The 125,156-nt window shown below is 55.8% G+C and overlaps 5 protein-coding genes and 1 long non-coding RNA gene across 17 annotated transcripts; 3 read left to right on the top strand and 3 right to left on the bottom strand.

Moving 5' to 3' along the window:
• Window positions 1–4,365: 4,365 nt before the first annotated feature.
• On the top strand, window positions 4,366–16,207 carry LOC123783487 (uncharacterized). The gene is made up of 5 exons (XM_087855265.1): window positions 4,366–4,486; window positions 9,670–10,062; window positions 11,615–11,950; window positions 13,458–13,885; window positions 14,154–16,207. The coding sequence occupies exons 1-5, from the start codon at window positions 4,414–4,416 to the stop codon at window positions 14,244–14,246; spliced, it is 1,323 nt and encodes a 440-aa protein (XP_087711391.1). The 5' UTR covers window positions 4,366–4,413; the 3' UTR covers window positions 14,247–16,207.
• A 4,711-nt stretch (window positions 16,208–20,918) lies between these two features.
• LOC123783580 (CD48 antigen-like) lies at window positions 20,919–42,390 on the top strand. Of its 3 annotated transcripts, none has more exons than XM_045784404.2 (6): window positions 20,919–21,007; window positions 31,142–31,504; window positions 35,832–36,131; window positions 37,675–37,782; window positions 38,091–38,221; window positions 40,375–42,390. In XM_045784404.2, the coding sequence occupies exons 1-6, from the start codon at window positions 20,941–20,943 to the stop codon at window positions 40,483–40,485; spliced, it is 1,080 nt and encodes a 359-aa protein (XP_045640360.2). In that variant the 5' UTR covers window positions 20,919–20,940; the 3' UTR covers window positions 40,486–42,390. The 3 variants fall into 3 exon arrangements, with proteins under 3 accessions (XP_045640360.2, XP_045640362.1, XP_045640361.2); XM_045784406.2 differs by having other exon boundaries at window positions 38,141–38,221; XM_045784405.2 differs by having other exon boundaries at window positions 35,883–36,131.
• A 13,818-nt stretch (window positions 42,391–56,208) lies between these two features.
• Window positions 56,209–69,411, top strand: LOC123783576 (uncharacterized). Of its 8 annotated transcripts, none has more exons than XR_015721527.1 (6): window positions 56,209–62,298; window positions 62,852–62,963; window positions 63,171–63,211; window positions 65,503–67,886; window positions 69,154–69,237; window positions 69,324–69,411. It is a non-coding gene; the product is annotated as an uncharacterized LOC123783576 (long non-coding RNA). The 8 variants fall into 8 exon arrangements; XR_006777244.2 differs by having other exon boundaries at window positions 65,503–66,029; XR_015721530.1 differs by having other exon boundaries at window positions 56,209–59,309; window positions 59,753–62,298; window positions 65,503–69,237.
• LOC123783575 (uncharacterized) lies at window positions 63,601–74,793 on the bottom strand. Of its 2 annotated transcripts, XM_045784399.2 has the most exons (6): window positions 74,651–74,793; window positions 69,274–69,666; window positions 67,431–67,727; window positions 65,769–65,894; window positions 65,483–65,574; window positions 63,601–65,217 (listed from the first exon to the last, which is right to left on the bottom strand). In XM_045784399.2, exons 1-6 carry the CDS (start codon window positions 74,721–74,723, stop codon window positions 65,125–65,127), a joined length of 1,074 nt encoding a protein of 357 aa, XP_045640355.1. In that variant the 5' UTR covers window positions 74,724–74,793; the 3' UTR covers window positions 63,601–65,124. The 2 variants fall into 2 exon arrangements, with proteins under 2 accessions (XP_045640355.1, XP_087711396.1); XM_087855270.1 differs by having other exon boundaries at window positions 65,483–65,894.
• Window positions 74,794–84,908: 10,115 nt separating this feature from the next.
• LOC123783489 (uncharacterized) lies at window positions 84,909–97,318 on the bottom strand. Its single transcript, XM_087855295.1, has 6 exons — window positions 97,202–97,318; window positions 90,794–91,186; window positions 88,922–89,218; window positions 87,270–87,395; window positions 86,983–87,074; window positions 84,909–86,716 (listed from the first exon to the last, which is right to left on the bottom strand). Exons 1-6 carry the CDS (start codon window positions 97,272–97,274, stop codon window positions 86,624–86,626), a joined length of 1,074 nt encoding a protein of 357 aa, XP_087711421.1. The 5' UTR covers window positions 97,275–97,318; the 3' UTR covers window positions 84,909–86,623.
• Window positions 97,319–100,850: 3,532 nt separating this feature from the next.
• LOC148110560 (T-lymphocyte surface antigen Ly-9-like) lies at window positions 100,851–112,398 on the bottom strand. 2 transcript variants are annotated; one of them, XM_087855297.1, is made up of 5 exons: window positions 112,272–112,398; window positions 109,257–109,649; window positions 107,389–107,685; window positions 105,731–105,871; window positions 100,851–104,239 (listed from the first exon to the last, which is right to left on the bottom strand). In XM_087855297.1, exons 1-5 carry the CDS (start codon window positions 112,342–112,344, stop codon window positions 104,229–104,231), a joined length of 915 nt encoding a protein of 304 aa, XP_087711423.1. In that variant the 5' UTR covers window positions 112,345–112,398; the 3' UTR covers window positions 100,851–104,228. The 2 variants fall into 2 exon arrangements, with proteins under 2 accessions (XP_087711423.1, XP_087711430.1); XM_087855304.1 differs by lacking the exon at window positions 105,731–105,871.
• Window positions 112,399–125,156: the final 12,758 nt, after the last annotated feature.

Genomic DNA, 125,156 nt, shown 5'->3' on the forward strand with positions numbered 1-125,156 from the left:
GAGCAAAGGCTCTTTGGAGCTCCTGCTAAGTTAGGGTCTGAATCATCACCTGCTCTGGGAAATGCCCACCTAGAAGACGAAGCTGAGCTCTGAGCCCAGCTCCCAGGACTGTGGGGTCCCTGCCAGCCTGCAGCGGGTTCTGGGCCTGGGCCTGCTTGGGCAGGGGTGAAGCAGGGGCTCACTGGGTTAGGTCAGGGGTGGTGGGAGCAGGCAGCCTTCTCTGGCAGGACCTCTGGGAACTGGGCAGGGGGAGGCCGAGGAGCAGAGTTCAAGCAGGCAGGGCTCTGAGCTGGGGCTGGAGTCTAGAACACCGTCCAGGGAAAAGTCCGGGCAGAGCCTAAGGCCCTTTGTCCTTGGTGACGCCTGTGGGAGGACTCCTACGTTTTTTCAGGCGCGGTGAGTTACCCACATCTGAGCTTAGTGTCCAGAGGAGAATTGCCCCAATTCCACCCCAAAGCTTCTGGAAGCAGAGTCGTCCTCACATCCAGTGAACGTGCGTTCTGCTCCCACTACCTGAAGGGCCCGTGTGATGTCTGAGGACACGAGATGGAAGGTCTGTCCTTGGCCTCAGGGGCCTGGATTTTCTAGGGAGGCCCGGACCCCCCTGCCCCCCGCCCCGGTCTGGGGCCCACAGTCGGGAGGAGGGAGGTGTTGGTCCTGGCTGCTCTGCATGTTCATGACGCTCTCGTGGCCTGAGACACGTGCTCCATGAAGAGATGAGCCTCCGCGTCCAGCACACAGTAGGCGCTCAATAATGTCCACAGCCTGAAAGATGCCGGAAGCACCTGCTCTGGGAAACAGGGAGACCAGATGTCCCAGGCCCACAGGTGTATTCAGACCCCCCACAGAGATTTTGTTAGAACAGCAGAGTGTGGCCTTTGCGTTAGGATACGGGTCAAACTATTGCAAGGTCCACATTCAGCAACACCCGCACAGCCGTCAGCAGTCCATGTTCCCCCAGGTCGGGGTGGGGGCGCTGCTCTGTGGCTCAGATGCTGGTAAGCAGGTCCCCCGAGATCTGCCCACCCTGCAGAGAATGGGGACAGTGAGCTGCCTCCCCTCCTCACAGGATCCTAGGCAGCGGGCCCAGAAAGAGAAAAGGGGGCTGAGCAGTAGGGTCCGTACTGCTCTGGGATGGGCCAAGCAGCTCTCATGGGGTCTGGAGAACAGGGGCAGTTCTGAGCTCAAGGACGGGTTCTGCCCCTGGGACGGCATCTCAGGGAGGGAGGGCTTCCACCCCCATGAAGGAGGGCTTGAGGGTTTGGGCACAGATGGCAGCATCCCTTGTGGGGTCCCGGGGCTCTGAGGGTCACAGGGAGGAGGCCCCTGGGCCAGGACGGAGCTGCTGTCCCGAATGCTGATGGTGGGAAGGGCAGGGCTTGGCTTCCAGGCCAACCCCACGTGGGACGCCTCCTTCCCTCTCCGCTTGTTCTCGGCTTGCTGTGTCCAACGCCAGGCAGTGGGGAGCCCATGGGCCCTCTGACCCCCCCACCGAGCAGCTGGAAGCTCGGGGCACACGTCCCCTAGTTGTCCCCTGTTTGTTCCAGAGCCCGTGGGAAGTGGTGCATGTCTTGTTCCTCACCAGTCCCTTTCCATCTGACGGCCACGCCAGGATCACTGACTCCCTGGGGGTCATGGTGTTGCTCTTCGGGGGGCGAGGAATCCAGTGTCCATGTCGGGAAGGATGTTCTGATTCCCACTGACGCGTCCTCACTGGATGGGTGCTTCGGGCTCCTGTGTGGAAATGCAGACAGGCGCTGGCTCACGGACGGAGCTTCTACCCTCAGGGGCTGCCTGTCCCCAAGTCAGTCCTGTTCCTCCGAAAGGACAGGAGGGCAATGGAGAGGCAGGAGGGGCTGCTCCTGGGAACCTGGTCCAGCAGGAGAGCCAGCATGTTCTCGTGCATGAGGTCTCTCGGACAAGGGCGTTCTGGAACCTACAGGGGTCTCCTGGGGCGGGGTGACCTCACCGGCCCCACACAGGCCCAGGGACTCACCCAGCGACTCTTGCAGCAGCTCCACATCCCCGCTGTGCTGAGAGCTCGGGCGCGGGGTCGTCCAGCCCTGTGTCCAGGGACACGCAGGGAAGGGGGGGAAGAGGAGAGTCAGCCTCACGGTGTCTGGTCCAAGAGCCCGCGCTCCCCTGGCTGCGGACTGAGTCCCTGAACCTCTAGGAGGGTTTCCAGCCTGAAGCCTGCTGTCCACACAGAAGCCACGCTGCCCAGCGTGGGTTCCCCGGGCTCAGAGTCATGAGCTCTCTGCCCACTACAGAGCTGTGTCCAGATGGGATGGAAGTCTCTGGAAGAGCCTGAGTGTGGAAGAAGCCACCCCCACCCTGAGCTGGCCTGGAGGAGCCGGCCTGAGTGTGACTCAGCCAGTGCAGGGGGGTGGCTGTGGTCGGCAGAGCCTGCAGAGATGTAACCATAGGCTTCGTGTCCTCTGCCTGGGGTGTGAGAAAGGAGAGAGGCTGCCCTGAGTCAGGTCTGGCCTCCCTCCCCCTCAGTGTGGCTTTTCAAGGTCCTCCAGGGACTTGGTTCTGGAAAGATCAGTGGCCTAGGAGGCCTGAGACCTGGGCCTGGCTCTATCCCATCCTGGTGTCCAGACTGTGGGGTCATCATATCACCTAAATGGCCCTGACTGTGGTCATCTGCAACATGGATGGTAATGCTGAGCCCCCGCTGGCCTGCACAGGGACATAGCTTGTGACCCACAGAGACCTAGACACACAGAGGCCTGGTGACCTTAGCTTTCTTGCTGCACAGGACGGCGGGAGGGGACAGAGAGTAGTATCAGCAGGTGTAACGAGTCCCAGGGGCTGCCCCAACATGGAATGTGTGCTGAGTGACCCTCCGGGGTCCCTGGCCTGCAGCTGCTGGGGGCTCCCTCCTGGGCCCCGAGCCCCACCCCAAGCTGTGGTTTCCACAAGCAAACAGTCCTCACCCTGAAAGGGCTTGCCCAGGGCTGTAGGGACAGGGACAGGGGCACAGCTGACGTGGTCCCCATCACCCTGAAGGGACCAGGGGAGGAGCTGCCCAGATCAGGACTCTGTCCGAGGACTTTGTACCCACAGGCTCCGGGACGGCCCATGGAAGGGATCTCCCATCACTGGCTGGGAGCGGGGGAACAAGGCACTGCTGAGTGCTCTCTGGTCTGAGGGGTGCAGAGCAGGTCGGGTGAGCCCAGACGGGATGTGGTGACTTGCTGGAGCGCGCAGAGTGGGATGGGACAGCGGCGGTGAGGCGGGATTTCTCAGAGCTCCTTGTTAGGAGTCCAGACCCTGACTCTGGCTCTGCTGTGTGACCTCTGCGGGTGGTCCAAACCCTCAGGACTCGGGTCTCACATCCAGAAAGTGGGTTTAACGTCCAACAGGCTGACCACCTTGAGTGCGGGGCCCCGTGCCAGTCCTGGGGTCCAGCCTTGTCATCTGAGGGTCTGAGCAGCTGAGGGGGAGCCCAGGGGGCGGGGAACGGGGCACCGGCTGGGGTGAGTGATGGAGCTGCTCCCCCGGGTCCCCAGGAGGACAGGGTTCTCAGAGGTTGTGGGAACCCATCCTGGAAGAAGAGGCTGGGCCTGAGCCTCTGTAGGTGGCCTTGAGTCTGAGGCCGCTGAGCCTGGGGCCAGAGGCGCGTGTCCCTCTCCACCCCTGCCTGTGTGTGAGCGCGGGCCCAGGGCTGGCAGAGCCTCACAGGGAAGGGGAACTGTGGTGCTGGTCCGGTGGGGGTGGGCTCGGTCCTGTGTGTGGGGGCAGGGCCGGCCTAGGCCGCAGACAGAGCCCTGGGGCAACAGCAGTAGGGACATGGCCTCATGTGCATTGGGGTGTGGGGGAGACACTTCCCAGGAGTGCTGTGTTCTCCTGCTCCTAGCTTCTCACTTAGACACTGACAGGGAAGTTCCTAGAAAATCAGAAAGGAAACGTGACTCGTGAAATGGTGTAAAGACAGAGGACAGGCCCAAAGCAGGAGAGGCCCTGCATCCTTGGCTCTAGGATGTGACTCTGTGCTGTCCGTCGGCTGTCGCTGGCGAGCAGGGCGGCCTGGTCTGAGTGGGACCCAGGGATGCAGGTCAGGGTTCCTAGGGGTGCAGGCTGGGGAGGGGAGACCACCCAGCTGGTTGTGAGCACAGGGACGGGGTCTCTCCTGCTCTGGGCCTCCTAGAGGGGAGCTGTTCCTACATTTATTCTGCAATTATCTCCCGAGGCCTCACTGCAGGAGCGAGGTAACAGGAGAGATGGGAATGGCTTGCTCTAGACTGGACAGTGAGTCCAGGAACTAACAGTCAGCCCCGCCCTTGGGGCGTGGAGGAGCTAAGGGCTCTTCTGGTTAAAGAATCTTTCCTCCCTTCTTACATCTGCATTCTGGATGTTTCCTGTGCAACCTCATAGGCCCAGGGTGAGCCAGCAGAGAGGCGGCCGGCCATGGACACCTGCTCAGAAGACCCCCACCTGGGCAGAGCCTCCTGGCTCCTGGGATTCACCAGCCTTCTCCTCAGTGAGTGGTCTGGGCTCCCTGGGAGGGAGGGCCGCTGGGTGGACGGGAGGCAGGAGCCATTCGGCCGTCTGAGCACTTTGCTGAAGAACCAGAGAACCAGCGGTATGATGACCGAGCACACGCCGTGCATTTGGTTCAGAGCCCGGGGTGAATGGAGGGAACAAAGGGAGCTGGTGGCTGAGGCCGGACTGGGAACCCTGAGCCCTGGCTGCCTGGCTGCATGAAGGGAACCCCTACCAGGGGGGAGGGCAGGAGAGCCCGGAGCATCCTGGGGAGAGGGATGGAGGAGACGAGGTAGCGGCTGCGGGGACCCAGAGGTGTGGATAGGCACCCCCGCCTGCGATGCCCAGAGGAGCCGGCAGCCCTGCAGCTGCTGTGTGCAGGAGGGGCCGGCCCAGAGCCCCTGTCTGAGCTGGAGGAAGCCGCTCTAGTCCGGCTCCTTGGGCAGGATGAGGGCCCTGAGTCCGATGAAGATTGTGTGCAAAGGAAGGAAAGGAACCCCCAGAATTCAAGGGTCTGGGTGCACCTGCTGTGTGTAAGGGTGAGCCCGGAATAGGAGACCGCTGACCTGGGCTCCGGGTGGGGATGACCCGGGGGGGCAGGAGGGAAGCTGGGCCCCAGAAAGGGAACTGAAAAAAGCCCAGTCCTAATAGAAGGCCGAAATTCCAGTTATCCTACATCTGAGACCGTCTGCTTATATGTAATAAAGTAAATACGAACAAAGGAGAAAAAACTAAGCTCCCGAGGTATGTGAATTCTGGAGACACCTCGGAAAGCTTTTACGGTCTGTAATGTATGGTGTGAGGGCACCAGCCCCTCTGTGAGCTGCAGGGATTCTAGGAAATTTCTGGAAACACCGGGCATCTGTAAACAGGACGTTTACTCATTAGAAAATGAGCTTGCAAGGCTTGAGACCCTTTCAACAAGACAACTTTCTGTCAGCAACATGTGAGCTTTCTCTTCAATTTGGTTTACCTGGAGACATAAGGGAAATTACATGGAGTTTCCTCCATAAACCTCTCAGTTGTAAGATTAGAGAGATAGAAAAGAAAGAAGGAAGAAAGAAAAAGAAACAGAAAGGCAGGAAGGAAAGACGGATGCAAGGAAGGAGAAAGGAGGAGAAAGAGAGAGAGAAATGGACTAAATATTATGTTGATGTTGAATGTTGAATTTCATCTTATTTAAATAAACAATGACTCTTGGTCACAGCCACCCGCCCCTGCCCTTCTGTCCCTCTCTGGGTTCAGCACCTTCTGCAGACCTGAGCGCTCTCTTGCCTCCCCCCGTCTTGAGTGGGCTTCCCGCTTGCTCCAGCTTGCTCACCGTCCAGCTTCTGGGCAGCTCCTCCCCTGCAGCCTGAGAGCTAAGTCTCCTCTCTCCCGGGTTCCCCCCTTTCCAGCAGGTGCTGGTTGACCCTTAGCTCGCCTCACGACCCTTCCCTGCCAAAGTCCGCTAAGTACATGAGTCCCTTCTCCTGGGACAATAGCTGGGGTGTGAGACCCCAGCACTGCTTGGACCCCTCTGACCAGACAGCAGGGCTGGGAGGGAGGACCTCTGTGCAGGGCAGGGCAGGGCAGGGCAGGGCACGGGGAGGGCAGGGGGAGAGTTGTAGGGCAGCTCCCTGCAGGGGAGGCACTGGGCTGGGGGAGAGGGAAGCCGGCTCCAGATCTTGCTCTGCACTGTGTGACCCAGGACAAGTTTCCCCCCGAGTGACTCCCTTCTCTGTGAAAGGTCCCCTCGAAGACCTACAGCTGTGATATCCTGGGATTGGGGGTGTCCACCTGGAGGGGACTGACCTGTGGCTTCTCCCAGGCCTCTGCTCTGTGTCTCCCTCCTGTCCTGTCCTGTCCTCGTCCTGCATCCTGACGGGGACAGACAGTGGGGAGCCTGTTTGGAGCCCCTTCAGAACCCAGAGCCCAGGCCTATCGTTGTCACGTCCATGGTCCCCAAGGAGGGAGGAGATGCTCTCTCCAAGGCTCCCCTGCAATGCCCTGGCCCTCTGCGGTCTCCGTCTCTGCTGCCGAGCTGGGACTGCAGAGCCCCTGCTGCAGGACCCCGGCTCCTGCCCTGGTGTGTGGACCCCGGTCTGCACGGCCCGCTCAGGACCACGAGCTGCAGCGGGGAGCCGCCAAGAAGCCGCTGGCGAGCAGCCTGGTGGGGGCTGCGCAGCTGCTGACGGAGCGCCGCAGAAACGCCCGCTCCTGTCGCCCTGTTCCCCTGGGGCGGACGCCTCTGACCCACGCGGGGGCACTGAGGGGGACGGCGTGGGCTCAGAATTCCTGGGGAGCAGCCTGCGGGCAGGGGCCACCCTGGGGCCGGATCTGCTGTCCCTCGGGAGCCCCAGGCACAGTTCCCACTGTTGGAAGAAGGGCCGCTTCTCTGACTCGGGGTTAGCGTCCTGTGGGCATCAGACTCTGTGTATTTCCACCCGAGATGAGCCCTGGCTGTGAGTACTGCGGTGGGGACGCAGGTGTGACAGGACACTGTGGTTCTGTGCATTAATTCATGAGGAAGCCCAGTCACAGGAAGAGTCAAAGTCCACCCTTCACAGGCCACCAGGAACCCCAATCGACTTACGCGGATGTCCTGTGTGTGCACGGGTCTAGCGTGTCTGCGGCCGCACAGAGAGGACGCACATCTTCATGGCACTGACTTTTGGGAGGGGGCGGCCCTCGAACTTCTGCTGGAATCAACCCCAGAATCCTTAGGATAGCTTTGGATGACACAGAACACTTCACAATCCCGAGACGACCCGCCGAGGGGAGCAGACATGCCCACACCGAGTCCCGGGCACGATAGACACCACTCTGCCCAGCATCTCGGGGGTCTCAGCCACCTGGTGACGGGGGACGTGACAGGGACCACGGAAGCCAGCTGCTGTGGACATGGCCAGGAGTGTCCTCTCGCTCAGGAAGGCCCTGGCCGGACTTTACTCCTGTGGCCACCTATGGGATCCCAGCATGGATGTCTGTGTCCCGGGGGCCCATCCCTGATCCCAGGAGGAGCCCCCAACAGGGGCAGCTGGGGAGAGACGTGGACTCCATCCTGGCACCTGGGAAGGCCGGCTGATCCCAGGTGTGCTCGGCCAAGAATCAGCATCGTGGCGGTGAGAGCAGCTCACACGATGGGAACGCCTTCCTCTCCTGACATCCTAGCACACATTCTGGGAGGGCTGCACGGCTAGTATGTCCCCGTCCCAGAGGAAGGCTGGAGGCAGGGAGGTCACTGCTCCCATCCACGGGCTCAAGGGAACAGAGGACCTGGTCTCACACCTCCCGGACCCTCCCGTCCAGGGTGCCGACCGCCCTGCTGCACTAGACCTCCCGGTCTGAGACCCAAGCACGTTCCCTGTGCGTCAGACTCACACAGGACGCTGAAGTCAAGAAGGTTCTAGAAGGAAACGAGAGAGAATTAGGAGCACACTTTGATGTTGGGGGGTGATCTTTTCATGCCAGAGATAAACCAGTAAGCCTTAAACGATCCGTACGTTTAGCTTCATGAGGACAGTAGCAGGGCCATCAGTCCAAGACAATGGTGAAACGCAAACTGGAAACTATTTCTATTATTTTGTTAGAAAACAGGCTAATCTTCTTAAAATAGGTCTAGCTCCTGAATGCTAATAAGAAAAACAGAATCATGGGGAGAGGACATGAGCAGACAGCTCACAGCGGCCAGAAAAGGAGACCAACAGTCCTAGGACATGATGACCGGGTTCATGTACAGGAGAAATGCTCCTTAGAAGATGACGTGATATAATTTTCTCTTATTCTTTGCAAAGAATGAAACCTTCGGTCACCATGTGCTGGTGGGAACCCTGAGCATTATTGGGAGGAGAGCAGCTGGGGTCACTGTCGGGACGGCAGTGAGCAAGGTCTGTCAGAATCTGAGACGGACCTGCCTTTGGTCTATTAGACCCACCCAGTGGGTTATCCCAGTGTCTACACAGCCATGTGTGCTGTCCACACAGGAAGCCCGTCTTGGTGGCAGGCACAGCAGAGCTCACCAGACCATCATCAGCTCCCCCACATTTTCTCGTCCCGGGCAGTTAGTCAGGCCGGGTGACAGTGTGGCCGACAAGACTGAGCAGAGACCCCACTACTTCTGGATTAGAGAGACACCCCCCGGGGTGACTGCACTGTCTGCGTCCCTGCTGTGGCCCCGAGGGGCACCTACCAGGGCGTGGAGCCTCCCCCAGTGTGACAGGCCCTCCCTCAGTCTGGAGGACTCCCCTGGTCAGACCCTGAGCTCCTGGATGTGTGAGTGACAGCAGCCCAGCCTCACCAAGCTGACTGTGGGCCTGCCCAGAAGGGGGGCAGGGAGCCACTTTCATCAGCGCCTCAGCGGTCACCTGTTGTGGGTAACCTGCCGTCCCCTCAGCCCCTGGACTCACACTGGGTGTGGGTTCCCAGCTCGTGCGGTTCAGGACACAGGGGGCTCGGCGGGGTCCTCAGGCCCAGCGTCTCTGGGACAGACATTAAGGTCTGGGCTGGGGCTGCAGGGAGCTCAGGGGTCACCCGGGAGGCTGTGCGTCCAGCTCCCGCCGGTGCTTGCTGACGGGGTGCGCTTCCTGTGGCTGCGGATGGAGGCCTCACCCCTCCCTGGCTGTTGGCCAGAGGCTGCCGTCCGTCCCTCCCCATGGGGGCCTCTCTACAGGGCCGCCCACAACACGGCCACCAGAGTTCTCACAGCGAGCAGGACACAGGATGACAGCAAGACGGTGTTACCCTCGTGTAGGACCTGCTGTCCTGAGGGCCGTCCATCATGTGAGCGACACTCTGCTCCTTAGAGGCCAGTCCCGGGGGTGGCACCCACTCCAGGGGCAGAGCTTGCCCGGCCTGTGGGCTGGAGGGTCTCTGCAGGCCCGTGAGAGGCTGCCTCCTGCACTAATGCACTCGGTATGGACCGAAAACATGCTCATGCTTTGCTCCGACCTCTCCTGACATTCCTGCTCGCGCTGTCGGGGGTCAGGGCACCTCAGGTGAGCAAGTCCGCGGGACCTGTTCAAGGGGACGCTCCCCTGGGACCAGGAGGGATCCCAGCCTCGCCTCCCATTCACGGCTCTCTCCCGCCTTCCAAGAGTCCGGGGAGCACACAGGACGGATCTCGTGAAGAAGGTGGGTTCTAGGGTTTCCTCCTTTATTCCTAACGAAAACCTCTCACATTTCCCGTGTCCTCTGCCCTAGGCGTCTGCGGCGCTCTGACCCAGAGCTCTGGAGTCCGTGGTTCTGGAGTGGAGGATTCTGGAATCCCTGATTCTCTTAAGAGGATGCAAGGAGCTTCTGTGTTGTTTCATGTGATCAGAAATCGAGAATTACCCCCAGAAGTCGAGCTGGAGAAGATGTCTTGGGGCATTGCATTAGGGTCCAACTGGACAGCCATACTGCAGGTCATTCCTGGGTCAGATGTTCCAGAATGGTTCAACTTCCAGGACAAGTTTGAGAAGAGGGTCCATGTCCCCAACACAACGACCCTGAGGATTGACAACTTGACCCTTGAGGACAGCGGGCTGTACCGGGCTCGAGTCAGCTACAGTAACGGAACACAAACTGACCAGGATTTCCACCTGACGGTCTATGGTACGTGGTGGTCCCTCCCCCAGCCCCATAGCTGACCTCCGTCCTCTGTCCCTGGAGTGTCCACGCGCCCCGATGGCAGGATCCCTTCCAGACCGCAGCCTTCAGACTCGATCTTCTCCCCTGGAAGTAGATGCCGTGTGTTCAGCACAAACGCAGGCAGAGCTGAGGTTCTCACCGGGGATGAATCACTTCTGTGCCTCAGGAGGGGAACACGGAGCGGGGGGAAATGGGGACTTGGCCATAACACTCACTGTCCCCATAGCACTCAGGGTGCTCAGTGTGACTGTCAGCTGTCTAGTGCTGCTGTAACAGGTGACTGACCTTCAGGGGCTGACCACACCACCACCTGAGTGTCCTCCTGGGCTACGGGGCAGGACTCAGACCCCAGAGCCTCGGCCATGAGCTCAAGGTGTTGGCAAGGCTGTGCTCCTCTCTGGAGGCTCCGGAGAGAATCCATTTCTGTTCCTGTCCCTCCTTCTAGTCGCATCTGCATCCCCCGGCTCGTGGCCCTTCCTCCCCCTTCACAGCCGGCACTGGAGGGATGAGTCCCTCTGGCCCTGCGTCCCTCCCTCCTCCTCCCCTGCCTCCCTCCACTTGCAAGGACCTGTGATCACTTGGGGCCCATCTGGGAATCCAGACCTTCTCTGGTTTAGGGTCAGCTGGTTTGCAGCCTCTGTTTCCCTTTGTCATGGAACTTAAGACACTTGCAGGTTCTGAGGGTCAGCACGTGGCCATGGTTGGGGACACTTGTCATCTAGCAGGATGGGGAAGCCCACGTGTGGTTCTCCCTGCCCCGTCCCCTGTCCTTCTCACCACCAGCCTAAGGGAGCTCACTCAGACTCACGGGTCTGGCTCTAACCCTCCACAGACGTAGGAGACGTTCACAGGTCAGCCCTTCTTCAGAAGCTCAGTGAGCAGCTCTCTCTCCCTGCGCAGGGAGATGTCTTGCTCCAGAGAGAGTGGCCTTTGCAGCCTGTAGTCCCAGAGATTTCCAGGAAGATAATCTGTCCCTTGTGTTCATGTGTGGACCCCAAGTTCAGTGCGTGTTACTACAACACTCAGGGAGGCCATTCCTCGCGGCCACCACTGTGTCTGCCACCATAGTCTCTCCTGGTGAGAGCCTGACACTGATCTGGGCTCCCAGAGCTGGCAGTGGCCTCTGCACCACGGGCTGTGCAGTCCTGGGCACCATCTGAGCTGAAGTAGGTGTAGGGTCTGGACCAGGACATATCCTGTCCCTACTTCTCCTTCTTCTAGGGGACACCACACTTTCTTAGAATTAATTGGCTATGGGTACGTGATTACAGTATATTCTCATGCGACATTTTTAAGACGCTCAGTGTAGTGAAATCACATAGAGCTGAACTCAGTGTCTCCCACTCCTTTTTGGCACCTGCTGTATATTTGGTTCTGTTCTGAGTTATCTGTAAACTGCAGGCATCATCCTTTGGGGGAGGAAGCCAGAGCGTCAGGGAGAATCCGCAGGAGAAAGCAGGAGCTGTGATGTTCTCCACTCACGTGAGCCTCTGTCCTCTTGTCTCTCCCACCACAGAGCCCGTGCCCCTTCCCCAGATCCGGGCCACGGTTCCGTCCCTCACACCAGGCTGGTGCAACGTCACTGTGGAGTGTGACACCACGCGAAACAGGGAGGGCCTGACCATGGAGTGTGACACCACGGGAACCAGGGAGGGCCTGACCGTGTCCTGGGAGAGCGAGGGCCTCCCCAGGGAGCTGGAACAGAGACCGGCCCCGGGACCAGCCCCCAACCCCTGGACCCTGGCTGTGACCCTGCCCCTGAGCCAGCCCAACGCCAGCCTCACCTGTGTGGTCAGCAACCAGGTGGACCAGAAAACTGCCACCAGGGTCCTTGGGGACATCTGTGGCCATGGTGAGTGCATCCTGATAGAGGGGAGGGGCTCTCCCCGAGCTCAGGCAGTCCTGGGTGAGGGTTCCCGGCTCCTGTCCCCCATGTTTATGTCACCACCTGCCACCTGGTCACCCTGTCGAGGACTCTGGGAGGCACATCCAACCTGCTTCTGCCCTTCAGTGTCCCTCCCCTGCTGCTCTCCTCTCCTCACCCCTGCTGGTCAGGCAACACCAGCAGGTACCTCTCCCCACCCTCATCCATCATCCCGTGTGTGTCTAGGGTGGTTTTCAGAAAGAGCGAATTGGGGGGTGTCAGTGGTCTGTGCTCTCTGAGGGGTCTGAGCAAGGAACTCCCTGCAGGACTCAGGGCTCGGGGCTCCTATGCCCGTTTCTAGCCTCAAGAACTCGCTTCACACCCATCCGCTTGCCTGAATTCCTGGATGTGTCCTGCTCTCCTCAGCTTCCAGCCTCTGCTCAGGCCCCTCCCTCTGCCCTCAGCCCTTCCAAGTCAGGGGTCCTCCACTCCCCCACTTATTCCCATCCAGGGACCCCTTCGCTGCAGCTGCTCCGGGGCCTCTGACCCCTGCAGTCCCACAGGACGGCTGCTGGGTGCAGTTCCAGCATTCAGAGAGTTTGCAGAGGGGCTCCTCAGCCTCGATGGCTCAGGGCCCTGCAGGAGCTGCCGCTGTCCTGCCCTCACACCTCGTCTCCTCTACGGAGCGGTCAGGGCCCCACACAGAGAGCTGATGCTCTGGGCTGGGATTAGTCTCCTCTGCAGCCTGAACACCTAGAGCGCAGGGGCCACGTCTGTTTCTCCTTTGCATGCCTGTCCCACCCTCGGTCTGCTCACAGTCAGTGTGTCCCTGAATGAATGATGTCCTGGGTCCCCGTGTGCCCCCTCGTCCCTCCACACCCTCCTCCACCAGCTGCGGGGGAACCTGGTGCCTCAGCATCTCTGATCCCAGAGGAAGCTCAAGGCTCAGTGACCCACTGGACCCTCTGGAGAGAGGCTCCTTCCTCCCTCTCATCCTCCTACCCGGCTCCCCCTGCCCGGTCCCTCTCCTTTGTGCTCCAGTGGGTGCTGGCTGCTCCCAGGGCTGGAGAGTTGACACAGACATTCTGTTCATGGCTCTCCTTCCTGGAATCCTGCACCCACCCTGAATATCGGGTAATCGTCTACTCCTCCCTCAAGACCAGGTTTCCCTATCACCTCCTCCAGGAGGCCCTCCATGAAGACCTGGGTGCAAGCTGTAAAGCTCTCGTGCCCTGGGATGGCTCTGGCTGGCTGCCTCTGGCATGTTCTCAGCCTTCCCCTCACTGAGGGGCTCCTCAAGGGCGGGCACCATGTCCCGTTCCTCTCAGCACCCCGGCCAGAAGCAGGAGCTTGGGAACTGGCTGAGGGAAAGCACCTGCCGTGCCCCTCCCTCTTCTTCTTCTGACCAGGTCCCTTCAGACGTCTCTGTGTGCGCGGCCACGGGCGTCTTCACTGCTCTCTTGCCTTAACCTTCCTCATTCTCTCTGTGTGACAGAAACAGGTCTACATGGACAGGTCACTGCTGCCCTATTACGAAACATCCTAGGATCTGTTGTGATCGTGCTGCTGATCCTGGGAGCTGGGCTGTATCTTTGGAAGACACGTGGGGAGAAGAAGAACGTGGACTCTGGGAGAGGCAGGTTGCACTTCTCCTTCCTGAGCCCAGACCCCTCCCTCCCCCACTCTTCCTGGAGCTTGCTCTCTCCTGCATTTTGCGGCTCAGGGAATGTCCCGCAGGAGGCTGGCTGCTGTGGCCATGGCCGTGAGGTCATGGAGGGGGAGGGTCCAGGTCTCCAGGCTCAGACTCCAGCTCCGTCTGTGCATGACTCAGGTGCAGGATCACAGGAGGACCACAGGGACCCGGATGCTGGCATCCACTACGCAGAGCTGAGCCAGCAAGAGTCTGGAGACAGGAGGGACAGGGTAAGGCTAGGAGAGGGGGCAGCCTGGGTTCTCCCAAGTCCCTCTGTGCCTGGGTGTGTGTCTGTCAATCCCAGTCATCTGCATGATCTGTCCTGGATGCCTCGGTAACCCTCTCCAGACAACGCGATATTCACTAAGAAAATTCTCCTCGGGCCCCATGCAGTGCTGGACACTGGGGGAGGTCATGTCAGCAGCACTGGGTCTGTGCGGGTCCCTCTGGGCTGCTCTGTCCCTCAGCTGCTCCAGGAGCCCTCTGTCTGCATTCCAGGGTAGGGGTGCCCCTGATCTAGAAGAGGAGAGCCCTCTCACCACTGTCTACAGTGAGGTCCGCAGGCCAGGCCAGGCCATGAGGAGGATTTAATGGGAAGAAGCAGGAGAATCTCGCCCTCCGGAGACACCTGTCTCGTGAGCATGACGCCTGCAGCTCGGGTCCTGCCTCCTCCACCTCTGAGGCTCTGAGCAGGGACTGGATGGATCCACCGTCAGTTATTTCTGTGCTAAATCGTTCTGCACAAGGTCACCGTGAGGCACACACAGGGGTAGTTCAAGGGGGAAACTGAGTAAACAAACCTGTTCCAGAACCGCTCAGCCTCAGCTACGTGTCAACCCCAGACGGCCCCGCTCTGCCCCTGGTCTCTACGACATCCAACTGCCTTTCAGACCCGTAGCCCTTGGGATGAGCCCTGGTGAATTCCCAACATCCCGCCTGGACCGTCTTGAACACCACCCAGCGGTCAGTCCCGTGCTGAGAGCTATTCACGGACCCTGTGAATTCGTAACCATGAGCGCTGGCTGAGTGCCGCTCTGTGACTTGCACTGTTCTGACCACTCTGCTTGCTGTTAACTCACTGGGTCCTCGGGGACTCTCTGTGAAGGGAATTTGAATGGCTCCATGATGCAGAAGACAAAATCTGGGTGGAGGGGACCTGAGATGTCCCTAAATCTCTCAGTGGATCTCATTCCTTCTACCGCGTCCCCATCCAGGTGGAGTGGAGAGGGACCCTCGTGTCTGGCACCTCTACTATCTCTGCCATCTCTCTCCCTTCTGAACTTCCACAGTCGTGGGCGTTAGTGGGATAGACCAGACCCTGGGTCCTGCTCGACTCTCCTCCAGGGGAGCCTCTCCAAGCCTGTCGGGTTCCTGCTTTCCTGATTTCTTTGCCAAAGTGAGCAGATAGAGCTTGTGTGAGGAGCTCCCTCTCCTCTTCTCGCTTCCCTTTCTCAGCTGCTCCCTGCGCTGCTCACAAGTGCTGCCCGTGCTCTGGGGTGTCCTGCGTCTCAGGGTCATGTCTCCCTCACTAGCCTGCAGGCAGCCCGAGGCCAGAAGCTTCACCTTGTTCTCCGTCCCATCCCCTGTGTCGCGGACAGAGCTGCTTCCTGGTGGCTGTTCAGTAGCTGTTGCTGGAAGATGAGAGACGTTTGCTCAGAAATCATTTGTCCCTCATCTGGGCTGCAGGAGAGCCCACCCAAGCCCCCTGTGAGATCTCCTGAAGTGACATCACTGTCCTTGCAGACGACCTGCTCAGAGCCGCCCACTGGTCCTGCAAGACAAGCTGCCAGGGTCTCCTGTGATCGGACCCGCTCCGTGTGCATCCAGCCGCGGGAGCTCAGCTCGGTTGCGATCATAGCTGCCTGTGATGTGGGAAAGAAAGGCAGAAGAAAAATTATTAAATTTCCTTACTATCCACAGCCCATTGACTAGTCCTTGAAACAGGCAGAGTGACCTTCCTCTAGGGATACAACTCTTGATGTTAATACTTTGCTGAGGACAAAAGTCAATCCTAGCCTGGGATCCTGTAAGTCTACTTTAACATACAGAAGTTCTTTAGGAAACTTCGTTTATCTCTACCCGTCCCCCCTAGAAACATGTTGGGAATCATCCTCAAGCGTATGACCCACCGATATGCATCTGAAGGGTTTCATGACTAAGGTTTTATCAGATGGTAATAAATGACCTTTTCCCAACAATAGCTACCCCTCTCAATGCCCTCAAGGCCCTGGAAACCTTGCTTCCAAGTTCCTTAGAGACTTAAGCTCTCCCCAACCTCCTCCCAACTTGAGGGTATATAATGGGCCACTCCTCGTGACCCCAGGGCAGCTCTTTCTGCCCACAGATCCTGTCCATGTGCTTTAATAAAACCACCTTTTTGCACCAAAAACGTCTCAAGAATTCTTTCTTGGCTGTTGGCTTCGAACCCTAACGTTCTTTCTTACATCATATGGCCCCTGAATGTCTCATCTGGACTCTGAGCCATGGTACAAACTTGGTGAATACTTTCTCTTCTCTTCCTTTATTCTCATCCCAGGGACTCTTCAAGGAGTCCAGTCTTAGGAGAACACTTTGATGTCCGTTGCTCAGGCTGCAATCCTCTAGCCCTTTTCTGGTCTACGGGGAGGTGAAAGCCTGCATTTTGGGTGGAAATCAATACTCTGGCCGGGATAGTAATACGACCCAAAGGAAAGTTGTAGAAGTTTTGTGATGGGAAAACTTTGGAAAGGAATTTAAGGTGTGGTCAGGACAGACTAAGATTGAAATGGATGGATTTTAAAGTTCACTGGTATAAGATTGAAAGTCTGCTTTCTCTCTGTTCGAAAAGACAAGTTTTCTTGAATTGTTGGTCTGCTCTTGATAAGGAAATGTAATCAGTTTTCTCCTTGCCTGCCCAGAAAAACCAGTTTCTATGTTTTGCCTTTATCAGGTCTTAAACATCCTTAATCCTATACTAGGCATCCTATTAGGCAAGGTTTTAACACACTTCCCCGAGATTTATATTGTGAACAGAATCTCGTTGACTAATTGGGCTTGTTTGTTGATATGTTACATTCTGCGGTAAGTCTGCCTTGGGACGGGAAGTCGATATTCTGGCTATTGAAGTGTTACGTGTCACAGAATAACTGAGTTCCCCTGTCAGTTGCGTCATATGGAATTCTCATATCAGATCATTAGCAATGTCCATTTTGGAGTTTTTGTCATTTATAATCATTCTTATTGTCTTGCAAAATGAGTTTCATCTTCAAGGAAGTTCATAAAAAGGGCTTTTAGGACAAAGACAGGTATCCAATATCTTTAAGATCAAAACTGAAATGGGTAAGATGTCCAGAACTAACTAAAAATCTGCATTCAAATTAAACAAGAATTGGTAACATGGGACTAAATGGACTAAAAGACGATTATGGTGTTGTGACTCTTATCTCAAAGATTGTTGGTTCTCTAATGTTTGCTTTTCCAGATTAAGGAAATGTTCTCTTAAGATATGACTTACAGAAACATGATAAAGTATTCATTTGTAAACATACTGAAGGATTTACCTTTTCTCTCTACCTGAACCCTCTGAAATTCAAAAGGTCTCAGTAAGTATTCTTTCTTCCATGGCAATCAGAGTTATTTGCATACGTTCAGTATGAATCTGTTCTCCTTGTAACAGGACACCATTGGAAACATTGGTTATTTTACCAAGGCTTTGACTGGAATGTCCTATTTGAGAGAGACATACAGACTCGGATATGACCAGACAGCTTTACGGAACTAGGGTTGACTTTATGAAACCTGGAGCCATAAAGCCCCCTGGGAATGTTGGCCTGACACCTTGCTTACCGAGTTCCCAGCAGCCTCACCAGGTGAGTAAAGAATGTCACTTCCCGGCTGGTGCAGGGAACTCAGATATATCGGGGACCTCAAGAAGAGAAATCCATCCAAATCTACAGGTATTGCAGGCATGTCTGATGTCAATTACCTGGTTTGGCTTTGGGCCTGGAGAGGCTACTGAGAGTTCAACCTAGAGATGCCTTATGAAAGTTCCAGCAAAGCAGATTCTAAAAGATCTATGTGATCAATCATTATTCTTGCTGAGCTTATGTAAGTAATTAGGCCAAGTTTGTGAAAATTGGACTTACAAATTAGTCCTGGCTTGGTTATCTCTGATTAAAAATGAGGGTTATTTTAGAGAGAAGAATTATGTTTCAATAACACACCTTTGTAGATGTTAATTCCTAGTTCTGGTTGTCTTTGAATGTTGTTTGCCTAAGCTAGACAGCTTGAGGTAAACGTCAGAGAAATTGCCACAATAGCTGATATAGACAATCTCCTTGCTGTTATTCTATGGGGATAATAACAGGACCTTATGAGCATATGATTATTTGAACAGCTGAAAAATGGGATTGATTCCCCAACAATTGTATAACTCAACTGTCTCCTTGACCAATTCTGTGTGGGTGGGATGACAGAATCACTCCTAAAAAGCCAGAACATACCCCACTCTACGGGGTTAACTATGGACTTGTGAAGATAATGGATGACCCCACTTTCTTTATGATTGGATTGCATGATGCACTTGGGGATGCCCTTATCTCTTGAGACAATCTTCTCCCACTTGCCAGTGATTCCTTGTAATTAGGATGTTGTTAACACTGGACCTCAAAGAGGTCTTCTTGATGGTATTACCCCTTAGTCACCTTTATCCTAGAAGCCACCGCTATTGATATAAAATTGCAAGTAAAGGCTTTAGCCAAGCAGACAGCAGCTCTCCTGGTAGAATGAGCCTCAAAGCTCACTTTGGGACAATCCCTGACTGTAATGACTTCACATCAGGTCCAGAATGTCTTAGAGACCAAAGGCCCCTTGTTGGGAGGCTGACTTATTAAACACCAGGCTGCACTTACAGATATGCCTGAAATAATACATGAAATCTGTCAGACTTTAAAACCAGCTACCCTTATACCTGGACCTGACCATCGTACTTCTATAGAGCATAACTGTGCAGAGGTTATTGATCCTGTTTATTTTAGCCAACCAGATTTAAAAGATTCCCCTATCCAAAGTGCAGATGACAGTTGGTTTGCTGATGGCAATAGTTTCATGGAAAAGGGAATAAGAAAAGCTGGGTATGCTGTAGTGCTCACTTGTGCTTTGCAATTGTCAGAGCCTTAAAAATTAATATTTGTACCGACTCCAAATATGCATTCCTAGTGCTACATGCCCATGGAGCAATTCGAAGAAAAGAGGATTATTATCAAGCCATAACTCCCCAGTCAAATAGGGGCCTAAAATTATTACACCTTCAAAGAATGGCCCTCCAAAACCGAGTAGCCCTTGAAATCTGACTACACTTCACAGAGGCCCAGTATTATATGACTGGCTCCTGGCTGGGATCCAGTGGCTGTGTGGCTCTAACTTGTGTCCATGGCTTCCCCCAGGCTGGATAGGTCGCTGTGCTCCGGGTTGTGCCTGGACGCACGGATGCATTACTAAAACCATGACCAACCTGGCCAACCTTCCAAATTTAAAACAATGGTGGACACGTTCTGCTTCTCATTGGTATGACCACCCAACCTTCATCTTTGTTCCCTCTTTGAGACTGGATGATGTTGTTTGGCACATGGAAGCTCTTGATAAGTACATGGTCAAAGCCCCAAGTAATACTTTACAAAAGAGAATGGCATTAGATGTTTTAACTGCTACACAAGATGGAACTTGCACTATCATAAAAACAGAATGCTGTGTATACATTCCAGATGACCACAAACTATTTTTGGGTTTCTAACTGACAAGAATACTCAAATTGGTCCTTTAAACAATCCTTCTCTTTCCTGTAATGATTGATTAAACTTCTGGACGAGAAGAGGATTTTTGTCAACTATCAAAGGATTCTTATTCGAGCTTCTTTTCCTTTTTGTTACACAAATCGTGTTTTTGCTGTTTTCTCCCATGTCTCTCCACTTGGTGCCAAGACTCCTTTGCTGCCATAACTTCAAGCCAACAGATGATCCTTTCCACTTGGGGAGATCCACACACATAGTCTCCCCTGGGTTCAGCTGCCTCCCTGTTTTGTAACTCCGCTAGACATTCCCCAACTGACCAATATTGACCCATAGGTAGGGACATCTCTATGCCCCTATTCCGCAGGAAGACGTTACAGAAGATGAGACCTTCCACCCTCAGCGACCTTAAAGATTTAAGGGTCAAAATTGTTCAGGGGGGAATGATGTGGGGAACAAAGGCAGAGGAAAAATTATTAAATTTCCTTACTACCTACAGCCCGTTGACAAGTCCTTGAAACAGGCAGAGTGACATTCCTTTAGGGACTCAGCTGCATAGATGTTAATAATTTTCTAAGGGCAAAAGGCAATCCTAGCCCACCCCCCCCAGGATCCTATAAGCTACTTTAATATATAAAAATTCCTTTAGAAATTTCCTTTATCTCTAACCCCCCAAGATACGTGTTGGCAATCATCCCCAAGCATATGACCCACCGATATACATCTGAAGGATCTCATGACTAAGGTTTCATTAGACAGTAATAAATGACATTTTCCCAACAATAACTAGCCCCCTCAAGGCCCTGGAAACCTTGCTTCCAAAATTCCTTAGAGACTTACACTCTCCCTAACCCCCTCCCAACTTGAGGGTATATAATGGGCCACTCCTCGTGACCCCAGGGCAGCTCTTTCTCCACACAGATCCTGTCCGCGTGCTTAAATAAAACCACCTTTTTGCACCAAAGATGTCTCAAGAATTCTTTCTTGGCTGTCGGCTTCGAACCCTAACATCTTTCCTACATAACTAGAATCATGCCTCACTCCCTCTGCCCTCATGCTGATTTCCTGTGGAGACTCCAACACATTGACGTGACCAAGTGAGAAGGAAGTAGCAGGTGCACTAGATGTCCCTGCACAGAGAAGCACCGGAAAATGGATTATAAATCCCATGAAAATCAAGGATCCTGACATCATTGCATAGTTTCTAGGGGGTCCAATCATTTGGGGAAACATTAGCATATCCCTTCAAAGTTATTTCAAGTTCAATGAGCCTTATTCTTCTGTATCATTTTCTGTTTTCCAAATTTTTGTATAATCAGCATGGATTATTTTCATCAGAAAAAGCCCTTATTTTTCAAATCTATTTGCTGTTGCTGATCAAGCCGTCTGAGTCCAGACAGTTGGCTGATTATCAAAGAAGAGGAGGGGCCTGGGTGTTAAGGGGGCAGAGGGAGGGGGCGGAAGGAGGGGAGGAGCAGGACAGGAAGGGGAGGAGCCCGTGTGGTCTGGGTCCCACAGTTATGGTTTCCCTGTGGGACAGCCGGTTCTCTGGCCAGACCTTGATGCTCCAGGTCAGCCTCTTCCTGGGTGAGTGGCAGATCAGTTGGCGGGGGAGGCTCTGGGGTGGGTGAGGATGGGGGGTGGGGGGGCCAAGAAGCAAGTGTGAGGGAGGCAGTTGGGCAGCAGTGGGCTTGCTGGTATCAACATCCTGATTTCTCCAGAGTCTTGAAGGGTTGAGGAGAGAAGGGGGACTAGGGTCTGTCTGGGACGCCCTCAAACTCCCCGGGATGGGGAAACCACCTCAAACCTCTCTAAGGAAAGGCAGGTATTCGCCCTGCTCCGGGGGCCGAGGCTGAGATCATCAGTGGCTCAGGGTCTCACTTTCCAGAGTCCGGCTTTGTCCCTGGAGCTGTGTCTGCAATCTCGGCCCCATGTGTGCACCCCCTCCCCACCCCCCAGCCTGCCTGTGTCCTGGCTCCCAGCTGAGGAGGGCGTGTAAGTGGGTGAGGGGGCCAGGACGGCCACCCATGGCCCCCGTATTCGGGACAGCTGGGCTGTGACACCATCTATGGGGAGGGCAGGATAAGGGGAACTTCCCTTCTTATCTGCCTGTGATCTTTCTGCGTGGTTAGAGCTGTTTTTAGTCTCTTGTGGGGGAGGGGGCCCCTGCAGGCGGCCTCATGTGAACCAGGCTTCCACTTGGTGGCCTGGACCCGCCCTTGTCCCCACAGCTCCTCACAGTGCAGAGAGGGCCTGGGCTCTGCAGTCAGACCCACTGGTCACTCATTCTGCTTCTGCCCCGAGTTGGCTCTAAGATTCTGGTCGTGGCAGCAGACAGATTGCACACTCTCCTGTGCTCCCTCCCCCTCTCGCTCCACACAGGGGTGGACACCGAGGGAACCTTTACAAAAGCTCAGGTCCCCCCGCACATCAGTGAGAGAAGTAGGGCCACCATCGTCGCTACACAAGCAAAGGGCGTGAGCTCAGTTCATGCCGAGAAGAGTCAGATCAGGTGCACGAGCACCTGGTCACCGTATTTGCCTGTCAAATGATCACACTTGTGTGTGTTGTGTTGGAGTTCCGAGTGCAGTGACAGGGGTGGGACAGCCTCTCTCCTGTCTCCCTGGCAGCTGCTTAAGGAGGAGAAACTCCGGGCAGTCGTGTGACCTGTCAGAGACCATGAACCATTTCACACGCTGCCCCCTGAGCGTCCTCCCCCATCTGAATCTCTTTCCTCTTCTACCCATAAATGCTGGGGCTCCTGACCCGGGTCCCAGAGCCTGTAGGGGAGGAGTGAGCCAGCAGGGAGTCCAGCTGGGGTTCTTCTTGGAGAAGCAGCTGCATCCAGGCTGCTCCTCTGTCCCCAGAGCTCTGTCTCTGTTGTGCCCGCACAGCGTCTGTCCCTAATCTCAGAGATCTGTGAGCGTGGCAGCGTGAGGACGGCCCCGGAAGCCACCTGTGCCCCCAGCAGACCTGGGTGTGTGCTCTGGGCTGCCCAGCAACCACAGGGGCCGGACGTGCTCCGGAGAAGGTGACAGGTGTCCCTGCCTCGGCCACGGGGACATCACGTTACCTGTTCCTGCAGCCAGGCTGCCCGGCGTCCCCCGTGCTGGGGAAGGACAGGGGCGTGGCTGGGGCCAGGTGGCTCTCCCAGGGATGTCCTTTCTGTCCTTCAACTCTGACACATAAGACGCTTTCCTGGGAACACGACGTGAGTCCAGCAGACTTGGGCAGGGCCAGCTCGTGATGAACTAGTTTTTATCAAGAGTCAAAGTTGACTGAACAAATTTGCTACTGTCCTTTATTTCAAAGAATAATTTTTAGGGCTTCTGGGGGCTCCGTTGGGAGAACATCTGATTCTTGATATCAGGTCTTGGTCTCAGGACTGTGAGTTCAAGCCCTATGTGAGTGTGTAGCCTATTTTAAAAAAGAAATAAAAGGATCTGGGTGCCTTGGTGGCTCAGTTGGTTAAGTATCTAACCTTGGCTCAGGTCATGATCTTGGGGTCCTGGGATTAAGCCCACTTTGGGCTCCACACTCAGTGGGGAGTCCGCTTCTCCTTCTTGCTCTGTCCCTCCACCTCCTTTTGCACTCTCTCTCAAATAAGTTAATAAAATATTTAAAAAATAAAAGGATAATATTGAAAACAACCGAAGGACATGGCATCACATCCTCATATTTAAGTGTAGTTCTCTGTAAGTCTGTGAGGGGAAAGGTCTTGGACGTATATTTGCACGTTTCCTCAAGGCGGGACACAGGACTGTTGGCAGAAACCACCAGAATGCAGAGCCCTTCCCAGCCTTTCATGGGATCGGATTCGGTCCTTTTCCGTGTGTCCTGTGAGTTCCAGGAGGGCACTTGGAGCGTGAACGCCAGGAACACGGATCCTGTAAGGATTGTGGCACCAACGTCTCTCCAGTGGTTTTTCTCCGTCTTCCTGTGACTGGAACTCCATCTCCTTCTCAGAGTGAAGAGTCTCTTCTGTAGTCTGTGAGATGTCCCTTCCTAAATTGCTTAAGTATCAGTCAGACAGACAGAGAGACAGGAGTGGGGCAGCTGGCAGACCCACAGGTGCGCACGTCACCTGCCCCGCTGAGTGAGCTCCTGCCTCCGTCTACACTACACGGTTGGTCTCCGGAAATTCCCTCCCTCCCAGCTTTTCCTGAAGCCCGGCCACTTGTCTTCTCTTGGATCATGGAGCTCCCTGTTCAAGACCCAGCATCGCTGTGCGGAAACCTGCTGTCTCCTACCCTAAGGTGTTTTGTCTGAAAGATAAAATCCTGACTCAGTGGCACCTGGGTACACGCAGGATCTCGTCTCTGCAACCCTTCACCGCCTGCCCCAAAAACCTAACCACCTAAAAGATGAAATTAAAAATCAGCAAATAACTGATGTGGGAAACAAAGGAAGAAGAAAAATTATTAAATTTCCTTATTACCTACAGCCCATTGACAAGTCCTTGGAACAGGCCGAGGGACCTTCCTGTAGGGACTCAGCTGCCTCATGTTGAACTTTGCTAAGGGCAAAAGGCAACCTTAGCCCAACCCCCAGGACCCTGTGAAGCTATTTTAACATAATAGAGCTTCCTTTGGAAACTTCCTTTATCTCTACCCCCCAAGATGCATGTTGGCAATCATCCCCCAAGCATATGACCCATTGATATATATCTGAAGGGTCTCGTGACTAAGGTTTTATTAGACGGTAATAAATGACCTTTTCCCAATAATAGCTCGCCCCCTCAGTGTCCTGGAAACCTTGCTTCCACATTCCTTAGAGACATGTGCTATCCCTAGCCCCTCCCAACTTGAAAGTATATAATCAGCCCCAGTGCAGCTCTCTCTGCCCACAGGTCCTGTTCCTGAGCTTTAATAAAACCACTGTTTTGCACCAAAGACGTCTTAAGAATTCTTTCTTGGCCATTGGTTTTGAATCCTAATGCCTTTCCTAGATCATAACCACATACAAAGGAACTGGAACAAACAATGACTTTGCTGAACTTACACGAATGTATTGAAACCTTAGGAGAAATGGAGCACTTTCTAGGCAGTGTCATCTGCCGCTAGGACTCCGGAGGAGGAAGAGTGTCTGAGCGGGTAGGTGTCTGCTCTGTGAACAGCTCACCGCTGCGTGTCTTCGTCGCCCCCAGACCCGCCACACTACGGCTGGCCCTGGGTGGGGTTCTTTTTCCCACGCTAGGCAACTTTGTGACTTTCGAGTCCCCAGCTGGGTGTCCTAGAGTCTCAGGCAGTCTGACGCTGTCTCCCTGCAGCTCAGGTCAGCCCCAAGGGGTAGGGTTCAAGGCCACCGCACCTGTGTCTCCACTCGGACGCCAGGCAAGCTGTGGTCTGTGCCTCTGAGCACCTGCTGTCCCTCACAGGTTCCCATTGATGTAGTTTTGGAATGTTGGTGGGGTCTGGGGCCCTAAGGCCAATAAAGAATTCTTGAGAGATCTTTGGTACAAAAAGGTTGTTTTATTAAAGCACGGGGTCAGGAACCAGGGGCAGAAAGGGCTGCTGCCCCTGGATTTCGAGGAGCAACTCTTTATATACTTTGGGGGTTGGAGGAAGTAAAGATAAGGGAAGTTCCAAAAGGACTGTCATTTGCTGAACAAGACTCACAGGGTCCAGGTGGCCTTTTTATCGTCAAACCCAGGTTAGTTTTCACCTAGCAAGACCTTAACATTAAGACAGTTGGGAGCTTCCTGCCTCCAGGATTGTCAATGGGCAGCAGGCTATAAGGACATTTACTTTTATTTACATTTCCCTCTGCCTTTGTTCCCCACATCATTCCCCCCTGAACAACTTTGACCCTTAAATCTTTAAGGATGCTGAGGTGGAGGAACTTATCTTCTGTAACTTCGTCCTGTTGAATAGAGGCATAGAGATGTCCCTACCTATGGGTCCACATTGGTCAGTTGGGGGAATTTATATATGAGTCACCAAAGTCAGAGGCAGCGAATCCAAGCTAGACAACGCATCCGAACCTCGCTGAGTCAAAGGGATCGTCTCTGGGCTGGAAGCTATGGTAGCGAAGGAGCCTCGGCACCAGGAAAAGACAACAAAATGAGGTTAATGCTATAATGAGAAAGAGAAGCCTGAATAAAAAGACCTTTGATAGCTAACTAAAATTTTCTTCCAGTCCTTTATTGTCATTTGAAGAGAAATTTGAGGTTTTCCGCAGGTTCGTGGGAATAATAAGAAGGCACGTTAATTTACTCATTGGTTTCCTGTGACGGGGATGCAGGTTTTATTCTGATCTATGAGCCCACGGAGAGCGCCCCTCTATTTTTACTGCCGCAGGAGTGCATAATACGACCCGCTAGGGACCCTTCCATTTTGGAGTTAAATCCCTTGCTGTGTTAGACTTCCAAACCTTTAAATAAACGAATTATCTGGGGTTTATATGGAGTGGGTTGCTACTGTCAGATCGGGTTTAGGGAAGATAAGTTTTGCCTATTTATTTAGAGGTTTATGAATTAACCTGGCCTTAAGTGAATAATTAAACAGAGTGTTATAGTCTCCATCTATTGATAGGTCTACAGTGAGAAAAAGTGTTTCATAAAGTAACTCAAAGAGACTTAACCTTATTGGTTGTTTTGGGGGCAACCCTTCTCATCCTGAGAAGCCCAGCTGTAAAATAGTAATCTGGTTTTCTTGAGTCTCCATTCCTGAAATCTAATATCTACAAAGATGTGTTACTGAAACATTTCTCTCTATAATAACCCTCATTTTTACTTTATTTTTTAAAGATTTTGTTTACTTATTAGAGAGAGAGAGAGAGAGAGCACACAAGCAGGGGGAGTGGAGAGGGAGAGAGAAAAGCAGGCTCCCTGCTGAGCAGAGAGCCCGACATGGGGACTCGATCTCAGGACCCCGGGAACATGACCTGAGCTGAATGTAGTTGCTTACGTGCCTGAGCCACCCAGGCATTCCAGTAACGCTCATTTTAAATCAGAGATCACCAAATCGGGACTAATTCGTTTGTAAAACAAGTCCAATTTTAACAAACGTGGCTTAATTATTTGTATAAGCTCAGCAAGAATAGCGATTGATCATATAGATCTTCTAGAATCTTCTTTGTTGGAACTTATTATAAGGAATCTCTAGGTAGAACTTTCAGTAGCCTCTCCAGACCAGAAGTCAGACCAAGTGTTTGCTGTCAGACGTGCCTGTGATACCTGTAGATGTGGGTGGATTCCTCTTCAGGAGGTCCCCAACATATTCTGAGGTTCCTGCACCTGCCACAGTGACATTCTTTACTCACCTGGTGAGGCTGCTGGGAGCTCTGTAAGAAAGGTTTCGATGGGGGAAACAATGGCAAAAGAAATGTAACTTAAAATCTTACAGCTTGCAGTCCACTGATAGATCCCTGAAACATATGGAGCGTGACCTTCCTCGATTAACTTGTGGCTTCCTCAGGGCCTTCATGTTTAAAGGAAACATTATCTTGGTAGCAGCCTGCCCCTCAAGGTTCTTTGAAAGCCTTGCTTCCAGATTCCTTGGAGACTTGCACTATCCCTAACCCCCACTGACTAAAGTGCATACAGTCAGTCACTCCTCACAATCCCAGCACAGCTCTTTCGCCCCACAGGTCTTGTCCTGGGAGCAAGGAAGGGGTGAGGGTACAGGCAGGAGAGATAGGAGGCTCCTGACTCCCCTGAAGAGGATCACGCAGGGGGCTACATGACCAGGCTCACAGAAACTCCAGATGTGGAGAAATGCTGAGGTGTATGGAACCAGAGATAAGGGAACGTAAGGAGACCACCTCGTTATGTCTTAAATGTCAGAGATGAGATGGCCCTATGACAGTTACAGCTGGACCACAGAAAATGACCAAACTTCAAAGAACAAGTAAACATGTTTCTATCCATGCTTGAGATGTCAAATTTCAGTTTCCTGGTCTGTTCTCAATAAAAGACTGTGACAGTCCTCAGTGGAAACCCATCCGAGACCCTTCTCACTTTAGAGAGCTTCTTCTTTCCTCTCTGCTCTCACCTTCACTTAACAAATGTTCACTTCCCTCACCTTTTTGTGTCCACAAGGTTCATCCTTTGACCTTGCGAGACAAGAATGCTGACATCCTGCAACAGTATCAGGCCAACGTTTCCAAGGGGCTCTATTGGCTTCATGCTTCATAACGTCAACCTTAGTTCCTTAAAGCTGTTTGGTCATATCTGAGTCTATGCATGTCTCTCAAATATGACATTCCAGCCAAAACGTTAGTAAAATAACCAATGTTTCCAATGGTGTCCTGTTACAAGGAGGACAGATTCATACTGAACTTATGCAAATCACTATAATTGCCATGGAAGAAAGAATACTTATTGAGACCTTTTGAATTTCAGAGGGTTCAGGTAGAGAGAAAAGTTAAAGGCATCAATTTGTTCACAGAGGAATACTTTAGAATTATTTCTGTATATCATTGATGTCTAAGAGAAAGTTTCCTTAATCTGGAAGAGCAAACATTAGAGAACCAGCAACGTTTTAAACAAGAGTCACAAACTGTAGTCTTCCTCAGTTTATTTAGTCCCGTGTCACTAATTCTTGTTCAGTTTGAATGCAGCTTTTTAAAGTTAGTTCTAGAAATTCTTACCCATTTTAGTTTTATGATTTTGAAGATACCAAAAACCTATATTTGTCAAAAGCCCTTTTTGTTAATTTTAGCCATTCTGACTGGTGTTAGGTGGGATCTCACTGTGGTTTTGATTTTTGTTTCCTTGATGTTGAGTGATATGGAGCATTTCTTCATGTGTCTGTTGGCCGTTTGTATGTCGTTGTTGGAGAGATGGCTGTTCATGTCTCTTGCCCATTTCTTGACTGGATTATTTGTTTTTTGGTGTTGGGTTTTATAAGTTCTTTATAGATTTTGGATACTAGCCCATTATCTGATAAGACATTTGCAAATATCTTCTCCAATTCTGCAGGTTGTATTTTGGTTTTGTTGACTGTTTCCTTTGCTGTGCAAAAGCTTTTTATCTTGATGAAGCCCCGATAGATCATCTTCACTTCTGTTTCCTTTGTCTTTGAAGATGAGTCGAGCAGGAACTTGCTGCAGCCAGGGTCAAAGAGGTTGCTGCCTGTGTTCTCCTCTAGGATTTTGATGGAGTCCTGTCTCACATTTACATCTTTCACCCATTTTGAGTTTACATTTGTGTATGGTGTAAGAAAATGGTCCAGTTTCATTCTTCTACATGTGGCTTCAACAATTCACCATTTGTTGAAGAGACTGTCTTTTTTCCCATGGGATATTCTTTCTTGCTTTGTCAAAGATTACTTGACCATAGTGTTGAGGGTCCATTTCTGGGTTCTCTATTCTGTTTCATTGATCCACATGTCTGTTTTTGTGCCAGTACCATACTGCCTAGATGATTACAGCTTTGTAACACAGATTGAAGTCTGGAATTGTGATGCCACCACCTTTGGTTTTCTTTTTCAACATTCCTGTATTTGGGGTCTTTTCTGTCCATACAAATTTTAGGATTATTTATTCCAGCTCTGTGAAAAATGTAGATGGTATTTTGATAGGGATTGCATTGAATGTGTAGATTGTTCTGGGTAGCAGAGACATTTTCACAATATTTGTTTTTCCAATCCATGAGCATGGAATGTTTTTCCATTTCTTTGTGTCTTCCTCAATTTCCTGCATCAGTGTTTTGTAGTTTTTGGAGTACAGATCCTTTACCTCTTTGGTTAGGTTTATTCCTAGGTATCTTATGGCTTTTGGTGAAATTGTAAATGGGATTCATTCCTTAGTTTCTCTTTCTTCTGTCTCATTGTTAGTGTATAGAAATGCAACTGATTTCTGTTTATTAATTTGATATCCTGCCATTTTTCTGGCTTCCTGTATGAGATCTAGCAATTTTGGAGTACAGTCTTTTGGATTTTCCACATAGAGTATCATGTCATCTGCAAAGAGTGAGAGTTTGACTTCTTTTCTGCTGATTTGGATGTCTTTTATTTCTTTTTGTTGTCTGATTGCTGAGGTTAGGACTTCTAGTACTATGTTGAACAGCAGTGGTGAGAGTGGATGTCTCTGTTGTATTCCTGACCTTAGGGGAAAAGTTCTCAGTTTTTCCTCATTGAGAATGATATTTCCGGTGGGCTTTTCATATATGGCTTTTATGATATTGAGGTATGTTCCCTCTATCCCTACACCGTAAAGAGTTTTAATCAAGAAAGGATGCTGTATTTTGTCAAATGCTTTCTCTGCATCCATTGAGAGGATCATATGGTTCTAATCCTTTCTTTTATTAATGTGGTGTAACACATTAATTGATTTGTGGATGTTGAACCACCATTGCATCCCAGGAATAAATCCCACTTGGTCGCGGTGAATAATCCTTTTAATGTACTGTTGGCTAGTACTACTGGCTAGTATCGTGTTGAGAATTTTGGCAACCATGTTCATCAGGGATATTGGTCTATAATTCTTTTTGGTGGGGTCTTTTTCTAGTTTTGGGATCAAGGTAATGCTGGTCTCATAGAATGAGTTTGGAAGTTTTCTTTCCATTTCTGTTTTCTGAAACAGCTTTAGAAGAATCGGTATTAGTTCTTTAGATGTTTGGTAGACTTCCCCTGGGAAGCCATCTGGCCTTGGACTCTTGTGTGTGGGGAGATTTTTGATTCCTGCTTCAATTTCCTTGCTGGTTATGGGTCTGTTCAGGTTTTCTGTGTCTTCCCATTTCAGTTTTGGTAGTTTATAAGTTTCTAGGAATGCATCCATTTCTTCCAGATTGCCTAATTTGTTGGAATATAGTTGCTCATAATATGTTCTTATAATTGTTTGTATTTCCTTGGTGTTGGTTGTGATCTCTCCTCTTTCGTTCATGATTTTATTTATTTGGGTCCTTTCTCTTTTCTTTTTGATAAGTCTGGCTAGGGGTTAATCAAACTTATTAATTCTTTCAAAGAAATGGCTCCTAGTTTCATTGATCTGTTCTGCTGTTATTTTGGTTTCTATTTCATTGATTTCTGCTCTAATCTTTATTATTTCTCTTCTCCTGCTGCATTTAGGCTTTACTTGCTGTTCTTTCTCCAGCTCCTTTAGGTGTAAGGTTAGGTTCTGTATTTGAGACCTTTCTTGTTTCTTGAGAAAGGCTTGTATTGCTATATACTTCCCTCTTAAGACCGCCTTTGCTGCATCCCAAAGGTTTTGAACTGTCACGTTTCCATTTTCATTTATTTCCATGAATTTTTATTTTATTTTATTTATTTTCTTAAAGATTTTTATTTATTTATTTGACACAGAGAGAGAGACAGCGAGAGAGGGAACACAACCAGGGGGAGTGGGAGAGGAAGAAGCAGGCTCCCAGCAGAGGAGTCAGACACGGGGCTCGATCCCAGAATGCCGAGATCATGCCCTGAGCCTAAGGCAGACGCTTAACGACTACGCCACCCAGGCGCCCCTCCATGAATTTTTAAAATTCTTCTTTAATTTTCTGGTTGATGCATTCATTCTTTAGTAGGATGCTCTTTAACCTCCATGTATTTGTGTTCCTTCCAAGTTTTCTCTTGTGATTGAGTTCAAGTTTTAAAGCACTGTGCGTGACCCAAGGCTGTGTGCTCTAGGCAAGGCCAACATCTAAGCAAGCAGCTCTGCAGCTTGGCCTCCTCTTCTGTGAAACGGAGCGGCTCCTCTGCTTACAAACACGCCTGTGATGTGATGGGACCGCAGGTCCTACAGCAGCGTCATGCTTGTTCCCTTCTCTCTTCCCCATTGTAGCTATTCCCTCAACAAGCGTCCAGTCTGTGGACAACCTCAGCACCTCCTGCACCCTGGAAAGGATCGTGGGGGCGTCTGTCCAGCTGCAGCTGACCTCCTCCTTGTACCCGAACATCCGAGAGATAGAGTGGAGTTGGCATTCTGAGCCTGAAAAAGAAGAGATCCTGGTGTCCTGGAAACCCAATGCCACTGGTCCTGACTGGTATGAGCTGGAGGAAAAATTCAGGAGCAGCCTCTCCCTGACAGAGATGGCAGTTTTGAGCATCAGGAATCTCACTATGGAAATGAGTGGATGGTATACAGCAAAGGTCAAATTCCGCACAGGAAAATCCCAGAAGGAAGTCTTCAGACTCTGTGTGTATGGTAAGGTGAGCCCGTCAGGAACTCCAACAATCTCTTTATCTCAAGTATGTGGACTAAACAGATTTAAAAAAACCCTATCTTCTTTAGGAGTATTTGCAACTCTTTTGATGCCCTAACCCTAAAAGCTAAATTCTAAAGATGTCATCTTAGGAAAAAGTAGCTAAAATGTCTTAAAAAGTATAAAAAACACATGAAATGGGGGAAGGGCAGGAAGTCATCCGAAAGGATAACAAAAAACTATCTTCAATTGCAAATTATTTCAAAATTGATTATTAAACATACAAAATTATATCAGAAAGTTTCTTAACCAGTTGTTTCAAAAACTAATTTAAAAACTCGTACGTGACCCAAAAAGCTGGCAGAAACAAAACAAGAAACCAGACATCAGAACAGTGAGCAGCAACCCCAGGAGGGAGACCGAGGGTTAGAACTCCACATTGGGTAAAACCCTTTCCACCACTTGCCCTGCACTCCCGCCAGGAGGACCGTGGGACTCAGTCACATCCTAGACCAAGTGGAGGACACAGAAGGAGACCCAGGCCTGGCTCCTGGAGCTCCCGGGCCAGCAAGGACCCCCCACCCCCAGGAGCAGACACCTGGGCAGACAGTGCAGGGGGAGCAGGACAAAGGGGAGAGGAGCAGAGCCTGGGGTGTCTGCCTGCCTGAGCTCTCTCCCATCCGTCCCCTGTTCCGGGCATCATGGCGGCCTCCTCACAGGCTTCCCTGCGCCCGGTCTTCCCCTCCAGATCCCCCTCTACCTTACTGCTCTGTGGAGCTTTCAGAAATGCAGGCCCCTCCTGTCCTTTCCCTGCCTACAGCTAACCCGCTCCCACCCCCGCTCCCCACAGGATCCATGGCACTCAGGAGAGAAGTCTCACCCGCTCGGGATCTGGTCCCTGGCTGTCTGTCCAGCCTCGTTTCCAACATTGTCCCCTCGTGCCCTGTTCCACCTGCGCTGCCCTTCACTGCACCTGCTGCCCGCTCTTCCCTCCTTCCCGGATGCTGGGGCGGCCCGGGGGTACCCATCTCTCACCCTCTCCTGCATCGTGGACAAATGCTCCTGTTTCCAGTCCTTTCCTGGACCATCTTTCTCAGCCTTGCCCTGGAGTGAATGGGTGTGGTCTACTCTCCACCTGCCAGCCCCATTCCCGGCCCCGCCCTCTGTGGCACCTGCCGGCCGTTCTACACGGCTCCCAGCAGGCATTGAGCAGGTGTCCTTCAACTGGGTAGATGTCAGCAATACGTAAAGGAAACCTACAGAAACACCTAAAGTTTCTCGGAGTTTTGATTCTTCAAGCCTGACTCATTCCTTCACCTGTTGAAAAGAGCCTATAACAAACACTCATATAAACCAACTGCTGAGCAAATTCATTCCCAAAAGCAGAAGCTTTCTAAATGCCTGCGTGTGCTTTCTAACACTTTGTAACACACATTCCGTTTGATTTTGTATTTAAATTATTACCTGTTAATTAATTCCATTATTTTAAAGAAGCTACTTAAAAGGATCATTTCCCCTAGTCACATGTGCAGTGAGTTTTGGGAAGGGTTGCAAGTTGGTGTTTTTATTAATCCCCTGATCAGGGGTTGGCAGACTATAGCTATTGGTCAAATATAGCACATGTGTGTTTTTGTAAGTAAAGTTTTATTGGAACACAGCCACATCTCTACATTTTTATGTGTATTTGGCTGCCTTCTCCCTATAGTGGCCAAGTTATGTATTTGTGACCAAGACCATACGGCCAGTTACACCATAAATATGTACTGTCTGACCCTTTCCAGTAAAGCTGTCCATCCCGCCCTGGATGACACTGCTGACACAGGGGATCGTGTAACTCTGTGGGTTCTCCTGGGGGTTAGAGAAGGTGATGGAAAGCCCGTGCAGCTGTGCCTGGGAGTCCGCACCTGCTCCGTAAATGGGAACGACTTCTTCTTCCCTCTGCTGCTGGAGTAAATTCCACTAATGAATTTCCTGGTTACACGGTCCTTGTATTCCTACAATAAATGCAACGTGATCATGAGGTATCATGTGATTTTATTTGCTGATATTTACTTTAGGAAGTTAAGGTCTCTGCGTGTGACTGACTGTAACCCGTGGGTTAGCAGGTGTTGTCCTGTGTTGGGTGTGGGATTCTCCTTGTCTGACGTGAGTGGTAAAGCCGAGCTATGCTTTCATGACCTGACAAACCCTCCACCTTTCCGAAGCTGGAACACTGTCCGTAACACAGGACTGTTGTTTTCCCTGGTCATGGACAGTGCTCACGCCCCGAACTGTGTGTCCTTCATGCTCTTGATGACATCCGACCTCTGGCCACCTTCCTAATTTTTTCAAAGTCGGTGCGTATATCCAGGTTTCTCGCATCTTCTTACTAGAATTTTGATCACTTCATGTTCCTAGAAAGGCATGATTTCACCCACGTTTTAAAATCTCTTACTGTGTTTCGTACATAGAGTTTCCCTGTAATTTGCAGTGTTGGTTCTTACCTGTATTTACGCCTTGATCCTCTTTCTTAATGACAATTGGTAGAACGTCAGCTTTTTGTTCAGACCTCAGGATTTTGCTTTTTGATTGGTCTATGTTTTTAATCGACTTCTGATTTTGCTGATGAAATCCCCTTCCTTGTTGTCATCCGTGCATAGAAGTCAGGACTACGTCTGCCTGCAGCGAGCGTCCAGCTCGGCTCTCAGCGCTGCGGCAGGTGGATTAGTGATCTCTGCAAAGGAACTCAGGCGATGGCAGTTGCTGGGGTCGGGTCGTCTGCTCAGCACGGTCCCCGGGCTCCCAGGCTCCCCATCTTTCTGCTCCACCATCCTGGACACGGGGTCTTGACCTCCTGCGTCTTCCTCATGGTCGCAGATGGCTGTGGCTGCAGACAGCAGTGCACAAGGGAGATCGCCAGCGAGAGAAGGACGAAGGGCGAAGTCTCTGTTGTCGTGAGGCTCTGTCTGCCAGGACTGAAGACCCTTCCTCCTGTCCCGCACGGGTCCCCTACCTCAGTGCTCAGCCCCAGGGCAGCTGTAGGAAAGCCTGGACCCCACCCCTGAGCTCTCCAGGGTGCGAGCAGGTGTGGCCAGGACAGACGGCCGTGCAGCTGGGTGTGCAGGGAGCTGCCTACCAGGCTGGCCAGTGGCTGTCCGTGTCATGGGTGACCCGGGCTCCTGCCTCCCCTCTCGTCTGTGTGGGCCTGTCCCCAGAGGGAAAGACTCCTCTGCAGGAAGCCTGCATTGGGTCATTGACCCCGGGATTCCCAGCAGAGTTTTCGTTTGGATTTTCTGGTTTGCTTTCTGACATTTCCCCATCTCCAGTCTCTGTTGTTAGGTCTGTAGGAATTTAAACTCTCTCTGTGGCTGCTTAGTGTTTTCTAGGTGAACCTGGATTCGCTCTGCAGTGACTGTTGTCACACCTGCCATCACGTAGTTGACATGTACCTTTGGATGGTTTTCCTTCTCTGTCTCTTCAGTCTCTCTGTGTCATTAGGTGATGGGACGAGCACGCGGTGGCAGGACCAGAATCCGAGTCCTGGGTTGTAACAGGGGGACGTCATGCCCGCAGGTGATGTTCAGGTCTACACAGACGCGCCTGCTCCTGACGTTTCCTGTTCTCGACTCACCCTTGTTCGTATCTTCTTGCCTTGGGCTGGATTGGTAGAGTTTTCATCAATCTAAACATCTCTAGAATGTTGGAAGTTTTAACCCCTTGTACTTTCATCTTATTGGATACTAAACTTAAATATTTATTTCAACATTTAAAGATAATCAGTATTTCTCTTTAAATGTGAACGTCTAATATGTTTTCCCACTGTATTCTCAACTCCTTTCATGTTGTGTTTATTGTATCTGTGAGAATAGATACAATTATTATCATATGTATAATCATCATGTGTATATATAATTATAGAATTACTGGGGCACCAGGGTGGCTCAGTGGTTAAGCATCTGACTCTTGGTTTCTGCTCAGGTCATGATCTCATGCATGAGACTGAGCCCTGCCTTGGTCTCTGCACTCAGCATGGAGTCTGCTGGAGATCCTTCTCCTCGCTTGTGCTCACCTGCTTTCTCTCTCAAATAAGTAAATAAAATAAATCTTTTTAAAAAAGGAATTATCATATCGATCATGATTACTGGGTTTTGTAGACATAACTGAGCATGGAAGGGCCTCAGCCCTCTGCTCTGGGCTGGGAGTCAGAACCCCTGGGCCAGGGGCAGTAGGTCCCTTCCCAGGCCCATAGTTAGGAACCCCCACAGCTGGGTCACTTGGCAAACGTGCTGATCCCCTTGTGTGTCCTCCAATGCTGAATCTCAGTTTCTCTTTTGTCTCCTCCTCCCCCAGAGCCCATCCCCCACCCCCAGATTGTGATTCATTCATCTTCCAACCATGCAGGCTGGTGCAATGTCAGCCTGGAGTGTGGGATCCCAGGAGCCACAGAGAACCTGACAGTGACCTGGCTGAGTGAGGGGCTCCCCAGGGAGCTGGAGCAGAGAAGGGCTCTTGGGCCAGCCCCCAGCTCCAGGAATCTAAGCCTGAGCCTTCCCCTGAGCCAGCTGAATGGCTCCCTCACCTGTTGTGTCAGCAACCCCGTGGACGAGAAGAATGCAACCTTACTCCTGCAGAGCGTCTGTCTGTGGAGGGGTGAGTGGGACCTCTGGGAAGGGCTGGCCGAGAACAGGGCAGGGCACGACTGGGGGACTCAGGGAAATCACTGGGACAGAGGAGTACTGGAAGGGGGTCACTATGGGCACCCCAGAGGCAGGTGCATGGCCGCACCCTCATTATGGAAGCTGAACGGGTATGAGGAACAGCTGCGTCTCCCAGGGCATCCCTGTGGGGCTCATCGGGGAGCCGCGGAGGCCGACCTAGTCAGCAGGATGCAGGCAGGGGAGGGGAAGAACTTGAAGACGACAGACTGAGGACCCTGAGGGCACCCCCTCCCCAGCCCTGGAATCTCAAGTCCCAGAACCCCGGATGGTCTGGACGCTCATAGCCCTTTCAGGCTGATAAATGCTGGTTTTTTGCTGTGTGCCAGACACGACCTTTCTTAGGATGGTTACCACCTGTGAGTGCATAAACCACAGTTCAAGCCTCCCCTGAGCCGTGTGAGCCCCTGCGGTCACCACAGCCAGCCACCATCCTTCCGCGTCAGCTGCGGGGTCCCCTTGGCCATGCAGCAAGGGAGTACATACAGTAGTGCGTGGTAGGTAAGGGGGTACTCTACCTTCCCTGGAACCACAGAGCAGGAACAATGCATATAAAGAAGGAGGTTAGTAATCGGTGTGGCTGTCCTGTCTCACCAGGTTCTTCCTGGGCTCTGACGTCCCCCGCTGCTTCTCCTTGCCACGTCCTTACTCAGCCACCCGGCTTTCAACCCTTAACACCGGGCTGAGTGCTCACCACATACGGGGCGGAGGAAAGACGCAGGGAACAGTATGACGAGCCCCCACTGAAGGAACCTCCGGGGCCGTGGGGGCATCTCCACTTCCTGGCTGTGTGACTCCGGACAAGTTACTCAGTCTCTGGGGCCTGTCTTTGAGATGGGTGTTAGTGACACCCACTTCATAGGGTGGTTTAAGCTATCAGCACAGCCTGTGACACACGGCTTATCAATACGTAGCCGGTAATGGTTCACGGACGAGGAGGGGTATGTTTGTCGACATGTACGAATTTCTGCATGACGGTGGCGGAAATCGAGGCAAATACAAACTATATGGTTCCCGTACGAAAGGAAGAAAAACAGTGCTTAGTTGCTGCAGGACTCGGGAAAGGCATTGCAGAGAAGGGACCCCCTGAGTTGAGCCTTGAAGTGGGAGCCGTGTTCGTGTGGCAGGCAAACCGAGGGCAGGACGTGCACTGACGTCAGGGGGCCCTGGAACCTTCCGTCCCCTCCCCCTCCTAGACTGGTTCTCTCCCGGGAGTCTGCCAGGGGAGAACAGGGCCAGACTGCAGGGATGGGGGCACCTGCGGCTGCTGGGAGCCTCTGAGGTCTCTGGGCAGAAGCGGCACAGAAAGCCTGGTACAAGGGCCGCTGCGGGGGCCTGGCCAGCAGACAGGAGCCTGTCGGGGCTGCAGCAAGGGTGCACACTTGGGACACAGGCCCCGAGTCGGGGGCGGGAGGGTCCCGCCTTCTCCCCCGCACCCTCCCCCCAAGGGTGCACCTAACAGCAGCTTTTGATGGCAGGTTCTCAGAGCAAGTGGGTTTGGACAGGTGTCCTGCTCACGGTGCTGACGCTGAGCCTGGCTGGTGGAGTGGTCATCTGGAAAAGGAAGAAAATGCGGTCCAGGAGGGGTAGGTGCTAGCCAGGGCCTGAGCGGTGCTCTCGGGGAAGGCAGTGGACGGGGGACCCGGGAGGGGGCCGGGCTGGCACATGGGGCTCACTGACCTCTCCTGTGAGTCATCCGGGTGGGAGGCTGGGACCACGTGGTACCGAGGGCAAGGGCTGTGTGCACGCCCAGACGGGAGGACTGGTGGGCGGCAAGGATGGGCAGGCGTCTGGGACCTGACCTTTTAGCCCATGGAGTGATGGCTGCCCTACCCTGGGGCTGACGAGGGGTCACCTCAGTTCCATACGCTCTCACTGTGCGTGCTGTGTGCAGGCCAGTCCACTCTGCTGCCCACAGAGCTGGGCTCCGCCGCTCTTCCCCAGGCCCCGCCCACAGAGGAACCTGCTGGGGCCACGAGCCACTGCCCTCCCGATGTGGAGCTCAGTCTCCTAAGACACGCCAAGGTGGGTCCACGGAAATCAAACCAGGTCAACTGACTTGTGCTCGGAGGTCGTGAGCGCTGGCCGGTCCAGGGCACTCAGCTGCCTGTCGGGCTCTGGTCTGGTCCTTGCTGCGGACAGTATGGTTGTTGTGTCTGGAACTGGGCGTGAAGGGTGGAAGCCACCGACAGGGACACCGCGCTCACATGTTCACAATCTCGTCCTCGCCACAACCCAGGGAAAGGTGGATGGCGGAGCAGGAGAGGGAAGGAGGCAGGCTCAGTGAGGTGTGTGGCTGACCCGAGGGCACACAGCTTGGCAGGGGAAGGAGCAGGAGAGAAGCCAGGCTGCTCCGGAGGGGCTCACCACCCAGCAGCTCAATGTCAAGCCCTGGGGAGAGGCAGGAGTGTAAGCGACTGCTTGTCATGTGGGACCTGTCATCCATAAAAGACCCAAAGCCGGTAGGAGAGGGGCCTACTAGTGGGGCCGGGAGGCAGGGCAGACCCAAGGTTCTGAGGATCATCAGGAAAGCCCCATCCTCTCCGCCCCCCCGCAATACCCACCCCACCTGCCTGAGATCCTGTCATTAATGCCTCCTTTTGGGGCAAAGACTTTATCGCCCCAGTGTGAGTTGCCCCTGAAAGAACATCTCAGTTGCTCGGCCCCCAGTGAGAAATGGTCACAGATGGCATGACTACACAAGGGGAAGGCCCGGACACGGGAGCAGCCAAGGTGAGGGTGCCTAGAGCGCCACCGGGAAGCAGTGGTTCTCAAACTGAACTCACATCCGAAACACCTGGAGGGCTTGCTGGACCCCCTCCCAGGACTTGTTTCAGTGGGTTCAGGGCAGACCTGAGACCTTGCATTTCGAACACGTTCCCAAGTACGGCCCCACCTTTGGGAACCACTGGACTAAAGTCGAGCAGAAGGAAAGCAAACAGAGCCACTGTCTGCACTCCCAGGAGCAGCCAGTGGCCGGGTCCTCTCCTCTCCTGCCCTTTGACTTTGCCAAAGGGAGACACCTCTGGGTCATTGACCCACAGACCATCAGGACCTTAGAAATCCCCTGGTCCTGTCCCCGCAGTTTATGGTGGTGAAAAGTGGGATCCAGAAGGAGCACTAAGAAGGACTCGGGCAGGAAACCACGGCGGCACCGGGTAGAACGGGGTCTGCTTGCTCTCAGCTGAGTGTGCTGTGCACTGTCCCCAACTGTCTCAGCACCTGGCTCGCTGGAACTTTCCATCTCAGCCCCTCTGAGTTATGTTCCCATCCGACCCAGGCCACAGGGAGCTCCGGACCCAAATCCCGATACCGTCACTGGAGAAGCACAGGATGGGAGCAATGTGTGGCTTTGGGATAAAGAAACAAATCAGGCGACCTCTGACCCAGACCCCCAGCCTTACCCCCTCAGTCTCTCTGCCCCTGGGGAGCTTCCTAGCTGATGAAGAAAATTATTTCCCTCCCAGGGCACAGGGAGGCAAGCACAGAAGAGAGATGGGGGTAGCGTGAAGGAGCGAAGGGGCAGAGGTGGGAGAAGTGAGTGTGAGGCTCTCATGCTGACTTCTCCGTCAACCTTACAAAACTACTGTCCGGCGTTCAGTTTCTTCTTTTATAAAATGCAGATTGCAAGAGTAATACCTTTATCTGCTGCTTTGCAGTTTTTCAAAGCACTTTTGCAATGAGAGTAGCCAAGGTGAGTTACAAATTTGTCCAACTAATATTTAACGAGTGTCTACTATATCCCAGAGCTATTCTGATCTGGGACACAGAGGTCAACACAACAACAAAAAATCCTCGGCCTCGGAAAATACACATTCTAGGCTGGGGGAGGGGAGAATAGCAAATAAAATAAATAAGCAAAATGTGAAGTGTTAGGTGATGATACGTGCTCAGGGGAAAATATGGCAGGAAGGGGGCGGGGTGTGGTATTATCAACTAAGGCAGTCAGGGAAGGGAGAGAGTGAGTACAGTGGTGGCCCAGCGGGGGCGGGGGAGGGGGGCCCAGGGGAGAGGACGAAGACTCCGCAGTGTTCAAGAGGGAGGTCTGCACCGAAGCTATGTTTTGGGGTTACTGGGGTTGAGACCCGAAGCGCGTGAAGAGCCGTAGCTTGACTGACCTCTGTGCCTGAGTCTTTGAAGTTGACCATGGGCACCCCTAAACTCTGCTTGAATTGCAGAATGACATGGAGAGGGGCAGCTGTCATCCCCCTAGCCCTGAGTGCCCCCCAACAGTCTGCACCGTCTACGACAAGATTCGGATGAGCCGAGAGCCCCAGGAGGACGCCTAGATTAATGAAGACATCGGGGCAGTGAAGGGCCTTGGCAAGATCTGGCCCACCCTGCCTTCCACCCAGGGCCCCAGAAATCCCTCCTCAGGTAGACCTAGTACAAGACCCCAGGTCTTCCTGACGTGCCGCCCCCCTCCCATCCAAGGTGGCAGAGCAGCACCACGTGTCCCTGGGCTCCTCACCAAGCTCTTGTCACTTCGCAGGTGGTAAGCATCGACTATGCCACCTGAGCACCCAGGATGAGAGGCTGGTCCTTGGGTGGGCAGTCAGATTTCTGACCTGTGACCCACTCACCCCTGGGAGGGGTCACCCGTAGTCAGGCAGGACCTGCAGACGCATGTCTGGGAGCAGAGATGCTGTCCCAGAATCGGGCGGGCTTTGGATGGAGGACCTCTAGGCTGTCACTGCCCAGCCCGGCCCCATGAATAGAAGAGGGAGGGCCCTGGACTATGGGAAAACAAGAGCTGCAGAGAGGAAGTTCAGGGTCAGCTTCAGCACGGAGGGAGGGGCGGAAGGGAAGGAAGTAGTTTTTGAGCTCCATCACCTGCAGGCTTACTGTAAACACCAGAAATGCACTATCTCAAGATCTCTCAAAATTCAAGCAATTTATCAACCTTTTTAAAAATTACCTAATGGGGGTGCCTGGGTGGCTCAGTCGCTGAGCGTCTGCCTTCGGCTCAGGGCGTGGTCCCGGAGTTCTGGGATCGAGCCCCACGTCAGGCTCTTCCGGTGGGAGCCTGCTTCTTCCTCTCGCACTCCCCCTGCTTGTGTTCCCTCTCTCGCTGGCTGTCTCTCTCTCTGTCAGATGAATTAAAAAAAAATTACCTAATGTACATAAATTGCAAGAAAGCCAAAGGCACATCTCCTTGACATTATATTTCATCAGTTGCAAATGGGATCCTGTTGCAAATGGGATCCCGTTCCCGTTGTATCTTCTCATGAGTTGTTACAGTAACACATACATAACACGTATTGTCACATCGCTTAATTTCTCTACCGTTTGAAATAGTTTTTCATTCGACCCCTTTGAGTTTCTGGGCAAAGAACCATATTATTGACAAATAATTAGATTTTTTTCCTTCTTTCTTTCAATTTTTATGCTTCATTCTTGCCCTGCGTCTCGGTGCTGAAGGCTGGCGAACACCTCGCAGACCGTGTTTAGTAAGAGTGATTCTGAACCACGTCTTGTTTAGTTCCTTACCGTGAGTGCTCCTAGGGTGCCCTGTTCAGCATGATGTTTACGGTTAAGGCATAGGAGGCAAGTCCACAAAGTATGTTCTTATTGCTATTTTATCAAGAATTTTACCATGAATAAAATGTTAAACTTTATTCTTTTCCTTTTATCATCTGTGATGATGACATCTGTTTTTCCTGTTTTTCCTCTATGAATAATGCACTAATACATTTCCTCCTATTGAACTATTTTTGTGCTAAGGGAATAAATCCCAGTTGATGTATTATTCTCTTAATGTGCTACTGTATGATAACGTTTTGAGTTGGGATTTTGCATCATTATTCATAAATGAAATTCTCCTGTTTTTTTTTGTGCTTTACTTTGTCACTTTGGTATTTGTATTATGCTTATTAGAGGTTCCTTCTGTCTCCACTTCTTGTAATAATCCAAGAAAAATTTGCTTTCTAGTCCAAAAAAACGTTCCTTAAAAAAAAAAAAAAGAAGAATTCCCGGGGCGCCTGGGTGGCTCAGTCAGTTGAGCATCTGCCTTCGGCTCAGGTCATGATCTCAGGGTCCTGGGATCGAGTCCTGCATGGGGGGGGCTCCCTGCTCCACGGGGAGTCTGCTTCTCCCTCTGCCTCGGCTTCTCCCCCCACTCATGCGCTTTCGCGCGCTCTCTCTCAAATAAATACATTAAATCTCACAAAAAAATTAAAAAAGAATTCCCATTACCTCGTGTCGACTTAAATTACTTTTATTGTAAATTACTTAAAGATCTATAAATATGCAACTATGCAAAAACGTCTTGTGCTTTTAGCTTTTATACTATAAACTCAAAAATATGTATAAAGTAGATAAAAACAGAGTGACAAAACAACAAGCAATGGTTTTTCCAGCTAGTATTCAAACCCACAACTTTAACGTAACATGATGGGTGTTTTCATTTTGCTAAAATGAAATCACTGATGTTAGGATTATAGGAAAATACTGTAGCTCTGCATCTGACTCTATATTTAATTTTTAACACTTTAATACAAACAGTGCTAGTTCATATACATTTGTTGTACAACACTTGATTAAAGTCTTTGTTTACCAGTTCAAGCTGGTCATTCTCATCCTTAACCAAAACTCTGCCAGGTGGCAATGGATAGATCTGTAAAACTGTTTCATTCACCTTAAAAAAAATTAGCACCACAGCGTTGTTAAAATCCCCACTGCCTACATACCTATCTCCTTACTCCTGGAATCGTAGAACAAAAAAGTTCTTCATTGAGTATTTGCTGCCGTGGTGGGTGTTTGTTACGTTCCCGCTAATGAACTTCTGTAAGGTGGTGACGCGAAGACAGGCTCCCATCCATCCGCTTGCACATCAGACGCGCCCCGGACGGCCACAGAGCAGGAACTTTGGAAGCTGACCTGCCTTTTGGAGAGGTGTGGGGCAAAAGTAGGCCAATCTGACAGGTGCCGGTTTAGTGCGTGATCAAGTCGCCAAAATGATCAAATCTATCTTTTTACCAGAAGCTCCTTTCTTTTAGCTATGTATAAAGCTTAATGCAATTTACGGTGGATAGATGAGTTTAAACAGCTTTTGAAGGTTTCTGTAGTTCTAGTTGACAGGTTTCATGATTTCTCCCTACGAGCTCCCTGAGCAAGGGTGGAAGTTTCCCTATGGGCTCCCTGTAGAAGAAGAAGTCAGCACACCAGACGGCCTGGATTGGTGTGCCTTGAACTGGGGGAGGCTGGGGGACACAGGGGGACCCTGAGGCCCGGGGAGGACGTCTGAAGCCAGAACCCTGGAGTCCGCTCCCCAAAGTTCTCACTGGCTCTCTTAATCCATCGATTCAAGTTGCCATAGACTTTATCAGTAATTGATGGAAATGAATATATTTTTTTAAGATTTTATTTATTTATTTGACAGAGAGAGAGACACAGCGAGAGGGGGAACGCAAGCAGGGGGAGTGGGAGAGGGAGAAGCAGACTCCCAGGGAGCAAGGAGCCTGATGCTGGGCTTGATCCCAGGACTCCGGGACCACGCCCTGAGCCGAAGGCAGACGCTTAGCTTCTGAACCACCCAGGCATCCTGGAAATGAATATTTTGTAAATTTAGTAAATTCAGCAAATAGTGCGCTCAGTGATTTGCTCATTTAGGAGATACAATGGTTCTAGATGAATTGACCTTGGGGCAAGTTGATGTGAAGCTTACAGCTTAACGGGGAAGACGTGAGGTTTCGGGCCGCGCTGCCTGTGTGGAAACCTCATGCACTTCCTGGCTGTCTACTCCTGAGCAGGGACTTGGCTTCCGTGTGCCTCGGTCTCCTCGTGCAGAGAAGCGGAGTCATCAAAGGCCTTCCTGCACAGACTTGGGGTAAGAGTCACTTGTGAGCACCCTCGTGGAGCTCAGAGAGTGCTGGCTTGGGGAGGGCTCAGTCTAGGCTCCTGCTGCCCCCCTGCCCTGCGCCGGCTGCCGACTCTTCCCCCACCCGTCTGTCTAAGTGAACCACAAAGGCCCTTCGGGACCACGCTTTGCACACGTCCTCATCCGGTCCTCCTGTGAGATGCTTGAACATTAAAGCAAACCCGGCCCCCGAAGGGACCTTTGCTATAAGGCGACCACCTACAGCATCCAGAATATGGACAGATTCGAGTGCAGATTATTATCTGAGTGCGAGCATGACATATGCATGTTCTAACAGCCCTCGCTGGCCCCTGAGACTACAGAGCACAGCGGCTTGAGGTATAGCGTATTAGGGGCAGCAGAGCCACGCAGGAAAGAGCAACGGTGGGGGGAGTGAAGCCCATGAACCACAAGGACGTCATGCCATGTGGGTGGCCCAGGCCGATGGGGAGGAAGGCGGGGAGGAGGGAGAAGGAACAGACGCCCAAAGCGCCTTCCTCGTGGGACCTCCTGGGCGGGGATGCCCTGCTCAGTGGAGACTGCTTCTCTGTGGCTTTCACAGAGCTGGGCAGCTGGAGCGCACAGGGTCCTGCCTGCCAGGCAGCTGTGAGATGGACGCAGAGCACACGCCATCCTGTCTGGTTCTCTAACTCCCGTGCTAAGAGCTCAGTGTCCAGAACGCAATGCCACAAGGAATCCAAGTACACATGTTTGCTAAGCAAAATGAACAGAAAGTCCCCCAAAGCTAGCAAAGCAGAAAAAAAGAAAAAAAGAAAACCCTAACAGGAGCCCTATACACATATGGGGACTTCCCAAATATAGGAAAGACACAACCTTTTGCAAAAGACTAACTCAAGCCAGAGATGAAAGGTGAACAAAGGCATTGGAGTGTGATGGGGGAGGGGGAGGGCTAAGAAAATAACTGGGGAGAAAGTGATTCTTTGGCAGAATTTTAAAAAATGCGAAGAACAGAATCCATGCTACAAGAAAGCCTATGGTGACGTGGAAGACGGCCGAGAAGGAGAGGAAAGCACTTAGAACGAAGAGGAGGAGTATGGGTTGGCAGTGGAGACGAAACATAGAAAACTCGGTCCCCAGAGAAGAGAGAGAACGACTGTGCTCCCTGCCATCCATCCCCTCCCCCAGAGCCACTGTTCTCGCTAACAGAACCCGCCCGGCTCAGTGGCACAGCGGCTGCCCCGACGCCACGGTGGGCCCGTGGCCCTATTCTGGCCGGCGATGAGGAAGAGAAGCTCACTGGGAGTTTCTGAGAATGACTTCCACCCCGACAGGAGTAGGAGGGAGGGGAGACGCTCCTGCTCCTGCTGCCCACTGGCTCTTACCTCTGAATGGCCGCGTGACAATGTGAGCCTGGAAACCCATGGAGCCCCGGCCGAGCAGAGGGGAGGGCAGGAGGGGCCGAGGCTGAGCCGGAGCCTGGCACTGCCGAGCGCTGACCCACGCCCAGCGCAGTTTCTCTCCGGGCTTAGGAATTACCTGGGAGACGCGAGGGTGGCGTTATTGCCCCGGGAAGGAGCAGTGTGTCCACAGGGGAAGTGAGGGGCAGTGGTCACGGAGTAGTCTGCGGACTTGGTTGGCTGGTTTGTTTCTTTGTGCTGAATGACAGCCTGCAAAGGAGTGGTTGGAAATTAAGTCGCACGTGGGCAATGAGAGCAGGTTTGGGACTTTGTGTGAAGATGTTCATAAACCATGTAAATGCATGTCTCCTCCCCTCCCCAGAACCTGCAAACGACAGCAAGTTTAGGTGTCTAAATCACAACGTCACAGAGGACGGGCGGTAACTGACAGCCGACCAGAGATGCCTTGGAATCTCAGAGAGAAGGAAGAGGGCTGCCTGGGTCGGCAGAGCCCGAGCCCAGACCAGTTCCATGAAAGTCTCTGGGGTAGCGCCCAGGGAACTGTTAATGACCCCTCATGGTGAGTCCATTATGCAGCCATGTTCGAGAACACCCTCCTGGAATACCCACGTGGGGCTCAGCAGAGGCTGGAGCTGTCTGCCTATAGGACTGGGGGACGCTCTGAGCTCAGAGAGGCCACGGAGGAATGGGAGGGCTTCTTGGGGCTGACACAGGGGCAATGCTAGAGGTCTGTCCATGAAGCAGCTCCCAGACCACCGTCCAGTGGCAGGCACGGAGTGTCCTGGAGCCGGGCACTGCCTTTTCAGCCGTCAACAGAGGAGCACTCTTCTAAAAAATCCCAAAATACCCTACAGAGAAATCGGGCGGCTCGTGTGCTCACCGGAGCCTTGGGGAAGCCTCCTCATTCTGCCGCAGACGGTTCCGGCATGACAGCCAGCTCCCTGCCCCGCCCTACGTGGAGCCTGATTGCCCACATGGCTGCTGGGCTCTTCCTGAAATGTAAGCGGAAAACCGAGGTCACCACACAGGCGAGACAGGCCAGCAGCACCAGGATCCATTGCAACCGCTGGCAGTGGCCGAAGGGGAAGCGTCAGGGTGTTAGAGGGAGTCATTCAGTGATGTCTCAGCTGGAAAATGCCAGAAATAACCTCAGAAGCATTACCTAGAGGCCCAGAAGTAACCACAAGACAATTGAAACCAGGAACAACAGACGCCCTTGCCTCTGGGAGACGCAGGGCTTTTAGCCCATGTTTCATGTGTGCCTGTGGGGTTTGTATGATTCGATGCACTGTACGTTCGTGCTGTCACACGGTGCGTGTGTTTGTGCACGTGTGCCTGTGCTCTCACACGGCATGTGTGTTTGTGCACTTGTGCCCGTGCTCTCACACGGCGTGTGTGTTTGTGCACGTGTGCCCGTGCTCTCACACAGCGCGTGTGTTCGGTTACACACATCCTACAGAGAAGAAGCCAGACCGTAAGGCAGAACTTGTGCAGCCCGACTGTGCTCGCCACGTGCGGGGCAATCTTACTCAGAAGCGGATTCTGGTTCACAGGTTCTGCAGGCTGGGGTCAGAGTTCGTGGGTAGGGAGTTGTGGCTACAGCAGGATCCCTGGCAGAGGGTGGGATGTGAGGGCTGAGGGCCGGGACCCGGGCTATGGACCCGGGCTATGCAGCGGAGAGGGGGCTGGCCTTTGGAGACCTGGATAGGAAGGCGAGCCCCTGCCTGTGAGGGCCTGCGGGACCACCAGTGTTTGGCCATCGTGAGAAAATATTTGTATCTGTCTCTGCCCTGGGTTCTGAAGACAGAGCTCCTAAGCCCCTCAGAACTTCCTGGGTGACAGGGGTGTGTTTTGTTCTAATGAGGCGACTCCAGGTGGGGTCCTGGGGGAGGCTGGTCATCAGAAAGACGGAGCCCCGACGAGAGGCTCTGAATTCTCAGCCCCCACTCCCCTATTTCTCCAGAGTGGGGAGGGGGCTGGAAATGGAGTTCATGACCCATCATGCCTACGTGAGGAAGCCTCCATGACATCCTGAAAGTACGGGGTTCTGGAGCTGCCAGGCTGGTGGACAGTTGGGGGTGTGGGGAGAGGGGTGCGCCTGGTCAGGGCACAGAAGCGCCACGCCCCTTCCCACGTGGCTCACCCTGCACATGTCTTCCACCTGCGTGATCCCCTGTACCCTTTCCCATTTCCTTTAATGAGCTGGTGAACAGTAACTGGTTTCTTAGTGAGCTGTTCTAGCCAATTAATCGAACCCAGGGAAAGGGTCATGGGAACCTCTGATTTTCAGGCGATCAGTCACAAGCACAGGAAAGGCTCTAGACTTTTGGTGGCCTCCGGAGTGGGGAGGTCTGGTGGGGCTGAGCCCCTACCCTGCAGGGTCTGACAGTGTCCCCAGGAAGAGAGCGTCAGAACTGAATTGAACGGTTGCAGACCGTGCTGGGTGCCGGCGAGAACGCCCCACGCCAGTGTCCGAGCGCTGAGTGGGGCAGCAGGGAGGTGAGGATCGGGTCAGGACACGACAGGAAGAGAGAGACTCTGCTATGCAGCCATGCAGGGCCCCAGCTCCGAGAAGCAGAAATTGATGAGGAAGTGACACAAAGGCGGGAAGCTTCTGTCCCTCACGAGCCCCACAGGATGTCCTGTGCCGGGCCGCGCCCTGGGCCTGCCGCCGACTCTGGTTCCGGCTGTTGGAATCACAATGCAGCCACTCGGGCGGCCTCTGGCCTGTAGCCCTTGCACGCCCGGCCTCCGTTCTGTGGTCCCAGCCGCCCACCTGTGAGCCCAGGGCCTGAGGCCTAGCAGAAAGGCCCCAGGACCCCAGGACACACCTCATTCTCAGGACATGTGCTCTCCGTCTGGGGCCCGGGCTCAGAGCTGCCCCTTCCCGTGTGCCCGGGGCTCGGGGGAGGCAGCGCAGCTGGAGGCCGGGGACAGACCGGGGACAGGCCGGGGTGGCTGCCATCCCTTGCCCTCCACAGATGGCTACTGAGCATGCAGAGAATGCTGATTTCGTGCCCGGTACCAGGACAGTCACTGAGGGGTCCTCATACGTGGCACTTCTGTGCAACTTTTTAGGTCTCTTCCTCATAGCGAACTTTTGAAAAAATCTGTAATATAATTTGCTGTGGGTTTACAAGGAAAATAAAACAGCTGCACAGCTCTCTGTAAGACAGCTGAGAACGGCCTCCATTCCGACAGGCTGAGGGCCCTGCCCAGGGCAAAGACACGCACACTCGCCTGGGCTGAGTTCTAAGCAGTTAAAGACGGGAGAGGTCTGACCTGTGGACAAACGGGGCACCGCTTCATCAGTTCCTGTTGCTGTCCCGTCACAGGCGCTTGCCGGGGCCTCTAGGCTGCCAGGGTGACCAGGGAGCTCAGTCATCACCAACCCCCACCCCCGCTCCAGTATTCTCCGGTTCACAGGCTCGGTGCCTGTGCGGGCCAGTGGGGGCTCAGCATTACCATCCGTGTTCCAGATGACCACAATCAGGACCATTAGGTGATGATGAGCCCACGATCTGGACGCCGGGACAGGGCAGAGCCAGGCCCAGGTCTCAGGCCTCCTAGGCCCCTGGTCTTTCCAGACCCGAGTCCCCGGCAGATCTTGAGAAGCCACACTGAGGCGGAGGGAGGCCAGGCCTGACCCAGGGCAGCCTCTCTCCTGTCTCACACCCTAGGCAGAGGGCATAAGCCTGTGGTGGCATCTCTGCAGCCTCTGAAGTCCACAGCGGCCCTCCGCCGACCACAGCCGCCCCCCTGCACTGGCTGAGTCACACTCAGGTCAGCTCTTCCCGTGCGGCTCAGACCCGGAAGGCTGCTGACCTGAGAAGCCCAGGCTGTCTCCCAGGATGGATCGGGGACCTCAGAGACTGTGAGCCAGGAGAGGCTGGTGAAAACCGTCCCCCTTACCTGGGGCATGAATGCTGTCCTCCTGGGGGGTCTGGTGGTCTGGCTTCATGGGGACCTTCCTCTTGCTCTTAACCTCCCCATCAGTCATTCCAACACCATCCTCCCTGTCAGTCATTCCAACGCCATCTCCTCAGAGCCTAGAGAAGCCCACAGGTGCAGAGAAGGCTCCTGCCCAGATGGGGCCCAGCACCCCTGCAGGGTTCCCGCCAGCTCAGCTTGCTAGGGACACCCACCCAATTGACCAGTCTGTCCCTCCTGCTGGGCTTCCTTTATCCCCAGTCTCCCTGCAGGGGTGGGGGGAGAGTCTGGGCTGGACAGTCCTTGGTATCTCTCTTATCCTTCTCCCCGCAGGGCAGCTCATGGGCCCCGGGCTCCCTTCCCTGAACCCCTATATGGTCACAGTAACACCACCTCATCCACGCCCTGAGTGCAAGCTGCTTAGGGGGGACCCATCAGCCCCCAACCCAGACCCTCCCTGATGGTGGACTCGCTCCTTCCACAGACAGTGCATGAGCTCCCACTGCACGCCGGCCCTGCTCCGGGGGCTCACACATGTGCACGAGCGCACCCAGCACACCCCCTGCCTTCCTCCTGTATTAGGAGGGGAAAGGCAGTGCGCGGGAACCAGAGCAAACAAGGTGAGCAGGGCTCCAGGTGAAAGAGCAGGCTGGGGGCTCAGCACCCGGGAGTGTGGTTTCAGGGTTACCCCAGGAGCTCAGAACAGGCTTCCTCAAGAAGCCTTCCTCCTGAGAAAAGACTGGAAGGAGGTGAGGAGCGACAGTGGACATCTGGGTGAAACCCTTTCCTGGCCCAGGTGACAGCCCGTGGAATGACCCTCAGGTGGGACCCTGCCTGGCCTGTTCCAGGAGCAAGAGGTCAGTGTGGCCAGAGCCTACGTGAGCCCAGGCAAGACAGGTAGGACATGGAGGTCAGCGAGGTAACAGGGAGCCCGATCAGGTCCATCCTGACCTAGAATCCCGGGATGCCAGAGCCAGCAGGCCTCAGAGTCTGTCCCATAACCCACCGCCTGCTGGAGAGGCGAGAACACCAGGGGACAGGTGGGAGGCCCGCCCTGGGTCACTGGGATCGAACTTGGCTCCTGGACACCTTTCTCAGACCTGACTCCGGCAGGAGCAGAGATGCCCTGGGCCCGGGGAGGGCTGTGCTGTCCTCCCTGCAAGTGTCCAGGACAGACCTGCTCCCCATGGCCCAGAAGACAGGGCTGGGAGACCTGGGTGCAGGCGGCTGTCTCTGCAGCGCCTTCCACCAGGGGGCGCTGCTGACACAGCTTTGCCCTCAGTCCCTGCACCTGCCTGGGCTGTGTCTCCTGGGCTTCCCTGGCCCAGAGCAGTGACTGAAGCCCAGGCTGTGGGCTCAGCCCTTCCCAGCCCCGCTGCCCTGGTCTCAGGGTCTCTCTCTGGCTTGGGTTTCAGGAAGACCCCTGAAGGCAGCCAGCCTGGTTTGCAGCGGTGGTGGGGCGAGGAGGAAGGGCAGAGGAGGGTGGCCCAGGCAGGTGCAATGTGCACAGTCATTGTGTTGTCTGTCGCCCTCCCTGGGGCTGGCTCCTGCCTGTCCTTCTTGCATTTGCTGCTGTGGGTCCCCAGGGGCTCATTTGGAGCCAGAGAACTGTGCAGGGAGGTGGGGGTGAGGGCAGAGCAGAGAGCATGGAGGAGTGGCGGTGACTGGCTGCCCTCATCCCACCAGAGCCACTGGGAAAGGAGGCCATGCCCAACCTCATCCCAGGGTCTGTCCTTCTCCAACATCAACAGCCCCAGGGAGGAGAAACTGAGCCACCAGTCAAAGGGGCCAGCCGCCAGTTACCCTCCTTTCGTGCCCCTATCGTCTCATGATGAGACCCCAGTGCAGGATGCCCACCTACCCGCTATGGTCTAGGGACACACCGGGGTTCCCATGAAGATGGACCATCTAGTCTTGCTTACAGCTGCCCCGGGGCTGAGCACTGAGGTAGGGGACATTGGCCGATAAGACAGGAGAGAGGCTGTCCCACCCCTGTCACTGCACTCAGGACTCCCAACACAACACACACAAGTGTGATCATTTGACAGGCAAATACGGTGACCAGGTGCTCGTGCACCTGATCTGACTCTTCTCGGCATGAACTGAGCTCACGCCCTTTGCTTGTGTAGCGACGATGGTGGCCCTACTTCTCTCACTGATGTGCGGGGGGACCTGAGCTTTTGTAAAGGTTCCCTCGGTGTCCACCCCTGTGTGGAGTGAGAGGGGGAGGGAGCACAGGAGAGTGCGTGATTTGTCTGCTGCCACGACCAGAATCTTAGAGCCAACACGTGGCAGAAGCAGAATGAGTGACCAGTGGGTCTGACTGCAGAGCCCAGGCCCTCTCTGCACCGTGAGGAGCTGTGGGGACAAGGGCGGGTCCAGGCCACCAAGTGGGAGCCTGGTTCACACGAGGCCGCCTGCAGGGGCCCCCTCCCCCACAAGAGCCTGGAAACAACTGTCACCACATGGAAAGGTCACAGGCAGATAAGAAGGGAAAGTCCCCTTTGCCCTGCCCCACTCCCCCCTGCAGACGGTGTCACAGCCCAGCTGTCCCGAATGTGGGGGTCATGGGCGGCCGTCCTGGCCCCTCACCCACTCACACGCCCTCCTCAGCTGGGAGCCAGGACACAGGCAGGCTGGGGGGTGGGGAGGGGGTGCACACATGGGGCTGAGATTGCAGACACAGCTCCGGGGACAAAGCCGGACTCTGGAAAGTGAGACCCTGAGCCACTCGGGGGGGGGTGGTGGTGATCTCAGCCTCGGCCCCCGGAGCATGGCGGATACCTGCCTTTCCTTAGAGAGGTTTGAGGTGGTTTCCCCATCCCGGGGAGTTTGAGGGCGTCCCAGACAGACCCTAGTCCCCCCTTCTCTCCTCAACCCTTCGAGACTCTGGAGAAACCAGGATGTTGATGCCAGCAAGCCCCCTGCTGCCCACCTGCCTCCCTCACACCTGCCTCCTGCGCGCCCGGCCACAGCCACCCCGGAGCTGCCCTCTGACCTGCCCCCCACCCAGGAGAGGGCAACCTGGAGCCTCAGGGTCTGGCCGGGGAACTGGCTGCCCCCCAGGGAGTCCATTACTGTGGGACCCAGACCACACCCTCTCCTCCCTGCTCTGCCCCGCTCCCACCCTGTTCCTGGGACCGGTCTCTCCCTCTGCCCCACCGCACCCACCCTCCCCCTCCACTCCTCCCTCCGCACCCCACCTTCCTGCCTTTGAGTCCTTGGCCGCCTGCACTGGTCTCTCCCAGCCTGAGAAGCCACAGGCATGCAGATTTGAAAATGAAGGTTTTTTTCCGATGAGAATAATCCATGTTGAGTATATAAAATTCAGAACACACAGGAAACGATACAGAAGAATGAGGGTTGGTGTTACACACGTCACAAAGCTCATCGCAGCTTTACTGAGGGACAAGTGACAGGGACACAGGGGGTTGACGGGGAGCAGCAGGATGACTGGATGAGCGTGTGTAGGTCCTGTGGTCACCGCAGGAGTGCAGGGAGCAGCTCCAGCCCTCAGGAGCTTGTCCCCACTTGCGGTGGGAGCGCATCTGTCCCCCGCGGAGTCCAGTCCAGAACACTGTCGAGGAGCTGCAGTCAGCAGGCCGTGCGCTAGCCGCAGGGCTGACTCCCCTGGGCCCTGCACGTGAGTGTCCCCGCAGCTTGTCCCCACTCGCCGCCACCCCCGCTCCACGCTGGAGATCAGCTTCGTCACTCTCCTCTATTCCAGTTGGTTAACGCACGCGATACTGGTTTCAGGCATGTGGTTAGTGGTTCCCCACGTCCACACAGCCCCCGGGCCGTCACCAGTGACTCCGGCTTTTCCAGGTTGCTCGTCTCAGCGAGAACGTAGCGCATCTGTTCTTCTCCGTCCGACTTTGCTGGCCCAGCGTGTGGCGCTCCACGTCCCTCCGCATCGTCATGGAAGGGCCGCTTCCTTCCTTTCATGGTGGAGAGTGTCCCGGGGGCTGCATGACCTCATCTCGGTCTGTCCGCCCGTCTGTGGACACCGAGGCGTCCCGGGTCTTGGTTCTTGTGAGCCCGTGGTGACGAGCACGGGGAGGGGCAGGCTCCTCGTCACCCGCGTCCACTGCCCTCGGAGAGACACCCACACGCAGCGAGCGGTAGCACGGCTCTTGTACTTCAGTGTGTTGAGGGCGCCCCGCGTGGGTTCCCACAGTGGCCGCTCCAGGTGCTTCCCCACCAACACTCCGTCCCTGGCCTTGTTGATGGTAGCACCCCACCCCCCGGGCCTTCGGCTTCGGTTTGCATTTCCCCGTCGATCTGCCACATCGAGCATCTCGCAAGCACCTGTCCGCGCTCGAGCAGCTTCTTTAGGAAAACGTCTACTCGGGTCCTCTGGCCAAGCTGTAGGCGCCACGAGCGTTCGTGTGCAGTTCCTCTGTGTATGTCTTTCTGGCCATTTTAAAATAACTTCCAGGAAAGTTATCTTTTTAGATAAAGTACTGGTCCCCAACGTGTGCCAGTAGGAGCTGGTCCACTGAGGCACACAAAGAAAACACAAGAATGTCTGTTTATATTTTTATTTCAATCAGGAAAAAACCCACTTCGGTGTACTAGAATGTCCCTGGCTCACTGGTCAGACGGTCACGTGTGGGTGAACTGCCCCTTGAGGGCCCTGCCCCTCCCTGGGTCAAGTCCAGAGTCCTGCTGTCTGGGAGCGTGGATGTCACGGCGCCGGGCAGGCTGAGCTGTTGGAGGAGATGCCCTCCCAACACTCACAGATTGAGGACAGCACATGGAAGATGAGGAAGAAGGGAACGACGGAGCTGGCCCTACTCTGGCGCCTGGCAGACTTCTTCATCTGCATATTCATGAGGCCGCGCCGATGACCCGATGATGACCCGATTAAATCGGACCAGAAGTTCGGCACACGTTCTGGAGGGTTTAGGTCACCAGGATGAGCTCTCTCTGACTAGCCCCCAAATGTGTTCCTAACAGGTACGGATGTTTGTTTAACGTGGCTTTAAAATAGAGCAATAATGTAAACCATCTAAATTTCCCTAGTTTCGAGATGTCCCTGCCCTGAATTTTTTAATTCAAAAATGCAAACTTGCAAAATAGTCACGAAGACCGAATGAGACATGGCTTGGCCTCTCCTACTGTGATAGAGCCTTTAGTCTAAACGCATTTGGAGCCTTGCGGGATGAGCTAATGCATGACATCACCACAAACTGCAAGATATTAAAGTATTGCTTGTTTCATGGACACGGAGATCTCATATTTCTATAGGTTTTAATTTTTGGCATCTGCTTTAAAATGCACAATCCACAAATTAACAAATATTCTGTCGTGAGATTGCCTGCTTAAAATCTTTTAACTTATATTTTGCATCCGGCCATACAATCGATGGACCACTAACATAGACTTTCTTTGCGTCTCTACCTCCCAGTGATTCTGAAAGTAAACATCCTATTTTCAATTTTGCTAGCACTTTCCTGTAAATAATAAGGAAGGGCCTAAACCTATTTGTCTCTAGTCAATGCCAGGAGCAGAGAGCTATTTCCGTTTCTAGGTCAGTGAGAATGGAGCACACTTGCTCTCTCCCCTGCTTCTCGGTTTCTGTTTATATTACCTGGGGTTTTATACACAGCTTATAAATCTTGACTCTCAGAGACTCCATGTCTTCCTTTCCAGGAATTTAGGAATATTTGAATTACACGCTTGTTCTCTGGCAGCATGGGAGGGAGGCGTTCAAGCAGAGCCCAGCTCAAGGTTCGCTATGAGAAAGAGGTTGAGTGTCGGGGTCTTGCCTCCTGAGGCTGGGATCAGAGCTGTAAAACCTCAGGAAAGGGGAAGCTGGGGAGGTTCAGAACGCCTACATTACTCCTCTATTTTAAAGCAATATCTGTGTCCGTGAGGAATACAGTGGTGCCCCCTTATCCCCAGGGGACACGTTCCTAGACCCCCAGTGATGTCTGAAAGCACAGAGAGTACCGAACCCTATATAGACCATGTGTTTTCCTGTACACAAGTGCCTGTGGTAACAATTAATTTACAAATAAGCCTCAGTTAAAGATTAACAATAGCAACCTATAAAAATAGTACAATCTTAACAATGTGCCTCAATAAAAGTGATGTGAATGTGGTCTCTCTCCCAAAATATTTTCCTGCCCTGCACCCACCCTCCTCCCTCATAGGATGATGTGAGATGATAAAACACTCATGTGACGAGAAGAAGAGAGGGGAGTGCTGTTAGCACCGTGACATAGCGTTGGCTGCCACTGACCTTCTGAGCATGTGTCAGAAGGAGGATCATCTCCTTCCTGACTGCGGTTGACCGCAGAACATGAAACCATGGATAAGGGGGGGCTCCTGTACACTTGGCTGCCAGGAACAGAGATCTAATCATGGTGACCTAAACAAACCATGGGCTTGTTTTACTCTTGTGTTCAGAAAAACCTGCAGACAAGCAGTTCAGGGCAGGGATCGTAACTCTATGAGGCACTGAGGTCCCAGGCTTCCTGTATTTTTCTGTTCCTTAGTGTGTGGCTTCCGTCCTCAAGGTCACAAAATGGCTGCTGTGACTCTAGCCATCATGTGTCAGGTCCGGACACCACAAAGAAGAAAAGAGGGGAAGGGTGAGAGGGCTTTCCTCAAGTTCCACCTCAAGAATTCTTGCTTGCATTTTAGTAGCCCTCCTTGTCTTACAAAGGACTGGGAAATGTCACTTTCATAACTGACATAATTAACACTAAGTATATAGTTAGAAATGGAAAGAATAGACAGCAGATAGGCCACTAGCAATTCCAACCATAGGCTCCTCAACCATGTGTCTTTGAGCACCGATAAGGCTTTGCTCCTGTTGAAATATATTCCTGCAGGTAGAATTTCAAGGTCAACGTGCATCGTACATTTAGGACATCGGTATACTGTCGCCTCGCTCCTGGGACAGGCTGTGCGTGCTTACACACCCACCAGAGGAGTATGCGAGTCCCCATTGTCCACAGCTGTGCCAGGGCGGGACCTCCTTCTCCTGGTCTCAGTTTGATATATGAACACGGCATCCTGCTTTGTTTCTTATTTCCCTGATCACTAGTGAACTCGAGCACCTCACAAGTCAGCTTGCTGGCTTTGAGGAGAAGAAATTTGTCCAGGGAAAAGACTCTTCCCTTCTCTCCCATCCCAACCGTCCACACTAGACGTGGCTTGTGCACAGTATTCAGGACCGGAGACGAGTGAAGCGTTGAGTGAGCCGATGCAGACGCTCCCGTGACAGGCGTCCGAGGGAGGAACCGAGTTTTCTTCCGGACTGCGTACAATTCGAACTAAGAGGAAAAGTCCAAGGGAGATGCTTGCTGGTCACGAGGGCGGCGTGAGGGGAGAGACAGAGAGGTGCTTGTTCAGAACGTTCTGGGAAGTTTCCGGGTCAACTCCCATCCGGGGTTCACAGTGAGGGGCTCTGTCTGGGGCCGTGTCCTCAGGGGGAGGGGCGGTCATGGCTCAGAGGAGGAAGACGGTCAGCTCAGTCCCTGCTGAAGGCGGGGCTGATTCCTGCTGCTGCGGACTCACCAGCCTGAACGGGGAGATGCCTTTTGGGCACCCACCCTACATAATACCCCACGTGCCACCGATGGGTGACACGCGTCCCTGAAAACCCAGTGGCCGGGAGCTCATCTGCTCCAGTGGCTCTGGGGATGCGATCTGCATGTAACTCACATGGGAACGTCTCTAAACTTCACCTGAACCTCACTTTCACAGCCCACGGTGACCAAGCCGACCTCAGGCTTCAGTGACGTTTGAGACCTGCATCCTCATAGTCCCCGGTCTGCCTTCTCCATTGGGAACCCGACAGTGTTTCACACCTGCCCCGTTGGCATCCCGCCGAAACCCTCCGCTTGAATGACTTGCCCGGCTGGCCTGGTGACTCCATCCAGCCTCTGGAGGCCTCCCTCGGGGGCAGCTCACACGGCCTGACCACCTTGTCGGCACCCCTCCCTGTGCACATCCAGGCAAGACAGTCTCTCCCAACGAGTGACTTCCCCAAAAGGGGAGTCCAGCCTCTCCGCTCCGTGTCCCGTGTCCTCCGCTGGCCGGCCTCCCCTCTTCAGCCTCTGGAACCTGGTGAGTACAATTTTCTGTGTCTCATCAAATCTTCTTGGAGGGGTCGTTGTAGCTCGCTGCACATTCCGTCCCACGTGGTGGGAAAGGAGGAGACAAACCACAGTGGTTAGCTGTGACACAGGGCTGCCCTGTCCTGTGGGATCTCACACTCCATCCTTTTTCTAATGGTGGGGGTAGAACTCCTCTCTGGGGCACTTGCAACGGTCCCGTCCCTGTAACTTTGTGGTCCCTTATGGCTCTGGCCCTCTCCACAGGGGCACCAGCTCACCGAACACGGCTTTACCTGTCCCGCCCAACCAGGCACGGTCCCCCTGTACCAGCCGGAGGTGCTAGGGTTCGAGCGGGGATGTGTGCTGCTGTGGTTGGATCAAAGCTGGCTGCGTTCAGGCTTTAGAGCTGGTCTGCTCACACGGCCTGCCTGCCGCGGGTCAGGGCCCACCCTGGAATCGCTCCCCGCCCCCTGGAAGAGAGCGTCCTTTCCTAGGCGTCCTCCCTCTTTTAAGGGGAGCAGAAACGCTTATCTACTAAGGTCTTTTACATCTTCGTCTAAAACTACCCATCACTCTGACGCCCCCTCATGTCCGGGCTTTACTTCCTGACTCCAGGTGGGTGTTGCTTCTGGTGCCGGCGCTAATAATAGCCTTTCTTGCCTTAACTTGAAACAAGCCAGTAGGACTGCCTGCCTTCCAGGATCCGGGCAGCCCTTTGACGCGCCTGAAACTACTCCACACACACCAGGTCTGCTAGGTACTGAGTGCAGGTGTTCGTGACTGTGACAACTCCTTGCCCCGTCCCACCTGCGCGAGGATTAATTAGTGACCAGAGCATCTGACAGTGCTCCCTACGCATCTGGGCTGAGGCCCCTTCCGTGGCTGGAGGTGGACGCTCTTTGCCCCCCAACCCAGTGGCTGCTTTGCACAAATCTAGCTTTTGGGGCTCAGCACCCCTGCACTGCCTCCTGATCCCTGATCCTGACTCACGTCCCCCCACCCCCAGTCACTGTTGTACAGCCACCATCTCTGTGCTGCATCAAACGTGCTATACCAAAAACAATAATTTGGGGGCCCATCTGGTGGAGTCTAGGCCTCCCCGTAAGACTTCCTTGAAGATTCTCCCACAATGCTATGCAACTTTTGGTCACTCCAATCCCAACACGTCTGTGGAGGCCTCTCCCTCCCCATGGCTGATGTGTGCTCAGAAGCCTCACGGGCAGGTCTCACCGTACCCAACAGCTGTGAGAATCCTGCCAGGCACTGACTTCACAGAGAAAGCAGCATCGGCAGCAGTGGACTCAGACACAGTCTGTAACAGCAGACCTTGCAGACCTTCTCCACCTGTCCCTTGTCTGCCTCCAACCACAGTGTGGCCTGCCTTCAGGTGTCCGCCCTGTGCTTCTGCAAAGGCTCCCGGATCGGTGTCCTCCAGCAGGGGCGCCACAGTCGGGCTGGTGGCAGGTCCCCCGGGGCCCCGAGCTGGCTTCTGGATGCTCTGTGCATCAAGTGGGGGGGGGGGGGTGAGGAGGCCGTCCTCAGCCCGGGTGGGCCACAGGCCTTCTTTCCTTCCCAGGAAAGTTTCTGATTTCTTTTTTTTTTTTAATTTTTAATTTTTAAAAATTTTATTTGTCAGAGAGAGAGAGAGAGAGTGAGCCAGCACAAGCGGGGGGAGTGACAGGCAGAGGGAGAAGCAGACTGCCAGCTGAGCAGGGAGCCTGGTGTGGGGCTCGATCCCAGGACCCCAGGGATGTCGTGGATCAGACAGTGCAGGGCGGAGGAGTCGGCCGTGGAGCCTGGTCATTCGGTGAGTCCCATGCTCGGCTATGCTAAGCGCCTGCTGGAGTCCAAGGTCAAGCCGAAAACTATAGGAGGTAAGAGCTACTTTCCAAAGAAGATGTGGTTCTGCTTAGTATCAGAGGCTCTATCAGGGCCCTGCGAGCAGTTAAATAGCTCAATTTCCACTTCAAACGCTGTGTTGCTCCAGGCCCGTGAGAATCACGAGCAGAGCTACTTACACTGTTACCTGCACCAGCGAGCACTCGTCTCTCGCTCTTCCGAGGTGGCTGTCGAGGGCGCTACTGGTGAACAGAGTGATACAGCACACCCAGTCGTCATAAATTTGCTTACGTGCTTACGAAGCATGGAGTCCCTTTCCTCGTGATGGGGCTTACAGGAGAGACAAATTTGTTTTTAGATTTGAAGGGATATGCTGCTCTTTCCCCAAATGATTGCACCCCCTAAGCACTACACTATCATGTCCGGACCCTTGATTTTCATGGATTTACAATCCACTTTCTGGGGTTTTTCTGTGCAGGGACATCTAGTGCACCTGCTACTTCCTTCTCACTTGGTCACATCGCCGTGGTGGAATCCCCACGGGAGATCAGCGTGAGCACAGACGGATGGAGACACGATCCTAGCAGCTATGATCACAGCACAGCTGAGCTCCGGCGGCTGGATGCACACGGAGCGGGTCGGATCACAGGAGATCCTGGCAGCTTGTCTTGCAGAACCAGCGGGCAGCTCTGAGCAGGTCGTCTGCAGGGACAGTGATGTTCAACTTCAGGAGATCTCACAGGGGGCTTGGGTGGGCTCTCCTGCAGCCCAGATGAGGGACAAATGATTTCTGAGCAAACGTCTCTCATCTTCCAGCAACAGTTACTGAACAGCCACCAGGAAGCAGCTCTGTCCGCGACACAGGGGATGGGACGGAGAACAAGGCAAAGCTTCTGGCCTCGGGCTGCCTGCAGGCTAGTGAGGGAGACGTGACCCTGAAACGCAGGATACCCCAGAGCACGGGCAGCACTTGTGAGCAGCGCAGGGAGCAGCTGAGAAAGGGAAGCGAGAAGAGGAGAGGGAGTTCCTCACACAAGCTCTATCTGCTCACTTTTGCAAAGAAATCAGGAAAGCAGGAACCCGACAGGCTTGGAAAGGCTCCCCTGGAGGAGAGTCGAGCAGGACCCAGGATCTGGTCTATCCCACTAATGCCCACGACTGTGGAAGTTCAGAAGGGAGCGAGATGGCAGAGGGAGTAGAGGTGCCAGAGACATGAGGGTCCCTCTCCACTCCACCTGGATGGGGACGCGGTAGAAGGAATGAGATCCACTGAGAGATTTAGGGACATCTCAGGTCCCCTCCACCCGGATTTTGTCTTCTGCGTCATGGAGCCATTCAGTTTCCCTTCCTGCAACCCTCTAACGTGGAGGGTCAGGGCTGGACCGCTCGGAGACCACGTGCCCACTGCCTTTTCAGGGACGTGGCCCCTCTGGTGTCCTCAGGCCTTCCTCCTCTGCCTCTGGCTGTGCAGCAAATGAAGCGTCACGCTGCAGCTGGACCAGGGCTAGTGGGCACATGCATGTCCGTGTCTGTCAACCTTCATCTCCTTTCCAGCTGGCCTTTTACTGTCGTAAACAGTATTTTACTAAAAACTTCTACAAGGAAAACCTGCTCTGATGAGCCACACTGATGTCATGTGTTACCTTCTTCTTGTCCCGAGAAGCTCAGCAGGAGCTAGACGGATGAGACCTGTCCAGGCATCAGGGCTCGGTTCCTTCCCCACACCTGTCCTCCCTCTGCATCCGGTCTGGGTGTGACGTTCATGCACCTGGGGAGGTCCCCCTGGGACAAAACGTCCCCTGCAAATCCCCTCATGCTCATCATACCTCTATGACAAGAAGGGAAGCATGACACTCACTGGGATAGTCAGTGAGGCTGGGAGAAAAAGTAGGAAGGAAAGAGGGTGAGAGAGAGGGTCTCAGGAAAATCAGCCAATGGGAAAACCAAAGCCCAGTGTGGAGAGCGGGATGATGCGATTTTTGTGGGGCCGTTTGGTGTGGGTGCTGAGATTGGGTAGGAACAGGAACAGGCAGAGGAAGGTCAAGGGGCACCTCAGATGGGGAAGCAGACAGGCAAGTGGACACAGGACGGAAGGGCCCCCGGTCACTCTGGAAGCACAGTTCCCAGTCTGGCCTGTAGAGCTGGGTTCACAGGAAAAAGATTGGAAAAGATGTGCTATGGATAGTAGTCAGGATTCCCCAGGAAACAGAATTACAGGATGCTTATAACATAGGGAGATGTATTGGAAGGAATGGCTCACATTGTTATAGAGGCTGGCGAGTCTAGAGTCTGCAGGGTGGGTGAGCCAGGCTGAGATGCAGGGCAGATCTGCTGCTGGGGTGCAAGTCCAAGGTCATCAGGAGGAGGCACTAGGAAGAGCCGATGCGGCTGTCCCAGGCCGATGGCAGTCTCCTGTAGAAATCTTTCTTGCTCAGGGGAGGTCAGTCTTTGCTCAGCCTTCCATGGATTGGATGCCCACCCACACTGGGGAGGGCAGTCGACTTTACTCAAAGTTCATCCATTGAAGTGTATCTCATCCCAGATCTCCTCCTAGAAAAGTCCAGAATAATGCTTGACCACAACTCTTGGCACCGCGCCCAAGATGACATGGATGATGACATCACACAATCGCTAATCCAAAGATAGCTCGAAGGGCCAGTTAAGGTCAGAGAGTAGACTTCAGAGCAAGGAGCATTTCCAGGGATGAAGAGGAACAGTACAGAGTAACGAAAGGTCAACTCGGCGGGAAGTAGAAGAATCCGAGGTGTGTGTTTACGTAACGGCAGAGCGCCGAGCGCACGGAGCAGAAACTGACGGAATTGGACGAGAGACACATGAATCCACTGTCACAGTCAGAGAGCAGAGATCCTGCCCCCGGGGTGGAGCTAGCGGATGGAAAATCCGCAAGAGTACAGACAGCGAACACCACCATGAACGCACTGGACCTCACTGACACTTACAGAACATTCGACCCCAACAGCAGGCTACACGTTCCTGTCGAGTGCACACGGGAACCTCCCCAAGGTAACGTCCTATCCTGGGTCGTCACACAAACCTGACAACATTAAAGATTTGAAATAACATATTTCCCTGATCATAGTAGAATTAGAGTAGCACTTTTTTTTTTTAAAGATCTTATTTATTTATTAGAGAGAGAGAGAGAGAGCGAGAGCATGAGCACTGGGGAGGGAGAAGCAGAGAATGTGCTGAGCAGGGAGCCTGACCCAAGGCTCACTCCCAGGACTCTGGTTTCAGCACCGGAGCCGAAGGCAGACGTTGAGCCCACTTAGCCACGCAGGAGCCCCTGGAGTAGAATTTATAAACAGGAAAAAAAACCAGGAAAATTTGTAAATAGGGAGAAATTAATCCACTTCTTAATAGCCCTTGAGTTAAAGATGAAGTCTCGAGGGAAATTTTAAATATTTGAAGTGAATGGAAATGAAAAATACAAGATATCAGAATGTGTGAAAAAAATCACACACAGTCTTTACAGGGAAATATATGTGATACGAGGCATTTATTACAAAAGAAGAAAAGCTTCAAATTAATAACTTAAGCATTTACCTTACGAATCTAGAAGAATAAGAGCAAAATAAACTGGGCGATTCGAAGAAAGGAAACCAGAAAGACAAGAGCAGAGAAAACGACACTGATGAATCTAAGGAAGCGAAGTCACCAACGCCCTACAGGTAATGCCATCGTCAGCGGTGCAACCTGGAGCTTCCCTCAATACTGGGAAGGAGGCGAGGCTGCTCTCAGCACCGCTCTTCGCCTTCTCCAGGAAGTCTGCTCAGTGCAATAAGACAAGAAAAGGAAATGAGATAATGTATAGATTGGAAAGGGGAAAGAGAAAACCTGTGTTTATTACAGACATTGTTCATATGTTTGTCTGACAGGAGGTCCCCGGTGTTCTACAGAAAATTCCTAGGACTAACAGGTGAGTTCGCCAAGACTGCAGGACATAAGGCCAATGGGAGGGAAGGGACCCATCATTCCACCTGTCAGGATCCAGCGCGGACGGAGTCTGTGCGTCATGCGCGCTCCCGGGCAGACACTGAGGTTCTAGGGATGAGAAGCTTTTCTGATTGCCTCTGATCTCAGGGATCTACGTGCTTCTACTGGAACCCCAGGCTCAGCGGGGAGCTGGAGAGGAAGGGACATTTCAGACCCACTTTTTCTATCTTGAATTACTAACTCGGGCAAACAGCAGGCTGCTTTGTCACCTGGGGAAATGGTGATAGATCAAGGAAGGAGAGAAAATGTGTCCCTTACCAAGAGGTGACCTGACAGTATTTTTCATGGACTCAGGTGAAAGGCTCCCACGACTCCCGCAAACAAAAGGTGCACATTTATTGCCTGAGTACACAGGTGATAATTGCTTCTGCTTTCCTTCCTGTGGGAGAGGAGCTCCTGCTCTTTCTCACCAGGTCCCGGGTATTACAGAAGGGGAAGTGGGCACTGAGACCGCAGGGGAAGAGGGCGGAGGAGGACACAGGGGCAGGGATATGGCCGGTGGGGCTGGAGGGCAGGGATGGGGCTGAGCAGAAGGCATGGGGCGGGGAGGCTTCCCTGGGCATCAGCGGTGTCACTGGTCATTGAAGGCCACGGGGCAGGGGCCCCAGAGAGAGGAGGACACGAGAGATGGGAAGGGTCCTGCCCAAACCCTCAGAAGCCCCACCCTGTGAGTGAAGACCAGACCTGGGGGGATAGCTGAGGAGTCTGAGGGGGGAGGCAGGTGGGCCGGAGAGTCCATGAGAGTGGCCGTCAGGGAATACAAGGGCAGAGAGGGTTGGAGCAGGAAAGGGGCATCAATGGTGACAGGTGGGATCACTTTCTGGAGCTCTAGGGGTCCCCGTGAAGTGAGGCCAAGGTGGGGACACAGGTGTGGAGCAGGGGCAGCATGGAGACCGAGCGAGGGCTTCAGGGAAGGAGCAGAGGGGTCAGGGGGAGGAGCCAGAGAGAGGAATGAAGGAGACAAGTCCCCAGAGAAGGGACTGAAGTGTAGGGAAAAGTCCTCACTGAGTCCCGACGAGTTCAGTGTCCTCCGAGGGGACAGGAGAGAGAGGGAGGCAGGTGTCTGTCAATGCAGTCAGTAAAGCTAACTGTCAGGAACAAGGAACTTCTGCTTTTTCCTGAGCAATAGGAGGCTGGGCCACTTGCCACCAGGACAGGACAGAAGGGATGTCGGGATGCCAGACAGCTGAGGGTTGGAGAGGCGGGCCTTGGAGCTCCGTTCCCTGGGCTCAGTCCCGCCTCCTGGGCTCCCAGCTGTGTGGCCTGGAGAATAGGCTTTCTGGCTCCTTCTATTGATCTGTAAAGTGGGCACAAAGATCCCCACCTCACAGAGAGTCCACGAGGACCCAGTGAGTTAGGAGGGAGCAGAACGGTCAGAACAGTGCGAGTCACAGAGCGGCACTCAGCCAGCGCTCACGGTTACGAATCCACAGGGTCCGTGAATAGCTCTCAGCACGGGACTGGCCGCTGGGTGGTGTTCAGACGATCCTGGCGGGATACTGGGAATTCACCAGGGCTCGTCCCAGGGGCTGCGGGTCTGAAAGGCAGTTGGATGTCGTAGAGACCAGGGGCAGAGCGGGGCCGTCTGGGGTTGACACGTAGCTGAGGCTGAGCGGTTCTGGAACAGGTTTGTTTACTCAGTTTCCCCCTTGAACTACCCCTGTGTGTGTCTCACGGTGACCTTGTGCGGAACGATTTAGCACAGAAATAACTGACGGTGGATCCATCCAGTCCCTGCTCAGAGCCTCAGAGGTGGAGGAGGCAGGACCCAAGCTGCAGGCGTCATGCTCACGAGACAGGTGTCCCCGGAGGGCGGGATTCTCCTGCTTCTTCCCATTAAATCGTAACTGTGGCCTGGCCTGGCCTGCGGACCTCACTGTAGACAGTGGTGAGAGGCTTCTCCTCTTCTAGATCAGGGGCACCCCTACCCTGGAATGCAGAGAGAGGGCTCCAGAAACAGCTGAGGGACAGAGCAGCCCAGAGGGACCCACACAGACCCAGTGCTGCTGACATGACCTCCCCAGCGCCCAGCACTGCACGGGCCTGACTAGAATTTTCTTAGTGAATATTGCGTTGTCTGGAAAGGGTTACCGAGGCATCCAGGCCAGATCGTGCAGATGACTGGGATTGACAGACACACACCCAGCACAGAGGGACTTGGGAGAACCCAGGCTGCCCCCTCTCCCAGCCTCACCTTGTCCCTCCTGTCTCCAGACTCCCGCTGGCTCCGCTCTGCATAGAGGATGTCACCATCCGGGTCCCTGTGCTTCTTCTGCGATCCCGCACCTGAGTCATGCACAGATGGAGCTGGAGTCTGAGCCTGGAGACCTGGACCCTCCCCCTCCATGACCCCACGGCCATGGCCACACCAGCCAGCCTCCTGTGGGACATTCCCTGCAGCAAAATGCAGGAGAAAGGGAGCCTGGGGTCCACTGGGGGGAGGAAGGGGTCTGGGCTCAGGAAAGAGAAGTGCAACCTGCCTCTCCCAGAGTCCACGTTCTTCTTCTCCCCACGTCTCTTCCAAAGGTACAGCCCAGCTCCCAGGATCAGCAGCACGATCGCAGCAGCCACCAGGATGCCTGGCAGGGGGTCAGCAGTGGTCTGTCCTGTTAGAAATGTTTCCATGACACAGAGAGAGTGAGGAAGTTTAAGGCAAGAGAGCAGTGAAGACGCCCGTGGCCGCGCACACAGAGACGTCTGAAGGGACCTGGTCAGAAGCTGAAGAAGGAGGACCACGGCAGGTGCTTTCCCTCAGCCAGTCCCGGAGCTCCTGCTTGGGGCCGGGGTGCTGAGAGGAACGGGACATGGTGCCCGCCCTTGAGGAGCCCCTCAGCAGGGGGAGGGCTGAGAACAGGCCAGAGGCAGCCAGCCAGAGCCATCCCAGGGCACGAGAGCTTTACAGCTTGTACCCAGGTCTTGAGGGAGGGCCTCCTGGAGGAGGTGATGGAGAAACCTGGTCTTCAGGGAGGAGTAGGAGATTACCCATTATTCAAGGTGGGTGCGGCATTCCAGGAAGGAGAGCCATGAACAGGAATGGCTGTGTCAACTCTCCAGCCCTGGGAGCTGCCAGCACCCACTGGGGCACAAGGGAGAGGGACCAGGCAGGGGGAGCTGGGTAGGAGGATGAGAGGGAGGCAGGAGCCTCTCTCCAGAAGGTCCAGTGGGACACTGAGCCTTGAGCTTCCTCTGGGATCAGAGATGCTGAGGCACCAGGTTCCCCCGCAGCTGGTAGAGGAGGGGGTGGAGGGACGAGGGGGCACGCGGGGACCCAGGTCATCATTTGTTCAGGGCCACACTGACTGTGAGCAGACTGCCCAAGGCCGAGGGTGGGACAGGCATGCAAAGGAGAAGCAGACACGGCCCCTACCCTCCAGTGTTCAGGCTGCATAGGAGACTAATCTCGGCCCAGAGCATCAGCTCTCCGTGTGGGGCCACTGACCCACGGGGCTCCGTAGAGGAGACGAGGTGTGAGGGCAGGACAGCGGCAGCTCCTGCAGGGCCCTGAGCCATCGAGGCTGAGGAGCCCCTCTGCAAACTCTCTTAATGCTGGAACTGCACCCAGCAGCCATCCTGTGGGACTGCAGGGGTCACAGGCCCCGGAGCAGCTGCAGCAAAGGGGTCCCTGGACGGGAATAAGTGGGGGAGTGGAGGACCCCTGACTTGGAGGGGCTGAGGGCAGAGGGAGGGGCCTGAGCAGGGGCTGGAAAATGAGGAGAGCGGGACACATCCAGGAACGCAGGCAAGCAGGTGGGTGTGAAGCATGTTCGTGAGGCCGGAATCGGGCAGAGGAGCGCCGAGCCCTGCGTCCTGCAGGGAGTAGCTGGCTCAGACCCATCAGAGGGAACAGACTGCTGACACCTCCCACCTCGCTCTTCCTGAAACCCAACCTAGCAGCACGGGATGATGGATGAGGGTGGGAGAAGTACCTGCTGGTGTTGCCGGGACCAGCAGGGGTAAGGGGAGGAGAGCAGCAGGGGAGGGACACCGAAGGGCAGAAGCAGGTTGGATGTGACTGCCAGAGTCCTGGACGGGTGACCAGGTGACAGGTGGTGACATAAACATGAGGGAGAGAAGCCAGGAACCCTCACCCAGGGCTGCCTGAGCCCAGGGAGAGCCCCTCCCCTCTGGCAGGATGCACTCACCGTGGCCACAGACGTCCCCAAGGTACCAAGTGGCAGTTTTCTGGTCTACCTGGTTTCTGACGACACAGGTGAGGCTGGCACTGGGCTGGCTAAGGGGCAGGGTCAAAGCCAGCGTCCAGGGGTTGGGGGCTGGTCGTGGGGCCGGTCTCTGCTCCAGCTCTCTGGGGAGGCCCTGGCTCTCCCAGGACACGGTCAGGTTCTCCCTGGTTCGCGTGGTGTCACACTCCACGGTGACGTTGCACGAGCCTGGTGTGAGGGACGGAACCATGGCCCGGATCTGGGGAAGGGGCACAGGCTCTGTGGCAGGAGAGACAAGAGGACAGAGGCTCACGTGAGTGGAGAACATCACAGCTCCTGCTTTCTCCTGCGGATTCTCCCTGACGCTCTGGCTTCCTACCACGAAGGATGGTGCCTGCAGTTTACAGATAACTCAGAACAGACCCAAATATACAGCAGGTGCCAAAAAGGACTGGTAGTTGAGCTCTGTGTGATTTCACTACACTGAGTGTCTTAAAAATGTTGCATGAGAATATACTGTAATCACGTACCCATAGCCAATTAATTCTAAGAAAGTGGGGTGTCCCCTAGAAGAAGGAGAAGTAGGGACAGGATATGTCCTGGTCCAGACCCTGCCCCTACTTCAGCTCAGATGGTGCCCGGAACTGCACAGCCCATGGTACAGAGGCCACTGCCAGTGTTGGGAGCCCAGACATCAGCGCCAGTTTCCCACCAGGAAAGAGCGCGGGCGTGGGGGTACACACTGGTGACCCCTAGGATGGCCTCCCTGAGTGTTGTAGGAACATGCACTGAACTTGGGGTCTACAGAGGAAGACAGGGACAGACTGACAGTCAGTCTAGGGAATCTCGCAGACCTGTGCTGCACAGGCCACTCTCTCTGGAGCGGGATGTCTCCCTGCGCAGGGGGGAGTGCAGGGAGAGAGAGCTGCTTGTTGAGTTTCTGAGGAAGGGCTGACTGTGAAGGTCTCCTACGTCTGTGGAGGTTTAGAGGCGGACCTGTGAGTCTGAGTGAGCTGCCTCGGGCTGGTGCTGAGGACAGGGGACGGGGCAGGGAGAACCACACGTGGGCTTCCGCATCCTGCTAGGTGACGAGTGTCCCCCAACCGTGGCCACGTGCTGACCCTCAGAACCTGCAAGTGTCTTAGGTTCCATGACAAAGGGAAACTGAGGCTGCTAACCAGCTGACCCTAAACCAGAGAAGGTCTGGATTCCCAGATGGGCCCCAAGTGATCACAGGTCCTTGCAAGTGGAAGGAGGCAGGAGAGGAGGAGGGAGGGACGCAGGGCCAGAGGGACTCATCCCTCCAGTGCCGGCTGTGAAGGGGGAGGAAGGGCCACGAGCCGGGGGATGCAGATGCGACTAGAAGGAGGGACAGGAACAGAAATGGATTCTCTCCGGAGCCTCCAGAGAGGAGCAGCCCTGCCGACACCTGGAGCTCATGGCCGAGGCTCTGGGGTCTGAGTCCTGCCCTGCAGCCCAGGAGGACACTCAGGTGGTGGTGCGGTCCGTCACCTGTTACAGCAGCACTAGACAGCTGACAGTCACACTGAGCACCCTGAGTGCTATGGGGACAGTGAGTGTTATGGCCAAGTCCCCATTTCCCCCCCGCTCCGTGTTCCCCTCCTGAGGCACAGAAGTGATTCATCCCCGGTGTGAACCTCAGCTCTGCCTGCGTTTGTGCTGAACACACGGCATCTACTTCCAGGGGAGAAGATCGAGTCTGAAGGCTGCGGTCTGGAAGGGATCCTGCCATCGGGGCGCGTGGACACTCCAGGGACAGAGGACGGAGGTCAGCTATGGGGCTGGGGGAGGGGCCACCACGTACCATAGACTGTCAGGTGGAAATCCTGGTCATACTGTCTTCCTCTCGTGTAGGACTCTCGAGCCCGGTACAGCCCACTGTCCTCAAGGGTCAGGTTGTCCACCAACAGGGTTGTTATGTTGGACATATGGACCCTTGTCTTGAATTTGTCTTGGAAGTTGAGCCATTCTGGAACATTCCTCCCAGGAAGGACATTCAGCATGACTCTGTAGTTTGACCCGTATACAATGCCCCATGAAATCTTCTCCAGCTCGCCTTCTGGGGGTAATTCTGGTTTTCTGATCACATGAAACGACACAGAAGTTCCTCGCATCCCCTTCAGAGAAACAGGGATTCCAGAATCCTCCACTCCAGAAGCATGGACTCCAGAGCTCTGGGTCAGAACGCCGCAGACACCTAGGGTACAGGACACAGGAAATGTGAGAGGTTTTCGTTAGGAATAAAGGAGGAATCCCTAGAACCATCTTCTTCATGAGATCCGTCCCGTGTGCTCCCCGGACTCTTGGAAGGTGGGAGAGAGCCGTGAATGGGGGGCAAGGCTGGGATCCGTCCTGGTCCCAGGGGAGTGTCCCCTTGAACAGGTCCTGCGACCTTGCTCACCTTCGGTGCCCTGACCCCCGACAGCGCGAGCAGGAACGTCAGGAGAGGTCGGAGCAAAGCACGAGCATGTTTTCGGTCCATACCGAGCGCATTAGTGCAGGAGGCAGCCTCTCACGGGGCTGCAGAGACCCTCCTGCCCGCAGGCCGGGCAAGCTCTGCCCCTGGAGTGGGGGCTGCCCCCGGGACTGGCCTCTGAGGAGCAGAGTGCCGCTAACGGGATGGATGGCCCTCAGGGACAGCAGGTCCTACACGAGGGTGACACCGTCTTGCTGTCACCCTGTGTCCAGCTCGCTGTGACGACTCCGGCGGCCGTGTTGTGGGCGGCACTGTGCAGAGGCCCCTGTGGGGAGGGACAGACGGGGCAGCCTCTGGCCAACAGCCTGCAGGGTCTACACTCGTGGAGACGTCTCATTTAACAGCTGCTCATGGAGTGAATGGGGCTCTAGTTCCCTCCTCGGGTGACAGTTGTATTGATCTTGTCCCTGCAGACACTGCTGCCCTGGGCAGGTTGGGGGGACTGTCCGCACACAGGGACCTCTATATGTCACATGGGGCTCATATTCACTGCTGTGGGCATCTAGACATCACACACGGACATCTGTCACACGTGAGTGCATGCATGCCCGATGTGCATGTACATGTGTCACACACGGTTCTGTGGACAGCACACGTGGGTGTGGAGACACTGGGACAACCCACTGGGTGGGTCTAACAGACCAAAGGCAGGTCCCTCTCAGCTTCGACAGACCTCACTCACTGCCCCCCTGACAGTGACCCCAGCTGTTCTCCTCCCAATAATGCTGAGTTCCCACCAGCACACGGTGACCGAACTTGTTGCCCTTTGCCAAATTGATAAGGGAAAATTATATCACATCATATTCTTTTGTTTTTTTTTTAAATTTTATTTATTTATTTGACAGAGAGAGAGACACAGCCAGAGAGAGAGGGAACACAAGCAGGGGGAGTGGGAGAGGAAGAAGCAGGCTCCCAAAGGAGAAGCGTGATGTGGGGCTCGATCCCAGGACCCTGGGATCAGGCCCTAGGCGAAGGCAGAACCTTAATGACTGAGCCACCCAGGCGCCCCTATCACGTCATCTTCTAAGTAGCATTTCTCCTGTACATGAGCCCGGTCATCATGTCCTAGGACTGTTGATCCCCTTTTCTGGCCGCTGTGAGCTGTCTGCTCATGTCCTCTGCCCATGATTCTGGTTTTCTTTTTAACATTCAGGAGCTAGACCTATTTTAAGAAAATTAGCCTGTTTTCTATCGCAGTTTATATAAATAGTTTCCAGTTTGCGTTTCACCATTGTCTTGGACTGATGGCCCTGCTACTGTCTTCATGAAGCTAAACGTACGGATCGTTTAAGGCTTACTGGTTTATCTCTGGCATGAAAAGATCAACCCCCAACATCAAAGCGTGCTCCCAATTCTCTCTCGTTTTCTTCTAGAACCTTCTTGACTTCAGCGTCCTGTGTGAGTCTGACGCACGGGGAACGTGCTTGGGTCTCAGACCGGGAGGTCTAGTGCAGCAGGGCGGTCGGCACCCTGGACGGGAGGGTCCGGAGGCGTGAGACCAGGTCCTCTGTTCCCTTGAGCCCGTGGATGGGAGCAGTGACCTCCCTGCCTCCAGCCTTCCTCTGGGACAGGGACACAGTAGCCGTGCAGCCCTCCCAGAATGTGTGCTAGGATGTCAGGAGAGGAAGGCGTTCCCATCCGTGTGAGCTGCTCTCAAAACCACGATGGTGATTCTTGACCGAGCACACCTGGGACCAGCTGGCCTTCCCAGGTGCCAGGATGGAGTCCACGTCTCTCCCCAGCTGCCCCTGTCGGGGGCTCCCCCTGGGATCAGGGATGGGCCCCCGGGACACAGACACCCAGGGCGCTATCCCATAGGTGGCCACAGGAGTAAAGTCCGGCTGGGCCTTCCTGAACGAGAGGACACTCCTGGCCGTGTCCACAGAGCTGGCTTCCGTGGTCCCTGTCACGTCCCCCATCACCAGGTGGCTGAGCCCCCCAAGATGCTGGGCAGAGTGGTGTCTATCGTGCCCGGGACTCGGTGTGGGCATGTCTGTTCCCCTCGGCGGGTCGTCTCTGGATTGTGAAGTGTTCTGTGTCATCCGAAGCTATCCTAAGGATTCTGGGGTTGATTCCAGCAGAAGTTCGAGGGGCGCCCCCTCCCAAAAGTCAGCGCCATGAAGATGTGCGACCTCTCTATGTGGCCGCAGACACGCTAGACCCGTGCACACACAGGTCATCCGCGTAAGTCGATCGGGGTTCCTGGTGGACTTTGAAGGGTGGACTTCGACTCTTCCTGCGACTGGGCTTCCTCATGAATTAATGCACAGAACCACAGTGTCCGTCACACCTGCGTCCCCACCCCAGTCCTCACAGCCAGGGCTCGTCTCGTGCTGAAATACGCAGAGTCTGGAGCCCACAGGACGCTAACCCCGAGTCAGAGAAGCGGCCCTTGTTCCAACAGTGGGAACTGTGCCTGGGGCTCCCGAGGGACAGCAGATCCGGCCCCAGGGCGGCCCCTGCCCGCGGGCTGCTCCCCAGTAATTCTGAGCCCATGCCGTTCCTCTCAGTGCCCCCGCGAGGGTCAGAGGCGTCCGCCCCAGGGGAACAGGGCGACAGGAGAAGGCGTTTCTTCGGAGCTCCGGCAGCAGCTGCACGGCCCCGGCCAGGCTGCCTGCCAGCGGCTTCTTGGCGGTGCCCCGCTGCAGCTCGTGGTCCTGAGTGGGCCGTGCAGACCGGGGTCCACACACCGGGGCAGGAGCCGGGGTCCTGCAGCAGGGGCTCTGCAGTCCCAGCTTGGCAGCAGAGTCGGAGACTGCAGAGGGCCAGGGCATTGCAGGGGAGCCTTGGAGAGAGCATCTCCTCCCTCCTTGGGGGCCATGGACGTGACAACGATAGGCCTGGGCTCTGGGTTCTGAAGGGGCTCCAAACAGGCTCCCCACTGTCTGTCCCTGTCAGGACACAGGACGAGGACAGGACAGGAGGGAGACACAGAGCAGAGGCCTGGGAGAAGCCACAGGTCAGTCCTCTCCAGGTGGACACCCCCAATCCCAGGATGTCACAGTGGAGGGCTTCGAGGGGACCTTTCACAGAGAAGGGAGTCACTCAGGGGGGAACTTGTCCTGGGTCACACAGTGCAGAGCAAGATCTGGAGCCGGCTTCCCTCTCCCCCAGCCCAGTGCCTCCCCTGCAGGGACATGTTGTACAGCTCTCCCCCTACCCTCCCTCTGCCGTGCCCTGTCCTGCCTTGTCCTGCACAGAGCTCCTCCCTCCCAGCACCGCTGTCTGTTCAGAGGGGTCCAAGCAGTTCTGGGGTCTCACCCTCCAGCTCTTGTCCTGGGAGAGGGGACTCAAGTACTCGGTGGGCTTTGGCAGGACAGAGACATAGGGCGAGCTGAGGGTCAACCAGCAACTGCTGGGAAGGGGGGAACCCGGGAGAGAGGAGGCTCAGCCCTCAGGCTGCAGGGGAGGAGCTGCCCAGAAGCTGGACGGTGAGCCTCAGCCTGAGCAAGCGGGAAGCCCACTCAAGACGGGGGGAGGCAGGAGAGCACTCAGGTCTGCAGAAGGTGCTGAACCCAGAGAGGGACACAAGGGCAGGGGCGGGTGGCTGTGAGCAAGAGGGTCATTGTTTATTTAAATGATATGAAATTTAACATTCAACCATTAACATAAAATGTTGTGTGTTTCCGTCCCTCTTAGCCTTTCTTCCTTCCTTTCTTTCTTACATAATCTTCCAACCCTCACATATGGGAAAAACTCTGTAATTTCCCATTATGTCTCCAGGTAAATCAAATTAAAAGAAAAGGAAGCCTACATTTACTAAGAGGAAGTGATTTTTTTTAAAAAAAGGATCTCAGTGCGTAGCAAAGCTCATTTTCTAATGAGTAATGTCCCTGTTTATTAATGTCTGGTGATTACAGAAATTTCCTAGAATCCCTGCAGCTCATGGAGGGGCTGGTGCGCTCACACCATACATTACAGACAATAAAACCTTTCCAAGCTGTTCCCAGAATTCACGGTTCTGGAGATCTTACTATTTTCTCATTTGTTCTTATCTAACTTGTTACACATAAGCAGATGGTCCCAAATGAAGTAAGCACCGGAAATGGGGCTCTTGTTAAAACAGTCATTCAGTTCCCTTTTTGGGGCCCCTTCTGTTTGCCTCCTGTCCCCCCCGGTCACCCCCACATACAGCCCAGGTCAGCAGTCTCCTGTTCCGGGCTCGCCCTCCCCACAGCAGGTGGGCGCAGACCCTTGAATTCTGGGGGCTCCTTTCCTTCCTTTGCACACAGATTGTCATTGGACTCCGGGCCCTCATCCTGCCCAAGGAGCCGGACTAGAGCGGCTTCCTCCAGCTCAGACAGGGGTTCTGGGCCGGCCCCTCCTGCACACAGCAGCTGCAGAGGCTGCCAGGTCCCCTGGGCATCGCAGATGGGGTGCCTATCCCCACCTCTGGGTCCCCAGCTGCTCCCTTATCTCCTCCATCTCTCTCCCCAGGAGGCTCCGGGCTCTCCTGGCCTCCCCCCTGGTAGGGGTTCCCTTCATGCAGCCTGGCAGGCAGGGCTCAGGGTTCCCAGCCTGGCCTCAGCCACCAGCTCCCTTTGTTCCCTCCGTTCACCCCGGGCTCTGAACCAAACGCACGGTGTGTGCTCGGTCATCACAGAGCTGGTTCTCTGGTTCTTCAGCAAAGACCTGAGACGGCCCAGGGGCTCCTGCCTCCCGCCCACCCAGCGGCCCTCCCTCCCAGGGAGCCCAGGCCACTCACTGAGGAGAAGTCTGGTGAATCCCAGGAGCCAGGAGGCTCTGCCCAGGAGGGGGTCTTCTGAGCAGGTGTCCATGGCTGGCCGCCTCCCTGATAGCTCTGTCTGGGGCAACGGAGCTGCAGAGGAAACATCTAGAATGCCCAGGCAAGAGAGGAGGAAAGGCTTGTCACCCAGATGAGCTCTAGGCTATTCCGCACCCCAAGGGCGGGGCTGACTGTTAGTTCCTGGACTCACTGTCTGGTCTAGAGCAAGCCATTCCCATCTCTCCTGTTATCTCTGCACCTGCTCTGAGGCCTCAGGAGATAATTGCAGAATAAATGTACGAACAGCCCCCCTCTAGGAGGCCCGGAGCTGGAGAGACCCCGTCCCTGTGCTCACAACCAGCTGGGTGGTCTCCCCTCCCCAGCCTGCACCCCTAGGAACCCTGACCTGGGTCTCTGGGTCCCACTCAGCCCAGGCCGCCCTGCTCACCAGCGCCAGCCGATGGACAGCACAGAGTCACGTCCTAGAGCCAAGGATGCAGGGCCTCTCCTGCTTTGGGCCTGTCCTCTGTCTTTACACCATTTCACGAGTCACGTTTCCTTTCTGTTTTTCTAGTAACTTCCCTGTCAGTGTCTAAGTGAGAAGCTAAGAGCAGGAGAACACAGCACTCCTGGGAAGTGTCCCCCCCACACCCCAATGCACATGAGACCATGTCCCTACTGCTGTTGCCCCAGGGCCCTGCCCCCCCCCCCCCACAGCACCGAGCCCACCCCCACCGGACCAGCGCCACAGCCCCCCTTCCCTGTGAGGCTTTGCCGGCCCTGGGCCCGTGCTCACACACAGGCAGGGGTGGAGAGGGACATGCGCCTCTGGCCCCAGGCTCAGCAGCCTCAGACTCACGGCCGCCTACGTAGGCTCAGGCCTGGCCTCTTCTTTCAGGATGGGTTCCCACAACCTCTGAGAACCCTGTCCTCCCGGGGACCCGAGGGGAGCAGCTCCATCACTCACCCCTGGTCGGTGCCCCGTTCCCTGCCCCCTGGGCTCCCCCTCATCTGCTCAGACCCTCAGATGCCAAGGCTGGACCCCAGGACTGGCCCAGGGGCCCCGCCCTCAAGGTGGTCAGCCTGGTGGCCGTTAAATCCACTTTCTGGTTGTGAGACCCGAGTCTTGAAGGTTTGGACCACCCGCAGAGGTCACACAGCAGAGCCAGAGTCAGGGTCTGGACTCCTAACAAGGAGCTCTGAGAAATCCTGCCTCACCGCCACTGTCCCATCCCACTGTGCGGTCTCTAGCAAGTCACCGCGTCCCGTCTGGGCTCCCCCGACCTGCTCTGCGCCCCTCAGACCAGAGAGCACTCAGCAGTGCCTTGTTCCCCCGCTCCCAGCCAGTGATGGGAGATCCCTTCCATGGGCCGTCCCGGAGCCTGTGGGTAAAAAGTCCTCGGATGGAGTCCTGATCTGGGCAGCTCCTCCCCAGGTCCCTTCAGGGTGATGGGGACCACGTCAGCTGTGCCCCTGTCCCCGTCCCTACAGCCCTGGGAGAGTCCTCTCAGGGTGAGGACTGTTTGCTTGTGGAAACCACAGCTTGGGGTTGGGCACAGGGCCCAGGAGGGAGCCCCCAGCAGCTGCCGGCCGGGGACCCTGGAGGGTCACCCAGCTCACGTTCCATGCTGGGGCAGCCCCTGGGACTCGTTACAGCTCTAGGGCTCCGGTAATTCCAGACCCGAGTCCCACCCACCTGGAGAAGCCACACTGAGGGGAGGGAGCCCGGCCTGACCCAGGCTCTGTGGATCCCCATTCACAGCCCCTGGATTGTGCCGTGGACTTTTGAGCCCCTCCGCGGGGACACAGAGGGGAGGAGGAGCCCCGGCAGGAGAGTTAACTGGGAAATAGCTCCCCATTCAGAGGAGGCCAGCTCCAACCCTTACAGACCTGAGAGAGGTCGCCCCAGCCCCAGCCTGTGCACCTGCTTCTGCTCCCTGGGGTAAGACCCTTCTGTCCTGTTGTCCCCATCACGTGTGCTGACCCCTCCAGAGGCAGCTCATAGGGCCCAGCTGCCTACACTGTCCTGCCCCAGTCTGGCTCTTGACCTCCCCCTTCTGATGGGGGCCTGGGATCCTGTGCTCAGGGGAGGCAGGTGGCCCCACCGTCAGGCTAGTGCAGGTGCAGGGTGGGCAGCTGAGAGGGGAGTGTTTTGCCTCCCCCTGTCCCAACCCTGCCTGTGAGGACAGGGTGGAGTCATATATGTGTTGGTAAGACCAGCAGCTTTCCCCTAATCTGGGCGTGGCAGCCATCACTGGTGTCCGTTCAGCAGTGTTTACTGAGGACAGGTGTGCCTCGGGCGGCCCCAGTGACCATCTGCTGCCACCTCTGAACCCGCAGTGGCTTCCCAGGCAACCAGACCTGCCCAGCTCCTGCCCTGGGACAGACACTCCACCCGAGGGCTCCGCCCAGCTTCTGGGGAAGGGAGGGAGAGCTGCTCTCTGCGGGTTCCCTTGGGGCCCTGAGAAGTCAGGGGTATGCTGTCACCAAGTAAGGGCACAGCCTATCCCATCCTGGGCAGTGCCCCACGTCTTCAGGACCATGCACAGCCCATCAGGTCTCAGAGCAAAGACACGTCTGTGCCAGCCATCTTGCTGTCTGGCGGAGACACAGCGTAGACACATTGTAGGACTGAGGTTCAGGTAATGACCTCAAACACAAGAAGAGAGTGGACACGAGCACTTGAACCTGAGAAGCATCTGTGCTCTGTTCGAAGACTGCGGCCCTGGAGTGAGCTGGAGGTGGACGCTGGGAGCTGTGGGTTCCTGGGGCCCTGGCCCATCGCCCTGCTCTGCCCATGCCCCCAGCCCACGGGGTGCTGCTAAGCGCTCCCGGGGGCTCTTTAGCAGCAGGAGCCCCGTCTCCAGTGTTGCCGGTCCCCATGGGGCAGACACCCACCTGTGGCTCAGTTCACAGGACCCCCTGCACCCCAGGCCACGGAGCTGGGAAGGAGGCGTGACACCAGCGCCCAGCGGCCAGGGCCACCTCCAGCTCGCCCCTGTCTGCGGGGAGCCTGATGGGTCCTCGGGCAGGACGCGGTTTTCCCTCAGCCTGGACCCCCAACACCAGCCCACCTCCTCATCAGCCAGGAAAGGAGGCTCTCTGGAAGCAGCAGGAAAGCTCGCTGTCCGTGGCGTGTCCGTCTGCAATGTGGCCATGTCCAGAGGACTCCCAAGAGCAGTTGTGACTGTACTTCTTTCCCACCTTGAATCTGAACTCTCCCCTTCAATAAGCAGAGCGGGGGCTCCTTGCTCTCACCAGCCCTCCCCCTGGACCGGCCTGCAGGGCTCAGGTTGGGTGGCTCCCCGTCTCCCTCCCAGCAGCCTGGCCGGGCTGAGGGCACACAGTGGGTCTGTCTCCAGGAGCCCAGTGTGCTGGCGGCCGGGCTCTGGGAAGAGAGACGGAGCTGCCCCTCCTGCTGCCACCGCGAGCGGTGCTGGGCAGGTCTACGGCAGCCTCATCTGCACGCAGGATGGGCCGGCTCGGCAGGTGCGCTGAGAGGACAGAATAAATGTGGTGCCAAAGCCCCCCTCCACAGTCAGCTCCTGCAGACATAGCGCTGCTCCCTCTGCACCCTCGGGGAGAGGGGCTGAGCCAGAGCTGAACAACGTGGCCGAGGGGGGCTGCACTCAGCACTGCCCCAGGGCTGCAGGGGTCCTGGGTTTGATGGGAGGGAGACTTTGGGAGAAGAGGAGGGAGCCCGTGTCTGTGAGAACCCAGACCACAGGGTCTGCGAGGCCATGTGTTGTCTGGTTGGAGACTGGGAGTGGGCATCAGGGCATGGGTGTCATGATGAGCTGTGTGACCTTGGACGAGTCACTAATCCTAAGGAACCCAGCACCCTCATCTGTAACCTGGTGATCAAGATCTCTGAGCCTTCAGATCAACCTTCCGTGAGTGCTGGTTGCCCTCCTCCTGTCTCTTGACCCCCCTTCCCATCCCCATTCCCACACCCTGATACTTACCCTTCTCTGGCCTGGAGTAACCCGTGGGTCCTCCGTGGCTCCTCTTTCTCTCCCCGAGTTCAGGGATGACACCCAAGTCCCCACAGGGTCCTGCAGCCCCAGGGGAGACTCTCAATCCTGACTTGTGCTCAGGACTCCTTGTCCGCATGCTGGAAATTACTACAATATTCACTAACGTGCAGCAGGTGGTGATGCCCGTGCTGACACAGTGATGTCAGGAATGGCACACAAACTAATATGCTGGGTTATTCGTCTGTAATAAGGCTGCCCTGTCTGGGGACGGGTGTCAACCCAGGAGCCCAAGCACACCCCCTTGCCATTCACAGGGTCTCCTCCCACAAAGGGGGCTTGCTGGGTAGACCCGGAGCGCTCAGGGTGGGGTGGCTTCTCTTACACTAGGGCTCTTCCAGAGACTTCCATCCCACCTGTACTCAGCTCCCTGGTGGGCAGAGAGCTCATGACCCTGAGCCCGAAGACCTGCGCTGGGCAGCGTGGCTTCCATGTGGACAGCGGGCTTCAGGCTGGAAACCCTCCTGGAGGTGCAGGGACTCAGTCCGCGGCCGGGGGTGTGTGCTCTCGGACCAGACACCGTGAGGCTGACTTTCCTCTTCCCCCCCTTCCCTGCATGTCCCTGGACACAGGGCTGGACGTCCCCGCGTCCAAGCTCTCAGCACAGTGGGGATGTGGGGCTGCTGCAGGAGTCGCTGGGGGAGTCCCTGGGCCTGTGCGGGGCCGGTGAGGTCACCCCACCCCAGGAGACCCCTGTAAGCTCCAGAATGCCCTTGTAGGCACCATCACTCTGCCCGGTTCCCAGGCTCGGATCCTGGGGGCCACGTCCGACCTCCCCTCCTCCCATACCCACATCTCACCCATCAGCAAGGCCTGTCGATTCCAAAGTATTTCACAATCCCCCCGTCACACCCCCTCCTCCGTGTCTCCATTCTTCCCATCGAGAACCTGGAGCTCCTCTGGCTACACTGTCCAGGCCCGTGAGGTAGGAGGGGGCAGGGCCGCATTCGAAGCCCAGCTCTTTGGCTCCAGATCGCCCGCTTCTGAGTCGAGGCCGAGCCACCAGCAGCCCCTCCGCCGGGTCCTCTCCCAGGCTGCACCCTCCCCGTCCAGCCCTGCCCCGTGTCCTCCACACACGGCCACCTGGGCCTCTCCACCAGCCTCACGCCCTGCCCCTGCCCCGCTCAGGATGCTTTGCGGACCCCCATCCCTCCTAGATGAACCCGGTGCTCCCGGGGGCTCAGGCCGCCTCCCCAACCCCTCTCCCTGCTGCTCCCCTCATTGCCCTGCAGCCCCGAGCCCGGGGCAGCTCCTCCAGCACTGTGAGCAGGCTCCCAGCTCGGGGCCTTGGTTCACGTCACCTCTGCCTGCAACGTCCTTCCACGGACCTGCACGGTTCCCACTCACCCCTACTCAGCCTCTGCCACCTCCCCAGAGTGACCCATCTAGAACAGCAGCTCCCCTGCCTGACTCTGCTTCTTGTGTTTGTCCCACTGGCCACTGATCTTATATCTACTTGGTCACTGGCTTATTTCCAGGGTCCTCCCCAAAATACAAGCCTGGGGATTGATTTTGTTCACTGTGTACCCCCAGCACCGAGCACAACAGTAAGCACTCCATAAACAGGCTATGTTGGTGGGATCGCCTAGTGGTTAAAACTCGGATTCTAGAGGCAGACCTGCTATCGGGCCTCAAATCCCAGCTCTGGGCCTTTTTTTTTTTTTTTTTTTTAAATTCATTTATTTGACAGAGAGAATGAGAGAGCACAAGCAGGGGGAGCTATAGAGGGAGAGGGAGAAGCAGGCTCCCCACTGAGCAGGAAGCCCGATGGCAATGGCGGGCTTGATCCCAGGACCCTGAGATCATGACCTGAGCTAAAGGCAGATGCTTAACCATGTGAGCCACCCCGGCGCCCCTAGGCCTTACTGTCTTTGCACAGGACTGATGGCTCCTGCTCGTCAGGATCCCTTGGGCTTGGGTGTCCTCGCTGTGGACATTTCTGAGGTCAGGACACACGTTTGCACTGACGTTGCCTAGCGGTCCATAAAGGACTGATGTATCGATGTCACCCATACAGTGTAGCTCTGAGGACACCCAGTAGCCACTGTGAACAGTGAGAAAGTAGGATGGGCTCCACTGGAGCAGAGGGGCCGTGGGACACACAGGTGGAAGGGAGACTTTGAATCTGGAAACATCTGCTCCAATTTTCAATCCTACATGTACAACATGAGCTCCGTCATCAGGAGGTCCCTGCCAGAGAGAACACGGAACAATTTATTTCCTCTGTGTGGTTAATTTTTAAAAATTTAAGCTAAGAAAACTTCTGACTGCTTTTTCTTGAAGTAGACTCTAGCCCAATGGGGGCTCGAACTCACCACCCCCAGATCTAGAATCGCATGTTCTACCGTCTGAGTGAGCCAGGTGCCCCAGACTACCTTTGAAATTAGGTATTACTGGATGAGTACATAATGCTAGGCTCCAATTCATGTGGTTTTTGATTTAATCCTGTGAACAGCTTGCTGAGGTCAGTCCCATCAGCTTCCTCACAGGGCTCAGCACAAATCAGGGGCACAGAGAGGCTGGGTGACTTGCCCAGGTCACACAGCCTGGAGGGGGAATCAGGCAGGAGCTGCAGCTGTGAGTGCTCCAGGTGGGGACCAGGCGGGAAGTGCCTCAGGGTTCCCTGCACCCCACTCATCCTCTCAGAGTGTCTCCACCTGCCTGAAACGGTGACCATCCACTCCGGAGAAAAGAACGCCGCCCAGAGAGGTGAGGAGGCAGGGAGGGACAGGGTGACACACACCTCACTGGGGAGCTGGTGTGCTCTGACTTTTCTCTGTCCTTCGAGGCAGGTTCCACTTCCAGGGATCAAAACATTCTCTCAGGGGCCAGGTGTGTCCCCCAAATGACCTGTCACCCCAGGAAACCCTGTCCCATCTCACCTCCCTGGGCAATCTGCCTTCACGTCTCAGGCTCCGTCTCAAGGGTTGGGGTGGGGGCCCCTCTCTCCTCCTGAGGCTGTTCCACCCCAGACACCTGGATCACGAGCTCGGATCTCAGACATAGGACCCTCAAGGGTTCCCCCATTCCTTACGGTATCTCAACCCAGGCCCAGTCCCAAAGAACGCTGACCCAACCCAGTTACAATCTGGACCACCAGATCCCCCGCCCTAACCCGAGTCTGCACCCTCCTACATCAGGACCTCATCCGGGATTGCTCACCTGGGCTCCTACCTTCCAGGCTGGCCTCCTAATCCCTGACTCCTGGCTGCACCATTAGGTCTGTACCTCTACCCCTGTTGACCTGCCAGCCACTCCCAGGTTCTCTGGCGCTGACCACCCCGACCTGCCCCTGTGGTGGGTCTGGGGGCAAAGGGAGAGGTTCCGTAGCCCCGCCCCCCTGGGCAGCACCTGTGCCCCCAAAGCATCCTCCCTCCAGGCCCTGAGAGCAGACACCAGCGCCACCTGGTGGCCGAGGACCAAACTGCCGCTAGAGACTTCCTGCAAGAAGCCTTCCCACCTCAGCTCATCTGCACACACAGGTCATGAGCACAAACTGTGTGCAGCAGGGGAAGCAGAGACAGGAAGCTAAGTCGTTGTCCTAGGGAAGCCCACAGGCTGGACGGAGACAAAAGCACAGATGCTTCAGGGAAGGGGGAGGAGCCTCCACACAGAGGCTCCTGGGCATTTTCTTTCATCCGGGGAACAAGAGCAGCACAGGGGACAGGGAAACAGCAGGAAGGGGAACAGAAAGAGACTGAACACCATCCACAGGGGACATGACCACACAGGCGATGTGTGTACCTGTGGGTCTGCCAGCCGCCCCACTCCTGTCTGTCTGTCTGTCTGACTGATACTTAAGCAATTTAGGAAGGGATATCTCACAGACTACAGAAGAGACTCTTTACTCTGAGAAGGAGATGGAGTTCCAGTCACAGGAAAATGGAGAAAAACCACTGGAGAGACGTTGGTGCCACAATCCTTACAGGATCCGTGTTCCTGGCGTTCACGCTCCAAGTGCCCTCCTGGAACTCACAGGACACACGGAAAAGGACCAAATCCGATCCCATGAAAGGCTGGGAAGGGCTCTGCATTCTGGTGGTTTCTGCCAACAGTCCTGTGTCCTGCCTCTAGGAAACGTGCAAATATATGTCCAAGACCTTTCCCCTCGCAGACTTACAGAGAACTGCACTTAAATATGAGGATGTGATATCATGTCCTTCGATTGTTTTAAATATTATACCTTTATTTATTGATGTATTTATTTCAAGTGTGCTCCCCACCGAACGTGAGGCTTGAACTCACAACCGAGGAATCCAGACCTGAGATCAAGAATCAGATGTTCTATCAACTGAGCCCCCAGAAGCCCTAAAAATTATTCTTTGAAATAATCGACAGTAGTAGCTCCCTTATTTCCGTCAACTTTGACTCTTGATAAAAATGAGTTCATCACGAGCCGGCCCTGCCCAAGTCTGCTGGACTCACGTCGTGTTCCCAGGAAAGCGTCTTATGTGCCAGAGTTGAAGGACAGAAAGGACATCCCTGGGAGACCCACCTGGCCCCAGCCACGCCCCTGTCCTTCCCCAGCACGGGGGACACCGTGCAGCCTGGTTGCAGGGGCAGGTAAGGTGACGTCCCCGTGGCCGAGGCAGGGACACCTGCCCCCTTTCTCTGGGGCACGTCTGGCCCCCGTGGTTGTGGGCAGCCCAGAGCACACACCCGGATCTGCTGGGGGCACAGGTGGCTGCCGGGGCTGTCCTCATGCTGCCATGCTCACAGTTCTCTGAGACTGGGGACAGACGCTGTGTGGGCACAACAGGGGCAGAGCTCTGGGGACAGAGGAACAGCCTGGATGCAGCTGCTTCTCCAAGAAAAACCCCAGCTGGGCTCCCTGTGGGCTAACCCTCCCTCCCCCACAGGCTCCGGGACCCGAGTCTGGAGCTCCATCATTTGTGGGTAGAAGAGGAAAGAGATTCGGATGGGGGAGGACACTCAGGGGGCAGCGTGTGAAATGGTTCACGGTCTCTGACAGGTCACACGACCGCCAGGAGTTTCTCCTCCTTAAGCAGCTGCCAGGGAGACAGGAGAGAGGCTGTCCCACCCCTGTCACTGCACTCGGAACTCCAACACAACGCACACAAGTGTGATCATTTGACAGCAAATACGGTGACCAGAGTTTCCAATTTGCATGTGTGTGTTTCCCAGTGAGGACGAGCCTCGCTCGAGTCGTGCACCTGATCTGACTCTTCTCGGCATGAACTGAGCTCACGCCCTTTGCTTGTGTAGCGACGATGGTGGCCCTACTTCTCTCACTGATGTGCGGGGGGACCTGAGCTTTTGTAAAGGCTCCCTCAGTATCTGCTTCTGTGTGGAGCGAGAGGGGGAGGGAGCACAGGAGAGTGTGCGATCTCTCTGCTGCCACGACCAGAATCTTAGAGCCAACTCGGGGCAGAAGCAGAATGAGTGACCAGTGGGTCTGACTGCAGAGCCCAGGCCCTCTCTGCACCATGAGGAGCTGTGGGGACAAGGGTGGGTCCAGGTCACCAAGTGGAAGCCTGGTTCACACGAGGCCACCTGCTGGGCCCCCACCCCACAAGAGACTAAAAACAGCTCTAACCACGCGGAAAGGTCACAGGCAGATAAGAAGGGAAAGTCCCCTTATCCTGCCCCCCCCCATAGATGGTGTCACAGCCCAGCTGTCCCGAATACGGGGGCCACGGGAGGCTGTCCTGGCCCCTCACCCACTCACACGCCCTCCTCAGCTGGGAGCCAGGACACAGGCAGGCTGGGGGGTGGGGAAGGGGTGCACACATGGGGCTGAGATTGCAGACACAGCTCCGGGGACAAAGCCGGACTCTGGAAAGTGAGACCCTGAGCCACTCGGGGGGGGGGGGGTGGTGATCTCAGCCTCGGCCCCCGGAGCAGGGCAAATACCTGCCTTTCCTTAGAGAGGTTTGAGGTGGTTTCCCCATCCCGGGGAGTTTGAGGGCGTCCCAGACAGACCCTAGTCCCCCCTTCTCTCCTCAACCCTTCAAGACTCTGGAGAAACCAGGATGTTGATACCAGCAAGTCCCCTGCTGCCCACCTGCCTCCCTCACACCTGCCTCCTGCACGCCCCGCCACAGCCACCCCGGAGCTGCCCTCTGACCTGCCCCTCCACCCAGGAGTGGGCGACCTGGAGCCTCAGGATCTGGGAGGGGAACCAGCTGCTGCTCAGGGAGTCCATCACTGTGGGACCCACATCCTGGTCACACCTGCTCTTTCCTGTTTCCTACCAGGCAGTGTGACGTGGTCAACCTGTGTTCCCCGCAGGGCACCTCCTTCCTTTGAATCCTTGGACACCCCACTGGATTCACTCTGCCTGCTGAGACATACAGATTTGAAAAATAAGAGTTTTTCTATTATGAGAATCATCCAAGTTCATTATGTAAAATGTGGAAAACAGACAGTTATACACGTCAGATAACCAGAAACTGAAGTAACTTTGAAGGGATATGCTGATGTTCCCTCAAATGATTGGACCCCTAGGAGCTAAACCATGATGTCAGGACCCTTGATTTTCATGGATTTACAATCCACTTTCTGGTGTTTTTCTGTGCAGGGACATCTAGTGCACCTGCTACTTCCTTCTCACTTGGTCACATCGCCGTGGTGGAATCGCCACGGGAGATCAGCGTGAGCACAGACGGACGGAGACACGATCCTGGCAGCTATGATCACAGCACAGCTGAGCTCCCGCGGCTGGATGCACACGGAGCGGGTCGGATCACAGGAGATCCTGGCAGCTTGTCTTGCAGAACCAGCGGGCAGCTCTGAGCAGGTCGTCTGCAGGGACAGTGATGTTCAACTTCAGGAGATCTGACAGGGGGCTTGGGTGGGCTCTCCTGCAGCCCAGATGAGGGACAAATGGTTTCTGAGCAAATGTGTCTCATCTTCCAGCAACAGTTACTGAACAGCCACCAGGAAGCAGCTCTGTCTGCGACACAGGGGATGGGACGGAGAACAAGGCGAAGCTTCTGGCCTCGGGCTGCCTGCAGGCTAGTGAGGGAGACGTGACCCTGAAACGCAGGACGCCCCAGAGCACGGGCAGCACTTGTGAGCAGCGCAGGGAGCAGCTGAGAAAGGGAAGTGAGAAGAGGAGAGGGAGTTCCTCACACAAGCTCTATCTGCTCACTTTTGCAAAGAAATCAGGAAAGCAGGACCGACAGGCTTGGAGAGGCTCCCCTGGAGGAGAGTCGAGCAGGACCCAGGGTCTGGTCTATCCCACTAACGCCCACGACTGTGGAAGTTTGGAAGGGAGTGAGATGGCAGAGGGAGTGGAGGTGCCAGAGACACGAGGGTCCCTCTCCACTCCACCTGGATGGGGACGCAGTAGAAGGAATGAGATCCACTGAGAGAGTTAGGGACATCTCAGGTCCCCTCCACCCAGATTTTGTCTTCTGCGTCATGGAGCCATTCAGATTCCCTTCACAGAGAGTCCCCGAGGACCCAGTGAGTTAGCAGCGAGCAGAACGGTCAGAACAGTGCGAGTCACAGAGCGGCACTCAGCCAGCGCTCACGGTTACGAACTCACAGGGTCCATGAATAGCTCTCAGCACGGGACTGACCGCTGGGTGGTATTCAGACGGTCCAGGCGGGATACTGGGAATTCACCAGGGCTCGTCCCAGGGGCTGTGGGTCTGAAAGGCAGTTGGATGTCGTAGAGACCAGGGGCAGAGCGGGGGCCGTCTGGGGTTGACACATAGCTGAGGCTGAGTGGTCCTGAAACAGGTTTGTTTACTCAGTTTCCCCCCTTGATCTACCCCTGTGTGTGTCTCAAGGTGACCTTTTGGAACGATTTAGCACAGAAATAACTGACGGTGGGTCCATCCAGTCCCTGCTCAGAGCCTCAGAGGTGGAGGAGGCAGGACCCGAGCTGCAGGCGTCATGCTCACGAGACAGGTGTCCCCGGAGGGCGGGATTCTCCTGCTTCTTCCCATTAAATCGTAACTGTGGCCTGGCCTGGCCTGCGGACCTCACTGTAGACAGTGGTGAGAGGCTTCTCCTCTTCTAGATCAGGGGCACCCCTACCCTGGAATGCAGAGAGAGGGCTCCTGGAGCAGCTGAGGGACAGAGCCGCCCAGAGGGACCCACACAGACCCAGTGCTGCTGACATGACCTCCCCCAGCACCCAGCACTGCATGGGGCCCGAGGAGAACTTTCTTAGTGAATATCGCGTTGTCTGGAAAGGGTTACCGAGGCATCCAGGCCAGATCGTGCAGATGACTGGGATTGAAGACACACACCCAGGCACAGAGGGACTGGGGAGAACCCAGGTGCCCCCTCCCCCAGCCTTACCCTGTCCCTCCTGTCTCCAGACTCCCGCTGGCTCAGCTCTGCATAGTGGATGTCACCATCCGGGTCCTTGTGGTCCTCCTGCGATCCTGCACCTGAGTCATGCACAGACGGAGCTGGAGTCTGAGCCTGGAAACCTGGACCCTCCCCCTCCATGACCCCACGGCCATGGCCACACCAGCCAGCCTCCTGCGGGACATTCCCTGAGCCGCAAAATGCAGGAGAGAGCTAGCTCCAGGAAGAGTGGGGGATGGAGGGGTCTGGGCTCAGGAAGGAGAAGTGCAACCTGCCTCTCCCAGAGTCCACGTTCTTCTTCTCCCCATGTCTCTTCCGAAGGTACAGCCCAGCTCCCAGGATCAGCAGCACGATCGCAACAGCCACCAGGATGCCTGGCAGGGGGTCAGCAGTGATCTGTTCTGTTAGAAATGTTTCCATGACACAGAAAGAGTGAGGAAGGTTAAGGCAAGAGAGCAGTGAAGACGCCCGTGGCCGTGCACACAGAGACGTCTGAAGGGACCTGGTCAGAAGCTGAAGAGGGAGGACCACGGCAGGTGTTTTCCCTCAGCCAGTGCGCGAGCTCCTGCTTGGGGCCAGGGTGCTGAGAGGAACGGGACATGGTGCCTGCCCTTGAGGAGACCCTCAGTGGGGGGAGGGCTGAGAACATGCCAGAGGCAGCCAGCCAGAGCCATCCCAGGGCACAAGAGCTTTACAGCTTGCATCCAGGTCTTCATGGAGGGCCTCCTGGAGGAGGTGATGGAGAAACCTGGTCTTCAGGGAGGAGTAGGAGATTCTCCGATATTCAGGGTTGGGGGACATTCCAGGAAGGAGATACATGAACAGGAATGTCTGTGTCATCTCTCCAGCCCTGGGAGCTGCCAGCACCCACTGGGGCAGAAGGGAGAGGGACCAGGCAGAGGGATCCGGGAAGGAGGATGAGAGGGAGGAAGGAGCCTCTCTCCAGAGGGCCCAGTGGGTCACTGAGCCATGAGCTTCCTCTGGGATCAGAGATGCTGAGGCACCAGGTTCCCCCGCAGCTGGTGTAGGAGGGGGTGGAAGGACGAGGGGGCAGGCGGGGACCCAGGTCATCGTTCATCCAGGGACACACTGACTGGAGCAGACTTCCCGAGGCCGAGGGTGGGACAGGCATGCAAAGGAGAAGCAGACACGGCCCCTACCCTTCAGTGTTCAGGCTACAGAGGAGACTAATTCTGGCCCAGAGCATCACTCTCCGTGTGGGGCCCTGACTGCTCCTTAGAGGAGATGAGGTGTGAGGGCAGGACAGCGGCAGCTCCTGCAGGGCCCTGAGCCATTGAGGCTGAGGAGCCCCTGTGCAAACTCTCTTAATGCTGGAACTGCACCCAGAAGCCGTTCTGTGGGACTGCAGGGGTCACGGGCCCCGAAGCAGCTGCAGTGAAGTGGTCCCTGGACGGGAATAAGTGGGGGAGTGGAGGACCCCTGACTTGGAGGGGCTGAGGGCAGAGGGAGGGGCCTGAGCAGAGGCTGGAAGGTGAGAGCAGGACACACTCGGGAATGCAAGCAAGCAGGTGGGTGTGAAGCGTATTCCTGAGGCCAGAATTGGTCAGAGGAGCCCTGAGCCCTGCGTCCTACAGGAGTTCCTGGCTAAGACCCCTCAGAGGGCACAGAACGCTGACACCTTCCAAATCACTTTTCCTGAAAACTACCCTAGACACTCACGGGATGATGGATGAAGGTGGGAGAGGTACCTGCTGGTGTTGACTGGACCAGCAGGGTTGAGGGGAGGAGAGCAGCAGGGGAGGGACAAGAAAGGGCAGAAGCGCATAAGGTATGCCTGCCGGTGTCATGGACGGGGTGACCCGGTGGCAGGTGATAACTAAAATATGGTGGGACAGGAGCCGGGAACCCTCACCTATGGCCGCATGAGCTCAGGGAGAGCCCCTTCCCTCTGGCAGCATGCACTCACCGTGGCCACAGACGTCCCCAAGGACCCTGGTGGCAGTTTTCTGGTCCACCTGGTTGCGGACGACACAGGTGAGGCTGGCACTGGGCTGGCTCAGGGGCAGGGTCATAGCCAGGGTCCAGGGGTTGGGGACTGGTCCCGGGGCCGGTCTCTGCTCCAGCTCCTTGGGGAGGCCCTCGCTCTCCCAGGACACAGTCAGGTTCTCCCTGGTTCCCGTGGTGTCACACTCCACGGTGACATTGCACCAGCCTGGTGTGAGGGATGGAACCGTGGCCCGGATCTGGGGAAGGGGCACGGGCTCTGTGGTGGGAGAGACAAGAGGACAGAGGCTCACGTGAGTGGAGAACATCACAGCTCCTGCTTTCTCCTGCGGATTCTCCCTGACGCTCTGGCTTCCTCCCCCGAAGGATGATGCCTGCAGTTTACAGATAACTCAGAACAGACCCAAATATACAGCAGGTGCCAAAAAGGCTGGGAGACGCTGAGTTCAGCTCTATGTGATTTCACTAGATGGAGCAATTCTTAAAAATCTCCCCTGAAAAAATAAATGCTAGCGCCCCATCCCAAACCCAATTAATTGTAAGAAGTGGGCGTCCACTAGAAGCACGAGAATTTGGGACTGGATTTGTCCTTGTCCAGGCCCCAGTCCTGCTTCTCCTGCTCGGATGGTGCCTGGGACTGCGCAGCCCATGGAGCAGATGGTCATTGGGCAGCTCTGGGAGCCCGGATGTGGACCGTGGGCTCCCATCGGGAGAGACTCTGCTGCAGGACACATTGGTGCCCCTACGATTGGCCACCACCAGTGTGGCTGGAACATGCACTGAACTTGGGGTCTACACAGGAACACAAGGGACAGACCGACAGTCAGTCTGGGGAATCTCTCAGACCTGAGCGGCACAGGCCACTCTCTCTGGAGCAGGACGTCTCCCTGCGCAGGGGGGAGTGTGGGGAGAGAGAGCTGCTCACTGAGCTTCTGAGGAAGGGCTGACCTGTGAACGTCTCCTACGTCTGTGGAGGGTTAGAGCCGGACCCGTGAGTCTGAGTGAGCTGCCTCGGGCCGGTGCTGAGAAGGACGAGGGGACGGGGCAGGGAGAACCACAAGTGGGCTTCCACATCCTGCTAGGTGACGAGAGTCCCCAACCATGTCCACGTGCTGACCCTCAGAACCTGCAAGTGTCTTAGGTTCCATGACAAAGGGAAGCTGAGGCTGCTAACCAGCGGACGCTAAACCAGAGAAGGTCTGGATTCCCAGATGGGCCCCAAGTGATCACAGGTCCTTGCAAGTGTAGGGAGGGAGGAGGGGAGGAGGGAGGGACGCAGGGCCAGAGGGACTCATCCCTCCAGTGCCGGCTGTGAAGAGGGAGGAAGGGCCATGAGCCAGGGGATGCGGGCGCCACTAGAAGGAGAGACAGGAACAGAAATGGATTCTCCCCAGAACCTCCAGAGAGGAGCAGCCCTGCCAACACCTGGACCTCATGGCTGAGCCTCTGGGGTCTAAGTCCTACCCCGCAGCCCAGGAGGACACTCAGGTGGTGGTGAGGTCAGCCCCTGAAGGTCAGTCACCTGTTACAGCAGCACTAGACAGCTGACAGTCACACTGAGCACCCTGAGTGCTATGGGGACAGTGAGTGTTATGGCCAAGTCCCCATTTCCCCCCGCTCCGTGTTCCCCTCCTGAGGCACAGAAGTGATTCATCCCCGGTGTGAACCTCAGCTCTGCCTGCGTTTGTGCTGAACACACGGCATCTACTTCCAGGGGAGAAGATCGAGTCTGAAGGCTGTGGTCTGTAAGGGATCCTGCCATCGGGGTGCCTGGACACTCCAGGGACAGAGGATGGAGGTCAGCTATGGGGCTGGGGGAGGGGCTGCCACATACCATAGACCGTCAGGGGGAAATCCTGGTCAGTTTGTGTTTCGTTACTGTAGCAGACTCGAGCCCGGTACAGCCCGCTGTCCTCAAGGGTCAGCTTGTCCATCTTCAGCGTTGTTATGTTGAGTACATGGACCCTCTTCTCAAACTTGTCCTGGAAGTTGAACCATTCTGGATCATCTGACCCAGGAACGACCTGCAGTATGGCTGTCCAGTGGGACCCTAATGCAATGCCCCAAAACATCTTCTCCAGCTTGACTCCTGGGGGTAACTCTTCATTTCTGATCACATGAAACAACACAGAATCTCCCTGCATCCTCTTCAGAGAAACTGGGATTCCAGAATCCTCCACTCTGGAACCACGGACTCCAGAGCTCTGGGTCAGAGCGCCGCAGACGCCTAGGGCACAGGACACAGGAAATGTGAGAGGTTTTCGTTAGGAATAAAGGAGGAACCCCTAGAACCATCTTCTTCATGAGATCCGTCCCGTGTGCTCCCGAGACTCTTGGAAGGCGGGAGAGAGCCATGAATGGGAGGTGGGGCTGGGATCCCTCCTGGTCCCAGGGATGTGTCCCCTTGAACAGGTCCTGCGACCTTGCTCACCTGCGGTGCCCTGACCCCCGGCAGCGCGAGCAGGAACGTCAGGAGAGGTCGGAGCAAAGCACAAGCATGTTTTCGGTCCATACCAAGTGCATTAGTGCAGGAGGCAGCCTCTCACAGGGCTGCAGAGACCCTCCTGCCTGCAGGCCGGGCAAGCTCTGCCCCTGGAGTAGGGGCCGCCCCCGGGACTGGCCTCTGAGGAGCAGAGTGCTGCTCACGTGATGGACGGCCCTCAGGGACAGCAGGTCCTACACGAGGGTGACACCGTCTTGCTGTCACCCTGTGTCCTGCTCGCTGTGACGACGCCGTCGGCTGTGTTATGGGCAGCCCTGTGGAGAGGCCCCCATGGGGAGGGATGGACGGCAGCCTCTGGCCAACAGCCAGGGAGGGATGAGGCCCCAACTGGGCCCACACAAGCTGTACAGGGCCGGGCTGGACAACACTGTTACCAGGTCCCTCCTAGCACGTCAGGACACAAATGCCATGGGTCCCCCTGGCAAGGCGCTCCATGCCTCTCATCAGAAATTAAATTGGCCAAAACCTTGATTTTGGTGTCTCAGCTCCAAAACCGTGAGACAGTAAGATTCTGTTGTTTAAGGTGCCAGGTACACTGTCTTGTTTCGGCCGTAGGAAACTGAGGCAGGAGCCCAGGGAGTGCAGCCCCCACCCCTTGTGGACCCGGTGAGGGGTCCTGGGGACCCAGGCCTGGGCTCTTGGCCAGGATGTCCACAAGGTGTGAGCTCTGGGGTGACACAGACCCTGGTTCAAGGTCCAGATCCGCTCTTTACCGGCTGAACAGCCTTGGGTGACTTCCTAAACTGCCTAAGCCTGGAGCTCCCATGTGGGAACCCCGGGGACAAGGGGTGAGCGTGTCTACGGGGCTCCTGCCGGGATTCAGTGTGACGACACATGAGAAAGCGCCCACAGGAAGTGTCTCCTTGTCGTTGTCCCTACTGTGTCAGGGCTGGCGGTGGGTTTTACAGGTAGCGGGACCCACCTGCTGCTCGCTCATCTGAGACCACACGTTCGCATGAACGGGATCCCCATTCCCCACGTGTCAGTGGCTCTGTCAGATTCTGAGCGTCTAATGATAGCAGGACAACCCACCGAATCCGGCAGGTGGCAGAGCGTTGTCCCCATTCCGAGGATGAGAAGCTCTCATTTCAGCCACACTCAGCAGCTTTTAAACTCTCGAATTTTAAGCACATTGTGCTTTCCAGTAACGGCGGGATGCTGGAGGTGGAAACGCAGCCTCTCCCCAACCTCTGAGCCCCGCTGCCCAGTTGCCCTTCCCACAGGCAGGTGCTGTTCCAGGTTCCTGTGTGTCCCTCCAGAGGGGGTCTCTGCACTGACAGGGGCCTATGTGTGTCTCCTCGTGCACGACCCCACACCGCCCGCTGCTCTGCTCCGTCCTCGTCTCTGTGCGGCTTGGGCAGGGCTGCACCTGAGACTGCTTGCGGGGCGGAGCCTCATGGACAGCTGCCCACGGCCCCACGTGGCCCTGGTCCCTCCACGTGTGACGGGCAGTCACGTTGCTCTTGTCGCTGCAAACACGGTCCCGCTTAGCAGCCTGGGGTTGGACGCTCTGAATACACGGATGGACGTCAGTCACACGCGGGGCACATATGTCACACTTGTGCACGGAATTCACAAGGTGCACATGCATCACACTTGGGGGCACACATGTTATAGGCGGGGACACATAGTCACACGTGGGGCACACACATCACACTCGGGTGTATATCGGTCACATGTGAGTGTGTGTGCATCACACACGGGGGCGTAGATGTCGCACACGGGAGTATATACAACACAGACAGGTGCATAGGTACCAGGAGTGCGTGTACATGTGTCACACACGGTTCTGTGGACAGCACACGTGGGTGTGGAGACACTGGGACAACCCACTGGGTGGGTCTAACAGACCAAAGGCAGGTCCCTCTCAGCTTCGACAGACCTCGCTCACCGCCGTCCTGACAGTGACCCCAGCTGCTCTCCTCCCAATAATGCTGAGTTCCCACCAGCAACAGTGACCGAACTCTCTGATCTTTGCCAAATTGATAAGGAAAATTATATCACGTCACCTTCTAAGGAGCATTTCTCCTGTACATGAACCTGGTCATCATGTCCTAGGAATGTTGATCTCCTTTTCTGGCCGCTGTGAGCTGTCTGCTCATGTCCTCTCCCCATGATTCTGGTTTTCTTTTTAACATTCAGGAGCTAGACCCATTTTAAGAAAATTAGCCTGTTGTCTATCGCAGTTTATATAAATAGTTTCCAGTTTGCATTTCACCATTGTCTTGGACTCATGGCCCTGCTACTGTCCTCATGAAGCTAACGTATGGATCGTTTAAGGCTTACTGGTTTATCTCTGGCATGAAAAGATCACCCCCCAACATCAAAGTGTGCTCCCAATTCTCTCTCGTTTCCTTCTAGAACCTTCTTGACTTCAGCGTCCTGTGTGAGTCTGACGCACAGGGAACGTGCTTGGGTCTCAGACCGGGAGGTCTAGTGCAGCAGGGCGGTCGGCACCCTGGACGGGAGGGTCCGGGAGGCATGAGACCAGGTCCTCCGTTCCCTTGAGCCCGTGGATGGGAGCAGTGACCTCCCTGCCTCCAGCGTTCCTCTGGGACGGGGACACAGTAGCCGTGCAGCCCTCCCAGAATGCGTGCTAGGATGTCAGGAGAGGAAGGCGTTCCCATCCGTGTGAGCTGCCCTCACGACCTCACGATGGTGATTCTTGACCTAGCACACCTGGGACCAGCTGGCCTTCCCAGGTGCCAGGATGGAGTCCACGTCTCTCCCCAGCTGCCCCTGTCGGGGGCTCCCCCTGGGATCAGGGATGGGCCCCCGGGACACAGACACCCATGGCGAGATCCCATAAGTGGCCATGGGAGTAAAGTCCAGCCGGGGCCTTCCTGAGCGAGAGGACACTCCTGACCGTGTCCACAGAGCTGGCTTCCGTGGTCCCTGTCACATCCCCCGTCACCAGGTGGCTGAGCCCCCCGAGATGCTGGGCAGAGTGGTGTCTATCATGCCCGGGACTCGGTGTGGGCATGTCTGCTCCCCTCGGCGGGTCGTCTCGGGATTGTGAAGTGTTCTGTGTCATCCAAAGCTATCCTACGGATTCTGGGGTTGATTCCAGCAGAAGTTCGAGGGCTGCCCCCTCCCAAAAGTCAGCGCCATGAAGATGTGTGTCCTCTCTATGCGGCCGCAGACACGCTAGACCCGTGCACACACAGGACATTTGCATAAGTCGATCGGGGTTCCTGGTGGCCCGTGAAGGGTGGACTTCGACTCTTCCTGTGACTGGGCTTCCTCATGAATTAATGCACAGAACCACAGTGTCCTGTCACATCCCCACCGCATCCCCACCGCAGTCCTCACAGCCAGGGCTCGTCTCGTGTGGAAATACACAGAGTCTGGTGCCCACAGGATGCTAACCCTGAGTCAGAGAAGCGGCCCTTGTTCCAACAGGGGGGACTGTGCCTGAGGCTCTGGAGGGACAGCAGATCCATCCCCAGGGCAGCCCCTGCCCGCGGGCTGCTCCCCAGGAATTCTGAGCCCACGCCGTCCCCCTCAGTGCCCCCGCGTGGGTCAGAGGCGTCCGCCCCAGGGGAACAGGGCGACAGGAGCGGGCGTTTTTGCGGAACTCCAGCAGCAGCTGCGTGGCCCCGGCCAGGCTGCTCGCCAGCGGCTTCTCGGCAGCTCCCCGCTGCAGCTCGTGGTCCTGAGCGGGCCGTGCAGACCGGGGTCCACACACCCGGGCAGGAGCCGGGGTCCTGCAGCAGGGGCTCTGCAGTCCCAGCTCAGCAGCAGAGACGGAGATCGCAGAGGGCCAGGGCATTGCAGGGGAGCCTTGGAGAGAGCATCTCCTCCCTCCTTGGGGGCCATGGACATGACAACGAGAGGCCTGGGCTCTGGGTTCTGAAGGGCCCCAAACAGGCTCCCCACTGTCAGTCCTTGTCAGGACGCAGGACGAGGACAGGACAGGACAGGAGGGAGACACAGAGTAGAGACCTCGGAGTAGACACAAGTCTGTCCCTTCTAGGTGGAGACCCCCAATCCCAGGATGTCACAGCTGGAGGGCTTCGAGGGGGCCTTTCACAGAGGAGGGGTCACTCAGGGGGGAAATTGTCCTAGGTCACACAGTGCAGAGTCAGACCTGGAGCCAACTTCCTTCTCCCCCAGCCCAGTGCCTCCCCTGCAGGGACCTGCCCTACAGCTTTCCCCCTGCCGTGCCCTGCCCTGCACAGAGCTCCTCCCTCCCAGCCCTGCTGTCTGGTCAGATGGGAAGCAGTTCTGGGGTCTCACCCCCAAGCTATTGTCCTGGGAGAGGGGACTCAAGTACTTGGTGGGCTTTGGCAAGGCTGGGACGTGGGGCGAGCTGAGGGTCAACCAGCACCTGCTGGATAGGGGGGAACCCGGGAGAGAGGAGGCTCAGCCCTCAGGCTGCAGGGGAGGAGCTGCCCAGAAGCTGGACGGTGAGCCTCAGCCTGAGCAAGCGGGAAGCCCACTCAAGACGGGGGGGAGGCAGGAGAGCGCTCAGGTCTGCAGAAGGTGCTGAACCCAGAGAGGGACACAAGGGCAGGGGCAGGTGGCTGTGAGTAAGAGAGTCAGAGCTTATTTAAGTGGGATGAAAGTTAACTTTCACCCTTCAACATACTGTTTTGTCCATTTCTCTCTCTTTTCTTCCCTCCCTTCTGTGCCTCCCTCCTTTCCTTTTTCTTTCCTTTGTTTCCTTCTTCCTTTTCATCGTTCTCAATCTTACAACCCAGACGCTTATGGAAGAAATTCAATGTCATTCCTCATATTTCTTCAGTTCAATAAAATTGAAAAAAGAAAGCGATATGTTGCTGACAGGAAGTTGTATCGTTAAAAGGGTCTAGCAAAGCTCTTTTCTAATGATTTATCTCCCTGTTAACAAATGTCCTGTGATTCCAGATTTTCCCAGAAACCCTGCAGCCACGGAGGGCCTGGGGTCTCAAGCAAACATTACAGACAATAAAAGCTTTCTAAGCTGTTTGCAGAATTCACAGTACTGGAGATCTGACTGTTTTCTTCTTCGTTCTTATTTAACTTGTTACACATAAGCAGATGGTCTCAGATGAATTAAGAACGGGAAAATGGGGCTCTTGTTAAAACAGTCATTCAGTTCCCTTTTGGGGCCCCCTCTGCTTCCCTCCTGCCCCCTCCCTGGGTCACCCCCACCCACAGCCCAGGGCAGCAGTCTCCTGTTCTGGGCTCGCCCTTACGCACAGCAGGTGGGCGCAGAGCCTTGAATTCTGGGGGCTCCTTTCCTTCCTTTGCACACAGATTGTCATCGGACTCCAGGACCTCATCCTGCCCAAGGAGCCGGACTAGAGCGGCTTCCTCCAGCTCAGACAGGGGCTCTGGGCCGGCCCCTCCTGCACATAGCAGCTGCAGTGGCTGCCGGGTCCCCTGGGCATCGCAGGCGGGCTGCCCATCCCCACCCCTAGGTCCCCCAGCCCCTCCCTTGTTTCCTCCATCCCTCTCCCCAGGACACTCTGGGCTCTCCTAGCCTCCCCTCTGGTAGGGGTTCCGTTCATGCAGCCAGGCAGCCAGGGCCCGGGGTTCCCAGCCTGGCCTCAGCCACCAGCTCCCTTTGTTCCCTCCGTTCACCCCGGGCTCTGAACCAAATGCACGGCGTGTGCTCGGTCATCACAGAGCTGGTTCTCTGGTTCTTCAGCAAAGACCTGAACGGCTCAGAGGCTCCTGCCTCCCGCCCACCCAGGGGCTCCTGCCTCCCGCCCACCCAGCGGCTCTCCCTCCCAGGGATACCGGGCCACTCACTGAGGAGAAGGCTGGTGAATCCCAGGAGCCAAGAGGCCCCGCCCAGGTGGGGGTCTTCTGAGCAGGTATCCATGGCCGGCCGCCTCTCTGCTGGCTCACCCTGGGCCTATGAGGTTGTAGAGGAAACACCAGAACTCAGAGTCTAGAAAAGAGGAAAAGCTCCACTCAGAAGAGTACTTAGGGTCTTCCGCACCCCAAGGGCGGGGCTGACTGTTAGTTCCTGGACTCACTGTCCAGTCTAGAGCAAGCCATTCCCATCTCTCCTGTTACCTCGCTCCTGCAGTAAGGCCTCAGGAAATAATTGCAGAATAAATGTAGGAACAGCCCCCCTCTAGGAGGCCCGGAGCTGGAGAGGCCCCGTCCCTGTGCTCACAACCAGCTGGATGGTCTCCCCTCCCCAGCCTGCACCCCTAGGACTCCTGACCTGCGTCCCTGGGTCCCACTCAGCCCAGGCCAACTTGTTCGCCAGCGCCAGCCAATGGACAGCCACAGAGTCACATCCTAGAGCCAAGGACGCGGGGCCTCTCCTGCTTTGGGCCTGTCCTCTGTCTTTACACCATTTCACGAGTCACGTTTCCTTTCTGATTTTCTAGGAACTTCCCTGTCAGTGTCTAAGTGAGAAGCTAGGAGCACGAGAACAAAGCACTCCTGGGAAGTAGTCCCCCCACACCCCAATGCACATGAGGCCATGTCCCTAGTGCTATTGCCCCAGGGCTCTGTCTGTGGCCTAGGCCGGCCCTGCCCCCACACACAGCACCGAGCCCACCCCCACAGGTCCAGCACCATAGCCCCCCTTCCCTGTGAGGCTCTGCCAGCCCTGGGCCTGCGCTCACACACAGGCAGGGGTGGAGAGGGTCACGCGCCTTTGGCCCCGGCTCAGCAGCCTCAGACTAATGGCCACCTACAGAGGCTCAGGCCCGGCCTCTTCTTCCAGGATGGGTTCCCACAACCTCTGAGAACCCTGTCCTCCCGGGGACCCAAGGGGAACAGCTCCATCACTCACCCCTGGCCGGTGCCCCGTTCTCTGCCCCCTTTGTTCCCCTTCAGCTGCTCAGAGCCTCAGATGCCAAGGCTGGACCCCAGGACTGGCACGGGGCCCCACACTCAAGGTGGTCAGCCTGGTGGCCGTTAAACCCACTTTCTGGGTGTGAGACCAGAGTCCTGAGGGTTTGGACCACCCACAGAGGTCACACAGCAGAGCCAGAGTCAGGGTCTGGACTCCTAACAAGGAGCTCTGAGAAATCCCGCCTCACCGCCGCTGTCCCATCCCACTGTGTGGCCTCCAGCAAGTCACCGCGTCCCGTCTGGGCTCCCCCGACCTGCTCTGCGCCCCTCAGACCAGAGAGCACTCAGCATTGCCTTGTTCCCCTGCTCCCAGCCAGTGATGGGAGATCCCTTCCACGGGCCGTCCCAGAGCCTGTGGGTACAAAGTCCTCGGATGGAGTCCTGATCTGGGCAGCTCCTTCCCTGGTCCCTTCAGGGTAATGGGGACCACGTCAGCTGTGCCCCTGTCCCCGTCCCTACAGCCCTGGGAGAGTCCTCTCAGGGTGAGGACTCTTTGCTTGTGAAAACCACAGCTTGGGGTGGGGCGCAGGGCCCAGGAGGGAGCCCCCAGCAGCTGCCGGCTGGGAACCCCGGAGGGTCACTCAGCACACGTTCCATGTTGGGGCAGCCCCTGGGACTTGTTACACCTGCTGATACTACTCTCTGTCCCCTCCCGCCATCCTGTGCAGCAAGAGAGCTAAGGTCACCAGGCCTCCGTGTGTCTAGGTCTCTGGGTCATGAGCTCTGTCCCTGTGCGGGGCAGCGGGGGCTCAGCATTACCGTGCATGTTACAGATGACCACAGTCAGGGCCATCAGGTGAGGACGAGTCCACGTTCTGGACCTTGGGACGGGACAGAGCCAGGCCCAGTTCTCAGGCCTCCTAGGCCTCTATCTTTACAGACCCGAGTCCCTAGCAGAACTTGAGAAGCCACACTGCGGGGGAGGGAGGCCAGGCCTGACCCAGGGCAGCCTCTCTCCGTTCTCACACCCCAGGCAGAGGACACGAGGCCTGTGGTTGACTCTTTGCAGCCTCTGAGGTCCACAGCGGCCCTTTGCTGACCACATCCGCCCACCACCCTACGCTTGCTGCGTCACACACGGGCCAGCGCCTCTAGCCAGCTCAGTGTGGGGGTTACTTCTCCTATTCTCAGGTACTTCTGGAAACTTCCATCCAGACTGGGGGGGATGGAGCTGTGGAATGTCCACAGCTCCCTGGTGAGTAGAGAGCTCATGACCCTGAGCCCGGGGACTCGCGTTGGTCATTATGGCTTCTGTGTGGACAATGGGCTTCAGGCTGGAAACCCTCCTGGAGGTGCAAGTGCCTTAGTCCCTGGCCGGGGGACCGCGGGCCCTCGGACCAGACACCGTGAGGCTGACTCTCCTCTTCCCCCCCTTCACTGCGTGTCCCTGGACACAGGCCAGACGACCCGCGCCTGAGCTCTCATCACAGTGGGGATGTGGAGCTGCTGCAGGAGTCGCTGGGGGAGTCCCAGGGCCTGTGCGGGGCCGGTGAGGTCACCCAGTCCCGGAGAGCCCTGTTTGCTCCAGAACGCCCTTGTGGCACCATCACTCTGCCTGGTTCCCAGGCTTGGATCCTGGGGGCCATGTCTGACCTCCCCCCACTGTGTACCCACATCTGACCCATCAGCAAGGCCTGTCCACTCCAAAGTATTTCCCCCGCGTCCCACCCCCTCCTCCGTGTCTCCATTCTACCCGTCGAGAACCAGGAGCCCCTCTGGCTACACTGTCCAGGCCTGTGAGTCAGGAGGGGGCAGGGCCGCATTCGAAGCCCAGCGCTTTGGCTCCAGATCGCCGGCTTCTGAGTTGAGGCCGAGCCACCAGCAGCCCCTCCGCCGGGTCCTCTTCCAGGCCGCACCCTCCCCCCCCAGCCCTGCCCTGTGTCCTCCACACACGGCCACCTGGGCCTCTCCACCAGCTTCACACCCTGTCCCTGCCCCGCTTAGGAACTGTGCGGACCCCCCATCCCTTCTAGATGAACCCGGTGCTCCCGGGGGCTCAGGCCGCCTCCCCCACCCCTCTCCCTGCTGCTCCCCTTACTGCCCTGCAGCCCCGAACCCGGGGCAGCTCCTCCAGCACTGTGGGCAGGCTCCCAGCTCGGGGCCTTGGCTCACTTCACCTCTGCCTGCAACGTCCTTCCACGGACCTGCACGGTACCCACTCACCCCTACTCAGCCTCTGCCACCCCCCCAGACAGACCCATCTAGAACAACAGCTCCCCTGCCTGACTCTGCTTCTTCTGTTCCTCTCACTGGCCACGCCCGACCTTATATCTACTCGGTCAGTTGTTTATTTCCAGTGTCCCCCCCAAAGTACAAGATCTCAAAGGCCGGGGATTAATTTTGTTCACGTGTGTACCCAGCACTGAGCACAACGGTAAACAGGCCATGTTGGTGGGATCGCCTAGTGGTTCAAGCTCAGAGTCTAGAGGCCGACCTGCTATCGGGCTTCAAATCCCAGCTCTGCCCCTACTGGCTTCATGGTCTCACAATCTTCACAAGAGGTATTTGCCTTCATCATCCGTGAAATTGAGATAAATATAATATCTATTGGATAAATTAGTACTTAATTCTTCCCACCCTAGAAAGGTGACTAGCTGGTAATTAATGCTGAATAGTTGAAATATTTGTAGACTTATAGATTATAAATACTATCGCTTGAACCAAAAACATGCTTTATGTGTGTTAGTTGGAGGGAGGAAGAGAGGAAGAGAGCAAAATCCTCATCTTTCATGATGGAAACTACTATGTGCCTGAAATTGATCTGAAAATAGTGATAAAAGAAAATCATTTTTAAAAAAGAAAATTTTTTAGAAACACAGAGGTAAATGCCATAAGAAATTGCTCAGAACTGGAAGTGACTATCTTTTCCAGAAACAGGGTACAGTGGAACCAAGGTGCAGAGGGGCGTGTGGACAACAGGTCCCTGGGCTCATAGAGGAAGTTTTCCCTGAGGCTGGAGATGTGCCTGCTGCTGGGGACTGGGTCGGGGTGGGGGGGATGCTGGGAGGGGTCGGGGCCTGACAGGGAACCAGAGCATCTGCAGCCCCAGGAATGGGTGACAAGCAGAAACAAGAGCACGAACACCGACAGCCTGGTGGAGAAGGAGAGCACGGCTGTCTGGCCTCACAGAGGTGCCTGGGGCTCAGCCGTGGCTCACGCTGGGCTCTGGGTAACTAGCCAGTGTTCTCGGACAAGCCAAGCACTCATTTCAGCTGAGCAACCACGTTTCCTCCTGAAACCCTGTGGCTTGTCCTGGAGGAAGCTCTGCCTGTGCTGATAGTGAGAGATGGTCTTCGCTGGAGCAGCTCCGCCTCCCGTATGTGTAGAAAAGAGATCCGAATGCATTTGCTTGCAGCTCGTTTGTTCTAAATTGTTCTTGGCGGCTTGGAGGGTAGATACGGTATTTGTGCGGGTGGAGTAGAGTGTGTGTCCCAGGGAGCAGGGGACACTGGGTCCCCTGCTCAGATGAGTGGTACCTGCCTGAGGGGTGTCCTCTGCCAAATTCATTTCGTCATTGTTTTCTTTGACTCCAAAAGTGACTGAGCCCCAAGACCCGCTCATGATCACAAACTCGCAGTAAACTAGGACTAGTTTATCGACTCCATCAACTTGATAACGATCATCTCCAAAAACACCTCGGCTACCAGCACACTCAATGGTGAGAGATGGGAAGTGCTCCTTCTAAGACAAGGAATGGGGCAGGATGGCCCCTATCACCGCCCTTTCAGGGTTGGACTGGAGTCCCAGCTAATAAGGTCAGACCAGACAATTCAATAGGAAGCATGTGGACTGAGGAGGAAGAACTAAAAGTATCTTTGCGCACAGGTGACACGGTTTTCTACATAGAAAACCCAAAGGAATCAACAAAAGAGAGGAGGAAGAGGAAGAGGAAGAAGAAGAGGAACGAGGAGGAGGGGGAGGACTCTTATTTCTGATGGGTGACAAAGGCACAGTTGTGGGACACAGGTGACACTGCACAAAACTCATCTGCTCACTTACACACCAGCAATAAAGAAACGGAGTTGGAACCTGAAAGCACACGCTCCCGGGAAGAAGCCGGATCTTTATAGAGACCTGGGGGCTTGTCCCAAACCCCGGAGCAGGTGAACGCTGAGAACCTGACAGGCAGGAGGAGGCCATGGGCCCCACTGACCCCACCGTCAGAAGAAACCAGGTCCCTTCTGGGCTGCGTCGAGGGAGCTCATGACGGACGATGGGCACCGCAGCTCGGCAAGGATGTGGCGTCGGGCCTCTGTGGCATTTTTGCCGCAAAACCCCAAAATTAAAAAGACCAAGCCTGTGCCCTGTGCTCCCCAAGGACCACCCCAAGCGGCAGGTCAGCTCCTGCTTGGCAATCCGGGGACCCCCGGAGTCCAGCTCCATCTGTGGTCTGGTCATCTCAGTTTCCGCAAGGCGACCCTTCCAGGTGATCCTTAGGGAATTGGCAGCGTGTTGCGGGGCCGTCCAGGAGGCTCGGCGTTTTCCTGCCATCTCCCCCAGGCGCCTGTCTGCGGGCCTCGTGCCTAAGGAAGGGGCTTGGCTCTCATGACCTGGAAAGTGTCACCAGCCTGTGAAAACTGGGAAAATCCGGACAATGTTGGCACCCCATCTAGCAGACCTCAGAGGTCCCCAGACGAGAGGGCCGACCTCGTCCCAGGAGGCTTGTTTCAAGTGCAACGTCCCCAGGTCATGGAGAAGATGCTGGTTGGTACCCACCGCTGCAGCCCGACGATGTCCCAGCTTCTGGAACAACATCAAGAAACTCTGAGAGGAGGGGCGCCTGGGTGGCGCAGTCGTTAAGCGTCTGCCTTCGGCTCAGGGCGTGATCCCGGAGTTCCGGGATCGAGTCCCACATCGGGCTCCTCTTCTGGAAGCCTGCTTCTTCCTCTCCCACTCCCTTGCTGTGTTCCCTCTCTCGCTGGCTGTCTCTCTGTCACATAAATAAATAAAATCTTAAAAAAAAAAAAAAAGAAACTCTGAGAGGAGGCAGCCGATGGGATCCATCTTCAGGGGCCTCTTCACAGGAACCCGACACTTGTCCTGGGTACGAACCACCTGTCCCCGTGGATGTTGTCCTTGACCATCTGACCCTGCACTGCCTGTCCACGATGTGTCATTACTGCTTTGAGTCCTTACCCCCTTTTCTAAGGGAATGGCCTCATTTTCACGGGCTTCTTTCCTGTGTTGTGGGCAACTGTGAGTCTTTCTCTAGGAACGTGTTCTCCAGCTTTCCTCAGATTCTCCAGAGCGTCCATGGCTCCAACAGGAGATGTCAAGACTCTAACCAGGCCAGCCAGGAGCCCCGAGGTCACGAGCAGCTCAGTGCCTACTCCCTGCTATGGTCTGAGGCCCCATGGGGGGGTCACCGCTGAGGTAATCAGAGCTCTTCCCTCCGGGGCTATCTCCCAGCAGGGGGAATGACGGGACAGGGAACCTTCCGGGGACTGACACCGTTAACTAGGGAGTGGACAAGGGAGCAGTCTGGGAAATCTGAGAGACAAGTAAGGACTTAAGTTAGACCTTAAACCAGGGGCAGGAGGGGGAGGGGGACAAAGGCCACAGGGCGGAGGGGGGGGGCGCTTGAACTGAGACCTGGAGAGATCGCAGGCATGAGTGGGAAGGAGGCTGAGGTCCAGCACTGCCGCGGGGCCTCACGGGAGAGGAGTCTTGGCTCCTGCTCGTCAGGATTCCTTGGGCTCGGGTGTCCTCGCTGTGGACATTTCTGAGGTCAGGAAACATGTTTGCTCTGACATTGCCTAGCGGTCCATAAAGGACTGATGTATCGATGTCACCCATACAGTGTAGCTCCGATGAAACCCAGTAGCCACTGTGAACCGTGAGAAAGTAGGACGGGCTCCCCTGGAGCAGAGGGGCCATGGGACACACAGGTGGAAGGGAGCCTTCGATTCTGGAAACATCTGCTCCAATTTTCAATCTTATGTGCACAACGTGAGTTCCATCATCAGGAGGTCCCTGCCAGAGAGAACACAGAACAATTTATTTCCTCTATGTCATTAATTTTTAAAAATTTAAGCCAACAAACTTTCGACTGCTTTTTCTTGAAGTAGACTCTGTGCCCAATGGGGGCTCGAACTCACCACCCCCAGATCTATAATTGCGGTTCCACCGCCTGAGTGAGCCAGGTGCCCCAGACTACCTTTGAAATTAGGTATTTCTGGTTGAGTACGTAACGCTAGACACCAATTCATGTGGTTCTTGATTTAATCCTGTGAACAGCTTGCTGAGGTCAGTCCCATCAGCATCCTCACTGGCCTCAGCAGAAATCAGGGGCACAGAGAGGGTGGGTGACTTGCCCAGGGTCACACAGGCTGGAGGGGGAATCAGGCAGGAGCCGCAACTGTGAGCGCTCCAGGTGGGGACCAGGTGGAAAGTGCCCTCATGGTGCCCAGCAGGTGCACCCTTCCTCTCAGAGCGTCTCCACCTGTTGTCTCCTTTCTCTCTGGAGTATGTTCTAGGCTGGGCCACGAATCCCTGACTCCTGGCTGCACCTTCATGTCTGTACCCCCGCCCCATGTCGACTTGCCAGCTCTTCCTAGTTTCTCTGCTGCTGACCCTCCCGACCTGCCCCTGTGGTGGGTCTCCGAGCAAAGGGCAGCACCTGTGCCACCCAAGGCTCCCTGAGCATCCTCCCTCCAGGCCCTGAGGGCAGGCAGCACCGCCACCTGGTGGCCGAGGACTGAACTGCCGCTAGAGACTTCTAGCAAAGGAGCCTTCCCACCTCAGCTCACCTGCACACACAGGTCTTGAGCACCTACTGTGTGCAGCAGGGGGAAGCAGAGACAGGAAGCTAAGTCCTTGTCCTAGGGGAGCCCAGAGGCTGGATGGACAGAAGCACAGATCTTTTCAGGGAAGGGGGAGGAGCCTCTTCTAGATCAGGGGCACCCCTACCCTGGAATGCAGACAGAGGGCTCCTGGAGCAGCTGAGGGACAGAGCCGCCCAGAGGGACCCGCACAGACCCAGTGCTGCTGGCATGACCTCCCCCAGCGACCAGCACTGCATGGGCCCCGAGGAGAATTTTCTTGGTTAATACTGCATTCCCTGGAAAGGGTTACAGAGGCAACCAGGCCAGATTGTGCAGATGACGGGGTTGACAGACACACACCCAGGCACAGAGGCACTGGGGAGAACCCAGGCTGCCCCCTCCCCCAGCCTCATCCTGTCCCTCCTGTCTCCAGACTCCCGCTGGCTCCGCTCTGCATAGTGGATGCCAGCATCTGGGTCCCTGTGCTCCTCCTGCGATCCTGCACCTGAGTCATGCACAGATGGAGCTGGAGTCTGAGCCTGGAGACCTAGACCCTCCCCCTCCATGACCCCACGGCCATGGCCACACCAGCCAGCCTCCTGCGGGACATTCCCTGAGCCGCAAAATGCAGGAGAGAGCTAGCTCCAGGAAGAGTGGGGGAGGGAGGGGTCTGGGCTCAGGAAGGAGAAGTGCAACCTGCCTCTCCCAGAGTCCACGTTCTTCTTCTCCCCACGTGTCTTCCAAAGATACAGCCCAGCTCCCAGGATCAGCAGCACGATCGCAACAGATCCTAGGATGTTTCGTAATAGGGCAGCAGTGACCTGTCCATGTAGACCTGTTTCTGTCGCACAGAGAGAGTGAGGAAGGTTAAGGCAAGAGAGCAGTGAGGACGCCCGTGGCCACACACACGGAGACGTCTGAAGGGACCTGGTCAGAAGCTGAAGAGGGAGGAGCACGGCAGGTGCTTTCCCTCAGCCAGTTCCCGAGCTCCTGCTTGGGGCCAGGGTGCTGAGAGGAACGGGACATGGTGCCCGCCCTTGAGGAGCCCCTCAGCAGGGGGAGGGCTGAGAACATGCCAGAGGCAGCCAGCCAGGGCCATCCCAGGGCACGAGAGCTTTACAGCTTGCACCCAGGTCTTCATGGAGGGCCTCCTGGAGGAGGTGATGGGGAAACCTGGTCTTCAGGGAGGAGTAGGAGATTACCCGATATTCAGGGTTGGGGGACATTCCAGGAAGGAGAGCCATGAACAGGAATGTCTGTGTCAACTCTCCAGCCCTGGGAGCTGCCAGCACCCACTGGGGCAGAAGGGAGAGGGACCAGGCAGGCGGAGCCGGGTAGGAGGATGAAAGGGAGGCAGGAGCCTCTCTCCAGAGGGTCCAGTGGGTCACTGAGCCATGAGCTTCCTCTGAGATCAGAGATGCTGAGGCACCAGGTTCCCCCGCAGCTGGTGGAGGAGGGAGTGGAGGGACGAGGGGGCACACGGGGACCCAGGTCATCATTCGTTCACGGACACACTGACTGTAAGCAGACTTCCCGAGGCCGAGGGTGGGACAGGCATGCAAAGGAGAAGCAGACACGGCCCCTGCGCTACAGGTGTTCAGGCTGCAGAGGAGACTAATCCCGGCCCAGAGCATCAGCTCTCCGTGTGGGACACTGACTGCTCCTTAGAGGAGATGAGGTGTGAGGGCAGGACAGCGGCAGCTCCTGCAGGGCCCTGAGCCATCGAGGCTGAGTAGCCCCTCTGCAAACTCTCTGAATGCTGGAACTGCACCCAGCAGCCGTCCTGTGGGACTGCATGGGTCACGGGCCCCATACCAGCTGCAGTGAAGGGGTCCCTGGACGGGAATAAGTGGGGGAGTGGAGGACCCCTGACTTGGAGGGGCTGAGGGCAGAGGGAGGGGCCTGAGCAGAGGCTGGAAGCTGAGGAGACCAGGACACATCTGGGAACGCAGGCAAGCAGGTGGGTGTGAAGCGTGTTCATGAGGCCAGAAACGGGCAGAGGAGCTCCGATCCCTGAATCCTGCAGGGAGTTCCTGGCTCAGACCCCTTAGAGGGCACAGACCACTGACACCCCCAACTCGCTCTTTCTGAAAACCACCCTAGACACACACGGGATGATGGATGAGGGTGGGAGAGGTACCTGCTGGTGCTGCCTGGATGAGCAGGGGTGAGGGGGAGGAGAGCAGCAGGGGAGGGACAAGAAAGGGCAGAAGCGCATAAGGTATGCCTGCCGGCGTCTTGGACGAGGTGACCGGGTGGCAGGTGATAACTAAAATATGGTGGGACAGGAGCCGGGAACCCTCACTCAGGGCTGCCTGAGCTCCGGGACAACCCTTACGTCTGGCAGCATGCGCTCACCGTGGCCACAGACGTCCCCAAGGCCCCAGGTGACAGTTTTCTGGTCCACCTGGTTGCTGACCACACAGGTGAGGCTGGCACTGGGCTGGCTCAGGGGCAGGGTCACAGCCAACGTCCAGGGGTTGGGGGCTGGTCCCGAGGCCGGTCTCTGCTCCAGCTCCCTGGGGAGGCCCTCGCTCTCCCAGGACACGGTCAGGTTCTCCCTAGTTCCTGTGGTGTCACACTCCACGGTGACGTTGCACCAGCCTGGTGTGAGGGACGGAACTGTGGCCCGGATCTGGGGAAGGAGCACGGGCTCTGTGGTGGGAGAGACAAGAGGACAGAGGCTCACGTGAGTGGAGAGCATCACAGCTCCTGCTTTCTCCTGCGGATTCTCCCTGACGCTCTGGCTTCCTCCCCTGAAGGATGGTGCCTGCAGTTTACAGATAACTCAGAACAGACCCAAATATACAGCAGGTGCCAAAAAGGAGTGGGAGACACTGAGTTCAGCTCTATGTGATTTCACTACACTAAGCAAGTTAGAAATTTCCCCTGAGAAAAAAATGTGGATCCCAACAACCTAAACCTCATTAATTCTAAGAAAGTGGGCTGTCCTGTAGAGGAAAAGGAAGTTGGGACAGCATTTGTCCTAGTCCAGTCCCAGGCCCTGCTTCTCCTGCTGGGATGGTGCCTGGGACCCGTCAGCCCATGGTGCAGAGGCTACTGGTCAGTTCTGGACGGCAGAGATCAGCCCCAGGATCCCACCAGGAGAGACCGTGATGGGGGACACAGTGGTGGCACCTAGGAATGGCCTCACTGAGTGTTGTTGAATATGCCCTGAATTTGGGGTCCAAAGATGAACAAGGGACAAACTGACAGTCAGTCTACGGAATCTCGCAGACCTGAGCGGCACAGGCCACTCTCTCTGGAGCAGGACGTCTCTCTGTGCAGGGGGGAGTGCAGGGAGAGAGAGCTGCTCACTGAGCTTCTGAGGAAGGGCTGACTGTGAGCGTCTCCTACGTCTGTGGAGGGTTAGAGCCGGACCCGTGAGTCTGAGTGAGCTGCCTCGGGCCGGTGTTGAGAAGGACGAGGGGACGGGGTGGGGAGAACCACACGTGGGCTTCCACAGCCTGCTAGGTGACGAGTGTCCCCCAACCGTGGCCATGTGCTGACCCTCAGAACCTGCAAGTGTCTTAGGTTCCATGACAAAGGGAAACTGAGGCTGCTAACCAGCTGACGCTAAACCAGAGAAGGTCTGGATTCCCAGATGGGCCCCATGTGATCACAGGTCCTTGCAAGTGGAGGGAGGCAGGAGAGGAGGAGGGAGAGACTCAGGGCCAGAGGGACTCATCCCTCCAGTGCCGGCTGTGAAGGGGGAGGAAGGGCTACGAGCCGGGGGATGCGGGCGCCACTAGAAGGACGGACAGGAACAGAAATGGATTCTCCCCAGAACCTCCAGAGAGGAGCAGGCTTGCCGACACCTGGAGCTCATGGCCGAGGCTCTGGGGTCTGAGTCCTGCCCCGTAGCCCAGGAGGACACTCAGGTGGTGGTGCGGTCCCCCCATGAGGGTCAGTCACCTGTTACAGCAGCACTAGACAGCTGACAGTCACACTGAGCACCCTGAGTGCTATGGGGACAGTGAGTGTTATGGCCAAGTCCCCATTTCCCCCCGCTCCGTGTTCCCCTCCTGAGGCACAGAAGTGATTCATCCCCGGTGTGAACCTCAGTTCTGCCTGCGTTTGTGCTGAACACACGGCATCTACTTCCAGGGGAGAAGATCGAGTCTGAAGGCTGCGGTCTGGAAGGGATCCTGCCATCGGGGCGCGTGGACACTCCAGGGACAGAGGACGGAGGTCAGCTATGGGGCTGGGGAGGGGCCACCACGTACCATAGACCGTCAGGTGGAAATCCTGGTCAGTTTGTATTCCGTTACTGTAGCTGACTCGAACCCGGTACAGCCCGCTGTCCTCAAGGGTCAGGTTGTCAATCCTCAGGGTCGTTGTGTTGGGGACATGGACTCTCTTCTCAAACTTGTCCTGGAAGTTGAACCATTCTGGAACATCTGACCCTGGAATGACCTGCAGTATGGCTGTCCAGTTGGACCCTAATGCAATGCCCCAAAACATCTTCTCCAGCTCGACTCCTGGGGGTAATTCCGGACTTCTGATCACGTGAAACAACACAGAATCTCCTTGCGTCCTCTTCAGAGAATCAGGGATTCCAGAATCCTCCACTCCAGAACCACGGACTCTGGAGCTCTGGGTCAGAGCGCCGCAGACGCCTAGGGCACAGGACACAGGAAATGTGAGAGGTTTTCATTAGGAATAAAGGAGGAACCCCTAGAACAATCTTCTTCACGAGATCTGTCCCGTGTGCTCCCCGGACTCTTGGAAGGCGGGAGAGAGCCGTGAATGGGAGGCGAGGCTGGGATCCCTCCCGGTCCCAGGGGAGCGTCCCCTTGAACAGGTCCCGCGGACTTGCTCACCTGAGGTGCCCTGACCCCCGACAGCGCGAGCAGGAACGTTAGGAGAGGTCGGAGTAAAAGCACAAGCATGTTTTCGGTCCATACCAAGTGCATTAGTGCAGGAGGCAGCCTCTCACGGGGCTGCAGAGACCCTCCAGCCCGCAGGCCGGGCAAGCTCTGCCCCTGGAGTGGGGGCTGCCCCCGGGACTGGCCTCTAAGGAGCAGAGTGCCGCTCACGGGATGGACGGCCCTCAGGGACAGCAGGTCCTACACGAGGGTGACACCGTCTTGCTGTCACCCTGTGTCCTGCTCGCTGTGACGACGCCGGCGGCCATGTTGTGGGCGGCCCTGTGGAGGGGCCCCCATGGGGAGGGACGGAGGGCAGCCCCTGGCCAACAGCCAGGGAGGGGTGAAGCCTTGACACAGCTCCCACAAGCTTCACTGAGGGGCAGGGCGACACTGATACCCTGTCCGTTTTATCCCATCGTGACACAAATGCCGTGGGTCCCCACGCGCGGTGCTCCATCCCTCTCATTATTATTTTTTTTTCTAAGAAAATATTTTTTATAATAATATTTTTTTATTATATTATGCTAGTCACCATACAGTACATCCCTGTTTTTTGAGGTAAATTTCGATGATTCATTAGTTGCGTATAACACCCAGTGCACCATGCAATACGTGCCCTCCTTACTACCCTCTCATCAGAAACCGATTTGGACAAAAGTTTTTTTTGGACCCTCCACCTCCACAAATGTGAGATAAAGATTCTGTGTTTAAAGTACCCTACACCCTCCCCCTGCTCTCCCCCTGCCCTGCTCTCCCTCTGACCTGCCCTACACAGAGCTCCTCCCTCCCAGCACTGCTGTCTGGTCAGGGAGGTTTGAGCAGTTCTGTGGTCTCACCCCCCCAGCTATTGTCCCGGGAAAGGGGACTCAAGTACTCGGCAGGCTTTGGCAGAGACGTGGGGTGAGCTGAGGGTCAACCAGCACTAGCTGGAAAGGGGGGAACCCGGGAGAGAGGAGGCTCAGCTCTCAGGCTGCAGGGGAGGAGCTGCCCAGAAGCTGGACGGTGAGCCTCAGCCTGAGCAAGCGGGAAGCCCACTCAAGACGGGGGAAGGCAGGAGAGCGCTCAGGTCTGCAGAAGGTGCTGAACCCAGAGAGGGACACAAGGGCAGGGGCGGGTGGCTGTGAGCAAGAGGGTCTGAGTTTATTTAAATAGGATAAAATTTAATTTTCACCCCTCAACATAACATTTCGTGCATTTCTCTCTCTTTTCTTTCCTTTCTACCTCCCTCCCTCCCTCTCTTCCTCCCTCTCTTATTTTTCCTTCCTTCCTTCCTTCCTTCCTTCCTTCCTTCCTTCCTTCCTTCCTTCCTTCCTTCCTTCCTTTCTTCCTTCCTTCCTTCCCTTTCCAAAACAAACATTTATGAAGGAAACTCCACAATTTCCCATATGCCTCCAGTTCAATGAATTTCCCAAGAAGAGAAAGCCCACATTTGTTTTCAGAAAGTTACCTTCTTAAAGGTTTTTAAAGCCTTGCAACGCTCATTTTCTAATGAGTAATCTCCCTGTTTACAAATGCCCTGTTTTCTACAAATTTCCTGGAATCCCTGCAGCTCATGGAGGGGCTGGTGCGTTCACACCATACATTACAGACAATAAAAGCTTTCCAAGCTGTTCCCAGAATTCACAATTCTGAAGATCTTAGTGTTTTTTCCTTTGTTCTTATTTAACTTACACATAAACAGATGTCTAAGATGAATTAAGACCTGGAAACTGGGCTCTTGTTAAAACAGTCTTTCAGTTCCCTTTTTGTGGCCCCCTCTGCTTCCCTCCTGCCCCCCCCCGGGTCACCCCCACATATAGCCCAGGTCAGCAGTCTCCTATTCCGGGCTCACCCTTACACACAGCAGGTGCGCCCAGACCCTTGAATTCTGGGGGCTCCTTTCCTTCCTTTGCACACAATCTTCATTGGACTCTGGGCCCTCATCCTGCCCAAGGAGCCGGACTAGAGTGGCTTCCTCCAGCTCAGACAGGGGCTCTGGGCTGGCCCCTCCTGCACACAGCAGCTGCAGGGCTGCTGGGTCTGCTGGGCATCGCAGGTGGGGTGCCCATCTGCACCCCTGGGTCCCCCAGCCGCTCCCTTATCTCCTCCATCCCTCTCCCCAGGAGGCTCCGGGCTCTCCTGCCCTCCCCTCTGGTAGGGGTTCCCTTCATGCAGCCAGGCAGCCAGGGCTCAGGGTTCCCAGTCCGGCCTCAGCCACCAGCTCCCTTTGTTCCCTCCGCTCACCCCGGGCTCTGAACCAAATGCACGGTGTGTGCTCGGTCATCACAGAGCTGGTTCTCTGGTTCTTCAGTAAAGACCTGAGAGGGCCCAGGGGCTCCTGCCTCCTGCCCACCCAGCGGCCCTCCCTCCCAGGGAGACCGGGCCACTCACTGAGGAGAAGGCTGGTGAATCCCAGGAGCCAGGAGGCTCTGCCCAGGTGGGGGTCTTCTGAGCAGGTGTCCATGGCCGACGGCCTCTCTGCTGGCTAGGTCTGGGCCTATGAGGTTGCATAGGAAACATCCAGAATGCAGATGTAAGAAGGGAGGAAGGATTCTTTAACCGGAAGAGCCCTAGGCTCCTCCACGCCCTAAGGGCGGGGCTGACTGTTAGTTCCTGGACTCACTGTCCGGTCTAGAGCAAGCCATTCCCATCTCTCCTGTTACCTCGCTCCTGCAGTGAGAACTTGGGAGATAATTGCAGAATAAATGTAGGAACAGCCCCCCTCTAGGAGGCCCAGAGCTGGAGAGACCCCGTCCCCGTGCTCACAACCAGCTGGGTGGTCTCCCCTCCCCAGCCTGCACCCCTAGGACCCCTGACCTGTGTCCCTGGGTCCCACTCAGCCCAGGCCGCCCTGCTCGCCAGCGCCAGCCGATGGACAGCACAGAGTCACATCCTAGAGCCAAGGACGCAGGGCCTCTCCTGCTTTGGGCCTGTCCTCTGTCTTTACACCATTTCACAAGTCACGTTTCCTTTCTGATTTTCTAGGAACTTCCCTGTCAGTGTCTAAGTGAGAAGCTAGGAGCAGGAGAACACAGCACTCCTGGGAAGTGTCTCCCCCACACCCCAATGCACATGAGGCCATGTCCCTAGTGCTGTTGCCCCAGGGCTCTGTCTGTGGCCTAGGCCGGTCCTGCCCCCACACACAACACCGAGCCCACCCCCACCGGACCAGCGCCACAGCCCCCTTACTGTATGAGGCTCTGCCAGCCCAGGGCCCGTGCTCACACACGGGCAGGGGCTGAGAGGGTCATGAGCCTCTGGCCTCAGGCTCAGCGGCCTCAGACTCACGGCCGCCTACAGAGGCTCAGGCCTGGCCTCTTCTTTCAGGATGGGTTCCCACAACCTCTGAGAACCCTGTCCTCCCGGGGACCCGAGGGGAGCAGCTCCATCACTCACCCCCGGCCGGTGCCCCATTCCCTGCCCCCTGGGCTCCCCCTCAGCTGCTCAGACCCTCAGATGCCAAGGCTGGACCCCAGGACTGGCCCTGCACTCAAGGAGGTCAGCCTGGTGGCTGTTAAACCCACTTTCTGGGTGTGAGACCCGAGTCCTGAGGGTTTGGACCACCCGCAGAGGTCACACAGCAGAGCCAGAGTCAGGGTCTGGACTCCTAACAAGGAGCTCTGAGAAATCCCGCCTCACTGCCGCTGTCCTGTCCCACTGTGCGGCCTCCAGCAAGTCCTCGCGTCCCGTCTGGGCTCCCCCGACCTGCTCTGTGCCCTTCAGATCAGAGAGCACTCAGCACTGCCCTGTTCCCCCGCTCCCAGCCAGTGATGGGAGATCCCTTCCACGGGCCGTCCCGGAGCCTGTGGGTACAAAGTCCTTGGACAGAGTCCTGATCTGGGCACCTCTCCCCTGGTCCCTTCAGGGTGATGGGGACTAAGTCAGCTGTGCCCCTGTCCCTGTCCCTACAGCCCTGGGCGAGTCCTCTCAGGGTGAGGACTGTTTGCTTGTGGAAACCACACCTTGGGGTGGGGCGCAGGGCCCAGGAGGGAGCCCCCAGCAGCTGCCGGCCGGGGACCCCGTAGGGTCACTCAGCATACGTTCCATGTTGGGGCAGCCCCTGGGACTCGTTACAGCTCTAGGGCTCCGGTAAAACCAGACCCGAGTCCCTCCCACTTGGAGAAGCCACACTGATGGGAGGGAGGCCAGGCCTGACCCCGGGCAGCCTCTCTCCTTTCTCACACCCCAGGCAGAGGAAACAAGCCTGTGGTTGCAACATTGTAACCTCTGAGGTTCACAGCAGCTCTCTGCTGACCACAGCCTCCCCCCTGCACTGGGTGAGTCACACCCCGGCCAGCTCCTCCAGCCCAGCTCAGGGTAGGGGTGCCTTCTCCCACACTCAGGCTCTTCCTGAGACCTCCATCCTGTCTGCACACAGCTTCCTCGTGGGCAGAGAGCTCATGACCCTGAGCCTGGGGACCCGCGCTGGGCAGCGTGGCTTCTGTGCGGACAGCGGGCTTCGGGCTGGAAACCCTCCTGGAGGTGCAGGCACTCAGTCCGTGGCCGGGGGAGCTGGGCTCTCGGACCAGACACCGTGAGGCTGACTCTCCTCTTCCCCCCCCTTCCCTGCGTGTCCCTGGACACAGGCCCAGACGTCCCCGCGCCCGAGCTCTCAGCACAGCGGGGATGTGGAGCTGCTGCAGGAGTCGCTGGGGGAGTCCCTGGGCCTGTGCGGGGCCGGTGAGGTCACCCATCCCCAGGAGACTCCTGTTGGCTCCAGAACGCCCTTGTCCGAGAGACCTCGTGCACGAGAATGTGCTGGCTCTCCTGCTGGACCAGGTTCCCAGGAGCAGCCCCTCCTGCCTCTCCATTGCCCTCATGTCCTTTCGGAGGAACAGGACTGACTTGGGGACAGGCAGCCCCTGAGGGTAGACGCTCCGTCCCTGAGCCAGCGCCTGTCTGCATTTCCACACAGGAGCCCAAAGCCCCCGTCCAGTGAGGATGCATCAGTGGGAATCAGAACGTCCTTCCCGATATGGACACTGGATTCCTTGCCCCCCGGAGAGCAACGCCGTGAGTCCCGGGAGTCAGTGGGGCCGTCGGATGGGAAGGGAGGCCTCTGTGAGGAAGGGACAGTGGATGGAGGCCTGTAGACTCTGGGGTCCCCGGGAGTTCACTCAGGAGCTGCCACTGGTCCCCACCAGACTGGACCCTCCACATTCTGTGGCACACTTCAGGGGACACTGGTCCCCAGCTCCCTGGGCACCAGCATCTCCTGACCCTCCTGCCCCACTGGCCGCTCCTCCTTGGGCTCCCCACCCTGACTCTGACCATGCCTGTGCCGGGGTTTCTTCCTGGACCCCTTCTCTGTCTACACTGCCTTCCCCTGAACTCTAGACCCGTCTCTGCAATTGCCTGGTGACAGGTCTGCGTGCAGACGCCGTGTGTCTCCTGCCGGATCTCAGCCCGGATCCGACTCCGCTCCTCCCCCGGGAACTCCCCTTCTCAGGAGGGCACCACCACCCTCCACGGTGCCCAGGCCCAATCCTAGAGGCCACCTCGACCTCCCCTCCTCGTGTACCCACATCTGACCCATTAGCAAGGTCTGTTGACTCCGAAATATTTCACGATCCCCCCGTCCCACCCCCTCCTCCGTGTCTCCATTCTACCCCTCGAGAACCTGGAGCCCCTCTGGCTACACTGTCCAGGCCCGTGAGGCAGGAGGGGGCAGGGCCGCATTCGAAGCCCAGCGCTTTGGCTCCAGATTGCCCGCTTCTGAGTCGAGGCCGAGCCACCAGCAGCCCCTCCGCCGGGTCCTCTTCCAGGCTGCACCCTCCCCCTCCAGCCCTGCCCTGTGTCCTCCACACACGGCCACCTGGGGCTCTCCGCCAGTCTCACGCGCTGCCCCTGCCCCGCTCAGCAACTCTGCGGACCCCCCATCCCTCCTAGATGAACCTGGTGCTCCCGGGGGCTCAGGCCGCCTCCCCCACCCTTCTCCCTGCTGCTCTGCTCACTGCCCTGCAGCCCTGAGCCCGGGGCAGCTCCTCCAGCACTGTGGGCAGGCTCCCAGCTTGGGGCCTTGGTTCACATCACCTCTGCCTGCAACGTCCTTTGACGGACCTGCACGGTACCCACTCACCCCTACTCAGCCTCTGCCACCTCCCCAGACAGACCCATCTAGAACAGCAGCTTCCCTGCCTGACTCTGCTTCTTGTGTTCCTCCCACTGGCCACTGACCTTCTATCTACTTAGTCACTGGCTTATTTCCAGTGTCCCCCCCAAAATACAAGATCTCAAAGGCTGGGGATTGATTTTGCTCCCGTGTGTACCCCCAGCACTGAGCACAATGGTAAGCAATCCATAAACAGGCTATGTTGGTGGGATCGCCTAGTGGCTCAAGCTCGGAGTCTAGAGGCTGACCTGCTATCGGGCCTCAAATCCCAGCTCTGCCCCTACTGGCTTCATGGTCTCACAATCTTCACAAGAGGTATTTGCCTTCATCATCCGTGAAATTGAGACAAACATGGTATCTATTGGATAAATTAGTACTTAATTCTTCCCACCCTAGAAAGGTGACTAGCTGGTAATTAATGCTGAATAGCTGAAATATTTGTAGACTTATAGATTATAAATACTATAGCTTGAACCAAAAATATGCTTTATGTATGTTAGTTGGAAGAGGGAAGAGAGGAAAAGAGGAAAATCCTCATCTTTCATGATGGAAACTAGTATGTGCCTGAAATTGATCTGGAAATAGTGATATAAGAACATCATTTTTAAAAAAGCACATTTTTTAGAAACACGGAGGTAAATGCCATAAAACATCATTAAGTATTGAAAGTGACTTTCCTGGCACAGAACTGATGGCTCCTGCTCGGCAGGATCCCTTGGGCTCGGGTGTCCTCGCTGTGGACATTTCTGAGGTCGGGACACACGTTTGCACTGACGTTGCCTAGCGGTCCATAAAGGACTGATGTATCGACGTCACCCATACAGTGTAGCTCTGAGGAAACCCAGTAGCCACTGTGAACCGCGAGAAAGTAGGACAGGCTCTCCTGGAGCAGAGGGGCCGTGGGACACACAGGTGGAAGGGAAACTTCGATTCTGGAAACTTCTGCTCCAATTTTCAATCCTACGTGTAAACGTGAGCTCCATCCTCAGGAGCTCCCTGCCCGAGAGAACACAGAGCAATTTATTTCCTCTGTGTCGTTAATTTTTTAGACTTTAAGTTAATAAACTTCAGACTACTTTTTTTTTGAAGTAGACTCTACGCCCAATGGGGTCTCGAAGTCACCACCCCCAGATCTAGAATTGCCCACTCTTCTGTCTGAGCCAGCCACGCCCTAGACTAGCTATTTAAATTAGGTATTACTGACTGAGTACATAACGCTAATCACCGATTCATTGGTTTTTCATTTAATCCTGTGAACAGCTTGCTGAGGTCAGTCCCCTCAGCATCCTCACTGAATTCAGCAGAAATCAGAGGCACAGAGAGACTGGGTGACTTGCCCAGGGTCACACAGGCTGGAGGGGGAATCAGGCAGGAGCCACAGCTGTGAGTGCTCCAGGTGGGGACCAGGCGGGAAGCGCCCTCAGGGTGCCCTGCACCCCACCCTTCCCCTCAGAGTGTCTCCACCTGCCTCACACGGTGCCGTCCACTCCCGAGAAAAGAACGCCGCCCAGAGAGGTGAGGAGGCAGTGACAGGGTGACAGACACCTCACTGGGGAGCTGGTGTGCTCTGACTTTTCTCTGTCCTTCGAGGCAGGCTCCACTTCCAGTGTCAAAACATTCTCTCGGGGCCAGGTGTGTCCCCCAGATGACCTGTCACCCCAGCAAACCCTGTCCCATCTCGGCTCCCCGGGGCAATCTGCCTTCACGTCTCAGGGTCTGTCTCAAGGGGTGGGGTGGGGTCCCTCTCTCCTCCTGAGGCTGTTTCACCCCAGACACCTGGATCACGAGCTCGGATCTCAGACTCACGACCCTCAAGGGTTCCCCCATTCCCAACGGTAACCTACCCCATTCTCAGCCCCAAAGAACGCTGACCCAGCCTAATTTCAGTAGTGCATCTCCTGGAGTCTGCACCCCTCCTACATCAGGACCTCGCCCCAGATCACTCACCTGGGCTCTTACCTTCCAGGCTGGGCTCCTAGTCCCTGACTCCTGGCTGCACCATTAGGTCTATAATCTACCCCTGTTGACCTGCCAGCCACTCCCAGGTTCTCTGGCGCTGGCCACCCCGACCTGCCCCTGTGGGGGGTCTGGGAGCAAAGGGAGAGGCTCCGTAGCCCCGCCCCGCTGGGCAGCACCTGTGCCCCCAAACCTCCCTGAGCATCCTCCCTTTCAGGGACTGAGCGCAGGCACCAGCGCCTCCTGGTGGCTGAGGACCGAACTGCCGCTAGAGACTTCTGCCAAGAAGCCTTCCCACCTCAGCTCACCTGCACACACAGGTCATGAGCACCTACTGTGTGCAGCAGGGGGAAGCAGAGACAGGACGCTAAGTCGTTGTCCTAGGGAAGCCCACAAGCTGGACGGAGACAGAAGCACAGATCCTTCAGGGAAGGGGGAGGAGCCTCCACGCAGAGGCTCCTGGGCATTTTCTTTCATCCGGGGAACAAGAGCCGCACAAGGGACAGGGAAACACAGCAGGAAGGGGGCTAGGAGCAGGCATGCAGGATGGCCCATCGGGGGGCAGCTGGGGGCACACGGCCACCAGGAAGGGAAGGAGCTGCAGGCAGGCGCAGACAGGTGGCTCAGGCCCCATGGCCGGGTCTCTGCTCCTGACGGAGGCCGCGCAGCTGTAACCAGAGGACGCTGCTCCCGGTGCTGTGGCGTCCTGCCCGCAGTCTGCAGGAGCGAGCTCTGAGCGGGGTCAGCAGGTGGCCAGCAATGGCCTTGACGTTCGCTTCAGTGAGAAAACAGGCTCCTAGTGGGGCGCCTGGGTGGCACAACGGTTAAGCGTCTGCCTTCGGCTCAGGGCGTGATCCTGGCGTTATGGGATCGAGCCCCACATCAGGCTCCTCCGCTATGAGCCTGCTTCTTCCTCTCCCACTCCCCCTGCTTGTGTTCCCTCTCTCGCTGGCTGTCTCTATCTCTGTCGAATAAATAAATAAAATCTTAAAAAAAAAAAAAAAGAAAACAGGCTCCTCGTGCATGAAAGTTTACAGTAGTGACAGCCGGGGGGGAAGGACGGAAGGGGAGGGAGAGAGCCCACCGGTCCTTGTTGTGTCTAGGTCTCTCATTATAGGCCTCCAGGGGGTCAGGGAAGGGGGGGACCTGGGCATGGGGGAGGGGTATGGACAGGGCAGAGGGGGGAGAGCCCAGTCCCTCTTGCCCCCGTCCAGCTCTCTGATTCAGGCCACAGGGTCCCTGTGCGTGGAGAGATGGCGGGTCACACGGCTAAGCCCTAAGAGGATGTCCTCTGAGGACAGGGGCCCGAAGACCCGGGTGACAGCGGGACTCAGCAGCAGCCAGGTCCTGGTCCGCCATCCACCGAGAACAAGCCCAGAGCCAGGAGGGGAGAAGCCAGCACAGCCCACATGAGGGAGGCAGAGCCGGGCCACGCTGACCGGGGTTAGGGCAGGAGAGCTCGGCCACGGGATGCCAGGAGCGTGGGCAGATCCCTGTCCAGGCCACGAGAGCATCATGAACATGCAGAGTAGCCAGGACCAACACCTCGTCCTCCCTACTGTGGGCCCCAGACTGGGGGGGAGGGGGGGAGTCCGGGCCTCCCTAGGAAATCCAGGCCCCTGAGGCCAAGGACAGACCTTCCATCACGTGTCCTCAGACGTCACATGGGCCCTTCAGGTAGCGGGAGCAGAACGCACGTTCGCTGGATGTGAGGACGACTCTGCTTCCAGAAGCTTTGGGGTGGAATTGGGGCAATTCTCCCCTGGACACTAAGCTCAGATGTGGGTAACTCACCGCGCCTGAAACAACGTAGGAGTCCTCCGCAGGCGTCACCAAGGACAAAGGGCCTTAGGCTCTGCCCGGACTTTTCCCTGGACGGTGTTCTAGACTCCAGCCCCAGCTCAGAGCCCTGCCTGCTTGAACTCTGCTCCTCGGCCTCCCCCCGCCCAGTTCCCAGAGGTCCTGCCAGAGAAGGCTGCCTGCTCCCACCGCCCCTGACCTAACCCAGTGAGCCCCTGCTTCACCCCTGCCCAAGCAGGCCCAGGCCCAGAACCCGCCGCAGGCTGGCAGGGACCCCACAGTCCTGGGAGCTGGGCTCAGAGTTCAGCTTCGTCTTCTAGGTGGACATTTCCCAGAGCAGGTGATGATTCAGACCCTAACTTAGCAGGAGCTCCAAAGAGCCTTTGCTCCAAAGAGGAAAGCAGGAGCGTGAATCTGTGGTCCTACATATTGTGACAATCAGATTACAGCATTTACGTGATGTTCCCCTGGAGCAGGGCCGTGAACATCTCGGAAGGGATCTGCTCTGCAGCATTTCCGTATCTCCTGACCTTTGCCCCCCACCCCTTTATCGAGCAGCATCTCTCACAGCTGATGCTCCGTGGATCCCACTGAGAATGTCTGATGCAGGTAAGTCGGCTGCCAGTGTGAGGACACGGTGAGTGACAGCGGCCGAGCTGTGCTGTGTCCTCCCCACGAGCCCTCCACCGCGTCTCGCTCTCCCCGCAGGGCAGCTCATGGGCCCCGGGCTCCCTTCCCTGAACCCCTATATGGTCACAGTATCACCACCTCATCCACGCCCTGAGTGTGAGCTGCTTAGGGGGGACCCGTCAGCCCCCAACCCAGACCCTCCCCGATGGTGGACTCGCTCCTTCCACAGACAGTGCATGAGCTCCCACTGCGCGCCGGCCCTGCTCCGGGGGCTCACGCACGTGCACGAGCGCACCCAGCACACCCCCTGCCTTCCTCCTGTATTAGGAGGCGAAAGGCAGTGCGCGGGAAGCAGAGCAAACAAGGTGAGCAGGGCTCGGGGTGAAAGAGCAGGCGGGGGGCTCAGCACCTGGGAGTGTGGTTTCGGGGTTACCCCAGGAGCTCAGAGCAGGCTTCCTCAAGAAGGGGACTCCTGAGAAAAGACTGGAAGGAGGTGAGGAGTGACCATGGACATCTGGGGGAAACCCTTTCCTGCCCAGGTGACAGCCTGTGGAATGGCCCTCAGGTGGGACTCTGCCCGGCCTGTTCCAGGAGCAGGAGGTCTGTGTGGCTGGAGCGTACGTGAGCCCAGGTGGCCAGAGGTTGGACGTCATCTGGACCGTGAAGGACACACAGTTCGGGGCGTGAGCACTGCCCATGACCAGGGAAAACAACAGTCCTGTGTTACGGACAGTGTTCCAGCTTCAGAAAGGTGGAGGGTTTATCAGGTCATGAAAGCATAGCTCGGATTTACCACTCACGTCAGACAAGGAGAATCCCACACCCAACGCAGGACAACACCTGCTAACCCACGGGTTACAGTCAGTCACACGCAGAGACCTTAACTTCCTAAATTTAATATTAGCAAATAAAATCACAAGATACCTCATGATCGCGTTGCATTTATTATAGGAATACAAGGACCGTGTAACCAGGAAATTCATTAGTGGAATTTACTCCAGCAGCAGAGGGAAGAAGTCGTTCCCGTTTACAGAGCAGGTGCGGACTCCCAGGCACAGCTGCACGGGCTTTCCATCACCTTCTCTAATCCCCAGGAGAACCCACAGAGTCACACGATCCCCTGTGTCAGCAGCGTCGTCCGGGGCGGGATGGACAGCTTTACTGGGAAGGGTCAGACAGTAAACGTCTCTGTCCAACTGTCCACTTCGGCCACTACAGCGAGAAGACAGCCCAATACCACACCGCAATGACGTGACGTGTTGTGTTCCAATAAAACTTTATTTCTAAAAACACACATGGACTAGATTTGACCAATGACTGTAGTCTGCCAAGCCCTTATCAGGAGGGTATAAAAATTCACATCAGTGGCCCTTCCCCAATCTCACTGCACACGTGACCAGGGGAATTGATCTTCTTAAGCAGCTTCTTTAAAATAACTGAATAAACAGTAATAATTCAAACATAAACGCAAACGGAATGTGTGTTAGAAAGTGCTAGAAAGCACACGCAGGCATTTAGAAAGCTTCTGCTTTTGGGAATGAATTTGCTCAGCAGTTGGTTTATATGAGTGTTTGTTATGGGCTCTTTTCCACCGGTGAAGGAATGAGTCAGGCTTGAAGAATCAAAACTAGAAAAATTAGATGTGTTTCTGTAGGTTTCCTTTATGCATTGCTGACATCTACCCAGTTGAAGGACTCCTGCTCAGTGCCTGCTGGGAGCCGTGTAGAACGGCCCGCAGGTGCCACAGAGGGCGGGGCCGGGAATGGGGCTGGCAGGTGGAGAGTAGACCACACCCATTCACTCCAGGGCAAGGCCGAGAAAGATGGTCCAGGAAAGGACTGGAAACAGGAGCATTTCTCCACGATGCAGGAGAGGGTGAGACGGGCACCCCCGGGACACCCCAGCATCCGGGAAGGGGGGAAGAGCTGGCAGCAGGTGCAGTGAAGGGCAGCGCAGGTGGCACAGGGCACGAGGGGACAATGTTGGAAACGCGGCTGGACAGACAGCCAGGGACCAGATCCCGAGCGGGTGAGACTTCTCTCCTGAGTGCCATGGATCCTGTGGGGAGTGGGGGTGGGAGCGGGTTGGCTGTAGGCAGGGAAAGGACAGGAGGGGCCTGCATTTCTGAAAGCTCCACAGAGCAGAAGGTAGCGGGGTATTTAGAGGGGAAGAGCCCGCGCAGGGTAGCCCGTGAGGAGGCCGCCATGGCGCCCGGAACAGGGGACGGATGGGAGAGAGCTCGGGCATGTGGACACTCCAGCCTCTGCTCCTCTCCCCTTTGTCCTGCTCCCCCTGCACTGTCTGCCCGGGTGTCTGCTCCTGGGGGTGGGGGGTCCTTGCTGGCCCGAGAGCTCCAGGAGCCGGGCCTGGGTCTCCTTCTGTGTCCTCCACTTGGTCTAGGACGTGACTGAGTCCCACGGTCCTCCTGGCGGGAGTGCAGGGCAAGTGGTGGAAAGGGTTTTACCCAATGTGGAGTTCTAACCCTCGGTCTCCCTCCTGGGGTTGCTGCTCACTGCTCTGATGTCCGGTTCCTTGCTTGGTTTCTGCCAGCTTTTGGGTCCTTTGAGAGTTTTTAAACTAGTTTTTTTTTTTTTTTGGGTCTGGTTAAAAACATTTCTGATACAATTTTTTATTTCTAATAATCAGTTTTGCAATAATTTGCAATTAAAGATAGCTTTCTGTTACCTTTTTGGTTGGCTTCCTGCCCCTCCCCCATTTCATGTGCTTTTTATACTTTTTACAACGTTTTAGCTACTTTTTGCTAAGAGGACGTCTTTAAAAGTTTGCTTTTATGGTTAGGGCATCAAAAAAGATGGAAATACTCTTAAGGAAGATTTGGTTTTTTTGAAAACCCATTTAGCCAATTTATATTAGATAAAGCGGTTGTTGGAGTTCCTGACGGGCTCACCTCACCACACACAGAGTCTGAAGACTTCCTTCTGGGATTTTCCTGTGCGAATGTGACGTCTGCTGTATACCATCCACTCATTTCCCCAGTGAGATTCGGGATGCTGAAACCGCCGTCTCCGTCACGGAGAGGCCGCTCCTGGAGTTTTCCTCCAGCTCCTGCCAGTCAGGACCAGTGGCCTCACGCTCCCAGGACACCAGCATCTCTTCTTTCTCAGGCTCAGAACGCTGACCCCACTCCATCTCTCAGCCGTTCGGGTCCAAGGAGAGGGTCAACTACAGCGGGACGGACGCCCCACGGTCCTTTCCAGGGGGCGGGAGGCAGTGGGGTCGAGTGCAATCTGAACGCTTGGTGAGGGAATAGCTACGATGGGGAAGAGAAGGGGACAAGCATGACACTGCTGTAGGACCTGCGGTCCCATTGCATCACGGGCATGTTTGTAAGGGGAGCTGCTCCGTTTCACAGACAAGGAGGCCAAGCTGCAGAGCCTTGCCTAGAGCCCCCACCGCTGGGTCAGGCACCGGTCTGTCACCTCCCAGCCTCGGGCGCTCTTCCCCCCCCCACCCCCCCGCAGCTCACAGCCAGCGTGGACTTTGCTCTAATCCGGGAAAACACTGCAAAATAGGGAAGCTGATAAATAATCACCCGGTTTCCCTTTGTTTGTGTGCGACACGAGGAAACAATTTCAGCTCTCCCCGCTCCGGCCCGTGATCCCCAGCACCCTGCGGCAGGGCGTCTGGCCCCGCCCCTCCGAGGCTGCTTCTGACTAGGTCACTCAGAACCCGAGCGATTACAGATCCAGCGGTCACTGTCGGTGCTGGTTGCGCAGACCTTCTGCTGGCCTGTGCTGTGTGACCCTTGTCTCTTTCATGAGCTCTCCTTGTCTGGTACAGTCTGTGCCCTGTTGGGTCCTCAGCCGGCCTCCTGCCGTCGATGCTGGACGCGCTCGGCGTGGCTGAGGCTGCTGAGGACACAGTGGTGGCCGAGCAGACTGGGTTCCTGTTCTCACGGAGCTCCCAGCCTTGTCCGGGAGCCTGCGCGGGGGGACAGGGACTCCAGGTGAGTTCAGATAATTACGTGTTCCAGGAAGGTCATGGACAGGACGTGGCACAGGTTTCTTATCTGTTGCTCGGCATGTGAACTTCCTTCCCTCATTTGAGGAATTGTCTCCCTCATGAGGCACAGTCACCGTCCCCCCACAGAAGCAGGAAATGCCGGGTCCCCCCTGGCCCCCGCCTCCTTTGCAGCTGAGATAGCCCATGACCGGGGCTCCTGGGGCCAGATACCCCCACCCCAGACTTTCATCCTCGAGCTAGTGATGCGGGAGCAGGGATGACAGGGTCTGTGCCGCTGGCAGTGGCTGTCCCCTCTGGCAGTGGAGGCAGCCGTCCTGGGGCCTGGCAGGTGTCCAACTCTGTGGGACTGGGGTGGGAGCTGTGACGTCTCTGCCACGGGTGACCCCCTGTGATTGGACCAGCTCTGGTGCCATCACTCCCGGTGGAGTTCCTGCAGAGCAGGTCCCGGTCGTCTGGACCCTCACTGTCTGGCACCTCCTGGTGTCCTCTAATACAGACATTCGACTGGTTCTTTCAGTGCCTGTAACCTAACCTGAGTGATACTTGGGATAATGTGACATGATGGACAGATAGACAAGTGGCCGGGCTTCAGGAAAAGCTGGGAGGGAGGGAATTTCCAGAGACCAACCGTGTAGTGTAGACGGAGACTGGAGATCACTCAGCGGGGCAGGTGACGTGCGCACCTGTGGGTCTGCCAGCCGCCCCACTCCTGTCTGTCTGTCTGTTTGACTGATACTTAAGCAATTTAGGAAGGGACATCTCACAGACTACAGAAGAGACTCTTCACTCTGAGA

The sequence above is a fragment of the Ursus americanus genome, chromosome 2 (genome assembly GCF_024610735.1).
Source record: "Ursus americanus isolate L20-20 chromosome 2, mUrsAme1.1.p, whole genome shotgun sequence".
NCBI lineage: Eukaryota > Metazoa > Chordata > Mammalia > Carnivora > Ursidae > Ursus > Ursus americanus.

Coding starts and splice junctions, on each gene's coding strand:
- LOC123783487 (XM_087855265.1), top strand. CDS start 4,414: ATGGACACCTGCTCAGAAGACCCCCACCTGGGCAGAGCCTCCTGGCTC. Junction 4,487..9,669: donor ATTCACCAGCCTTCTCCTCA/GTGAGTGGTCTG, acceptor CCTCTGCCCTAG/GCGTCTGCGGCGCTCTGACC. Junction 13,886..14,153: donor CTGGAGACAGGAGGGACAGG/GTAAGGCTAGGA, acceptor TCTGCATTCCAG/GGTAGGGGTGCCCCTGATCT.
- LOC123783580 (XM_045784404.2), top strand. CDS start 20,941: ATGGTTTCCCTGTGGGACAGCCGGTTCTCTGGCCAGACCTTGATGCTC. Junction 21,008..31,141: donor CCAGGTCAGCCTCTTCCTGG/GTGAGTGGCAGA, acceptor TCCCCATTGTAG/CTATTCCCTCAACAAGCGTC. Junction 38,222..40,374: donor GTCTCCTAAGACACGCCAAG/GTGGGTCCACGG, acceptor CTTGAATTGCAG/AATGACATGGAGAGGGGCAG.
- LOC123783575 (XM_087855270.1), bottom strand. CDS start 74,723: ATGGACACCTGCTCAGAAGACCCCCTCCTGGGCAGAGCCTCCTGGCTC. Junction 69,667..74,650: donor ATTCACCAGACTTCTCCTCA/GTGAGTGGCCTG, acceptor CCTGTACCCTAG/GTGTCTGCGGCGTTCTGACC. Junction 65,895..67,430: donor TGGGGACGTCTGTGGCCACG/GTGAGTGCATCC, acceptor CATTTCTAACAG/GACAGACCACTGCTGACCCC.
- LOC123783489 (XM_087855295.1), bottom strand. CDS start 97,274: ATGGATACCTGCTCAGAAGACCCCCACCTGGGCGGGGCCTCTTGGCTC. Junction 91,187..97,201: donor ATTCACCAGCCTTCTCCTCA/GTGAGTGGCCCG, acceptor CCTGTGCCCTAG/GCGTCTGCGGCGCTCTGACC. Junction 87,396..88,921: donor TGGGGACGTCTGTGGCCACG/GTGAGTGCATGC, acceptor CATTTCTAACAG/AACAGATCACTGCTGACCCC.
- LOC148110560 (XM_087855297.1), bottom strand. CDS start 112,344: ATGGACACCTGCTCAGAAGACCCCCACCTGGGCAGAGCCTCCTGGCTC. Junction 107,686..109,256: donor TTTCCACCTGACGGTCTATG/GTACGTGGTGGC, acceptor CTCCCACCACAG/AGCCCGTGCTCCTTCCCCAG. Junction 105,872..107,388: donor TGGGGACGTCTGTGGCCACG/GTGAGCGCATGC, acceptor TCTGTGCGACAG/AAACAGGTCTACATGGACAG.